Here is a 130,592-nt window from a genome sequence, read left to right as displayed (position 1 = left end):
GGGGCGGTTGGGATCGGGGATGGACACGGGGGCGCGGTTGGGACCGGGGATGGACCCGGGGGGGCGGTTGGCACCGGGGATGGACACGGGGGGGGGGCGGTTGGCACCGGGGATGGACACGGGGTGGGCGTTGGCAGCCGGGATTGACACGGGGGGGGCGGCTGGCACCGGGGATGGACACGGGGGGGGGCGTTGGCAGCCGGGATTGGCACGGGGGGCGGTTGGCAGCGGGGATGGACACGGCGGGGCGGTTGGCACCGGGGATGGACACGGGGGGGGCGTTGGCAGCCGGGATGGACACGGGGGGGTCGTTGGCAGCCGGGATGGACACGGGGGGGCGGTTGGCACCGGGGATGGACACGGGGGGGGCGGTTGGCAGCCGGGATGGACACGGGGGGGGCGGTTGGCACCGGGGATGGACACGGGGGGGGCGTTGGCAGCCGGGATTGACTCGCTCAAACAAATTGGTGAGTCTCTGAGGTGCCACAAGTCCTCCTGTTCTTTTCTTCTTTCTTCTAGTGAGAGAATTTACCTCCATGAAAATTTGGCGGGAAAACCAGCTCGTCCCTCCGATTGGTCGCGGTGGGTGAGCGGGAACGGCTATCATTGGCTGTGCGCCTTGTGAGGTCATCAGTCACTGGGGCAGGTTGTGGGGGAGTCTTCTGCAGAGGTAAACGCTAGCATTCCACGTGGTTCGGGCTCCTATTAGGTGGACTCTGATTGGTTGGGAGCGAAAGCGAGAGATCAGTTGGGCCTGGCAGTCTCCGGGTTGGAAAGATCCCGCTGATTGGCTGGAGCCCCCAGCTCACGAGGAGCCGCCGGAGAGTTGCAGTCTCCAGGGCCAGAGGGAAGATCCCCACGTGGCACTGGAATCCGGTGATTGGCTGGAGCACGAGAGCAGGCCCATCTTCCATTGGTGGCAGCACCATAGGGTGGTTATAAAGGCAGAGGGCTGCGGCCAGACCATGCCTCACTCTGGAGGGCGTGGGTGGGAGGGCTTAGGCTAGCAACCGTTGCCCCTGACAACGCCAAGTTTATTAATAGCACCTATAATTGCCTTCATTAATTAATATCAGCCTTAATTGTCTATCCTAATTATCTAATTACCATGGCCTCTAGTTTCTATTGGACTAATTAGTTCATGAATAACCCACCCAATTATCCATTGGATTAATTAATTCATTAGCGGCCCCTCTGATTGTCAATTGGACTAATCATCTAATTAACAACACCTCTGATTGTTCATTAGACTAATTTGTTCATTAATAGGGCCTCTAATTGACTATTGGACTAATTGGTTGATTGACAGTGCCTCCAATTGTGTTTTTGACTAATTAATTCATGAATATCACCTCTAATTGTCCATTGAACTAATTTGTTAATAGCTTAAACTGTTCACTCCTAATTAGCTAATTAACAGCACCTCTACCTGTACAAGTTCAAGAAATATTTGCTTCTCTCAACAGTATCTCACTTCTCTCTCCACCTCTAATTGTTCATTCCCTAGTTAATTAGTATTGCTGTTAAGTTAACGTTTATAAAGAACAATTATCTTCACTGATTACTAATAATATTGCTGTTAATAGCTAGTCTTTTTCATTCATTTACTAAGATCACTGTAAATTTTTCTGTTCCCCGTCTTTATTAAAGGCAACTTTAACCGTTCATTGCCCTAATTAACGTATTAAAAATTGTTAGTTGCTCTACATCATAAACTGATTAGCAGCACTGTTCATTGTCCAAATTTCCAATTAATTTATTCATATCGGTGTTACTTTCTATTGTTCTTAATCGTACAGCATTAATGTATTAATAGCACCAATAATTACACATCTCCTTAATTAATGCATGAATAGTATACCTTTCATGTGGTTTTACTCTTATTAATAGCATTGGTAAATTCTTTGTTCTCTGTCATTAATCGTTTTTTTAACATCACAGTTAATTAGCTGGCTCCTCATTAAGAGAAGGATTCAAATCTGCTTCCAGTTGCCCACATGATTTTTAACACCACTTCCTCCTCCTTTTTAATTAATTAAGCACCAGCATTACTATTTCATATCATGATTAATTAGAGTTTGCTCTTTATTAGACAAGGAAATCCACATCTGATTTCCCTTCACCAGCCTCATTTTAACCCCATAGCCTCATCTCTCTAATTAACACCCATCATTCATTTTTAATATCCTAATTAATTGCTTCCGAGTTAGACGCCCAATTCCCTTCCCCTGGGCAGGTTTCTCCCCAGCACCCATTTACCCATCTCAATAACCAAAGCCCCTCCCTTAATATTTAATGTTTGTTCCTCTTATCAACCGACCTAATTAACCTCACTTGTTAATTATTTTTTATATAAAAAGTTATCTATTTGTGTCACCCGATAGTTTTTAAAATCTTGATGCTTCAGGCAAAATATTTAGCTATTCATTCGTTAGCTGCTAACGAGTTGATTTTATTTAATTCCTCTGCCTCTGAATTTTGTCTTGTTTCAACAGTGGAACAAAAATCTGTGTTTTCCACCCTCAAAAAGCAGTCAATAGGATTTATTAAGGCACCACACAATTTGCAATATTTTGGGGTCCCACTGACTCTATAAGATATTTGGGGGTTCAGCTGAAGCTATAGGGTTTTTCAGGGTCCTATTGACTCCGTAGGATTTGTGAACGTCCCATTTCAATAGTGGAGAAGCCTCCTACAGGGTTGTGGGTTCTTTGAGGAGGCTGTTTTGGGGTCCCCCTAACTCCCCCATCCCAGCACCACCATGTTCTACTATCCCAATGTCCTGCAGCGCCATACAGGCCGCTTTGCCACCATCTGGTAATGTCCTTGTGCTGTGATCTGGCCAAGGGGGGGTCTCTATTCTGGGGATCCAGGTGGGTGGATAGGGGGCAATCTGGGGCAGGGGGACCCCACCACATCCGTTTTAACCCCCTTCTCCCTCACCCTAGGCTGGCAGCCACGGGCGGCACCAAGCTGGTGAAGAGGGAATATTTGAAAGTGAATGTACCCCAAACATGGTGGGTGTTGTGGTGGGAGGGAGGCAGGGAGGGAGGAGAAATGGATGTGGGGGGAAGGATGAACGGACGGAGGGGGAATGGAGGGCAGGAGAGGTGGGTGAGGGTAGGATCTAGAGGATGGGTGGGAGAAAGAGAGGGATGGATGGAAAATGGAGGGAGGGAGAGATGAATGGGTGGGGATGGATGGAGAGATGAAGAAGAGGGTGGATGGAGGAATGGAAGGAAGGATGAAGAGGAAGATGGATGGGGTAGATGGAGGGATGAAGAAAATGGTGGAGGAAGAGAAGGAGGAATTAAGATGGTAGATGGATGGGGTAGATGGAGGGGTGAAGAGGATGGTGGAGGAATGGAAGGAGGGATGAAGACGGTAGATGGATGGGGTAGATGGAGGGGTGAAGAGGATGGTGGAGGAATGGAAGGAGGAATTAAGATGGTAGATGGATGGGGTAGATGGAGGGGTGAAGAGGATGGTGGAGGAATGGAAGGAGGGATGAAGACGGTAGATGGATGAGGCAGATGGAGGGATGAAGATGAGGGTAGCTAGAGAATGGAAGGAGGGATGAAGACAATGGATGGGTAGATGGAGGGATGAAGAGGAAGAGGGATAGAAACACTGACTCTCTCTCTCTTGTTCCCCCCATTGGCATGGGTTGGCACAGCGAAGAAATTCTGACCTATATTCTGGTGCAGGCCCCACCGCCCACCCCTGCCGCCCCCCGGCCCCGCTTCTCCCTCTATCTCTCCGCCCAGCTGCAGTATGGGGTAGTGCGGGTCTACAGCCGACAGTGCCACTACCTCATTGGTGAGTGCCCCCACATCATCCCAGCTGGCCCCACAGCCTCCATTCCCCAGTTCAACCCAGCAGGAGGGTTGGGAGGGCACGTTGGGGGAATGGAGAGACAGCTCGTATGATGTTGCCAAGGCAACAGCTCTCAACTGGGGGGGACATGCCCCCCAGAGGAGTCCCACTCCAATTTCAGGGCCCCTTGCTCCGACTTCTCACCCGCTTGGCGAGACACCTCTCACTAAGCACCAGACTTTGGGGAACAACCCCTCGGACCCACCCATTTCCACCCCTGCTCCAAAAAATATTTCAATTTGCTAAAAAGTTCCAAAACTGATTTCCCATCCAACTCTAGCCTCAACCTGAAATTGGTGTGAAACCGGTTTAGCTAAATAGGTGTGTGGATGCTCTTAATTTGGATTAAGAGCCATCAATGGCGAGGTGACTGACGCAGATTCAGGAAGCCAGTGGAGTTCGGGGTGTGATGCTGAAGTGGTTTAGCTGAAGGGGGTGTAGACACAATTCACTTCCAACTCAGCCTGGGTTGGGTTTAGGAACCAGTTAAAAACATTGTGGAGACAAGCCCTGGGGGTGGTCTAGATTTCTCCTCCTGCTGGGTATCCCCTTCACCACCGGATCTCACCCCCACCGCCTAGAGGAACTCCAGGCCCTCCAACCTCCCACCCCCTTTCCTGCCCCCCCGAGGAGATCCAGGCCTCCCATCTTACCCCACCCCCTGCCTGCCTCCCAGAGGAGAAGCAGCCCGCCCAATCTCACCCCCACCTCTGCCTGCCCCCCCGAGAAAATCCAGCCCCCCATCTCACCCCCACCCACTGCCTGCTCCCCAGAGGAGATCCAACATACTTTGGAGCGCCTGAGCCGGGCCCAGCAGCAGATCCGCATTGACATGGGAGACCTCGAACAGTGAGTCATGGGGAGGCGCTGGGGCCACCCCATAACCCCTGGGGCACTCCTGAACCCCCTTAGCACTTAGGATATGCCTGTAACCCCTCCCCTGGGGGTGGGAGGCCAAATGGCAAGGGAGAGGCCATGAGGGAAGCCTAGCAGTGGTCAGGGGTCAGTACCGAGGAGGGGATTAATAGTGGGGGGAGTAGAGGGAAGGGGGCTCAGTAGCAGGTTGGGGGGTAGAAGAAGGTCCTGGTAAGATTTTGGGGACCAGTTTGGGGTGGGGGAGGCTTTGGGGGGAGGCAGGAGGGCTGTGTGGGGGTCAGGGGAGCTGTGAGGGGAGTGGGTGTCTTTGGGGGGTCACTATCTCTCTCTGGGCTCTGACCCACATCTACCCCCAGGCCGGGGCTGCTGCTCCCTGACAACCTGTTGTTGATGGAGGCCCTAGAGGATGCACCCGACCCCTTCTTCGGGGTGATGGAGCCACCGCTGCCCAGCCCCACTGACATCCCACAGGTACCCCCCCGTCCTCCCGCTGCCCAGCCCCACTGACATCCCACAGGTCCCCCCCCGTCCTCCCACTGCCCAGCCCCCTTGACATCCCACAGGTCCCCCCTGTCCTCCTGCTGCCCAGCCCCACTGACATCCCACAGGTGCCCCCCGTCCTCCCGCTGCCCAGATCCCCATCCCACAGGTATCCCCATGCCCTCACTGACCAGCCCCACTGACATTCCACAGGTATCATCATGCCCCCGCTGCCAAGCCCCACTGACATCCTACAGGTCCCCTAAAGACTATCTGCAGGCCTCCCCTCTAGGGTCAAGTGGGGGATGGGGCTAACCTGTGACATTGCTTCTCCCCCAGATTCAACATATTCTGGAGGCTCCCACCCCCCCAGAGAGACCCACCCCATCCCCCCGGCGCAGGAGGCCAGGTGAGTCAGCGGGTTGTGGGGCAGGGGGGATGGTACGGATGGAGTCCCAGTGCAACCAGCATCCCACTCTAAACAGTAACCACAGATCCCCAGTATGACCAGTAACCACCGCCTCCCAGTATAACCCCTTACCACCATCTCCTAGTATAACCAGTAACCACAGCATCCCAGTATAACCCCTTACCACCATGTCCCAGCATAACCAGTAACCACAGCATCCCAGTATAACCCCTTACCACCATGTCCCAGCATAACCAGTAACCACAGCATCCCAGTATAATCAGTAACCACCATCTCCTAGTATAACCAGTAACCACCGCCTCCCAGTATAACCCCTTACCACCATGTCCCAGCATAACCAGTAACCACAGCATCCCAGTATAATCAGTAACCACCATCTCCTAGTATAACCAGTAACCACAGCATCCCAGTATAACCCCTTACCACCATGTCCCAGCATAACCAGTAACCACAGCATCCCAGTATAATCAGTAACCACCATCTCCTAGTATAACCAGTAACCACAGCATCCCAGTATAACCCCTTACCACCATGTCCCAGCATAACCAGTAACCACAGCATCCCAGTATAACCCCTTACCACCATGTCCCAGCATAACCAGTAACCACAGCATCCCAGTATAATCAGTAACCACCATCTCCTAGTATAACCAGTAACCACAGCATCCCAGTATAACCCCTTACCACCATGTCCCAGCATAACCAGTAACCACAGCATCCCAGTATAATCAGTAACCACCATCTCCTAGTATAACCAGTAACCACAGCATCCCAGTATAACCCCTTACCACCATGTCCCAGCATAACCAGTAACCACAGCATCCCAGTATAATCAGTAACCACCATGTCCCAGTATAACCAGTAACCACAGCATCCCAGTATAACCAGTAATCCATCACCAGTAACCACTGTGTCCCAGTATAACCAGGACATCCTGGCTTCCCAGTCTAGCTGATGTCAGAGTCCTGTCATGATCAGTGCAAGCTAGCAATGCCAGCAGTCCAGAATACCTGGCATCCCACTGTAACCAGTATACCCACTGTGCCAGTATAACCAGTAAGCCCAGGGCCCCCACACTTCTGATGTAACCAGTGGCTCAGTATAACCCCAGTACAGGCATCTTACTGTACCCGGTGCCCCAGTTCCAGGCCAGTTCATCCCAGTGTAACCAGTAACTCCAGGCTCGCCCAGCCCATCTACTCTCCCTTGCCCTCTGAACCTCCCTTTCTAATGCCCCCAATATCTGATCTGATGTCATTGCCCCCCCTCAAATTTCCCCAGGGCTCTGTGGGGGTGGCTGGGAATCAGGGTGGGTGTTAACTGCCAGCTCAACCCTTCTCTCACTCCACTCAGAAGCACCCCCCATCACGGTCGTGTCCCCTGAAATTATTACCATGAAGGAAGTGGAGCCCATCACTCTGCTGGAAATCGAGGTGTGGGGGGAACCATGGGGGCTGGCATCTGGGTGGAAGTGTGCGGGAATCTAGGGATTATGGGGGTCTGGGATCAGGGGGAGTCTAGGGGAACCAGGGCCTGGGGGGATGGGAATCTCAGCGTAGGATTATGGGGGATATGAGAAGTGGGGGAGCACATCCACAATGTGACACCCCCCTTTCTCCCCCCTCCCCGCCCAGGGCGAGCGCGACCTCCCGGAGATCACAGCACGTGAGATCGACCTGCTGGCCGAGCAGGAGGACTTTGTTTTGCCCCCTGCCTCACCCCGTGCCCCCCCCCGGAGACGCCCCATGGAAGGTGGGGGGGGGTCGCAGGGATCCTGGAGGGCTGGGGTGGGGGCAAGGGGCTCATCCTGTTGCCGCAGCCCCATCTCATGCCTCCTTCTCCCCTCCAGAGCTGGAAGAGATAAGAGCCCGGGAGGCTGAGATCACAGCCAGACTGTCACCCCCAACCCGGTAAGGGAGCAAGTGTGGGCCATCCCCATTAGGGCATGCCAGCCCCAGGGCAGGGTGGGGTTGGCTGGGGGGCTTGGGACCTTTCCCTCTTGTGGGGACCAGGGTGGGGCTGACTGGGGTTGGGGAATGAGGCACAGGGCCTTTCCCCACTGTGGGGATGCAGGGGTGGGGTGGGCTTGGGGAGCAGGGAATGGGGCATGGGGTCTTTCCCAGCTAGGGGATGTCAGGGTGGGGCTGGCTAGAGACAGAGAATGGGGCACATGGCCTTTCCTCTCTAGGGTGTACTGGCCCCAGGGCAGGGTGGGGCTAGTTGGGGGGCAGGGAAAGGAGCACGGGGCCATTCCCCTCTAGGGAGTATTGGGGTGGTGCTGGTCAGAGGGCAGGGAATGGGGCACGGGGACTTTCCCCTCTAGGGTGTGACTGGCCGGGAGCTGGGAATGGGGCATGGGGCATGGGGCCTTTTCCCTCTAGGGGGCACCGGGGTGGGGCTGGCCAGGGTCAGGGTCTCACCATCTCTCCCCACAGGGTGGGTGAGGAGCCCCCAGCCGAGGTGGAGACCCCCATCCTGCCCGAGGAACTGGCTCGGCTGCCAAAGGAGGAGCTGCCCCCACTCCCCGGTGAGTGTGGGGCATGAGGGGGGAAGAGAGCTGTGGGGGCGGGGCTCCAGCCTCTAACCCTTGTTCTGGGCTCTGCCCCACAGAGCTGAGCCCCCCGAGGGAGCCAGGGCTGCCACCCCCTCCCCCTTCCCCAGCTGTGACCCCCAAGGTGAAGCGGAGCCCCCCACGCAGCCCAGAGGTAAGTAGGGGGTCTGGGCCAGCCAGTGGCCTCTCCCAGCCAGGGCGCCCGTGGCTCACCCATGCCCCCTGCGCCCCACAGCTGGAGCTGGCCGTATACGAACCGGCCCCCCTGCCCACCCCCCGGCGCCAGCTCCGCTTCCTGGACGAGGTGACCCAGATCCCGCGGGACCAGTTCAAGAAACAGATCCTGGATGTGCGGGCCCAGTGCCGGCCCCTGGTGAGTGCCAGCCCCCCGGCAGGTCCCAGCCCTCCAGCACTAACCACTAACTCCCCCTGCCCTTCCCAAGCCGGGAGAGAACCCAGGCATCCTGGCTCCCAGCCCCCTGACTCCATCTGTTCTGCTCCAGGTGGTGGTGGAGGTGGCGGCCCGGCAGCGGAGGACCCCTGCGGAGCTGCTAAGAGCCCCCACCTATGGTGAGTGCCCCCCCCGCTCCCTCGGTCCCTGCACTGGGTCCCTAGCCCCCTCACCCTGTCTGTGTCCCCCAGGCTGGCTGCCCCCCGCACTGCATGCCCTGTGGCAGCACTGTGCCATCCTGCGGCCCGTGGACTACGCGGCGCTCTGGGCCGAGGAGGAGAGAAAAGAAGAGCCGGTCAGCGAACTTGAGGTACCTGGGGCCCCCCTGGCAGTTCCCGCTGTGTCCCCTGGACTCCACTGGCCGCCCACAGCCAGGGAGAGAACCCAGGAGTCCGGGTTCCCCGCCCCTCCCCGGCTTTATTCCCTAGCCCCCACTCCCCTCCCAGAGCCGGGGAGAGAACCCAGGCCCCCCTGCTCTAACCACTGGACCCCACTCCCCTCCCCAGGCTGTGAGTGTCCCCCTCTTTTGTAGGTTGCACGTGAAGCGCTAGAGCCCAGCATCCCCGTGATGGTCTCCTCAGGTGAGTTGCTCATGGGGGGGGGGGCACCGTGCTCCAGGGAAGGGGGAAAGGGAGCTCGGACGGGGGCACCATGCCATAGGAAGGGGGCTCAGCCAGACACTGTGCCACAGGGAGGGGTTGGGTCAGCCAGGGGTGCCAAGCTACAGGGATGTGGTCAGGGGGCTCAGCTCGGGGCACGGGGAGGGGCACTGTGTCACAAGGAGGGGCTCTGGGGTGGTCTCTCCCCTACACCAGGAAGAGCAGTGTGGATGGTAGTGTCAAACTGACCCCCCTGCTCCTGGCCCCCGGCAGAGATCTCCCTGGAGACCACCGAGGAGGAGGTGCCACGCCCCAGCCTGGTGACCCCTGAGGAGAGAAGGTGAGACCCAACATGGAGGGCAGGGGTATAGCCCCCAAGGATCTCCATTAACCCTCTGCCCTGCCCTAGGCTGGTGCCGGAGCCTGAGGAGGCCCTGCCCATCGTCCCTGAGCTGCCCGAAGTCAGCCTGGAGCTGCCCCCCGACAGAGACTTGATCACGCTGGAGTACATCCGCAGGTGGGCCAGGGCCCGGTGTGGGGCAGGGGAGAGCCGGGAAGCCGGACTCCTGGGTTCTACGCTGGCTCTGTCTCCCCTCCAGGTTGGTGGCAGCAGAGTTGGAGCAGGTCGGGGAGATGGATTTCCGGTCCCTGGTGCCCACCACGACCTCACGTGGCATCGCCAGCCGCATCTTCTACCTCTGCCTCGGTGAGCGGAGCCCTGCTGCCCCTAGCCGGCGGGTTGGGCTCCAGTGGGTGTGGGGACCTGCTGACTGGATGAGCCCCGGTGGGTGAGGGGCCCTGCTGCCCCCTGCTGGTAGGGTGAACCCCAGTGGGTGTGTTGGCATCAGCCCTGACTCCTCCCCGCTCTCTTGCAGTTCTCTGCGGGCTCCAGTTCCTGCAGCTGCACCAGACTGAGCCCTACGGGCCGATTCTCCTCAAACGTGGGGCCCGATTCCGCACAGGCTAGAGCTCCTGGTGTGGGGAGAAGAGGCTCCCCCCTGCTGACTGGGGCACATTTGTCTCCCTCACCCCCGTTACAAATCTGTTCTAATTAAAGTGTTTTGCCAGGAACCTGCTCCTTGAGTTATTAGGGGGCAAGGGGGAGCAGGTGCTTTTTCCTTTCATCTAGTGCTGCCCCCCCCACCCTGGCACCAGCAAAAGGGAGGCTAAGCATCGCCCCTGAACCCCCGCTGACAGCACGCCGCTTTCCTTTCTCACCTGCCCCCCTTCCCCTGGCAGGAGGGCAGAAGTGGGTCTCACCATCTTCATATCCCCCCTTCCCCCTAGTAATGGGATGGGTCTTTCCCCCAACCCCCTCCTTTCCCCCAACTTTGAGGTTCATGTCCCCACCCCCCCATCCCAAAGAGGCCCCCTGCCTCAGGCAAACATTATTTTATTCCAAAGATATAGAATATAGATTTTCTCTCATCAAAAACAACACAACTGTCAAAGAGGTGTTAAATACAGGAATGGGGGGGTATTGCTCAGACCTAGAACCACCCCAAAACACCACCAGCACTAAGAGCATTGGCTGATCTGGGAGGGGTAGAATGACAGCTGAGTGAACAACCAGACAAATACACCCGGCAGCGGGTGAAAAGTAAAATCACAGGTGAACTGATTAAGAAACAGGATGGAAACCGCTTCTCGCAAGGTGAAAACACAGGCAGAGCAGACTGCCTCTGAGACAAAACCACCCTCGGAGTGCTCGGCGAAGATACAGCCGAACCACTCACCCTGTGATTCAATTCTCCCCGTGCCATTGGAAGACACAGACCAACACATTAATGCCAAGACTAAAACCCTGCTGTAGATAGCGGGTGAAGAAATACAGGTGGCCTGGAGGACAATGCAACTGAGGCTCACCCCTGCAGTGTGTGTGGGGTGGGGTGGGGGGATGACACAGGAACACTGGTTCACACTTGGAAGTCAACTCTTCCATAGAATAAGTAACAGCTACGGGTGAAATGGGTAACAGGAAGACAGACTTCCATGTGAGATACTGGTTGGTGAAAATCTACAGGCAAACTGAGCAAAGAAATCCCCTCTCGTTTTGGCGGGGGGGGGGTAAGGGGGTGTCCAACAAGTGAACCGGGGTAACTACAGGATTCAGACTCCCTGCAGCCATGGTGGGTGAAAGAACAGGCAAAGTGGTTGAACAGCCAGACAAAATCCTCCCTCGTGGCAACAGTGAAGCAGCTGAACATGGTCATCCTATGAGTGTGCTGCATGGAAAACCTACAGGTGAACCGGTTAGCGATGCAACTCCCATCAGCAGAGGAAGAATAAATACAGGCAAGCAACGGGATCCAAAAACAACAGGCCAACTGGATAACAATGAGACTAATACTCCCCTTTAGGGCAGCAACAATTACAGGTGAGACTCCTCTCAAATCCATGGTGAAATACACGGGAGGATCCAGTTCAACACCATAACAATGGTGCTAACCACCGACAGAGCCAGATCACAACATGACTTGGTTTCGTCCCACACCAGTGCTGCATAGAGGTGGAAGAAGGATCAAACACCGTAACCGAAGTCCTCCTCCCGCTGGTGACAGGTACAGGCAGAATCCATTCATACCATGTCTCTAATATGCTCTTACATTGGCGGAGGAAATCAAACGAGAGGCAGCTCTGGGGAATGACGGGAGCTACCCCCTCCATGGGGGCAGTGGGTGAAAGTTACAGGCAACTGGTGACCAAACAGTACTCGGATCCCCCCTTCGCAGTGGTGGCAAGTGAGAAGACAGGCGAAGCAGACTCAAGACCACAGACTGAGTCCTCCCCACGACAGTGCTGGATACAGGCAGACACAGTTCAATTATATGCCCCAAAGGGCCCCCCCAGTGATGAGAACAAGCTGGGGGGCCCAGAGTTGACCATTTGGGGGGAAGAACAGGTGGAGTTGGGTCCAGTTGGCCAATGGTGGGAGAACAGGCAGAGGGAGCTTGACTGTCCTCGCCAAGGGTCACTTGACCAAGGAGGGGCCGTGTCCCTGGAGGGGAGAGAAGGTGTGGTGAGAGTCGTTCTTGTCAGGACCCCCCACCTCCTCGTCCCGCCCCACTCACCTCACGCTGAGCTGAGGGCCCCGCGGATCTGGGCGCCGGCGTCGGGGGGCAAGGCCAGCAGGGCCGCCTGGAACTCCGTGGGGCAGCGGTCGGAGAGATGCCGCAGCAACGACAGAAGGGAGACCTGGGCGTCTGGGGGGAGCTGGGGGTTAGATGGGAGAGAGAACCCCCAGACCCGCAGGATCCCCCTCCCCAAGGCAGGGACACCCCTTCTTGCCCAATGGTGGGATCTCCAGCCCCCTCCCTTCGGGACACTCCCCAAACTTACCTGCTGGGAGATGGTCGGTCCCCAGGACGGTGCTGCTGGCCCGCACCACCTCCCGCACCTCCTGCAGCACCTGGGGCGGGGGGGGGGACACAGCGGTGAGACCCCGATACCCTCATCCCGTCACCCACCAGAGAACCCCCCCAGTCACCCCCCACCTGAAGGGGAGACACCCCTCTGCATGGTGTTCTGATCCCCATTGCGGTTCACACCCCCACTCCCCCTTAGTCAAGGGGATTTAACCCTCCCAAATCCTCAGATAAGACACCCAAAAGACCCCCCCCCATTCCTGGAACAGGGGCCCCCCACAGGCGCCATCACCCACTGGAACAGGACCCCCCCAACCTGCCTCCAGGCCTCCCATGGGGCGGTACCTGCTGGGGGGCGTTCTCGTACAGGAAACTGATGCACCGGAAAACAGTTTTATTTTCCTCGAAATCCTCCGTGAGGGGCAGGGAGCGGAGCAGGGCGGGGAACACCTGGGGGGAGACCCCGTTAGAGATCCCCAGCTAGCTGCCGAGCCGGCTGGGGCCAGCGCCCCCTAGAGGAGCAAGGCCCTGCCCCCCCGCAAGCCAGCCGGTGCCACCTAGAGAGGCAAGGCCCAGCGCCCCATTCCCCGCCTCCCGGGGAAGGCCCCCATCACGCCCCCTCACCTGGCTGAGGGGCAGGGCCTGGGGCTGGCTCAGGACCATGCGGGCGACGGCCCCACAGACGTTGTCCCGCACGCGGGCGCTCGACTCCTGGGTGCTGCCCCCCGCCAGCAGGGCCAGGATCTTGGGGTAGTGTCTGGGGGGGGGCGGGTGTTAAGGAAAAGGGGAACAGCAAGGGGGAGATGGGGCCCTTCCTCCAATCCATCCCACAGCCTCTCACCCCCATGTACCCCTGGACCCCAAACAGAGACCCCCAGGTCAGACGCCCCCTCCAGACGATCCCCCCTAACTCATCCACCTAGCTGACCCCTAGTAACCCCCATAACCCCCACACGCAGCAGCCCCCGCCATGGGTCAGGATACGGGAGCAGGGCCTCCCCGCCGTGCTCGGCCAGCACTCCCAGTGCGAAGATGCCGTTGCTCCGCACCTCGGGGTCGGGGTCCCGGGCAGCCCGCAGGAAGGCGGGCAGGAGCCGGGGCACGAAGGGGGCCGTGGCCCGGCCCAGCCCCCCCAGTGTCTCCGCCAGCGTCCCCACAGCGAAGGAGCGTTCTGCCACCGAGCAGCTGGGCTTCTGGGGGACAGCGAAGGGGCCCGGATGCCTGGGTTCAGCAGGGGGTGAGTGGGGGGGCCCGCAGCCACCCAGGTTCAGTGGGGTGGCAGGATCCTGCCTGGACCCCTGGGTACCCAGGGGTGGTGGGGGAGAAGGGGGAACCGGCCCGGACGCCTGGGTCCCTGTGGGAAGGGAGAACTGGCCCGGACGCCTGGGTCCCCGGGGGAGGTGGGGCAATGGGAGAAGGGGGAACCGGCCCAGATGCCTGGTCTCTGTGGGAAGGGAGGGGAGAAGGGGGAACCGGCCCAGACGCCTGGGTCCCCGGGGGGACACACGACATACTCACCATTTTGTTGAGCAGCAGCGGCAGGAAGCCGGCGAAATACGGGGCGAAGGTGTCGCCCCCTGCCGCCGCGGCCAGAGCGGGGATCCCCTCCCCCGCGTACTCCAGCAGCATGGCATCGTACTCCGCCTGAGGGGAGTGGGGGTGAGCCCTGCTGCACCCCACGGCCCCCCAAACCCCTCCGCACTGCGCCTCCCATGGCCCCAGAATCCCCCCCAACCCCTGACCCCATCTCCAAATCCCCCCCCCTGCCGCCCCCCCCACAGCCCCCATTTTTTCCTCCCCTCCCCCCGATCTCCAGCCCCTCTGCTCCATGCAGCCCCCACAAAGCCCCCCCACCCCCGCGTCACCTGCTCTTCATCCTCCTCATCTTCCTCGTCCAAGCCATCATCCTGGCAGGCTGTCTGGGGGGGGGGGGGGGGAAGATGGGAGCTCAGTGCTGGGACCCACCCCCCCCCCCATGTTCCCCCTTCCTGTGTCCCATCCCCCACAAGCCAGCTGGTCCTCCCCCAAATCCCCCGTGTCCCGCCCCCGCCCCGAGCCAGCCAGTCCCTCCTCCCCCGCCCCTCCTCAAGCCCCCCCCGCCCCCCGAGACCCATATGTTCTGCCCCCCTCGGCTGGTCCCCCCACCAAGAGGGGAAAGGCCCCATGTCCCCCCAGCTGGTACCTTCCTCTCCAGCACGGCGCGAAGGGCCCCGCAGAGCTCGGCCAGGCGCCCTGGGCTCCGCAGCGCCTCCTGCTGGCAGGCGGTGAGCACCGCGCCCAGCGCCTCCAGCACCGCCATGGCCACCAGCCGCTCCCGCTCCCGGTGCACGCCCCGCGCCATGGCCGGCAGCGCCAGGCCCAGCAGCCGCTGCAGTGCTGGGGGGGCGGGTAGAGGGGTCAGTGCGGGTCTGCGAGCTTCCCGCACAGTGTCGTCCCCGCCCCAACCCCACGAGCTCCCCCCCGGCCCCACAAGCATCTCTCCCTGGCCCTGGGGCTGCGAGATTCCTGCACGGTGCCCCTCTCCCCTGCTCTGTGAACTCCACCCCGACCCTGGGGCTGCGAGCTTCCCCCAGAGGTGACCCCCCTTCACTCTCCCCCGACCCTGGGTCTGCAAGTTGCCCCTGGTGGTGCACCCACGTTCCCCCCAGCCCAGCAACACCCCCAAAACCCAGGGCTGTGACTTCCCCCCACCCCCCCGATCTTCCCCCCTCCCCGCAGCCTGGTGGGGGTCCCTCCCCCAACTCACCGGCAGCGTGGGGCTCAGAGGGGTCCCGCTCGCAGACCCGATGCAGCGCAATGCAGAACTGGCCCAGGGCTTCGTAGGCGGCTTTCCGGACCCCCAGATGAGGGAACTGGGGGGAAGGGGGCGATTTGGGGGGTCACAGCTCCCTGCACCCCCCACATTACCCCGTTGGCTCCCCACAGAGCACTGCCCAGGATCAGCGAGGAAAGAGTTAACCCTGAGGGGCCCCCCAGCCTGCACCTCCCACCCCCATCCCCTATCGCTAACCCCCTGCCGCCCCCCAAATCCTCCCCTCCCCCAAACTTGCCCAACACCCAGAACTGCCCCCCGCATCTGCCTCCCCACTACCTCCAGCAGCTGGAAGACCTCCGGGACGCAGCTCTCCAGGTGGGGCAGGAAGGCGACGCTGGGACAGACGGACAGACAGGTTAGGGCCCCTGGAGATACAGCCCCCAGACAGACAGACGTGCCAGACCCCCTCCCGCTGCCCCAAGAGCCCCCCCCCATACCTGGCGTTCGCTGCGATCTCCCCCAGGGCGGCACAAGCGTCCTCCTTCTCGTCCACGTAGGCGCTTTCCACGCTCAGTCTGGGGGGGTGGGGTGGCAGGGTCAGATGGGGGGCCCTTCCCCACCCGCTACAGCCCCCTTCTCCTCCCACCCGCCCTCCTTCTCCGCCCCCACCAGTCTCTGCCCCCACCCAGGACTCTCTTCCCACTGCCCGGGGCTCCCCCACCTCAAAGCCGCCCCAGGTTCTGCCCCCCACCATACCCGAACAGCTCTTCCTCCTCCTCGTCGTCCTCCCCGTCCAGATCTTCCTCCCCCTCCACCTCGGCCTCCTCGTCCTCGAACAGCAGGAAGGAGCTGGTGTCCCCGGCGGGGGGCTGGGGGGGGATGGGGGCACGTCATGGTGCGATTGGGGGCATTTCCCCTTCCCCCAACACCCCCTGGTGCCCCCCAGCCTGAGTCCCTTCCCCCAGGCCCCGGCTTGTGGGAGCACTGCTGTCGGGAAGCTCACAGCCTCAAGGTCCCCTCCCCCACCTAGGTCCCGAGGCACGGCGGGGGGGGCAGGCTCCCGGCCCCGAGGCACGGCCCGGGGGGGGGGGGGGGGGGAACGTCCCGAACTCACCACGAGGCCCTCGGTGGATTTGAGGGAGTAGAGAAGCAGGGTGGTGATCCGGGGCAGGTGGGGGGCCAGGTCGTTCCCCATGGCACAGGAGAGCGCGGCGAAGAGACTGTACCTGGGAGGGAGACGGGGGTCAGGGACTGCGGGTCGGGGGAGGTGGGGGCACCACCCGTGGGGGGCTGGGGGGGGTCACTCACGTGCAACGCCGTAGGTCGGGGTCGTCCTGCCCCTCGGCCAGGCCCAGCCCCAGCTGGCAGCTCTCCTCCGCCAGGGGTCCCACGGCCTCGCTCCCCAGCGCCCGCACCAGGGCCCCCAGCGTCTCTGCGGGGGAGGGGAGCATCAGACACTGCGGCCGGGGGGGGGGGGGGGGGAAGTCACCCACGGCCTGGCCCTGCAGGGGGCACTGCGCTGGGGGGGGTGGGGGGAGAGGGACTGGTGGGGGGGGTTAGGGGTCACTCACCCACAGCCTGGCCCTGCAGGGTGTGCTGCGCTGGGGGGGGGGGGAGTGGTGGAGGGGGGGTTAGGGGTCACTCTCCCACAGCCTGGCCCTGCAGGGGGCGCTGCGCTGGGGGTGGGGTGGCTGGGGAGGTTGGGTTAGGGGGCAGGGTTAGGGGTCACTCACCCACGGCCTGGCACTGCAGGGGGCGTTGCTCCTGGGGGGCGGCGGGGGGCAAGAAGTGGCGAAGCTGCTCCAGGATGTGGGGCAGATACGGCCCCATGGCGCGCTGGGCGGCCGAGGCTGAGACGGATGGACGGACAGACAGACACGGGGTCAGATGGAAACACGGACCTGCCCTCGGGGGAGACACCGAGCGCAGGGGGCTGGGGATGGAGCTGGGGGTGAGGGCTCAAGGGGGGCCAGGACCCGAAGGGGGGCCTGGAAGTCACTGACCAGTGGCCCCTGGGAGTACTGAGTTCGGGGGAGGGGGGTTGTCACTCACCCATGGCACCAGGGGGCCGTGTGGGGGAGCCGAGGGGAGCAGTTCGGGGGGGGGGGGGTCAGTTATCCGTGGCCTCGGGAGCCGTGGTGGGGAGCCGAGGGGGACGGTTCTGGGGAGTCACTCCCCCACGGCGCCAGGCAGCTGTGGGGGGCGGTCACTCCCCCACGGCCCCAGGTGGCTGTAGGGGCGGTTCAGGAGGGGGGGGTCACTCCCCCACGGCGCCAGAGGGCTGTGGGGGGGAAGCCGAGGGGGACGGGTCGGGGGTTCACTCACCGATGGCCCCCAGCGTGCTGATGGCCAGCTCCTTGGGGCGGGGCCCCCCCGGGGAGCGCAGGGTCCCCAGCGTCTGCTCCATCAGCACTGGCAGGAATGGCTCGATCCCGGCCCCTGCGCGAGGGGAGGTTATAGCCCTGCCCGGACGCCTGGGTTCAGGGGGGAGGTTATAGCCCTGCCCGGACGCCTGGGTTCAGGGGGGAGGTTATAGCCCTGCCCGGACGCCTGGGCCGGTGGGGTCCGGATACCGGGGTCCCCCAGCAAGTGGGACGCTGGCTCCTCAGCCGGGGCTCAGGGGCACTGGGGGGTCCCGGGCGCCTGGGTTCTCCAGCAGGCAGGTAGGGGAATGGGGTGGTGCACCCGGACTCCTGGGTTCCCCAGCTGAAGACAGAAGGGGGCGTCCCGGGTGCCTGGTCCCCCAGCCCAGACGGGGAAGGGGCGCTGTCCCGGACGCCGGGGTTCTCACCAAGGCTCTCCACGAAGTTCTCCAGGGCGTAGTAGGCTTTGGCCAGGTGGCCCCCCCGCACCGGCTCCACCCCCCCCAGGTAGGACAGCAGCAGCGGCAGAACCTCCCCCGCGTAGGCCGCGATGTCGGGCTGGGGGGGGGGGGGGTCGGTGAGAGTCAGCCAGAGCCCCCCCCATCACACCGTGTCCACCCCTCCTTACCCCACCCCCTCCCATCCATCCAGCCCCTCCCAGCGCCCCATGACTCCCCAGTCATGCCTCTTTACCCCGCCCCCCTTGATTTCCCTGTAACCCCCTGCAGTGCCCCCTCCTCACCCCAGCCCCCCCCATCACCCCAGCCCTAGCCCCCCAATCTCCCCAATAACCCTGTGACCCCAGGGTACCCCTCCTCGCCCCAGCCCCCCCTTCGCCCCTTGACCCCTCACTCCGCACAGACCCCCCCACTCCCACCCCTAGCCCCCCCGACCTGCAGGTTCTCCGAGAACTGCCCCAGGGCGAAGAGGGCTGCACTCCGCACCACTAGGCTCTCGTCGGCCAGCGCCCGGCAAATCACCCCCAGCAGGGACTGTAGGTGCCTGGAGGGGCAGAAGGGGTCAGTCAGGGGGCCCCCAAAACAAGCCTCCCTCCCCCGATTGCAATGGGCTCTGGCGAGCACATGTCCTATGCCCCGTAGTGCCACCGGTGAGGATTCCCCTGGGGGACAGGACAACGCTGTGCACCCAGCCCCCTGCTGCTGCTGAGTCCAGGGGTCCACAGAGCAGAAATGGGGCCCCCCAGCAGCGTGTGTCCGTCCCCTATGACCCTCGCCTACCTGGTGCGGATGTGATCCCCGCAGCCCTCGGCCAGCACCGCCAGCACCATGAGCCCGGCCTTGCGCTCGTAGGGCCGGGGGCTCTGCAGGGCCGGCTCCAGGTGCGGCATCTGGGGGTGGACAGAAGAGGTTGTTACCTGCCCCCCACCCGCAACAAGCCACAGGCCCTGCCCCACTCCAATGGCCCCGCCCCCTGCCCCAGTCTCACCCCTCCAGCCAGCCATAGGTCCCGTCCCAACCCCCATGGCTCTGCCCCCAGCTAGCGCAACCCCTGCCCCGCCCCGAGCCAGCCTGCCCCAGCCCCCATTCCAGCCCCACCCCCAGCTGGTCCACTCCTGCCATGTCACTGGCCCACCCCACAACCAGCCACAGACTCCGCCCCCAGCCCATCAGCCCCACCCTCCCCTTGCCCTCTAGCCAGCCACAGGCTCCAGCTCCCCACCCCCCCCACTCACCAGCTGGGGGAAGAGTTTTTCAGGAGGCAGGTGCAGGGCCAGCATGTCGATCACCTGGGGGGAGAAATGGAGGTGACGGTGGGGGGGTGATGGCTCTGGATTCCCCCCCGCACACACACCAGCCAGGGGTCCCCTCCCCCCCGGGCTCCTCAACCCACCCCCAGCGCGTTGTAAGGCCGGGTGGGGGGGGGCACTTGGGGGTCTCACCTGGGCAGCCACGTGTTTGGGGGTCTGGGCCTCATCCCCCTCGTCCTCACTCTCCTGGTCCTCGGCATCCAGCTGCCCCAGGGGGGGCTCCGCACTCAGGATGGGAAACAGGGCGTCCAGCACGGGGGGCAGCAGCCGCTGCTTCAGCATGGCCTGGGGGGGCAGAACCTGAGCCCCGAGCCCCACCCCCCAATCCCAACCCCCCCCGATCCTCTGGCCCGCCCACAAGCCCTGCCCCAGCCCCCGAACCACTGGCCTGCCCCCCCGATCCCTAATCCCCTGGCCTGCCCTCCACACACTGAGCCCTGATCCCCCGTCTGCCCCGTCTCCCAACCCCCCAGTTTTCCCCCCACCGTGCCCCCCCAAGCCCTGAACCCCAATCCCCTTGCTGCCCCCAAGCCCTGAACCCCACCCCAACCCCCCAATCTCCCACCTGCTTCCTACATCCTGAGCTCTGATCACCTGGCTGTCCCCCGATCCCTGACCCCAGCCCCCCAATCCCAATCCCCCGATCTACCCCCACACCCTGAGCCCTACCCCAGCCCCCCAAGCCCCTGGCTGTGTGATAAATGAAAGGGGGGGCGGGGGTAGCTCCCTTTTATGGACCCCCAGCCAGGCAGTTAGCTACAAACCCCCTGTTAGTAGCTGTTCTCTTCTTGCTTTACCTGTAAAGGGTTAACAAGCCCACAGGTAAAGGGGAGCGAGTGGGCACCTGACCAAAGAGCCAACTGGGGAGGGCGGGGGGCGAGAATTTTTTAAAATTGGGGAAAATGTCCCCCTTTGCCTGTCTGTTCTCCGGAGAGGTGACACAGGGCCGCAGGGCTGTAAGAAGCTGTAAACCAGGCCCGAAAAGCCAGCAGCTCAGACCTGGAACCAACACACCCGAACCCGAGAGGTCGGCTGGGGAGACGCCAGTCGGGTCGTTCCTTGTGGACGCCTCCCGGCTAACCCGGGTGCTTTTGATTTGCTGGGAACCGTTAAGCTGGACCCCAACAAAACCAGTCTTGACGCTTGGGGATTGCCTTGGCTCTTTTTCAATCGAGCAAGAGCCGAAGTTGCTGATGTATTTTCTCCCGTTCTGTTTTTGATACAATGTCCGGGATCGGATTTCTGTCCCCTACGCTGCTTAATTAGCAAGTGGCAACAGCTGATTGCTGGTGTTTTTCTTTCTCAGCTCTTCCCCAGAGTGGGGGTGAAAGAGCTTGAGGGTGCCCCACAGAGAGGAATTCCCAAGTGCGCCCTCCTGGGTTCTCGGGGGGGCGGGGGCGTTTTGCACTGGGGTAGCGGCCGCATCTACCCATCCAAGCTCAGAGAGAAGTTGGGACCTTGGGAGTTTAATACCCGCCTGGAGTGGCCAGGATTAAATTTTTAGAATCCTTGGGGGCCCCCACCTTCCGCACTCGAAGTGCCAGAGTGGGGAACCAGCCTAGACGCCCCCAAATCCCAACCCCCCCGGCTAGCCCACTGAACTCCAAGCCCCGAGCCTGCACCCCTGAACCTGCAGCCTGCGCCCCACACCCCAACTACCCAAACCCCAATCTGCCAGCCCGCCCTCAAACCTCCATCCTTCAGTCTGCCCCACAAACCCCGGCCCACCCCCAATCTCAATCCGCCAACCACCTTCCCCCCGCCCCAGCTCCATCCCTTGCTCCACCCCAAACCCTGCACTCTCCCAGCTGCCCCCTGAATCCCGATCCCTGCCCTCCCCACCCCTATCCCCCCACGCCAGCCTCGTTCCTCCCAGCCAGCCAGCGCCCCCTGAACCCCAATCCTCATCCCCCTGAGCCCCCAGGGCCCTACCTTGCCCCGCAGTTTGATGAGGAAGCTGAGGGTGGAAAGTGCCTTCACCCGCAACACATCCCCCAGCACTCGGTTCGACGCCACCTGGGGAGAGAAGCAACCGTCGGCACTGCCCGGACGCCTGGGTTCCCCACTGGGGGAATGGGGCTCATGGAGTTGCCCGGATGCCTGGGTTCCCCCACCGAGTAGAGGAGGCTCATGGCTGTTCGGACGCCTGAGTTCCCCAGCAGGGATCTCTGTAACCCCGGGAAGTTGCAAGGGGGAATGTTGGGGATCAGGGAGTTACCCACATGCCTGGGTCCCCCCGCGGAGGGGAAGGGGCTTGCGGCCGCCTGGGTCCCCCGACTCACCTCCAGGCAGAAGCCGACAACGTCGGAGAGGTGCTGGACGATGACGGAGACCTCGCTCTCCATCAGCTCATCAAAGACCTCCATGGCCTCGCTGGCGTGCACCTGGGGGGGCCGGACACGCACTGGTCAGGGAGCCTCGACACATTTTGATACCTCAGACAACCCCCCAGCCCCTCCCCCACGCCAGTGCCCCCCAATGACCCTTCATTCCCCCCTCTCACCTCGTTAATGGAAATCAGCTGCCTGACGGCTGAGATAATCTTCGGGACCAGGGAGTGCATGAGATTCTGGGGGGCAGAGACAGAGACAAGATGAGGGGGGACCCCCAAGATACCGGGGGCAGGAGAAGGGAATGGCTGGGGGAGCCGGGGGATAGGGACTCGGGATCAGTGGGTTCTAGGGAACACGGTACGGTGGGGGACAGATAGGAGGCCCAGGGAGTTCCGGTGCATAGGGGGCTCAGTGGGGGACTTGTGAGGGGCTCAGGGGGGTCGGTGAGTTCTGGGGTATGTGGAATCAGTGAGGGGCTCGGGGTGCATGGGGAAGGCAGGGGTGGGCGGGGGCTCAGGGAAGATGTGAGGAAGGCAGAGGTAGGTGGGGGGCTCAGGACACACCGGGGTGCACGGGGAAGGTGGGGTGCTCAGGGGGATGGGTGGGGCCAGGCTGGGGCTCAGGGGGCCGGGGCTCACCAGGTGGTCGGCGCCCAGCCCGGCGGCCATGGCTGCCAGCCCCCGCAGGCAGTAGTAGAGCGCCCCCGGCTGGCCGTGCTGGCCCAGGGCACTGTGGAAGAGACGCAGCAGGGCAGAGTAGTGGGGGGCGAAGGCCTCGGGGTCCGACTCCAGTGCCGAGCTCAGCACCAGCAGCGAGATCTGCGGAAGGGGGGAGGGACTCCATGGATCACAGCCCCCCACCCCCTCTGAGCCCCAAAATCACAGCCCCCCCACCTATCCCTGCCCCCCTTCCCCCCACCTATCCCCGCCCCCCTTCCCCCCCAATCACAGTCCCCAGCCCAACCCCCACCAACCAGTCCCCTGACGCCCCCCCTCCACCCTCAATCCCCAACTGGCCTCCCACAGATCAGAGCCCCACGACCGACCGGGTTTGAGAGACAGCCTGACCCTGCCGCCCCCAACCAGACCCCCTGTTCCCCCCTACCTGGCGGAGGTGTGGGTCAGGGCCGCGCACCCCCTGCTGGATGAGCTGCAGGAGCTGGGGCCAGCGCTCCAGCCCCTGGTGCCGCAGGAGCAGCGCAGCCAGCTGGGCCAGGGCCACCGAGACCTGGTGCCTGGGGGGAAAGACATGGGTGGGGGCACAGCGGGTGGGTGTGGGGGATAGAGGGGGGACCCGGGAGGGGGTTGGGGGGGACCCACACCGTTTGGAATTGCAGGAGGAGCAGGGGGGCTCTGGGGATGGGGTAGTGGGAGCTAGGGGGCTGCAGGAGTGGGAGGGATGGGGGTCCAGGGGCTGCAGGGACCGGGGCGGGAGAGCAGGAGACGCCTCTGCAAATCTTCCATTTCCTGCTGTAGGGGAAGGGGGCTGCGGAGGGGGTTATGGGGCAGCCGGGGGGAGGGAGAATGTCCCCCCCAACACTCACTCTGCTTCCTGCTGCAGGGCTCCCAGCACCAAGCTCTTCAGCCTGAGAAAGAGAGACGGGGGGGGGGGTCAGGCAGGGTGAACCCCAGCCCCCCAGACAGGGAGGGGGGACCCCTTGCACCCCAGCACCCACCTGTCCTGCTCCTCGGGGTTCAGCTTCCGCCAGTGCTTGGTGAGACGCAGGCGAAGGAGCACAGCTGCCAGCTGCCGGATCTGGGGGGGCAGAGAAGGGGGGGGCTCAGCCAGGGGATGGGACCCCTGGGGGGGTGATGGGGGATCCCCTCGGGGGACAGACAAGGAGATGGGAGATCCACGGGGGATCCCCTGTGGGGAAGGGTGTCACTCACCTGGGGGTCCGGTGCCCCTGCCAGCAGCTGGCAGAGCTGGGGGAGCACCTCGGGGTGTCTGAAGGCCTCACGCAGCTGGGCCGTGGCCTGCAGGGGGGAGCAGAGATTGTCACAGAGGGGCCCAGATCCCCTGCCCCCCACCCCAGCGCCCCCCAGCTCTCCCTTCCCAAGTACCCCCCTCCCCACAGTGAGGCCAGCTCCCCCCAGCGCCTCCTTCCCCACCCCGTCCGAGCCCCTCAGCCCCGGACTCCTGGGTTCTCCCCCCACCTACCTGCTGGATCAAGGCGTTGTCCGGCTGCAGCAGGTCGGACAGGACCCGGCCCAGCCCGCCGGGCTCCATGGGGGGAGAGGGGTCCTGCAATGGGGGTGCTCAGGCCGGGGGGAGGGGGCCCTGCAATGGAGGGCTCAGGCCGGGGGGGGAGGGGGCCCTGCAATGGGGGGGGGCTCAGGCCGGGGGGGCCGCAGCAGGGAGCAGGGCCCTGCAATGGGGGGGGCTCAGGCCGGGGGGAGGGGGCCCTGCAATGGGGGGGGCTCAGGCCGGGGGGGCCGCAGCAGGGAGCAGGGCCCTGCAATGGGGGGGCTCAGGCCGGGGGGAGGGGGCCCTGCAATGGGGGGGGGGGGCTCAGGCCGGGGGGGCCGCAGCAGGGAGCAGGGCCCTGCAATGGGGGGGGGGGGGGGGAAGACTCAGGTCGGGTAGGAGGAGCCTGGGCTCAGCAGCCAGCGAGTCCCGCACAGCAGCACGTGTGGGGGGGGAGCAGACGAGTCCCAGCTTCCGGGAGATAGAGCGGCCCCAGGCCCCGCCCCTCATGCCGTGCCCCGCCCCTCCGTGGCCCAGGAGGACTCGTGCAGCCAGAGGAAAGGCCAGGGGTTAACCCCTTCCGCGCCGCACAGCTGAGAGTTGGACACCTGGGTTCTCTCCCTAGCTCGAAGAGAGGAGTGGGGTCGGGGAGCCAGGACTCCCGGGTTCTATAGACACCCCCACACTAATTTTTATTAATAAACTTTATTCCGAGATCCATAAAAAGAAAGAGTCAGAACCAACCAAATCAAATACAAATAAAATAATCAACTGCCCCAGCCCCCCCCCCGGCGCACCCAGCTACCCCCCCCCATATACAGCAATAGCACTATCGGTGTCTGCACGCAGCCAGCAATGGGGGGGGGGGGGTTGTGGGGTATAGCCCCCTCCCGACTGAGGTCTCTGGGATACTCTGCCAGCCCTACATGGGATCTGCTCTCCACTAGATCCTGCCCCCCCCCCCGTGATCCATGCCATCACAAGGGGATCTTACCAGGCAATCCTGCTTGCTGGGGGGGATCTACTGCCAGCCCCACATGGGAGCCAGTTGATCTGGGGAAGCCCCCAGCGATCCAGCCAATTGCCCATGGGGTTATCTACTCCTCCCCATCAGGGATCTTATCATAGGATCTGCTCCCAGCCCCACAAGGAATCTGGCCTCCCTCTGCTTGCAACCTACCAGGGGATCCAGTTACCTGTGGGGGACCCAATCAGGTATGGGGGCCCATCCCCAAGAGGGGACTCAGCTGGCTGCAGGGGATCCACTTCCATAATGGATCCACTCTCAACCCCATGGGGATCCAGCAGATCCACCAGGGATCCACAATCTGCCCCATCCACATGCAGGGATCTCACATGGGGATCCACTCCCAGCCCCAAACAGGATCTACCTGTGCCTCCCCCTTTGGGAGGGATCCACTTTCAAGCTTTAGCCCCCAAGGGAATCTCATGGGGATCCAGGGAACTGGACACCTGCCCTCTTCCCCCAAGTCAGTCCATTCCCATCACCTGATTGGCCAGTCATCCTGACCAATAGGAGTGGAGTAGCTGGTCCCCCATCACAAGCAAACTGGCCAACAGTCCCAGCCAATGGGAGTGAACCGGTCAGTCGGCTGGTCATCCTACCCAATTAAAGGCAATGATGGATGTGGGACAATCTTTAATGGTGTCCTGTGACTGGCCAGACATCTCAGCCAATAGGAGGGTAAGATCCTTAATGGTCCCAGTCAATGGAGGGGCGCTTTTTAGGGTCGCCATCTTTTGTCATGCCGGCCGATTGGCTGAACATCTTGGTCAATGGGAGGGGAGCTCTGTAGCAGTCCCATCCAACGGAAGGGGAGCTCTTTGGAGGATCCATAGCCGCTGACTAGCCGGACATTACAGCCAATGGGAGAAGAGATCCTTAGGGGATCCATACTTGCTGATTGGCTGGACATTACAGTCAATGAGAGAAGAGATCTTTAAGAGAGCCATCTCTAACCACCAGCTGGCCAAGCGTCATGGCCAATGGGAAAGGAACTCCATAGAAGCCCCAGCTTATGAGACAGATCTTTAAGGGAAGTAAATTTGACCATCCCCACCAGTTGGCCAGCCACCACAGCCAACTGGAGAGGGTCCCTCAATCCATCTTGAGGTTGACGTAGATGTAGCGGATAAACTTGAGTGAGGCGAAGAAGGAGACGGTGCCCAACATGAGGAAGAAGATGTAGCCTGTGAGGAGGGAGTAGCCGAAGAACTCCACGGTCTGCACCGCGCCCGACATGTTGGAGCGGCGTGAGTAGTAGAAGACAGAGTAGAGGAAGATGAAGACACCGGTGGAGCCGGCGCTGAGCACCGAGCGCCACCACCAGCGGTAGTCCTCGCCCGAGAGCTGGAAGTAGGTGAGGGCGATGGAGATGCAGGCGCCCACGCTCAGCAAGATGGCGAAGACGAAGAAGAGGATGCCGTAGAGGGTGTACTGCTCCCGGCCCCACACCGTGGCGAAGATGTAGTAGAGCTCCACAGAGATGGCACTGGAGGATAAGAGAGAGACCGGGTCAGCTGCGGGGCAGAGGTGGGATCCCACTGTTTGGGGGATGAAATAGGCCGTCCGGAGAGGCGAAGGGGTGTGATGGGCTCATGCCAAGGAGGTGATGTCATCCAGTGCCCAGAAGACAGAAAGTGGGAAGGGCGACACAGGAAGTGGCGTACTCGGGAGAAAGCGACATGACTGTCTAGGTAAGAGTAAGCGGGAAAACGAAGGTGCCAACCTGTGAGGTGGGAAGTGGCAGGGAGGGGTGAGACAGGAAGCAGTGGCATCTCCTATGGAGAGCACGGCAGACAGGAAGTGGAGGGGGTGCTCACTGGGAGGGGAGGAAGTGAGGTGGCAGGCGCACAGAAAGCAGGAGTGGGGCTCACCTGAAGGGCAGGAAGCCCCCGATGGTCATGTGCACCAGTGTGGCCTTGTACCAGGGCTGTGGTGGGATCTCGCGGGCGATGTTCTTGGTGCGGCAGGGTGCGTCGAAGGGGCCAGCCCGGTTCTTGCCGAAGATGCCCCCGATAACGGTGAGGGGGAAGCCCACCAGCAGCCAGACCGTCAGCAGCAGCAGGATGGTGGTGGCTGGAAGGGCCTGTGTCGAGCCATTGGCCCAGTGCACCGAGTTCACCACGCTCCACGTCACGAAGAAGGGGGCTGGGAGGACAGGGGGCAGGTCAGGGGGACCAAAGAGACCCAGACCACCTCCCCAAGGGATCAGAGAGACTCCCCTGGAGACCAGAGAGACACTCTGCTTCCCACTGGAATCACAGAAGCGCAACCTACCACCCCTAGGAGGCCATGGAGATCCTACATTTTGCCCTCGTGGGAGGGGCCAAAGGCACTATGAAGCAACAGAGGGGACCACCCAGACCCACCCAGTGCACCCAAATCGCCTCCCCTGGGCAAGAGGAACCCCGGGGAACCTGGGCAGAGATGGGGGACTCCAGGGCCTCACCAGAGAAGAGGCTGGTGGTCAGCATGATGTTCCAGACCCAGCGCTCGCCCCCGACTTGCCGGTAGAAGTTGCTGGAGATGTAGCCGGAGATGCAGCAGGTCAGGGCGTAGAGCAGGATGGCGGCGGAGTTGATGGCGCCATGCCGGTGGACGTTGAACATGCCCAGCAGGGCCATGGCAATGATGCCAGTGCCCAGCGCCAGGAACTGGCTGCCTACGCCCAGGATGGCGCAGAGGAGGCTGCGGCAGGGAGGGAAGCGGAAGACGTCCGTGTGGATGATCTTCCAGCCGTTGTCCCCCTGGTCAAAGTCGTCCCCGGAGGAGGAGGAGGAAGCTTCTTCATCCAGGTTGTACCGGGCCAGATCATTCTTTAGCACCCGCATGAGGATGACCACCACGAAGCCCACCAGAAGAAAGACCAGCACCATGGAGTTGATGATGGAGAGCCAGTGGATCTCCAGGGTGTGGGGGAAGAAGCCCCCGTCATCTCCTCGGCCCCGCCGCTCCCCCCGCCGCTCCGAAGCCGTCTCAGACCAGCGGACACTGTAGGTGTGGGTCAGGGAGAGGGGCCCGGGCCCACGGACGTCGTCCAGGCTGTGCGGCTTGACATCTCGCACGCTGACGTTAGCGTAGATGATACGGTTGCCGTTCCACTCCAGATGGAAGTCCAAGTGGGTCCACAGCCCGATCTTGTGGCTGTGGGGCAGAAAGCCGCTCTCCTCCATGTACCCCACAAATCCTCGCAGCGGGATGTCATCCACCACAAACTCAAAGTAGTACAGCTCTTCAATGGCCTGTCGGAGGCGCTCCACCTGCCAGGAAACAGACAGGAGTAGGACCCAGGAGTCCTGGTGCCCAGCTCCTCCTGGTCTATCCCACTAGAACCCACTCCCCTCTCAGAGCTAGGACAGAACCCAGGAGTCCTGGCTCCCAGCCCTCACCCACTAGCTCCTGCTCCCATCCAGAGCTGGGTACAGAACCAGGAGTCCTGATTCCTGATCTGAGCTCCCATGCTCTGTTCCTGGGACAGAACCTAGGCAGTCCCAGTTCCTGCTGTAAACTCATTGGCCCATGCTCACATTCCTCGACCCAGGGATGGAACCCAGGCATCCGGGCCCAGTCTACCTGATCCAGCGTGAGCGTCTTCACGCACAGGACTGTCTTCTCCACGCTCTCCCGAAAGCGGATCTGGTACATGGACTCGGCCATGCGGTCCCCATCCAGGACCTCCCCGAGGCTCAGGCTCTTGTGCTGGATCTTTTCCGGAGAGCACACGGGCAGCTGGTAGTAGTGGTAGGTCTCCTGGGGGTTGTGGTATGGCCCCACCTTGTTGACGTAGAGCACAACGGGATCCCCAGGCTGGTAGCGGGTCTCGGAGGAGCCCGGGAGCGGCCAGGAAGCCAGCAGGAGGAGCAGCAGCCAAGGCTGGTGGGGCGCCATGGGGTGGGCGGTCAAGGGGGAGATGGGGTGGGGTCTGGAGAAGGAAGGCAGGAGACAAGGGACAAGAGGCAGTGAAGCCAGGTCCTCAGGACACCTGGGTTCTCTCCCACCTGGGGTGGTCAGCACCCAATGACAGAGCCCCCCAGCCGCCCCTGCGGTGCTCTAGCCATTGGATATCCCTGGATCACGCCAACCCATGCTCCTGGGACCCCTGCCCCGCACGCACGCCCTGATGCCAGGCTTGACATACTCACGATGCCCACAAGCTGGACCCGAAAATGGCGCGTACGTGCCTGGCAAACGAGCCTAGACGAAGGGCCGGGGATTTGCTTCTCTGACCCGCCTCGTGCCGGTGGTGACAGACTGGCAAGGCGCCCGCGGTGCCAGCTGGGGGCGGCCGTTGGCCCGAACGCCCTCGTGGTGCCCACACTGGTGGGGCCAGAGCTCCTGAGAGCCCCGAGGGCCCCGGGCGCGACGAAGCGGGTTTTTCCGACTATTTTGTGTGCAGAGAGCACGTGCCTCAGTTTCCCTGGATCTCTGGAGCCTTCCGCACAGATGCCTGCCCCTCCCCCTCGTGCTTCGTGCAGCACGTCGGGGAAACTGAGGCACGCACACTACACATGGAAAACAACCTGCCCCAGCACACGGGGACCAGCGTCCTCGCCCCCCCCCGCCGCCACGGCTCCCCCCCCCGGGGTCCTCGCCCCCCCCCCACCCCGCCACGGCTCCCCCCCCGGGGTCCTCGCCCCCCCCCACCCCGCCACGGCTCCCCCCCCGGGGTCCTCGCCCCCCCCCACCCCGCCACGGCTCCCCCCCCGGGGTCCTCGCCCCCCCCCCCACCCCGCCACGGCTCCCCCCCCGGGGTCCTCGCCCCCCCCCCGCCGCCACGGCTCCCCCCCCGGGGTCCTCGCCCCACCCCCACCCCGCCACGGCTCCCCCCCCGGGGTCCTCCCCCCCCCGGGGTCCTCGCCCCCCCCACTGAATCACCCCCCCGACCCGCCGCCCGCCTGGGGTCCTCACGCCCCCCCACTGACCCGCCCCCGCTGACGCTGCTGCGTGGAAGGTCCCGTGGCCCCTCGCCCGGCAGCGGGTGTCCCTAGCAGCCGGCAAGCAGCCAGGCAACTGCACCCAGCCGGGGGCCTCGCGGCTCTAGAACATGCTCCTGGCGCCTGATCCTTGGGTCCACCCCACCCCACTCCCTGCCGCTGGCCGCCACCCAGGCCGGCTCCCCCAGGTCCCCACCAACGGGAAGCGCGGCCCCCACCGCCGGGGTCCCTCCCTGGGCGGAGCCAGGGACCAAAACGCGTCGAGGTCCTTCAGGCGATCGCCAGGGCAGCACCAGCCACGTCCGTCCCCTACTTCCGCCCTCAGCGCCCCTAACGGGCTTCGTGCCCTCAACGTGACGCACTTCCAGCGCCTGAGGGGGCCCCGCCCCGCCGTCGGACAGTCTCTTAAAGGGCCAGGAAGCTGTTTCCCGGAGGGTCAATGTTAGGGTGTGCGGGGCAACAAATGGGGAGGGGGCAGCTGGTCTCCCCCAAATAAGGGTCCTCCACAGACCCCATTATCCCAAGGCCTCCCACAAATTAAGAGCCCCAAATTCCACAATGGCTGCAATATAACCCCCCAATTTCTCAGGGACCCCCCAAATTCCAATGGCCCTCCAAAGCACCCAGTTTCTCAGTGTCCCTCAAGTTGATCCCCATGACCCACAAATTAAGAGACCCCAAACCCCCACTGCCCCCAAATACCACAGTGACCCCCATATAAAGACCCCCAATTTCTCAGTGCTTCCCCAAATTGAGACCCCCATTTATGAGCCTTCAGATGCCCCATTACCTCGTCAATTTAAGACCCCCCCAAATTCCTTAGTGGCCCTCCACTGCCTCAGTGGTTCCCCCAAAATGAGGGTCTTTTGTGACCCCTCAAATAAGTCCCCCAATGCTCCACCTTTCCCCATGATCCCCAAACAAAGCCCCATTGCCCCCTACAAAAAAGACCTCCGTAGTGTCCCCCAAATCCCAGTATCCCCCAAATGCTGAGGGCCCCCCCAATGCCACTGTGCCCGCTCCCAGTGTGGACCCTGCCCCCCCGGTAGCCCCGGTAACAGGGATCGGCCAATGGGGGCTGGTGGAATGCTGGGGCGACATTGGCGGAACCGTGGAGTCGGGGGGCGATTCTGGTCACCGGGTTGGGGGACCGAGCAAAGCAGGTGAGGGGGGTCAGCGGGGTCACAGCCCCAGTGGGGAGCTGTGGGAGGCCAAGGCAGTTCTTGGGTGGGGTCACAGCCCCAGTGGGGAGCTGGGGGAGGTCAGGGAGGTTCTTGGGGTGCTCACAGCCCCAGTGGGGAGTGTGAGGGTTCCTGGAGGTCACAGCCTCATGTAGGGAGGGAGGTTAAGGTGGGTCAGAGCCCCATGGGTTGGCTCATTGGAGACCCAGCCCCACTGGGGTCCAGGGGTTTCATTGGGGGTCCCAGCTAGGATCTAACTGCCTGCCCCCCCCCCAGAGGGGTGACTCTCTGGCACCAGATGCTCTGAGCCCCCCAGCGCCCCCAGAGGGGCAAGAGGCCGTCATGGTGGAGACAGCCCCCTCGGCCCCCTACCTGTCCGTCATGGACCAGTACGGCTACCAGCTGGGCAAGATCATCGGCCACGGCTCCTATGGCATTGTCTACGAGGCGTATTTCACCAAGCAGAAGGCCAAGGTGGCCATCAAAATCATCTCTAAGAAGAAGGCATCCGATGACTATCTCAACAAATTCCTGCCCCGCGAGATCCAGGTAGCGAGGGGGTGCCGTGGGCTGTGGGGGCCAGGCTGTGGGCGCCGTGGGGTGGGGAGCCGGGCAGGCGGGATGGTCATGGGATGCTGAGGGGGCAGGACAGGAGGCGCCGTGGGGCAGGAGGTGCCGTGGGGCAGGGGGGATCAGCAGGGGACGCTGTGGGGCAGGGGGCAGGCCAGGGGGAGATCATCAGGGGATGCTGTGGGACCGGGGGCTCAGCAGGGGGCACTATGGGGCAGGGGGTGCCATGGGGCGGGGGATCAGCAGGGGGCACTGTGGGGCCGGGGGCACCGGGGGGCAGGCGGGCGCCGTTAACCCCTCGCCGCCCGCAGGTGATGAAGGGCCTCCACCACAAGTACTTGATCACCTTCTACCAGGCCATCGAGACCACGTCGCGGCATTACATCATCATGGAGCTGGCGCCCAGCGGCGACATCCTCGAGTGGATCCAGAGCTCGGGGCCCTGTGCCGAGCCCCTGGCTGGCCGGTGGTTCGCCCAGCTCACCCTGGGCGTGGCCTACCTGCACAGCAAGGCCATCGTGCACCGGTGAGGGGCCGCGCCCGCCAGCCCCCGCAGAGCCAAGCCGCAGGCTGCAGCCAGTAGGGGGCGCCCACCGCCACTGGGGAATTACAGTGGGTCCTGCTCTATTGGGGGTTGTGCCATTCCCCTCCCTGCTGGGGGGCTGGCTCCCTGGCACCACCAGCCCCCCAGTCCCACCGCCTTTCCCGGTGCCCCTCTGCCACCTCCAGCCTTGCAGAGCCGGCCTCAGTTTACCAGCTTCCCCTCCGCCACCTGCACCACACGTGGCTTGAGGCAGCGGGTTGGGGGAATATTATCTCACCCAGGCACCGCCATAAAACCGATCAGCCCCCAACCTGGCTGGCCAAGCCTGCCCCCCCAGCGCTCCCCCCCAGAGCTCCCCAGCCCTGAGTCCCAGCCATGCTGCGTTCCACCTCTTGGATCTGCCCCTCAAGCCCCAGACAGGCCACTGAGTGCTCTGCAGGCTACCTGGGGGACACCCCACAGGCCTTCTGGGGGACCCACAGACCCCTGGGGGCCCCCCTGCCCACTGGCACCATGAGCCAGTGCCTGTAGAGAGGAAAGGCTCCACGCCCCATTCCCTAAGCCAGCCAGTCCCTGCCCTGCGGCCGGATCAGAGCCGGCACCCCCTAGAGGGGAAAGGCCCCGCGCCCCATCCTCACCCCCGGCGCCCCCTAGGGGCAGCCCTGCACCCCCGCCGACCCCCCGCTCCCTCCTGCAGGGACCTGAAGCTGGAGAACCTGCTGCTGGACAAGCGGGAGAACGTGAAGATCTCGGACTTCGGCTTCTCCAAGCAGGTGGTGCCGCAAGGCCAGCCGCCGGCCAGTCCCTCGTACCCACTGCTGGCGGGCTCCAGCCCCCTAAGCCAGACCTACTGCGGCAGCTTCGCCTATGCCTGCCCCGAGATCTTGCTGGGGCTGCCCTACAACCCCTTCCTGGCCGACACCTGGAGCATGGGCGTGATCCTCTACACGCTGGTCGTGGCCCACCTGCCCTTCGACGACACCAACCTCAAGCGCCTGCTGCGAGAGACCCAGAAGGAGGTGACCTTCCCTCCCCAGCCGCACGTCTCCGAGGAGTGCAAGGTGGGCGGGGAGGGGGCAGCAGGGGGCGCCAGGAGCTGGGAGGGCTGCAGGCCAACAGGGGGCGCTGAGTGGCCGGCAGGGAGTGGGGAAGCTGGCCAGCAGGGGGCGTGGTGGGTTGCGGGGCCAGACTGGCAGGCGGCACCCAGCAGACCCGGCTGTGGCTGGGCAGATGTAGGGAGATAGGTGGAGCGTGGGGGGCTGGGCAGACAATGCGGGACACAGAGCAGGGGGCTGGACACTGGTGGGTGGACTGGAGGGGCTGGGTGACCCATGCGAGGCTGGACAGATCATGGGGGGCTGGGCAGTGTTTGAGGCGGGCTTGGGGGGTCATAGGGTGGCCAGGTGGATAGAGGGGGACTGGGCCTCATGACAAGGCAAGCGGACCACAGGGGGCTGGACAGATCGGGGGGCGTGGGTCGTGTGGATCGAGGGGGTCCAGACCCAGTGGAGGGGAGTGAGCCAACTGTGAGGGGCTGGGTGCCATTTGAGGTCGGGCCAGGTGGATCATGGGAAGCCAGGCCCAGTGGAGAGGGGAGTGGCTCATGGGGGCTGGGTGGACCATGGTGGGGCTGGACAGATCGGGGGGGGGCAGATCAAGAGGGGCCAGGCCCAGTGGAGGGAGCAAGCGGGCCACGGGGGCCAGGCAGACAGCGGGGCCCTTAACGCTCCCCTTTGCCCCCCCAGGACCTAGTGCACCGGCTGCTTTGCCCGGTGCCCCGGCGCCCCACGGTGCTGGACCTGCTGCAGACGCCGTGGGTCCAGCGTTTCCAGGGCGAGCGGCCCCACTCCGAGCTGCGGGCGCTGGAGGCAGCCTGGGGAGTGCGGGCTGAGGGGGGGCGGGTGCTGCCCAGGACCCCCTCCTTGCCCCTGCACAGTGAGAAGAAGCGGGGGGGCAGCGGAACCCAGCTGAAGGTTGCAAAGCTGCCAGAGAAGGGGAGCTGAACCCCCAATAAAGAGAGCCCAAACCTATGGGGTGCAGTGTGAGGAGGCTGGGAAAAGGGGGGGGGGGCTCAGTGGTGGGGACCTGGGGGCACCGTGCCAAGGGGGTAAAGAATGCCGCTCTATATTCTCAACCTTTTATTTTGGGGTCCTCCACCTGAACCCCGATTTCAAGGCAGCTAGAAAAGGGGGGCTCGGGGCTGAACCCCCCAGAATTGTAAACCCTGAGGTGGTTGTGGTTGGGACCTAGTGGGGAGCACAACACTGCACCCAATACTCTGACCCCACACATAGAGGGGGCAGAACAGCCCCCCTGAAGTTCACACCTAGAGAGGGACCTCTCTACCACCCTTTGGCTTTTCGGATGCAGCCCCCGACCTTCACATCTCGGGTGCCAGGACTCTGCCGTGCTCCCAGCGACACCCCCAAATTCCTCCCCACAGGCGTGGGGGGCAGAGGGAGTTCCCCTTAGTGTTCACTCCGATGGGGGGGTTCTCCCTAGGGCCCCAACACCCCAGAGTTTAGGAGATGGCACAGCCCCCCCCCAAAGTTCAGTACAAGTGGGAGGGATTGGGGCGGGGGGCTCAGCTGCGGGGGTGGGGACATTCAGGGTTCCACCCCAGAGTGGCCGGGCACTGCTGGCAGCAGCAGTAGGTTGATATCTCCCCTCCCCCACAGCATGGGCTGGGCTCGAACCTAGGCGTGTGGTCCAGAGCAGGGCCGGCCCAGGGAGGGACAAGGGGGGGGGCGGAGCTGGGGCAGGGAGCAGCCCCCGCCCCACAGCCAGCAGCAGTAGGAGGTTATCTCACTTAGCCACACGCACACACGGCAGTAGTAGGTTGTTATCCGTCTCTTATACCCCCCCATCACCAGCAGTACCAGGTTCTCTCTCTCACACACACAGCAGTAGTAGGTTGTTCTCTCTCTCTCTCTCACACACACAGCAGTAGTAGGTTGTTCTCTCTCTCTCTCTCTCTCTCTCACACACGCACACACACACATAGCAGTAGTAGGCTGTTATCTGTCTCGGACACCCCCGTCCCACCCCCACAGCAGGTTGTTATCACACACTCGTGCCTGCAGCTGTAGTAGGCTGTTATCCCCCCCCCCCCCGTGCACACAGAGGGACACAGAGGCTCAGTCACTCTGGAGTTTATTCTGCCCCTTGGGGAGACGCAGTGGGGGGCACCGGTGCGGGGGGGCAGGAGCGAGCGAAGGCCTCCAGCCCCTGGGTGAGGAGCACCTGGGTCATTCCATTGGGGACCAGGACGCAGGTGACACCTGGGGGAGGAGAAGAAGAGAGGGGGGGTGACCCCCACCATTCAGCCCCGCCCCCACCCCTCCATTTGCTCCCCTCCCCCCGCAACATCCCAGTCCCTGACTCCTCCCCCCATTCCCTCCCTGGACCCTCCCCCAACATTCACCCATGTGGGGCTGGCAGGGAAGTCCTGCCCAGGAGGGCTGGGGGCACCCGGGGGGGCGGAATCTGAGGTCACCCCGCCTTGCCCACCTAGCTTGCTGACATCCCGGATGTTGCGCTCCTCGTCGTCGAAGAACAGCATCTGGGCGAAGGGGACCCCGGTGTCCTGCTGCAGCCTGGGTGGGGGGAGGGGCAGACTCAGGGCTGGCAGTATAGGGGTTCGGGGGGGGTTAAGGGTGCAGTGGGGGTTGGGATCTGGGGGGTTACTTGGGGAAGTGGGTGCTCTTCCCCCTAGGCTGGATCTCAGCTGGGGCAGTGGTGTTTAGGGGTGCAGGGGGTACCTGATGCTTTGGGGACTTGGGGGTACCTGTGGAAGAGGGTGGAGTGGGGATTGGGGGATTTGGAGGCATAGGGGGTGCAGTGGGTACCCATGGAGGTGGGTTTGGCAGGGTTGGGGGTTCAGCGGGTACCCGTGAAAGTGGAGGGATGGAGGTTAGGGGGGTGCAGCACTGTTTGGGGGTGCAGTGGGTACCTGTGAAAGTGGGGGGTGGGGGCTTGCGGGTGCAGCGGGGTTTGGGTGTGCAGCGGGTACCTGTGGAAGTGGAGGGGTGGGGGTTTGGGGGTGCAGTGCTGTTTGGGGGTGCAGCATGTACCTTTGGAAGTGGAGGGGTTTGGGGGTGCAGCATAATTTGGGGTGCAGCATGTACCTGTGGAAATGGAGAGGTTTGGGGGTGCAGCAGGGTTTGGGGGTGCAGTGTGTACCCATGGAAGTGGAGGGGTTTGGGGGGTGCAGCGGTGTTTGGGGGTGCAGCAGCTACCTGTGGAAGTGGAGGGGTTTGGGGGTGCAGCAGGGTTTGGGGGTGCAGCAGGTACCTATGGAAGGGGAGGGGTTTGGGGGTGCAGCGGCTACCTGTGGAAGGGGAGGGGTTTGGGGGGGCAGCGGGGTTTGGGGGGGCAGCAGCTACCTGTGGAAGGGGAGGGGTTTGGGAGTGCAGCGCGGTTTGGGGGGGCAGCGGGTACCTGTGGCAGGGGAGGGGTTTGGGGAGGCCGCGGGTACCTGTGGAAGTGGGCGCTCTTCCCCCCGGGGTAGATCTCCACCCGGTGCAGGAAGCGGTGCAAGCCGAAGAGCTCCAGCAGCTGGGTGGCGCCGCGGGTCTCGCCTGTCCTGGGGGGAGGGGGGTGGTCAGAGGGGCTGGGGTGTCGGGGCCGCAGGGGGGCGCAGGGGGGCGCAGGGGGGCGGGGGTCAGACACTCACCGGGAGGCGGCTGCCATGGGGACGCCCAGGCCCTGCAGTCGCTCCAGCACGGCCAGCACCTCGGGGTACAGCTGGACGGGGCGGCCGCGGGCATCCAGCACCGAGCCAGCCCTGGGGGCAGACGGGGTTACCCGACTCCTTGGAGCCCCAGTACCCTCCCCGCTGACCCCCCCGGCCCCCTATAGCCTCCTCTGATCCCCTCTAGCCCCTCCCCTCCACCCCCTATGGTCCCTTATAGCCTCCTCTGACCCCCTATAGCCCCTCCCCTCTGACCCCCATAGCCCCCAATCCCCTATAACCTCCCATGGCTCCTAGTCCCCTCCCCTCCCTCCTATGGCTCCTTATAACCTCCTCTGACCCCCATAGCTCCCAATCCCCTGTAGTCCCTCCCCTCTGACCCCCATAGCCCCTGATCCCCCATAACGCCTCTTACCCCCTGCAGTCCCCATAGCCTCTTCTGACCCCCTATAATCCCTTCCCTGACCCCTATAGTCCCCATAGACCACATAACTGCCTCTGACCCCGTATAACCCCTCCCTGGCCACATATATCGCTCCCTTATAGCCCCCGATCCCCTATAGCCCCCATAACCTCCACTGACCCACCATAGCTTCTTCCCCTAGCCTCTCTGAGCCCTATAGCTAGGACCCTACCAGATTCAAGGTGTCACAGACTGTGAAGTCTGGTCTCTCCTGTGCTTTTACTGGGCAGATTTCACGGGGGGCGGGAACTTTTCTCAACCTGGGGGTCCCGACCCTAAAGGGATTATGGGGGGCGGGGCTGCTGGCCTGGAGTGTCGCCACCAGCAGCAGCACAGATGTCAGGGTGGCAACACTGCAACCCCCCCAAGAACCGTGTGACCCCCCCTAGCCCCCTCTTGGGTCGGGGCTCCCCGGTCACCGCAGGGGACTTTTCTGATTTCAAGATCTGGGATCATGAAACTGACGATTTTTAAAATCCTATGACTATGAAATTGACCCAAATGGACCCTGAATTTGGTAGGGCCCTTCCCTATAGCCACCTCTGACCCCATAGCCCCTCCCCTGACCTCCTATAGCCTCCTCTGACCCCCTATAGCCCCATCCCCCATAGCCCCTCCCCAACCCCCTATCGCCACCTCTGACCCCCTATAGCCCCATCCCCCATAGCCCCTCCCCAACCCCCTATCGCCACCTCTGACCCCCATAGCCCCTCCCCTGACCCCCTACAGCCTCCCCTGACCCCCTATAGCCCCATCCCATCTCTCTCTCTCCCTTATAGCCTGCTCTGATCCCCATAGTCCCTCTCTGACCCCTTGCATCCCTCCCTTATAGCCTCCCTAACCCCCTACAGCCCCCATAACCTCCTCTAACTCCATATACCGCTCCCTCATAGCCTCCCTGACCCCCTATAGGCCCTCTCAGACCTCATATATCACTCCCTTATAGCCCCCCAGACCTGCTTTAGCCCCATAACCTCCTCTGAACTCCATGGCCCCTGACCTCCTCTGGCCCCTCCCGTGACCTCCTATATCCCTCCCTTATAGCCCCACAAACCCTATATCCCCATCCATAGCCCGCTGGCCCCTCCCCATCTTACCCCTACACTCCTCCCTCTTAGGCCAACTTCCGTTCCCCCCGCCCCCTCCCCATGTTCCCCTTGCCCACCTGCCCCGCTGGAAGGGGGGGTCCACGTGGGTGTCAACCCAGAAGGGCCACAGGGTGTAATCTGTAACAAGAAAGGAGGGGCGTCACCCTCCATGGAGACCCCCATCACCAGGACCTGAACCCAGGGCTGTGGGGAGACCCCACCTAGCAACTGCCCCACTGGGGGGTGCCCCACACTACCCCCCCCCAGGATCCCAGACCAGTCTCTGGAGACACAGACCCCATAACCCCCTGGTGACCCCCACCCAGATCTCCCCAAACCCTCCAGTCACACCCCCCCCCACACTGCCCCAAACTCACCCAGAGCTAGGACCCAAAGGCAGGGCGCGGGGAGACCCCCCCGAAACCTCCCCTCTGCCCCTCCAGCATGCCAGCCAGAGTCGGGGGACACGTGTAACCCACACACCTCCTGGGGGTGGTGCTCTGTCCCATCTGATGGCACCGAGACCACTAGAGAGAGTGAAATGGGTCTGCCACAGCCTTAGCTAACAGGCAGTTGGCTTTTAGCTCATGCAAGAAGCTCCAGAGGTCCCCGGTTCGATTCCCCTCGTCGGTGCTACACAGGGACCCCCCACCCCGTACCTCAAACTCACCCAGGTCAAACACAACCAGCCCAGGGAGGTGGCACATCGGGTCCCCTTTGTCGGGGGGAGGGTAACAGAGAGAGATGGGGGGTGTCTGGGGGCTGGAGAGAGGGACAGACGGGGAGCAGGGGGAGCGTCTGGGCTGGATGGGGCAGACCCGGCTGATCGCTGGAGTGGGCCGGGCTGTGCCAGCTGGGCATCACGTGTTGGGCCATAGAGACTCAGGCTAGACAGGCTGCTCTGCAGTTAACCCCGCCCGCGCCAGGGCACAGAGCTAAAGAGCCCAGTGCAGAGACTCACCCCCAGCCAGCTGCAGCTCAGTGCCAGGCAAGGGGTCCCCATGTAACCAGCCCCCCACACACCACCCCAGAGCCAGCTGCAGCTCAGCAACCTGCGAGGGGGTCACCATGTAACTGGCTCCTGCGCCCCATCCCAGAGTCAGCTGTATGTCAGGGCCGGGTGAGGGGTCCCCACAGGAGTGAGGGAAGCTCCGTAACAGAGGAGGGGGCCCACCGGTGCCCAAACCACGGCCCGGCCCTACCTCTCCGCCCCGTTTCTTCGCTGCAAGTCTTTGGCCCCCGCTCACTCCTCCTCGCCCCCTCCACCCTGGCTTGCCCTTACACTGGTAAAAAGTGGGTGGTCCATGGCCCCCTGACTGCACCTCTTCTGGCACGCTGGGTCCCTGTATACCAGCCCTTCCGCCCACCCCAGACGGGCCCCCTCTCAGTGGGGCTCACTATATAACCAGCCCCTCCCCCCCTCGGAGGGGGCCACGTCTCAGCGCCAGGTCCCCAAATACCAGCACCCGTACCCCACACGAGCAGCTGCATCTCCATGCTGGGCAAGGGGACCCCATATAACCAGCTCCCCCCAGAGGGGCCGGGCCATGTCTCAGCATCGGGTGAGGGGTCTCCCTGTAAGCAGCCCCCCAAACCTCCTCTCAGTGCCAGGCAAGTGGCCCCCCCTCTATCCAGCCCCACCTCTTCACCCCAGAAGCAGCTGCATCTCCACACCCTGCTGCACTGAGACACCTTTATTAACACTCAGCGATCCAAACACAAGGAACAAGACACCAACGGGGACCCCCGAGCGCTGGCCACTGCTACAACCACGCCACCCCAGCCCCCCACGGACGGCCACCCACACTGAGAGTCCATGGGGGAGGGGGAAGCAGCCATCCGGACAGCGCTAGCAGAGCGGGGGGTGCTTGTGGGGGGCTCTGTCGCTCCAGTAGGGGGGTCCCATCACCGTAGCTGCCCCCCCCGCAGAGCCAAGACCAGGTGGAGGACGGAGCCACCCTGGATCTTGTAGTCGGCCGCAGTCTTCTCGTCGTTCCTGCAGGGCAGATGGAGGGACACACAGACAGAGGGGGCATGAGCCGGGCATAGCCACCACACAGCTGCCAGCCATGGGGGTGGGGCCAGGACTCCGGGGTTCCATCCCTGGCTGTGGGAGGGGAGTGGGGTCTAGTGGTTAGAGGGAGCGGGGGCTGGGAGCCAGGACTCCTGGGTTCTACCTCAGGGGAGTGGGGGCTAGTGGGTTAAAGGCGGTGGCCCTAACAGCCCTTAATGCCAGCTGGCAAAGGGCACCCCCCTCCCCGTAGTGTGAACATTCAGCCCAACAGCCTCTAGTCAGGAGCCCTGTAACCCCTGGCGACCCGAGAGCCGTGGCACGGTGCAGGCCCCGAACACACCGTTCCTCACAGGTGCGGCCAACATGTCCCGGAGGCAGCAGGCCACCGAGCTGGCCCCGGCAGCAGGAACAGGGATTTTACCTGCCTGAGCGTGGACATATTCGTCCATGCCATGCAAAGCAATGGTGCCCATCGCCCAGCAGAGGCGGCAGCCGGCCCGGCGCCCATGGGGATATCTGGCAAAGCGTCCCTGGGGTATCCAAATGGGGGAGACCCTCTGCCGGCGTGCCAGGAGCTGGCCATGCCAACAGCTTGATGGCTAGGAAAAGCTGGTCCGTGCCCCTAGAACCGGCTCTGCACAGAGGGCGCATCCTCAGTGGGGCCAGCCTCCTGCTGTGGCCTCCGTCTCTCTCTCTCTCTGCCCGGAGATCCCACTGGGGGGGGTCTGAGAGATGGGCAGCACCTGCCAGGGAGGGGCAGAGCCTGGAGGGGTTGGCAGGGGAGGAGGGCAGGCTGTCATCGGCCACCCAGTTTAAGCACCAGCAAAGCTGCTGCTGCTGGGGGAGGCTGGGAGCCAGGATGCCTGGGTTCTGTTCCAAGCTCTGGGAGGGGAGTGGGGTCTAGTGGTTAGAGCACAGGGGGCTAGGAGCCAGATCGCCTGGATTCTATCCCATAAAGCGCTAGGGAACGTTCTGCTGGCAGTGGGAGCAGAACCTATCCCACAAAGCACCAGAGGCTGCTACACTTCAGATATCCCAGAACGGCCCTGGGCTGCATCGACCATCACGCCCCTCCTCTCCACTCACATCTGCTTGCCGCTATAGATGAGACGCTGCTGCTGGGGTGGGATCCCCTCCTTCTCCTCCACACGCTCCTTTATCCGCTCCACCTGGGGTATGAGAGAGAGGTGAAAGCCTGGAGAACTCCCCCCCAACCCCGAATAACTCCCTGCCCCAGGGGCTTCTGGGACAGAGAGGACAGGACCAAGGTCCGGATCCCAGGAGAGTGGGGAAGGGATGGAGGGGGCGGGTCTGAATGCTGGATCCCAGGAGAATGGGATGGGGGAAGGGTCTCCAGAAGGGCAGGGTCTCCCCCAGCCCCACCTCCTCAGGACAGGTACCTTGTCTGTGGGCTCAATGTCGATCTCGATCTCCTTCCCAGTCAGCGTCTGGAAGCAGCAGGGGAAGCCTCGGTTAGCAGCAGCTCCCCTGGGATTCCCCCATGCACAGGAGCCAGGCTGTGCCCACGCTCCCTGCCCCTCTATCCCATGGTGCGCCAGAGCAGAGAGACGTACTGCGAGCTTCTCCCACAATGCCCTTGGGGCCCGGCTTTCCCATCATGCACTGGGGCACCAACTCTTGCTCACTTGCTCTGCCCCCCCATGCAATCCCCTGAGACCCCCCCTTCACCCATCATGCACCAGGGCAGGGGCAGCCCCTGGCCCCCAAGGCACTGGGGGGGTCACACGCTGCTGTCAGCTTGTTCTCCCAGCATGCACCAGGGCAGGGAGTGGGCAGCACCTATCCCAGGATGCTCTGGGGCAGCAACTCTTGGTCACCCGCCGCCCCCGTTTCCCAGCAGCCCCCGCGCCAGAGTACCCCGCTCACCTTCACTTTGATCAGCATCGTGGCCCGGCAACTCCTCACCTCTGACCCGGAACCAGAACCGAACCCCCGCCGTTCGGAGGCTTTTACCCAGCAGACTCCGCGCGCGCGGCCCTCTCCCTGACGTCACTTCCTTCACCTTTCCAGCCCAACCCCGCGGGGCACGACGGGAGCTGTGGTCCCCTCAGCCCCGCCCCCAGTTCAGAACAAGGCAAGAGACTACAGCTCCCATGGGGCAACGCAGAGGCTGGGGGCGGGACTAGGGGCGATCCCTGAGCCCAGTGCATGATGGGAATTGTAGTCCTCGCACAGCTGTTACCCCTTGAGCTCGACCAGGGACCGGACTACATTTCCCATGGGGCAAAGCGGCTCGGCGGGACTAAGAGCGCGGGAGGTGCAAAGGCGCATGATAAATAAAACACTCCCCGCCTTCGCGGTGCATGATGGGAGTTGTAGTCTGCTCACACCCACTAGTCTTTCAGAATGGCAAGGGGCCGGACTGCATTTCCCATGAGGCGCCGCGCACACAAAATGGCTGCCCAGCCTCACGGGAGATGTAGTCCCGCCGGCCGCCCACGCCCCTGCCGTAAGGCACCGCGCGCGGCAGCGGCCTGGGCAAGGGGCGGGGCGCTGGAGGAACCGTTGGCTGCGGAGCGGTCGATCGTTCCGGGGCGCTGGTAGCCACCACCGGAAGTGGAGGGGGAGGGGCGCACCGGAAGTGGGGCCCGCACCGGCCCACCTATGGGCCCCCCACAAAATTAACTCCGCGTTGCCAGTCTGGGTTCCAGGCCTGCCGCAGAGTGGGGTGGCGGACAGGGGTGTTGACACAGGGTTGGCGTTGGTCATGCTGGCCCTTTAAGGGGTGGCCTGGCGGGGGTGGTGTTGGGGTCAGCGCCCAGGCTCAGCCCCCAATGGCGAGATGGGCTGGGCCAGGTTGAGACACTGGTGAGGGGGTCAGAGGTCACAGAGGCAGCCTTGGGGTCAGCGGTTACCAGGGAGACACAGTTTGCACTGCAGGAAGGAGGCTGTGATGGGGTCAGAGGTCATGGCGGTATCTGAATCAGCGTTCCAAAGGGGTCAGAGGTCACAGGCGGAAGGCCACAACATGGAGGTTACAGCCTGGTCAGGGGTTTCCGTGGGGGCTGAGATTATGAAGGGGACAGAAGTCGTGAACTAGATGGGGGTCACCGTGGGGCCAGAGATCCAGTGGGGGTCGGCTGTCGAGGCAGAACTGTCGTTAGCAGTGGTGTCGGAAGTCATGCCGGGGTCAGAGGTTGTGGTGGGGATAAGGACCCAGAATTGGGACTGTTAGACTTGACCTCACTCTGGGATCTCTGGCAACTTGCCCTCCAGCACATTGAGCCAGAACCCACCACGCATGAGACCCACGGGGAGTCGCCTCAGGTGAGGCCATCAGATCTGGGGGTTTGTTGTCTTATCGTTAGCCAGTCACCCTTCTGCCTTTCTGCTTCAGAGTGCCGCACTGGATTCATGATGGACGCCTGGTTGCTGAGCCTCACGCCCCAGTAAGGCACTTAGGGTAGGGTGCCAGGGCTGGAGTGGGGTCCCCTGGGGCCTCTGGGATTGTGGAGGAGTCTCCCCAGCCTGTCCTGAGCCACAGACTCTGCCTCCCCGACCATGCCGCACATCAATAACAACATCAAACTGGACTTCAAGGACGTCTTGCTGAGACCCAAGCGCAGCACCCTGAAATCCCGGAGCGAGGTGAGTGCCCCAGCCCGGCTCTCGCTCTGCTAGGAGTCCCCAGGCCTTCCTGGGGGGAGACCCACAGCCTATCCCTGAGTGGCTGGGGGCAGATATGGTACACCCTTAGGGTTCTTCCTCTGGGTGCCCTGCTAGTGCCTCTCTCCCTCTCTGGCATAGGTGGATCTCCTCCGATTGTTCACCTTCCGCAATTCGCACCAGAAGTATAGTGGGATCCCCATCATCGCCGCCAACATGGACACTGTGGGCACCTTCGAGATGGCCAAAGCCCTTTGCAAGGTATCCTTTCCAGGGATCCCCCAGCCATCTCCTGTAGCAGCAGCATCACTGATTCCCCAGCTAATCAGCAAAGAGGATCCACACACCCCCATGTGTTCTTCTTCCCAGCCAATCAGCACTGGGGATCTCCCCCACACAACCAACCCTGGGGCAAGTCATACACCATGTGATTAACTGCCGCAGCCATTCAGCATCAGGGATCCCCTCTCCTCCCTGCAGGACTGTAGCAGCATTATAAGCCATGTGATTGACTTCCCAGCCAATCAGCATTAGGGATCCCTCCCTCACCCCCTCAAGGCTGAAGCAGTACTGTAAACCACCTGATTAAGTGCACAGCCAATCAACAATCAGGGTGTCCCCTGGAATCTTCCACTATACGAAGGGGAGTTCATGACTATGATTTTGGGCTGTTCCATTATAGTAGGGGGGGAATATTCTCACCTGCTGGTGGGCTGTTCCATTATAGCAAGGGGAAGAATTTTCTTTTCTCTGTTCCATTATATCTTCTTGGTGGGTTGTTCCATTACATGGGGTGGAAGGATATCTCTGTTCCTGGTTGGCAATTCCATTTGGGTGTGGGGGGGATCTTTTCTCTTGGTGGATTATTCCATTATGATGGGATGTCGGGGTGAGGGTGTCCCTCTGCTCAGTGTCACACCCCTATATCCTCCTCTCTCCCCAGTTCTCACTCTTTACTGCCATCCACAAGCACTACAAGCTGAAGGAGTGGAAGGAGTTTGCTGCCCGAGAGCCCGATTGCCTGCAGGTGCATGGGGTGTGGGGGGGTGTTGGCCCCACCCCCCCAACTACCTCCAGGGGAATCAACCCTGATGCTGTCCTGGGAGCCATCCTAGCCCCCGCTTTCCCCCAACTGCCCCAGGGCCGTCTCCTACCCTATGGGGAGCCATCCCATCCCCTCCCCACTCCCTCCTTATTGCCTCGGGGGGATGTTCTCTCCCCAGAAAACAATCCCAGTACCCCACTGCCAGGGAGTCCCCTTCCCCCACAGATCACCCCACTCTCCCCGTATTGCCCCAGGAAGCCATCCCAACTCCCTCCTCCCCAGATCTTACCCCTGGAGGTCTCTGTCTCGGAGTGTCCTCACATCAGTGTCTCTCTCCAGCACGTGGCGGCTAGTTCAGGCACCAGCCCCTCAGACTTGGAGCAGCTGGAGAAGATCCTGGAGGCCCTACCCCAGGTGCGCTACATCTGCCTGGACGTGGCCAACGGCTACTCGGAGCACTTTGTCCAGTTCCTGCGGGACGTGCGCAAACGCTTCCCCGACCACACCATCATGGTACGCACCGCCTCACCCCCGTCAGTCACACAATCATGGTTGGTACTGCCCCACCCCCACCAGTACCACCATCCTGGTACATGCCTCTCCCACCCGTCAGTCATACAATCATGGAACGTACCACCCCACCCCCACCAGTCATATAATCATGGTATGTACTGCCCCACCCCCGTCAGTACCACCATCATGGTACGTACTGCCCCACCCTTGCCAGTACCACTATCATGGTATGTACCACCTTCTCCCCTGCCACCCATACAATCATGGTATGTACCGCCCCACCCCCATCAGTCATACAGTGATAGTACGTACCAGCCCAGCCTGCTTACCACCATCATTGTACGTACTGCCCTCTCCCCCACCAATTGCATCATTGTGGTACGTACCGCCCCATCCCTTCCAGTCACAACATGGTGGTACATACTGCCCCCAGCTGGTACCACCCTCATGGTATGTACCCCTTGTCAATCACACCATTGCCCCCGCCCCCCCGACCACCACCACCACTATGGTACATACTCCCCTGTCAATCACATCATGGTATGAACCCCACCCCTGGTATGTACAGCCCTCCCCACCATGATGGTACATTCCACTGCCCCCCACCCCAGGGCATGTGGGGACTTGAGGGCTCCCTGCTCTCCCTGCAGGCCGGGAACGTAGTGACAGGGGAGATGGTGGAGGAGCTGATCCTCTCTGGCGCCGACATCATCAAAGTGGGCATCGGACCAGGTGACTGGACCGGGGCGGGGCTAAAACGTGGGGGGCTGGACCATCTCAGCATGATGGGGGGATACACACCCAGGGGGGTGGGAGGGCTGGACCATCTCAGCATGATGGGGAGTGTGGGGGGATACACCCCCTGCAGGGGGTTGGACCATCTCAGCAGGGTGAGGGGGATACACACACTCCAGGGGATGGAGGGAACCGGACCATCTCAGCAGGATGGGGGATCACCCATTATGGGGTGCTCTCGCCCACTGGTGGGCACTGATGCCCATCCCTGCTGTGTCAAGGTTCGGTCTGTACCACTCGGAAGAAGACAGGGGTGGGGTACCCCCAGCTGAGCGCTGTTCTGGAATGTGCCGATGCAGCCCATGGCCTCAACGGGCACATCATCTCGGTGAGCAGCACCAGATGGCTGGGTTCTATCCAGCGAGGGGAGGGGAGGGGAGGGGAGGGGAGCCAGTGGTTAGAGCAGGGGACTGGGAGCCAGGGCTCCTGGGTTCTATCCGGTGAGGGGAGGCGGGGACCAGTGGTTAGAGCAGGGGACTGGGAGCCAGGACTCCTGGGTTCTATCCGACTCTGGGAGGGGAGCGGGGTCCAGTGGTTAGAGCAGGGAGGCTGGGAGCCAGGTCTCCTGGGTTCCATGGCTGGCCTGAGCAGGGGAGTGCCTCAGTTTCCCCTCCTGATTGCTCTCTCTGTCTCTCTCCCCTAGGATGGGGGCTGCAGTTGCCCGGCGATGTGGCTAAGGCGTTTGGTAAGTGCAGCCCACCTCGGGTTGAGCGAGCTGGGGGTCCTGTTTCCTCACTAGCCCCCCTCTTGTGGTTGCAGGTGCCGGCGCAGACTTTGTCATGCTAGGGGGGATGCTGGCAGGACACACGGAGTCAGGGGGGGAGCTGATCGAGAGGGGGGGCAAGAAATACAAACTCTTCTATGGGATGAGCTCCGACGTGGCCATGAAGAAATATGCTGGGGGAGTGGCAGAGTACAGGTATGGACCAGGCTCGCTCTGCAGGGGGCGCTGTGAGAGTGGGGCAGGGCCTGTGTGGGGCGGGCAGGGATTGCCCCAGGGGGTACTGTCCCCCTGGCAGGAGTGGCAGGAGGGACAGGCTGGGCTCTTCCCGGGAAGTGCTTTGGGGATGGGCTCTCCTCCTGAGGGGCGCCATGGGGCTCTCTCACTCTCCCCCGCAGGACGTTGGAGGGCGCTGTGGGGCAGGCTGGGCTCTCTCCCGGGGGGCGCCTGGGGGCCCTCATGCTCTCCTCCTGAGGGGCGCCGTGGGGCTCTCACACTCTCCCCCGCAGGGCGTCGGAGGGCCAGGCGGTGGAGGTGCCGTTCCGGGGTGCTGTGGGGCAGGCCAGGCTCTCTCCTGGGGGGTGCCTGGGGGCTCTCATGCTCTCCTCCTGAGGGGCGCCGTGGGGCTCTCTCACTCTCCCCCGCAGGGCGTCGGAGGGCGGGGTGGGGGAGGCCGGGCGGCTCTCATGCTCTCCTCCTGAGGGGCGCCATGGGGCTCTCACACTCTCCCCCGCAGGGCGTCGGAGGGCCGGGCGGTGGAGGTGCCGTTCCGGGGCGCCGTGGGGCTCACGCTGCGGGACATGCTGGGCGGGCTCCGCTCCACCTGCACCTATGTGGGCGCCGCGAAGCTGAAGGAGCTGAGCCGCCGAACCACCTTCATCCGCGTCACCCCTCAGGGGCCCCCCCTATTCGGGGCAGGGGATTAGGGGCCCCCAGCACACCCCAGCTCCAGGGGATCAGGGCCCCATAATGAACCCCAACTTCGAGGGTCAGGCCCCACCCCAAGGAGTTTTGCCTATTAATCCCCCTCTTTGAGGGGCTGAGGCCCAGCCACGAGGAAGCCCCTGCCCTGGGCACCCCAATATTTCCCTCCTGAAAGCATGGGAGCAGCAGTGCTCAGCCCTGCCCCCCCAGGATGGAGGGGACAGAGCCCAGGGCTCTTCAAATTTTCCCCGATCGTTCTATTCCCCGGAGCAGCCCGACGTTAAGGGGGGCAGAAGGGACCCCCTAATTCCCTCCCCGTCTCCTCCTGGGGACCCATCCCCCCAAAGGTCATCTCCCCCTGCTCCACCAGAGGTGGGCTATGGGGCACCCCCCAAATGAAGGAGACCGAGGCGGGGGACCGGGCTGAATCATGTGCCATATTTATTTGGTGTCACCAATAAGAGGCTTTGTGGGGCACCCTCCGGAGGCTGACGCATCTGTGCCGTGGGGTGGGGGAGCTGCCCCCCCTAGAGGGGGGAGGGTCCCGGGAGCGCAGCACCCAGGGCACCTGCAGAGAGAGAGGGAGAGTGGGTGAGGGGGGGCACAGGAGCGCCCCTCGTCCCCAGGGCACACGGAGGGTCACTCACCTGCTGGGGGTCCAGGTGGTCGGAGAAAGTGGGGATCAGGGTGTTGTGCCGCGTGCGCTGGTAGCTGGCCTGGGGGTGACGGGGGCGTGTGTGAGTGATGGAGTCTGAGCAGGCCCCCCAAGGAACCCCTGAACCCCAGCCTGAGAGCCAGGCCCCCCAAGGAACCCCTGAACCCCAGCCTGAGAGCCAGGCCCTCCGCCTAACCCCTGAACCTCAGCCTGAGAGCCTGCGCCCTCAAGTTACCCCTGAACCCCAGTGTGAGAGCCTGGGCCCCTGAGTGACTCCAGAAGCCCCCTGAAAGCCAGACACCCCACATGACCCCTGAACCCCCCTGAGTGACCATTGAAGCCCCCTGAGACCCTGGCCCCCCCGAGTGACCCCTGAACCCCAGTGTGAGAGCCTGGCCCCCTGAGAGCCAGGCACCCCACGACCCCTGAACCCCCCTGAGTGACCACTGAAGCCCCCTGAGAGCCCCCTGACCACCCCCAAGCTCCAACTGCCCCCCTTGAGCCCCCAGACCCCCAAGCCGCTCTGCACTAGCCTGAGCCCTGGCAGTGTCTCGTGCCCCCCCACCCCCCCGCTCACCTTCCTGCGGGGGCAGCAGCTCTCCTCCTCTTCCGACTCCCACACGATGTCCCTGCTTGTGTCTGGAGGGAGCAGGGGGTTACACATGGGGCCCCGGACGCCTGGGTTCAACCCATCCTCGGTCTCGCAGGGGTGCGTGGGAATGGGGACACATGTGCACCCCCCCCAGGGTTCACCACGACACACCCAGGCTCCTGGTTCCTCCTGGCATGGGGGTGGGGACATACACACGGACTCCTGGGTTCACCACTGGCCCCTGCTCCTGTGGGGGCGGGGGGAAAAGGCCAGGGAATGACAACCCGGGGTTCCTCCCTGTCCTGGTCCCTGCGTTGGGGGACCCCACCCGGCCGCCTGGGTTCCCCCCTTTCCGAGCGGCCGATACCTACCCAGGTCCTGCTCTCCGGGCGGCTGGCAGTGCAGGCCAAGGTCGGGGGGCAGCCTGGGGGGAGAGAGGGGTGGGGGTGAGCAGGGCGGAAGGTGAGAGGGGACAGGGAGCGGGGAGGAGACAGACTCACTCTTCCTGCGTGGGCGCCGCCCCCTCTTGGCTCTGCCTCTGGTGGGACCCAGGCGTCCTGGGCAGTGGCTGCTCCGCCCCCGGCTGGGGCAGGGAGGGTGTGCTGGTCACCACGCCTGGGGGGGGGAGAAGGGAAGTGGGTGGAGCCTGGGATGAGTTCTGCCCCCCCATGTCTTGCACCATGAGTCCTGCCCCATCCCCAGGCGCTCCCACCCAGCCACATGCCACACCCCTAAGTGCTCCCACCCACGCGCCCCGCCCCCTAAACACTCCCACCCAGCCACCTGCCCCACCCCCAGGCACTCCCATCCACCCGCGTGCCCCCTCCAAAGCCCCGCCTACCCGTGGGCTGGTGGTGGCCCATGTCGGTGAGGTACTGGGCCAGGACGCCGAGCTGGGGGGGGCGCTGGGGGGACCCAGCCAGGGGGCACTCGCTCCAGGCAACCTCCTGCAGCTGAGGGGAGGGGGGATTAGAGTGTGGGATCCAGAACGGACCCCCGCTTCCTTCCCGCTCCCCCCCATTCCCTCCTCATACCTGCTGGAGCTGGGGTGGGGACAGGGAGCTCTCCAGGCGCACCAGATACTCGTAGAGCAGCCCCTCCAGCCCCCCCAGGAAGGGCTCCCCGTATTCGGCCTCCAGCTGTTCCTGCCGCGAGAGCACAGATGTCAGCGTGCGGACCCCCCAACACCATGTGCCCTGGGCACAGCCCCCCAGCTCTCTGTGCCCCCCATGTGGCATGCAGCACAGCCCCGCCCCTTTGGGTCCCCCCAACCCTGTGTGCCCCCGGCATAGACCCCCAACTCTCTGAGCCCTCCAACCCCCTCACACAGCTCCTTGTGCTCCCAGCCTCCTGTGCCCCCCTGGCACAGCCCCCTGTGTGCTCCCTAACCTCATGTGCTCCCTAGCACAGCCCCCCAGCTGTGTGCCCCCAACCCCCTGACACAGCCCCCCAGCTCCCTGCGCCCACATCCTCTGGCACAGCCCCCCCAAGCTGCTACACCGCTGGTGCAGCCCCTCAACTCCCTGTTCCCCCCAACCTCCTGCATTCCAGAATAGCCCCCCCTGTCTCCAACCCTCTGCGCTCCCCAGCACAGCCCACCAGCGCCCCCAACACACCCACCTTGCAGCACCCCAATTCCTCACCCCCTTTATCCTCCAGAGCCCCTGCAGGCCACGCCCCATCCCAGCTCACCTCCAGGTAGGTCTCCCGACGCTGCCGGTCGCTCAGCAGCCCCAGCACCAGCTCCCGGAAGGTCTCCTGGGCTTCTCCCACCAGGCGTAGGTCCCGGGGGGTCTGGGCGGGGGGCAGCAGATGTGAGGCCCTGGGTCCAAGCAGCTGCTGAAATGCAGCCACCTGTAGGGTGCAGCGTGGCGCCCAGCAGCAACACGGCAGGGGAACCAGCCACCCCACCCACAGCGCCCCCTACTGCCACACAGGGGCAGCTCTAATTGCCAGGGGAGAGCGCTCCCTCCCCGCAGCACAGCGCCCCCTAGCGCCAGCACTGAGCGTGGGGGGAGAGCGCCCCACTGAGCCCCCCCTCCCCGCAGCACAACGCCCCCTAGTGCCAGCACTGAGCGTGGGGGGAGAGCGCCCCACTGAGCCCCCCCCCTCCCCGCAGCACAGCGCCCCCTAGCGCCATGCTGGGGCCAGGTCTGACGGCCAGGGAAGAGCGCCCCCTGCTGATCCCTGGGCCCCGCCCCCTGCAGCACAGCGCCCCCTAGTGCCCCGTGGTGCCCAGGGAGCCGTCCCCTGCTGCAGGGCGGCACTCACGGCCAGCGGGTGGCGCTGGTGCTCGCCCTCAGGGAAGTAGGTGTCCACGGCCTGGTAGATCTTCCCGTCCGGCTGCTCCTCCTGCAGCATCCCCATGATCACCTGCGGGGGAGCAGAGCACACTGGGCTAGCGGCCGGAGCTGGGGGGGAGGCGGGGGGCGGGGACAGCTGCCCCCCCTTACCGCAGCCTGCAGGCCCAGGCGCAGCCGGGCGTAGTGGCGGAAGCAGACGATGTCGGGGGCCGCCCGCCCCACGGCCTCCAGCAGCCCCAGCACCCGCGGAAAGTCGCGCACCTGCCGCGCCCGCACCACTTGCCAGGCGGCCGCCGCGGCCAGCCGCAGGGGGGCGCAGGGGTCCTGGTGGGGGGGGGCCGGCGCGCTGCCCCCCGCCACGCACCTGGGGGGAGAGAGACCGAAAGGGGGGGGTCAGAGTGTCTCCTGCACCGCACCTCCAGGCCCCTCCCCGCCCCACCTCCATCCCTATTGCCCTGCCCCTCCTCTGCAGCGTCTCTCTCTAGCCCCTCCCCTGCCCCACCTCCAGCCCCACTGCCCCGCCCCCTCTCTCGCTCCGCCCCCGCCCCCTCCATCTCCATTGCCCCACCCCTTCTCTACCCCGCCCCTCTCTAGCCCCTCCCCCACCCCACCTCCAGCCCCACTGCCCCGCCCCCTCTCTCGCCCCGCCCCGCCCCCTCCATCCCTATTGCCCCGCCCCTCCTCTACAGCGTCTCTCTAGCCCCTCCCCCGTCCCACCTCCATCCCTATTGCCCCGCCCCTCCTCTGCAGTGTCTCTCTAGCCCCTCCCCCGCCCCACCTCCATCCCTATTGCCCCGCCCCTTCTCTACCCCGCCTCTCTCTAGCCCCACCCCCTCCCCACCTCCAGGCACCTAGCCCCACCCTGCCCCCACTCTAGCTCCTCCCTCGCCCCACCTCCATCCCTATTGCCCCACCCCTCCTCTACAGCGTCTCTCTCTAGCCCCTCCCCCGCCCCATCTCCAGCCCCACTGCCCTGCCCCCTCTCTCGCCCCGCCCCCTCCATCTCCATTGCCCCACCCCTTCTCTACCCCGCCCCTCTCTAGCCCCTCCCCCGCCCCACCTCCAGCACCACTGCCCCGCCCCCTCTCTAGCCCCACCCCCTCCTCACCTCTATCTCTATTGCCCCGCCCCTTCTCTACCCCGCCTCTCTCTAGCCCCTCCCTGCCCGTGCCTCGCCCCCTCTCTTGCCTCGCCCAACTGCCAACCCCAATAGCGCCGGCCCCGCCCCTCGTGTCCCCGTCCCCGGACCCTCTTACCCCCACCGCCGCTCACCCGTTTTCTCCCACGTCACTTCCGGCCATGGCTGGCCCCGGCCCGGGCCGCTGGCGGCTCTTCCTGGCCCGCGCCGCTCGCACCGCCCGCCGTCGGGCCAGTCTCCCCACGTCACTTCCGGGTCGGGTTGCGCGAGTCGGGGCCGGAGGCGGCCGAATTAACCTGACTCCAGCCGCAGCCCCGCCCCTTATGGGAGGCCCCGCCCCTTCCTCGTGCCCCCGCCCCCATCGCGGGTGGCTCCGCCCCGTTGGGCTGGGCCCGCCCCGCGCCCCCTCCCCCCCAGGTCCCTGCGCCCCGCGGCGCCGAACCGCTGCTGGCCGCGGCCGGATCCTGCCCCCGGCGGCCCCCGCGGGCGGAGAAAACGTCGGAGGCGGGAGTCTGGGGCAAACGCTTTATTGCAAACAACGCCGGGTCCCCCCGGCTCGGGAGCGCCCCGGCCCCGGCCCCGGCCCCGGCCCGATCCGCCTCCGCCTCCGCCGGGGGGCGGCCCGGGGAGAGCTGCTCCCTCGCTGTGCGGCGGGCGGGAAGCAGGGGCGATGGGTCCGCGGCGGGCAGGCCGGCAGCGTGGGGACTTCAGCGGGGGCTGGCTGGGTGCAGACGGGGCGGCGAGGGGGGGGGTGGAGCCGCATTTCAACGCCGCTGGAGGGGTCGGGGGTGGGGTGGGCAGACGCCCCGCTCCCGCCCGCGGCACAGAGCGTCCCTGTGTCCCTGTGGGGCTCAGCCGGCCCGGCCGGGGTCTCGGTGACGGGCGGGGGAGTTCCGGGGGTCTGGCTGGCGCGAGGGGGAGCCCCGGGCGGGGGAGCCCCTGGCCGGGGAGCCCCTGGCCGGGGAGCTGCGGGCGGGGGAGCCCCTGGCCGGGGAGCTGCGGGCGGGGGAGCCCCGTGCCGGGGAGCTGCGGGCGGGGGCCGGCTGGCCCCCTGCGGCCGGGGCTACATCCACGGTCACCACCCCGTGGACCTGGGAGAGCTGGGGGCTGTCCAGGCTGGCCACCAGCTGGCGCCGCCCGGCCCGGAGCGGCACGAATGTCTGGCGGAAGGAGATCGTCTGGTGCCCACCGATGGTCCTGTGGGGAGAGGAGAAGGGGTCAGGGCGCCCGAGTTCCGTCCCAGCCCTGGGAGTGGAAGGGGGTCCAGCGGTTAGAGCAAGGGGAAGTGGGTTGGGTGCTAGGACTCCTGGGTTCCATCCCTGGCTAGGGGAGGGGAGGGGAGGGGGTCTAGTGATTAGAGTGGCAGGGGGTGGGGAGACTGGGAGCCAGGACTCCTGGGTTCTCTCCCCAGCTCAGGAAGGAGAATGGGGTCTAGTGGTTAGAACAGGGGGGCCAGGTGCCAGGATTCCTGGGTTCCATCCCAAGCTCAGGGAAGGGGGGGGGTCTAGTGATTAGAGTGGCAGGGGGTGGGGAGACTGGGAGTAAGGACTCCTGGGTTCTCTCCCCTGTTCAGGGAGGATAGTGGGGTCTAGTGGTTAGAGGTGTGGGCCTAGGAGCCAGGACTCCTGGGTTCCATCCCTGGCTCTGAGAGAGGAGTGGGAGCGGAGGAGGGTGGGGGGATCACTCACCCTAAGGTTGTGGCCTTGGGGCTGGACACCCCCGACCCCTCCATGTGGAAGACAGCACCCGTCAGCGTCTGGGGCAGTGGGTTCTTGAAGAGGACTTGCACCTGGGTCTCCTTGCCCACCACAGCTGGGCCCAGCACCTGAGAGAGAGAGGTGAGAACCCAGGTGTCCGGGCCAGCTTCGTCCTCCCCCACACAGCCCCCCACCCCCAAGCAATCCCAGGTGTCTTGGTCCTGTCGATTCACCTGCCCTTGCAGTGAGAGAATCCAGGCACCTGGACCCCCCTTTACTGTGAGCCTCAGGTTCCCCCTGCCCCCCACAGTGCAAGAACCCAGGTGTCCGGGCTGTCCCCAGCACTCAGAGAACTCAAGTGTCAGGTTTCCCCCCATAGTCAAAGGACACTGGTGTCTGGGCCCCCCCGGCAGTCAGAGAACCCAGGTGTCAGGGCCCCCTTACCGTGAGCGCCAGACTCTCCCCCCATAGTGAGAGAACCCAGGCATCCAGGCCCCTTATCGTGAGCGTCAGACACCCCCCCATAGTGAGAGAACCCAGGCGTCCGGGCCCCCTTACCGTGAGCGCCAGACCCCCCCCATAGTGAGAGAACCCAGGCGTCCGGGCCCCCTTACCGTGAGCGCCAGACCCCCCCCCCATAGTGAGAGAACCCAGGCGTCCGGGCCCCCTTACCGTGAGCGCCAGACCCCCCCATAGTGAGAGAACCCAGGCATCCGGGCCCCCTTACCGTGAGCGCCAGACCCCGCCATAGTGAGAGAACCCAGGTGTCCGGCCCCCTTACCGTTAGCGTCAGACCCGGCCATAGTGAGAGAACCCAGGCATCCGGGCCCCTTACCGTGAGCGTCAGGCCCCCCCATAGGGAGAGAACCCAGGCGTCCGGGCCCCCTTACCGTGAGCGCCAGACTCTCCCCCCATAGTGAGAGAACCCAGGCGTCCGGGCCCCCTTACCGTGAGCGTCAGCCCCCCCCCCCCCATAGTGAGAGAACCCAGGTGTCAGGGCCCCCCCCCATAGTGAGAGAACCCAGGTGTCAGAGCCCCTTTACTGTGAGCGTCAGACTCTCCCCCCATAGTGAGAGAACCCAGGGGTCCGGGCCCCTTACCGTGACTGTCAGCCCCCCCCCATAGTGAGAGAACCCAGGCGTCAGGGCCCCTTACTGTGAGCGTCAGACCCCCCCCCATAGTGAGAGAACCCAGGCATCCGGGCCCCTTACCGTGAGCGTCAGGCCCCCCCATAGTGAGAGAACCCAGGCGTCCGGGCCCCTTACCGTGAGCGTCAGACCCCCCCATAGGGAGAGAACCCAGGCATCCGGGCCCCTTACCGTGAGCGTCAGGCCCCCCCATAGGGAGAGAACCCAGGCGTCCGGGCCCCCTTACCGTGAGCGCCAGACTCTCCCCCCATAGTGAGAGAACCCAGGGGTCCGGGCCCCTTACCGTGACTGTCAGACCCCCCCCATAGTGAGAGAACCCAGGCGTCAGGGCCCCTTACTGTGAGCGTCAGACCCCCCCCCATAGTGAGAGAACCCAGGCATCCGGGCCCCTTACCGTGAGCGTCAGGCCCCCCCATAGTGAGAGAACCCAGGTGTCTGGGCCCCTTACCGTGAGCGTCAGACCCCGCCATAGTGAGAGAACCCAGGCGTCCGGGCCCCTTACCGTTAGCGTCAGACTCTCCCCCCATAGTGAGAGAACCCAGGCATCCGGGCCCCTTACTGTGAGCGTCAGACCCCCCCCCCCCATAGTGAGAGAACCCAGGCGTCCGGGCCCCTTACCGTGAGCGTCAGGCCCCCCCATAGAGAACCCAGGCGTCCGGGCCCCTTACCGTGAGCGTCAGACCCCCCCCCAAAGTGAGAGAACCCAGGCGTCCGGGCCCCTTACCGTGAGCGTCAGACCCCCCCCCCAAAGTGAGAGAACCCAGGCGTCCGGGCCCCCTTACCGTGAGTGCCAGACTCTCCCCCCATGGTGAGAGAACCCAGGCATCCGGGCCCCTTACCGTGAGCGTCAGACCCCCCCATAGTGAGAGAACCCAGGCATCCGGGCCCCTTACCGTGAGCGTCAGGCCCCCCCATAGGGAGAGAACCCAGGCGTCCGGGCCCCCTTACCGTGAGCGCCAGACTCTCCCCCCATAGTGAGAGAACCCAGGGGTCCGGGCCCCTTACCGTGACTGTCAGACCCCCCCCCATAGTGAGAGAACCCAGGCGTCAGGGCCCCTTACTGTGAGCGTCAGACCCCCCCCCATAGTGAGAGAACCCAGGCATCCGGGCCCCTTACCGTGAGCGTCAGGCCCCCCCATAGTGAGAGAACCCAGGCGTCCGGGCCCCTTACCGTGAGCGTCAGACCCCGCCATAGTGAGAGAACCCAGGCGTCCGGGCCCCTTACCGTTAGCGTCAGACTCTCCCCCCATAGTGAGAGAACCCAGGCATCCGGGCCCCTTACCGTGAGCGTCAGGCCCCCCCATAGAGAACCCAGGCATCCGGGCCCCTTACCGTGAGCGTCAGACCCCCCCCCAAAGTGAGAGAACCCAGGCGTCCGGGCCCCTTACCGTGAGCGTCAGACCCCCCCCCCCCAAAGTGAGAGAACCCAGGCGTCCGGGCCCCCTTACCGTGAGTGCCAGACTCTCCCCCCATGGTGAGAGAACCCAGGCATCCGGGCCCCTTACCGTGAGCGTCAGGCCCCCCCATAGTGAGAGAACCCAGGCGTCCGGGCCCCCTTACCGTGAGCGTCAGACCCCCCCCCAAAGTGAGAGAACCCAGGTGTCCGGGCTCCCTTACCATGAGCGTCAGACCCCCCCCCAAAGTGAGAGAACCCAGGCGTCCGGGCCCCTTACCGTGAGCGTCAGACCCCCCCCCAAAGTGAGAGAACCCAGGTGTCCGGGCTCCCTTACCGTGAGCGTCAGGTCTGGTGTGCGCAGGCGGAAGCTGTGCTGCTTGGCGAGTACCTGCCCGGTCTGAGCCACCTTCCCCGAGACGCTGAGCATGAGGGCCGCCTGGTCCACGAGGTGGGGCTGGTACTCGGCATAGGACACCACCATGCGGACGGACTGGGCTGCAGGGGGCAAGGAGGGGGTCAGAGAGCCCGGTGGGGGTAGGGGGCAGCTGTCCAAGGGCTGGGGCACCCAGGGTCATGGAGGGGCCAGGGCTGAGAGGATCAATGGGTCAGGAGGGGATCGGGGGTGTGTGTGGGGCTTCTGAGATCAGGGGCTGGGTTTGAGGGTTCGGGGGGATATGCAATGGTGGGTTGGGTTTGGGGAGACTTGGGGGGAGAAGGTTTGGGGGGCCCTAGAGGGATGGGTTTGGAGGTACCCATTTTTGCCAGGCAGGAGCCGGTCCTGTTTGAAGTTGCTTTGGGTCACCTTGGCGTAGTTTGGGGTTCTGGGGGGCTGGGCATCGGCGTGCAGGGGATTGGGGAGTTCAGAAGCTGGAGGTTCAGGGTGACTTTGGGGGCTAAGTAGGGTTTGGCTGCGCAGGAGATGAGATTGGGGTTCACAGGGATGTGGGGGTGTGGACTGAGACTTAGAAGACAGGGTGGATTTGTGGGTTCGTGATGGGGAGATAAGAGGTTGGGAACCGTGGGGCTCAGGAGATTGGGATTCAGGGGTGTGGATTGAGGTTTTGGGGGTTTAGGAGCTGGGGGGATTTGGGATCCGGCATCAGGGGAATGGATTGTGGACCAGGGTTTCAGGGGATTGGGGTTCAGAGGCATTTGGGGGTGGGTTGGGAGTGCGGGGCCCAGGGGATCAGAGTTGCAGGGAGTCAGGATTCAGGGGGATTCCCTGGGGGCTAGGAGGTCAGGCTTCCGAGGCATTTGGGAGGTGGGTGAGTGGTTTTGTGGCTTCAAGAACTGGAGGATTTGGGCTGGGGTTCAGGGGATGGATTGGGGGTCAGGGTTGCAGATGGTTGGGGTTCAGGGGGATGGATTGCAGGCTGGGGGATCAGGGTTCAGAGACTCTGGGGGGTGGGCTGGGGATCGGGGTGTCAGGGCTGCAGGAGATCAGGGCTGCAGGGGGTCGAGGTTCAGGGTGTGGGCTAGGGGGCCGGGGGTTCAGGGCTGCAGGGGGTGGGGGTTCAGGGCTGCAGGGGGCTAGGGTTCAGGGGTGTGAGCTAGGGGGCCAGGGGATCAGGGCTGCAGGGGGTTGGGGTTTGGGGAGGTGGGCTGGGGGTCAGGGGATCAGGGCTGTAGGGGGCAGGGGTTCAGGGCTGCAGGGGGATCGCTGTTTGGGGGGTGGGCTGGGGGTCAGGGCTGCAGGTGGATTGAGGTTCAGGGGGGTGGGGGCCAGGGGGTCAGGGCTGCAGGGGGTTGGTGTTTGCGCGGGTGCTCTGGGTGTCAGGGGATCAGGGCTGCAGGGGGTGGGGGTTCAGGGGGGTGGGGGCTTGGGGCTGGTGGGGGGTCGGGGGATCAGGGCTGCAGGGGGTCAAGGTTCAGGGGGGTGGGGGCTTGGGGCTGGTGGGGGATCAGGGCTGCAGGGGGTCAAGGTTCAGGGGGCCGGGGCTCACCTCCTCCCGGCGGGATCTGCACCTGCCGGCTCTCCTGTTTGAAGGTGCTCCCCGTCACGCCCGTGTAGAACATGGGGGCCAGGTGCAGGCTGAGGGCCACGCTGTGGCTGCTGCTGCCCCGGTTGCTCAGGGCCACCTGGATGCTCACGTCCTGGCCCATGATGGCCTCGGAGGTCTCCACGCTCAGCGACACGTCCTCGCCCCACTCCTTGTTCTTGTAGATGTGCGCCTTGGTGCCGTGCCGTGCCGCCGTCTCCACCGCTTGCCGCTCGGCTTCCGAGCCTGGTGGGGGGGCCACGAGGAGTCAGCGAGGGTGGGAGCTGGGCCTCCCCCGCCGGGACCAGTGTCCTTGGGCAAGGGTGGGCGCTTGTGCGCAAACAGCAGTGCCTGAGCATGCATGGGTGTGCAAACACCAGGGCATATAAGAAGGTGAGTGTGCAAAGAGAAATGGGTGAGTGTGCAAAGAGAAATGGGCGAGTGCAAGTGTGTAAATTCAGGAACAAAAGTGGGTGTGCACGAATGAGCGTGCAAATGCAGGGGAAATGATCGTGACCAGGATTGTGGGTGTGCTAACATGGCAAATCAGTGCACAGGTGTGGGCGTGTGACTGTGTGGAAATGCGTCTGTGGAAGAATGAGAGTTCAAGTGCAGAAAACGGAGCATGTGAACAGATGTGCGTGTGCATGAGTAAGTGTGCAACAGTGACCAAGCAAGCATGCAGATGAACGTATGGGTGCAAACAGAAAAGTGAGTGCTCAAACACAAACGTGAGTGCACAAGAGGGCGTGGGAAGGCCAATAAGCGAGCGTGGAAACGTGTTTGGGGCGCACAGGTGAGCGTACACACGTGGAAAAGTGAGTGTGCAAACACGGTTGCGTGTGCAAAGCTAGCCAACACATCTGTGTCAGGTTAGTGTGTACCTCGGTATATGAGCGCTCGGCTGTTGCAGGAGCTCGCTGGGGCTCTTTCCCCCACGCTCACCCGCACACCCGACGCTAGCCCAGGCCCGTGTTTGGCACAAGCGGCGAGGAAAGGTGTCCAGATCCGGCCACGCTCAGTCCAGGTCTCAGTGTGTGCCGGGGAGGGGCCGGCCTGGCCCCTGGAATGCCATTCTCCAACTCGGAGATGAGCCAAGACCCAGAACAAACCCGAAGGGAACCGGCCCGACAGGGTGGGTTGGTAGGGGTCAAATCCTCCTGGAAATGCTCCGTGTGAGGGGAGTGTCACAACTCTGCACGGGCCAGCTTCCCGGAGAGCGTGGTCGCACCGAGCGTCTCACTCCTGCCGGTGTGCAGCAAGAAAGCAGACGGCGATGGGCGGGGTCCAGGGATGGAGCGTACAATGGATCGACAGCGCCCAGGGAGACGGGAGCACGCAAACCTGGACGGGTGAGGGCACAAGAACGAGCGTGCAAACAAAACCAGCAGGCAAGCATGCAAATGGAGTGCGCAAGACATGCAGACAGGAGCCCGCAAACACTGACACTTGAGCGTGCAAACAGGATGGTGAGAGAGGACAAGAGTGCCCAGTGAGTGGCTATAGACGTAAGAGAGTCCAAAGGAGTGTGCAAGAGTGAGTGTGCAAGTGAAGAAGAGGGCATGTGAAGCATGCAACAGTGAGCATGCTCGTGCAGGAGAGGGCGTGTGCGGCATGCCAGAGCCAGTGTGCAAATGCAGCCGAGGTGCCATGAGCAGGCGTGCACGGCAAGGATGAAAGCCTGCGTGGCTGAGTGTGCACATGCGAGTGTGTAAGGCGGTGCGAGGGCGGGGGGGCCCGCCCCCCCCGTGCCCGACGCATACCCTCAGGGTGCTTGTAGAGATCGGTGATGTCGTGACGCTGGTGGGAGCCCACGGCCTTGGTGCTGATCAGGTGCCCGATGGCCTTTTCCTCCACGTAGACGATCTTGTAGGTGCCATCGGCCTGGCGCTGCCAGTAAACCTTGTCGCTGTTCACCTGGGGGGCGGGGATTGGGTCAGCGCCCCACGGAGACCCCTCCCCTTCACAGCCCCCATGGACTGTCCCCGCCCCTTCACAGCCCCTAGGGAGAGACCCCGCCCTAACACGGGGTCCCACAGAAAGACCCTGCCCCCACGGAGACCCGTCCCCTTCACAGCCCCCATGGACTGTCCCCGCCCCTTCGCAGCCCCTAGGGAGAGACCCCGCCCCAACACGGGGTCCCACAGAGAGACCCTGCCCCCATGGAGACCCCTTCCCTTCACAGCCCTCCCTCCCCCCCAAATACTGATGTTCATCTTTGGGGGGAGCAGACTTTTTTGCCCTCCCCCCCCAATACCTCAGCAAAGATGAAGGGCGCGTCGTACTTCAGATACACCTGCCCTTTCTTAATGGCCTCCACCGAGCAGGGCCCGCAGCAGAAGATACCTGGGGGGAGAGGTTAAGGGGGTCAGATAGGGGCAGGATTGGGGGAAGAGGTAGTGGGGGTGGGAGACACACACATAGTCACACCCAACAGCCCCTGTGGGGCTCAGGGCCCCAAAAGCCACATTCCTGTTGTCCTGGGGAACTCCCCAACACCGGATCACACCACCAGAGGGGAAGTGCGCCCTGGGGGAGGTGCATTGTGGGAGGGGGCTTCTCACGCTCCAGCAGAAGGGGACCCCTCTGTCCAAGACCCCCCCCATCTCATCCCCTGGCTTCGCCTTCAAACCTATTCCTCAGCCTCCCCCTCTTCTCCCCTCCCCCTTCTTCCTCTGCCCTCCACCCCCTTGCTTCCACCCCCTCTGCCCCCCACTCACCACTGCTGGTCTCTTGGGGGGTGGCATCGACCACTTGCCACCCGTCATACCCCGAGGGCAGGTCGGGCCGGGTCATCCAGCAGTCATTCCACACGTGGAAATTCCTAAGGGGCAGAGCGGGGGGGTTACCGGTTGCATCAGAGCCCCTCTTCTCTCCCCCACAGCCAATGCCTCCCTCTCCACAGCGCCTCCTACTGGAGTAGCCGGGAGCTGCCCCCCGGTGGCTGCCCCCTCACCAGACGGAGTCGGCGTTGAGCCGTTCCAGCGGTTTCATGTTCTCGTCGAAGTAGATGTCCATGGTGAGGCTGACGTCCGTGTCGTGGGCCGAGTTGTAGTTGGTGACCGTGCGGGTGGCGATCCCAAAGCACCGCAGGACTGGGGAGGGGGGCAGAACGGGGGTGTGTGTGTCGGGCTGTCGGGAGGGACACAGCCCCCCTACCCCCTGCAGGATCCCCCCAGCGCTAGCCCTGTCTGGCCTCTTCATTCTTTCCCTCCATTCTTTCCTTCATTCATTTCCTCCCTCCCTCTTTCCCCTCCATCGCTTCATTGCCTCCATTCCTCCCTCCCCTCCTTCATCCTCCATCTGTCTCCATCCCCTCCGTCTCGCTCTCTCTTCCCTTCCCTCGGTTGTTTCATTCCTCCTCTCCTTCCGCCCCCCACGCCTCTCTTCTTTCCTTCTAGTCCTCCTTTCTCTGCATTCCTCCATTCCCTCCTTCTCGCAAGCCCTGCTTTCATCCCCTCTCCTTGCTTTTCATTCCCTCTATTCTTCCTCTCCCGGCCAGTGCTTCTCTCTCTCCAGTCTTTCCTTCCCGCTTCCCATTCGTTCATTCCCTCGGCCCCCTACTGACCAGTCAGACCACAACCTCCCCCCAGCGGTGCCCCCTGGTGGCCAGCCAGGCCTGGCGTGTTCCCCCCCAGCGGTGCCCCCTGGTGGCCAGCCAGGCCTGGCGTGTTCCCCCAAAGCAGTGCCCCCTAGTGGCCAGCCAGGCCTGGCGTGTTCCCCCAAAGCAGTGCCCCCTAGTGGCCAGCCAGGCCTGGTGTGTTCCCGCACAGCGGTGCCCCCTGGTGGCCAGCCAGGCCCGGTGCTGCCCCAGGTGGTGCCCCCTGGTGGCCAGTGGGGGGCAGTGGTGCGCCCTGATTACCAGTTGTGACGACGCCGGCGAAGACCCAGCACTGGCCGTAGAGGACGGGGTAGCCGGTCCGGTGGTACTGCCGGAGGATGTCCACGCTGCCCACCCAGGCCGAGGGGTTGGTGCCCCGCGAGTAGTCACCCGTCCAGTTCCCCACCAGCACCCCGTTGTCGTCCAGGGAGTTCACCTGCCCCATGCCGGGGGGGGGGGAGAGAGCGGTGAGCGGGGGTAGAAAGGTCAGGGGAGGGACTGCAGGGACAGACAGGCGTGGAGGGTGGAGGTCAGGATGGGATGGGATGGGGGGGTGGAGGTGCCCCCCCGCCCATGGGCCCCTCCTCCACTCACCATGGCGGAGACGACGCGGGAGACGCTGATGGGGTCCCCGCGCCCCGAGTGGGGCATCCCGCGCCGGTCCAGGATGTACAGGCAGGCGTCCAGCAGCCCCCGGTCAAACTGGGGGGGGGAAGAGATGGGGGTCAGCGCCGAATAGCCCCCTCCGGCCCGGGGACCCCTCTCCTGGGGTGCCCCCTCCTCCATCCCCCTCCCTTCTCCTCCTCCTGCCCCAGGACCCCTCCCCTGGGGTATGCCCTACCCCATCCCCCTCCTGCCCCAGGACCCCCCATCCCTGCCCCCCAGTCCCACCTGCCCGTAGTTCCAGGTGCGCTCCCCGATTTGGCTCTCGGTGCCGTAGTAGATGCGGCCGCTCTCGTTGAGCACGTATTCCTCCAGCCAGTCGTCCTGTGGCAGGTACACGGCGTCCTCTGGGGGGGCAGGGGGGGAGACAGCCCGTCAGCTCCGCCCACTGCCCTTGGCCCCGCCCACCGCCCCTCGGCCCCGCCCACTGCCTCACAGCCCCACCCACCACCCCTGGGCTCTGGCCTCTCCTGCCCTAGATACGCCCTGTCCTCTTTGTCCACACCGAGTCCCCTCGGGAGGAAGGGACCATCAGTCTGTCCCACCCTTCCCCCATGGCTCCACCCCAAACCTTCCCGCTCCAGGTGTTCCGGGTCCCCCATGTGCTGTGAGCTTCCCCCTGGCCGTGCCCCCACGCCCTGCGAGCCTGACCCCCAGCGGTTGCAAGCTTCCCTCCGGCAGCATCCCCACGCCCTGCGAGCCTGACCCCCAGCGGCTGCAAGCTTCCCTCCGGCAGCATCCCTGCGCCCCACAGGCCCTGCGAGCCTGACCCCCACGTGCTTCCCCCCGGCCGCTGCGCCCCACTCACCGCGGCACCAGGGGTTGAAGAGGATGTAGATCTCGTTGCGGGGGTCAAAGGGCATCTGGTACTCGCCTGCCCGGCTCCGGGTCTTGACGCTGAAGCGGTACTTGCCGATGACGGCGGTGGGGGCGGTGTTGACCCGCAGGGACAGGCTGTTGCTGCTAGAGTCCCTCACTTCGGCTGCCCAGCCCAGCCCAGGCAGCGGGGCCCCCACCGGCACCAGGATGTGGGTGGCCTTGGACACCTGGGGCGTGGGGCCTGGGTGGGGGGGAGACAGGGAGTCAAAGCCCCCGCCCTGTGGTCAGCCCCCCTCCAGCCAGCCCCCTGCCTCTCCCTGCCCAGCCCCTCTCTATTCCCTGACACCCCACTCCCCAAACCCTCTGGCCAGCCCCCTGCCTCTCCCTGCCCAGCCCCTCTCTATTCCCTGACACCCCACTCCCCAAACCCTCCGGCCAGCCCCCTGCCTCTCCCTGCCCAGCCCCTCTCTATTCCCTGACACCCCACTCCCCAAGCCCTCCGGCCAGCCCCTCGCCTCTCCCTGCCCAGCCCCTCTCTATTCCCTGACACCCCACTCCCCAAGCCCTCCGGCCAGCCCCCCGCCTCTCCCTGCCCAGCCCCTCTCTATTCCCTGACACCCCACTCCCCAAGCCCTCCGGCCAGCCCCCCGCCTCTCCCTGCCCAGCTCCTCTCTATTCCCTGACACCCCACTCCCCAAGCCCTCTGGCCAGCCCCCCGCCTCTCCCTGCCCAGCCCCTCTCTATTCCCTGACACCTCATCCCCCAACCAGCCAGCCAGACCCCCACCAACTCTTCCCCCCTCTGGCCAGCCCCTTCCAGGAGAAACCTACAATCCATCCCCCCCACACTCTGTCCATCTACCCCCCCCCCGCCATTCTCTACAGATGGACCAGTCGCCCCCATGTGCCCCCATCCCTGGGCCCAGACACCCAGAGGTATCTGATCTCACATAGCATAGGACTGGAGGGGCACTGCTGGGGAGAAGCTTGCAGCCCCAGGCTGTTCCTAGCCAGGAGCACTGCTGGGGGGAAGCTCATAGGCCCGGCATATCCCTGGCCGGGGCCACTGCTGGGGGGAAGTTCACAGGCCTGGCGTGTCCTGCCATCCCAGCCCTGTGATCTCAGCTCCACCAGCAGGTCTGGGCAGGAGGGGCCCCTCCCAAACCTGTTCCACCCGAGTGTGGGGGAGCGGGGGTGGGGCCCAGTGGGGTGCGGTTGCCCCGCTTCCCTTCCACACCCTGCTGCCTCCCACACCCTGTCTCTCACCCATCTTGGGACTGCCACGCTGTGAGCTGCTCCCCAGCAGTGACCCCAAGCTGGGAAAGTGGGGTCTCCAGGGCTGCGAGCTTCCCCCCAGCAGTGCCCTCAGATGGGACAGGGGGCGAATCGGGTGTTGTGAGCTCCCCCACACTGGTGCCATGTGGCCTTGGGGTCTGGCCAAGCAGAGAGGGGTGTGGGAATGTGGCCACCACATCTGGGGAGCTGCCCGTGCAGTTGGGCCGCTAATGATGGGGTGGGTTTGTGGCCCCAGGGTGTGGGACCTGGGAAGGGGGTTAATTACAAAGCCAGCTGGGCTGGCAACCAAGGGAATGGGCCACGCCTCACAGCCAGTCCCATGGAGAGGCAGAATTCCTTCCCCACCCCGCCGATCAGCCTCGGCCTCTCATAAGAGCAGCCAGACTGGGTCAGACCAAGGGTCCATCTAGCCCAGGGTCCTGTCCTCTGACAGTGGCCAACGCCAGGTACCCCAGAGGGAATGGAAGACCAGGTGATCATGCAGTGACCCTCCCCTGTCTCCCATTGGCCCCTGGCAAATAGAGGCCCGGGCCACCTATCCTGGCTAATAGCCATTGATGGACCTGTCCTCCATGAATTTATCTAGTTTTTTTTTTATCCCTGTTATAGTCTTGGCCTTGACAACATCCTCTGGCAAGGAGTTCCCCATGTTAACTGTGCATTGTGTGAAAAAAAATACTTCCTTTTGTTTGTTTTAAACCTGCTGCCTATTAATTTCATTGGGTGACTCCTGGCTGTCGTGTTATGAGAAGGGGTAAATGACACTTATTCACTTTCTCCGCACCTGTCATGATCATATCCCCCTGCCCCGAGTCATTTTTTTCCAAGCAGAAACGTCCCAGTCTTATTAATCTCTCCTCATATGGCAGCCGTTCCAGATCCCTCATCATTTCTGTTGCCCTTTTCTGAACCTTTTCCAATTCCAATAGGTTTTTTTGAGGTGGGGCGACCAGAACCACATGCAGGATTCAGCGGGGGGCGCTTTGGGGAGTGGGGCCGGAGATCCAGCAGTGCAGGGTCCTGTCTCCCATCAGGTGATGCCATGGGGCATTGGGGAGAAGCACAGGGAGGCAGGGGGCACTATGGGATGGAAGGGGGGAGCGGCAGGGGGAGTTGCAGGGCACCGGGGGCTGCTGGGGGCAGCAGGGGGCAGTAGGGGGTGCCAGACGGCAGCAGAGGGCAGCGGGGGCAGGAAAAGGGCAGCAGGGAGGTAGCAGGGGGTGCTGGGGGGCAGCAGGACATAGAAGGGGCCCCAGGGATCAACTCTCACCAATGAGCAGCTCCAGGCAGACCAGATGCAGCTTGGAGCAGCAGGGGGTGCTGGGGAGCAGCAGGGGGCAGCAGGGTGGAAGGAGGGAGCAGCAGGGTTGCAGTGGGGGGCGTCTCTCACCAACAAGCAGCTCCAGGCAGACGCGGTGCAGCTCGGGGTCGTAGGGGGAGCAGTGGGGGGTGGGAGCAGTAGGGGGCGCTGGGGAACAGTAGGGGGCGCTGGGGAGCAGTAGGGGGCGCTGGGGAGCAGTGGGGGGAGCATGGGGGGCGTCTCTCATCGACGAGCAGCTCCAGGCAGACGCGGTGCGGCTCGGGGTCGTAGGGGGAGCAGTGGGGGGTGGGAGCAGTAGGGGGCGCGGGGGAGCATGGGGGGGCGTCTCTCACCGATGAGCAGCTCCAGGCAGACGCGGTGCAGCTCGGGGTCGTAGGGGGAGCAGTGCGGGGTGGGAGCAGTGGGGGGCGCTGGGGAGCAGTAGGGGGAGCATGGGGGGCGTCTTTCACCGACGAGCAGCTCCAGGCAAACGCGGTGCGGCTCGGGGTCGAAGGGGGAGCAGTGGGGGGTGGGAGCAGTAGGGGGCGCTGGGGAGCAGTAGGGGGAGCATGGGGGGCGTCTTTCACCGACGAGCAGCTCCAGGCAAACGCGGTGCGGCTCGGGGTCGTAGGGGGAGCAGTGGGGGGTGGGAGCAGTAGGGGGCGCTGGGGAGCAGTAGGGGGAGCATGGGGGGGCGTCTCTCACCGACGAGCAGCTCCAGGCAGACGCGGTGCGGCTCGGGGTCGTAGGGGGAGCAGTGGGGGGTGGGAGCAGTAGGGGGCGCTGGGGAGCAGTAGGGGGAGCATGGGGGGGCGTCTCTCACCGACGAGCAGCTCCAGGCAGACGCGGTGCGGCTCGGGGTCGTAGGGGGAGCAGTGGGGGGTGGGAGCAGTAGGGGGCGCTGGGGAGCAGTAGGGGGAGCATGGGGGGGCGTCTCTCACCGACGAGCAGCTCCAGGCAGACGCGGTGCGGCTCGGGGTCGTAGGGGGAGCAGTGGGGGGTGGGAGCAGTAGGGGGCGCTGGGGAGCAGTAGGGGGAGCATGGGGGGGCGTCTCTCACCGACGAGCAGCTCCAGGCAGACGCGGTGCGGCTCGGGGTCGTAGGGGGAGCAGTGGGGGGTGGGAGCAGTAGGGGGCGCTGGGGAGCAGTAGGGGGAGCATGGGGGGGCGTCTCTCACCGACGAGCAGCTCCAGGCAGACGCGGTGCGGCTCGGGGTCGTAGGGGGAGCAGTGGGGGGTGGGAGCAGTAGGGGGCGCTGGGGAGCAGTAGGGGGAGCATGGGGGGGCGTCTCTCACCGACGAGCAGCTCCAGGCAGACGCGGTGCGGCTCGGGGTCGTAGGGGGAGCAGTGGGGGGTGGGAGCAGTAGGGGGCGCTGGGGAGCAGTAGGGGGAGCATGGGGGGGCGTCTCTCACCGACGAGCAGCTCCAGGCAGACGCGGTGCGGCTCGGGGTCGTAGGGGGAGCAGTGGGGGGTGGGAGCAGTAGGGGGCGCTGGGGAGCAGTAGGGGGAGCATGGGGGGGCGTCTCTCACCGACGAGCAGCTCCAGGCAGACGCGGTGCACCTCGGGGTCGTAGGGCTGCTGCAGCTGCAGGCGGATGTCGAATGGCTGCCCCCGGCGCACGATCAGCTCGTCGTACTCGAACTCGTCCGTATGGTGGGCTCGGCGCGTTGCCCCCGAGCGCTGCCCCATCAGGTCCACGCCGCTCACCACCAGCATCCCCTCTGCAGGACAGGGCGCCGGTCAGTGGGGAGCCCCAGTGGGGGAGGGGTGGGGTCAGCAGGGGATCCCCCAGACCCAGAAAAGGGAACCCCAGTGGGGGAGGGGCAGGGGACACCCCAAGTCCAGAATCTGGACCACTGGAAATGCAGCGGGATCCCCCGTGGCAGTGGGGGGAGGGGAAGGGGCCAGATGCCCAGAAGTTGTATGAGAGGGGAGCGTCAGCAGGGGCCCCCCGGAGCAGGAGGACTGTTCTGGGGGGAAGGGGGACCCTGGGACAGGGGATCAGAATGGGGCAGGTTGCTCGGGGGGGGGGAAAGAGGAGTGAAGGGGTCCCACGTGGAGGCTGGGGTTCCTGGTGGGGAATTGGGGTGCCATGGGGGGCCCCAGGTGGACTCCGGTGGGGAGTAGCATCCAGTTTCTCCTCCACTCCCTGCTGCACTCAACAGCCACCTGGGGGACCTCCTGCTCCAGGGGCTGCGAGCTTCCCTGCAGCGGTGCCTGGATCAAGCCCAGCACTGGTTCAGCAGCATGGGGGACCCCTCCCGCCCCCAGGGAACCCCCCTCACCCCGGATGACTGGCTGGGCCGGCCGGGACCCCGGCACCTCCCCCGGCGCCGGCCCCCAGTCTGTGTCATCCCTGGGCCCTGCGCAGCATTTGCAGCATCTGCAGAATTTGCTGAAAAAGGATCGCTTCCTCCTTTCGGGCTGGGGATCAGGGGGGCCGGGCTGGTGCACCCGGTAGCTGGCACTCGCCCACCTCCCCACATCCATCCGGGTATTGGGCTCCGGCATCCTGCCTGGGGTGGAAGAGAGACAAGCAGTGAACACAGTTCCCCAGCGCTGTTATATACGGCTGTTCCCCAGCTGCGCCCCAGAGGTGGCTGCGTTTCAGCACTGGGCACATCACTTCTTGACATGTGTCAGGGGGAGGGCTGCCTGGCTGGTGGACCGCACAAACCGAGCGATGGGGAAATCGGCCTCGGGACAGTGAGGAACTAGGTCAGAGATGCTTCACCCTCGTTCTGTGTCAGATGCCGAGTCTGAGCCGGGGAGGGAACCCAGGAGTCATGACTCCCCCACTTCCAGCCCTGCTGTAACCACTAGACCGCACTCCTCGTGCAGAGAACCCAGGCGTCCTGAGTGGGGCATGCAGAGCTGGGTGCTCGCCTGGCCTTTGGGAGCGGGAGGACGGTTCCTGGAGCCAAATATCAGTTTCCTTCCCTGGCATGCACCCTGCCCCTGGCCCTAGCTGGAGAGAGTCCAGATGTGAACAGCTGCTGGGAGGGCCAGGGCTGGGAACACAAGAGTGGGGGAGGGGGGCATGGGGAGGGATGGATGGATGGCCGGACAGGGGCCAGACGGGGGCGTGGATGGACAGACAGACGGAGGGATGTGTGTGAGGACTAGAGAGATGGACGGATGTGGGGACAGATAGACAGATGGGGGTGTGGGGATGGACAGGCAGACAGCGAGGGTGCGGGGATGGGGAAGGACGGACAGGCAGAGGGATGTGCATGGGGATGGATGGATGGACAGACGGACATAAGGGTTTGTATGGCAATGGATGGATGGATGGGTGGACGGACAGAAAGAGGGATGTGCATGGGGATGGATGGATGGATGGACAGATGCAGGGCTGTGGGGGAGATGGATGGATAGAGGGGCATGTAAGGGGACAGACGGATGGACAGACAGAAGGCTGTAGGTGGACGGATGGATGGACAGACGGAAGGCTGTGGGGGGGATGGATGACCGGATGGAGAGATGTGCATGGAGACAGACAGACGAAGGGACAGACAGACAGGGCTGTGGGGGGCGTGGGTGGACGAATGGCTGGAGGGACGGGTATGGGGACGGAAGGAGGGACAGACAGACAGGGCTGTGGGGGGTATGGATGGATGGAGTGACGTGTATGGGGACAGACAGACAGGGCGGTGGGGGGGGGATGGATGGATGGACGGAGTGACGTGTATAGGGACGGACAGACAGGGTGGTGGGGTGCGTGGGTGGATGGATAGATGGAGGGACGGGTATGGGGACAGAAGGAGGGAGAGACAGACAGGGTTGTGGGGGGTATGGATGGATGGAGTGACGTGTATGGGGACGGACAGACAGGGCAGTGGGGGGCGTGGATGGATGGACGGACGGAGTGACGTGTAAGGGGACGGACAGACAGGGCGGTGGGGGGGGATGGATGGATGGACGGACGGAGTGACGTGTATAGGGACGGACAGACAGGGTGGTGGGGTGCGTGGGTGGATGGATAGATGGAGGGACGGGTATGGGGACAGAAGGAGGGAGAGACAGACAGGGTTGTGGGGGGTATGGATGGATGGAGTGACGTGTATGGGGACGGACAGACAGGGCAGTGGGGGGCGTGGATGGATGGACGGACGGAGTGACGTGTAAGGGGACGGACAGACAGGGCAGTGGGGGGAACGGATGGATGGAGGGACGGGTATGGGGATGGAAGGAGGGAGAGACAGACAGGGCTGTGGGGGGGATGGATGGATGGATGGACGGACGGAGTGACATGTATGGGGATGGACAGACAGGGCGGTGGGGGGGGGACGGATGGATGGAGGGACGGGTATGGGGATGGACAGACAGGGCGGTGGGGGGGATGGATGGATGGAGTGACGTGTATGGGGACAGACAGACAGGGCGGTGGGGGGGACGGATGGACGGGTATGGGGACGGACAGACAGGGCGGTGGGGGGGATGGATGGATGGATGGACGGACGGAGTGACGTGTATGGGGATGGACAGACAGGGCGGTGGGGGAACGGATGGACGTAGGGACGGGTATGGGGACGGACAGACAGGGCGGTGTGGGGGGATGGATGGATGGATGGACGGACGGAGTGACGTGTATGGGGATGGACAGACAGGGCGGTGGGGGGGGACGGATGGATGGATGGGGTGACGTGTATGGGGACGGACAGACAGGGCGGTGGGGGGGATGGATGGAGTGACGTGTAAGGGGACGGACAGACAGGGCGGTGGGGGGGACGGATGGATGGAGGGACGGGTATGGGGATGGAAGGAGGGAGAGACAGACAGGGCGGTGGGGGGGATGAATGGATGGACGGACGTGTAAGGGGACGGACAGACAGCCGGGGAGGTGATGTCGTGGTGGCCCTGGGAGGGTTCGGGGGTCCCCCGCAGCCGGGGGGCAGGCATGGCAGTGGTGCTGGGTGCGAGGAGAGCCCAGAGGCAGCCAAGCTGCAGTACCCGGCTCGGGCACTGGGGGGGGCTGTGATGTGGGGGCGTGGCCAAGGCCCAGGGAAGCCAATGGGAGCGCAGGGCAGGGTTGGGGCAGAGGGGTCGGAAGGGGTTACCCTCTGCCCCAGGAACCCCACCACGCCCAATGGGAGCCGGTCCCAGTGATGTCATGGCGGGGGGCGGGGCTCCAGTCCCACCTCCTCACAGAGTGGAAATTTAACGGGGATTCGAGGAATTCGATGACGACTCTGGAACCCAGGAGTCCTGCCCCCCACACTGTGCTCTAACCACTAGTCCCCCTCCCCTCTCCGACCCGGGGAGAGAACCCAGGAGTCCTGCCCCCCACACTGTGCTCTAACCACTAGTCCCCCTCCCCTCTCCGACCCGGGGAGAGAACCCAGGAGTCCTGCCTCCCACACTGTGCTCTAACCACTAGTCCTCCTCCCCTCTCCGACCCGGGGAGAGAACCCAGGAGTCCTGCCCCCCACACTGTGCTCTAACCACTAGTCCTCCTCCCCTCTCCGACCCGGGGAGAGAACCCAGGAGTCCTGCCCCCCACACTGTGCTCTAACCACTAGTCCTCCTCCCCTCTCCCACCCGGGGAGAGAACCAAGGAGTCCTGCCCCCCACACTGTGCTCTAACCACTAGTCCCCCTCCCCTCTCCGACCCGGGGAGAGAACCCAGGAGTCCTGCCCCCCACACTGTGCTCTAACCACTAGTCCCCCTCCCCTCTCCGACCCGGGGAGAGAACCCAGGAGTCCTGCCCCCCACACTGTGCTCTAACCACTAGTCCTCCTCCCCTCTCCGACCCGGGGAGAGAACCAAGGAGTCCTGCCCCCCACACTGTGCTCTAACCACTAGTCCCCCTCCCCTCTCCGACCCGGGGAGAGAACCCAGGAGTCCTGCCCCCCACACTGTGCTCTAACCACTAGTCCCCCTCCCCTCTCCGACCCGGGGAGAGAACCCAGGAGTCCTGCCCCCCACACTGTGCTCTAACCACTAGTCCTCCTCCCCTCTCCGACCCGGGGAGAGAACCAAGGAGTCCTGCCCCCCACACTGTGCTCTAACCACTAGTCCCCCTCCCCTCTCCGACCCGGGGAGAGAACCCAGGAGTCCTGCCTCCCACACTGTGCTCTAACCACTAGTCCTCCTCCCCTCTCCGACCCGGGGAGAGAACCAAGGAGTCCTGCCCCCCACACTGTGCTCTAACCACTAGTCCCCCTCCCCTCTCCGACCCGGGGAGAGAACCCAGGAGTCCTGCCCCCCACACTGTGCTCTAACCACTAGTCCTCCTCCCCTCTCCGACCCGGGGAGAGAACCCAGGAGTCCTGCCTCCCACACTGTGCTCTAACCACTAGTCCCCCTCCCCTCTCCGACCCGGGGAGAGAACCCAGGAGTCCTGCCCCCCACACTGTGCTCTAACCACTAGTCCCCCTCCCCTCTCCGACCCGGGGAGAGAACCCAGGAGTCCTGCCCCCCACACTGTGCTCTAACCACTAGTCCCCCTCCCCTCTCCGACCCGGGGAGAGAACCCAGGAGTCCTGCCCCCCCCACTGTGCTCTAACCACTAGTCCCCCTCCCCTCTCCGACCCGGGGAGAGAACCCAGGAGTCCTGCCCCCCCACACTGTGCTCTAACCACTAGTCCTCCTCCCCTCTCCGACCCGGGGAGAGAACCCAGGAGTCCTGCCCCCCACACTGTGCTCTAACCACTAGTCCCCCTCCCCTCTCCGACCCGGGGAGAGAACCCAGGAGTCCTGCCCCCCACACTGTGCTCTAACCACTAGTCCTCCTCCCCTCTCCGACCCGGGGAGAGAACCCAGGAGTCCTGCCTCCCACACTGTGCTCTAACCACTAGTCCCCCTCCCCTCTCCGACCCGGGGAGAGAACCCAGGAGTCCTGCCTCCCACACTGTGCTCTAACCACTAGTCCCCCTCCCCTCTCCGACCCGGGGAGAGAACCCAGGAGTCCTGACACCCAGCCACCCCCCTGCTCGACTTCCATCTAAGGCACTGCACACCCCTCCCCCCCTTCAGTGGCTGAGGACCAGGGCTCTGGGGACGGGACCCGGGAGAGTCTGCCAGGGCCCAACTCACCCCCAGGCTAAGCACCCCACAACCCCAGCTCCCCAAAACGCCCAGCTCCCAAATTCCACCCCATTCCTTCCCCAGTCTGCAAACATCCCAGCCCCCCAAAATCCCCAGCCCCTCGTCCCCCCGCCCCCAAATAACCCAACACCTCTTCCCCCAGCACCCCAAACTTCTCAGCAACTGTTCCCGCAGCACCCGAATATCCCAGCACCTCACCCCCAGCACCCCAAACTTCCCAGCCCCTCTTTTCCCAGCCCCCCAAGCCCCCAGCACCTCTTCCCCCAGCACCCGAATATCCCAGCACCTCACCCCCAGCACCCCAAACTTCCCAGCCGCTCTTCCCCCAGCACCCCAAACTTCCCAGCCCCCCAAGTCCCCAGCACCTCTTCCCCCAGCACCCGAATATCCCAGCACCTCACCCCCCAGCACCCCAAACTCCCAACATCTCTTCCCCCAGCCCCCTAAACTCCCAACATCTCTTCCCCCTGCCCCCTAAACTCCCAACATCTCTTCCCCCAGCCCCCTAAACTCCCAACATCTCTTCCCCCAGCCCCCCGAATATCCCAGCACCTCTTCCCCAGCCCTCCAAACCCCCAGCCCCGCTTCCCCCAGCCCCCCGAATATCCCAGCCCCTCTAACTCCCAGCCCCCCAAACTCCCAGCCCCGGAGCCCGCACTCACTGGCCGGGCGCTCGCTGAGCTCTGGGGCCAGGCGCTGCGCGCTCCGGAGCTGGGAGCCGGGGGGGGGAGGGGGCGGGGCCGGGGGCGGGGCCGCAGGGGGGCGGGAGGGTCCCGGAGGGTCCACACCTAGCGACCCGCGAGTCACCCGGGAAGGGGCGGGAGGAGCCGGGTGACCTCAGCTGCCCCCAGGCGCTTCCTCTAGCGGGGGAATACCCTGTCCATCCCCCCTCCCCCAAGACACCCCCTCCCCACGCTGCACCCCCATCCCCACCCTGCAGCCCCATCCATCTCCCCACCCCTGCCCCAGACACCCCCGGTTCATCCCCACCCCCTACATACCCCACACCCCCATTCATCCCCGCACTCCCTCCCCAGCCCCACCTCCCCGCCTATCACCTACCTCTGTTCCCTTCCCCCCCCAGTCTCTCTCTCCTGATGGACACCAGCTAATCTAGCTCCATTCGCCCCCCCTCTGTGCATCCACCCCACTCCACTCCGCAGAGGATGTGCTGTAGGGAGCCCCCCAGTCCCCTGGTGGCTGGGGGGACCCCCAAGCCCTTGGCTTCCCTGCTGTAACCAGCTCCCTGAGGGCAAGGCAGTTTCTCCTGCTCCCCCAAAGCTGCCGGGCAGGTAAATGGCCCCCAGTAACCATTCCCCACATTGCCAAGAGAGCTGTGAGAGAACCCAGGAGTCCAGCCTGCCAGGCTCCCTGCTCTCACCACTGGACCTCCCTCCCCTCCCAGAGCAGGGACAGAACCCAGGCATCCCGTGATGGGGCTGCATTGGGACAGGCCCTGGGAAGAGAGTGAGGCTGGAGGGCGGGCATTGTCTCAGCTGGGGGCAGAGGGGCTTGGGGCATCTCCCCCACCCAGAACCCCCCAGCTTGCCCCTCCTCCCAGAAGCCCCAGAGATGCTCATTAGGGCCCCAAATGTCCCCCTCCCTGGTGCATTCGGGCCAAAGCTGGAACAGAAAAACCTGCCCAACCTGCCCCATGGAGCCCAGGGATTCTCCCCCTGCGGGGAGGGCTCAGAGCCAGCCCCAGGGTGGGGGCCTGGCTGGCTGAGGGGGGCAGAGAATGGGACACAGGGCCTCCGCCCCCAGCTCGACCGGTGCCCCTCACTCCCGCCCTGCAGCCCGTGCTAGCCCAGCCCGTGCCCCTCGCTCCCCACCCACAGCCCCTGCTAGCCCAGCCCTGGGCTCCCCCTCCACCCAGTCAGGAATTTGGGAGGAGGCTCTGAAGTGTCTCCCCCTTGAACCTGGCTCCCATCCCAGGGTTCGTGGCACTGTGGGGCTGGGGAGTGGAGTGGGAGGAGGGGCTGGCCGGGTGTTGCCCCATATCACTCAAGGCCTGATGTGCCAGGAAACACCCGGGATGTGGTAACCTCTGCAGTGGCTCCAGTTGCGTATCGGGGTGTCACCGTTCCCACAAAGACCATGAAGCAACCGCGGGCGAGTGGCGGACGTCGTGGCTTCCGCTGGGGTGCAGCAGCCCAGCGGAGCTAGGAGTGCGAGGAATTCGGTGCAACAGCCAGGGCCCCACCCCAGAGAGGGGACGTCAGAGCAAATTCCTTCTGCCCAGGGAGCGGGCCGGCAGCCTGAGGGGCCGGGCTCGTGGGGGCTGCGGGTCGGGAGTGAGGGGCACTGGCAGGGCGCGGGAGGGCAGGGCTGGGCATGGGGGGGGGACTGCAGGTCGGGAGTGAGGGGCACCGGCTGGGCAGGGGGGGGCAGGGCTGGGCATGGGGGCGCTGCAGGTCAGGAGTGAGGGGCACTGGCGGGGGGGGCAGGACTGGGCATGGGGGGGGACTGGGGGTCGGGAGTGAGGGGCACCAGCTGGGCAGGGAGGGGCTGCGGGTCAGGAGTGAGGGGCACCGGCAGGGCGTGGGGGGGCAGGGCTGGGCAGCGGGTCGGGAGGGGCACCGGCAGGGCGGGGGGGGGGCAGGACTGGGCATGGGGGGGACTGGGGGTCGGGAGTGAGGGGCACCGGCAGGGCGTGGGGGGGCTGCGGGACGGGAGGGGCACCAGCAGGGCAGGGAGGGCAGGGCTGGGCATGGGGGGGCTGCAGGTCGGGAGTGAGGGGCACCGGCAGGGCAGGGGGGGCAGGGCTGGGCATGGGGGGGCTGCAGGTCGGGAGTGAGGGGCACCGGCAGGGCGTGGGGGGGCAGGGCTGAGCTTGGGGGGGCTGCAGGTCGGGAGTGAGGGGCACTGGCAGGGCGTGGGGGGGCTGCAGGTCGGGAGTGAGGGGCGCACAATGACTCAATTCACACCAGGGCGTTTTTAACCTTTTATTTCTCAGGTCCAATAAATTATTGGCGGGCAGGGGAGGGGAAGGGGCGGGGCCAGCCCCTGCCAGCCAATCAGGCGAGGGTGATCTCCACCCGGGGCAGCAGTGCAGCCAGCTGGGATTGGGCGTCGGGGAGGGCGCCCAGGGGGTTCCCCTGCAGGGCCAGTAGGCGGAGCCTGGGGAAGGAGGCCAAAGGTCGGAGGTCGGAAGGTCGCTGGATGCCTGGGGGTGGGGAGTCAAGGAGGGTGCAATGGCTGGAGGGGCCCAACCCCCCGCCCCAGCCCTCCTCTGCCCCGCCCCTGCCCGCTGCCCGTGGGGGCTCCCTGCCCCATGGGGGCGGCTGGAGGATACGGTTGCTGCGGGCTGAGAACTCCTCCAGGCGGGGGAGGGGAGGCAGCCCCTCCAGGGTCTCGATCTGGTTCCCCTCCAGCTCCAGCACCTGGGGACAGAGAGAGTCAGAGACATGGGCCGCCCCTGGCCCGGACGCCTGGGTCCCTCCACCTGCTCCAGGGCCGTGGGGGGGCTAGCAGTGAGACTGGGGTAGGGGGGCTGGGGCCCTCATGGTTCCGGGGGCGGGGACAGTAGTTAGACTGGTGGAGGGGGTTGGGCGCCCGGACGCCTGGGTCCCTCCCCGCTCCGGGATCTCTCACCTCGAGGCAGCGCAGCATGGCCAGGGTGGGAGGGAGGCGGCGCAGCCGGTTCCCCGCCAGGTTCAGGTGGGTGATGAGCGGCAGCTGCTCCAGGTGGCAGAGGACGGTCAGTCCCTGGGGGGCAGAGAGAGCTGGAGGGAGGGGGTCTCTGCTCCTCAGCGCCACGCACCTACGTGGCCCCGCCCTCTCTTCCTCCACCTCATCTGGCTCCACCCACCCCTGCTGCCCCCTCCTGCACATTCAGCCTCCTGGCTCCACTCCCTGCATTTCTGGCCCCGCCCCTTCTCCTAGCTCCACCCCATCCCCTGCTCCTTCTCCTCCCCTAGCTCCGCCTCTTGTATTAGCCACGCCCCCTGCTCCCTCTCATCCTGCCCACTTCCCACTTGGCCTCACCCATTCGTGCTTACCCCTCCATCAATCCTCTAGCTCCACCCCCTGCCTCTCCCTCTTCTCAGCTCCGCCCACTAGTCCTCTCTTGACCCCATGCTTTGTTCTCCCGTACCCGGCCGGACAGGTCCACCACCCTGGCCTCGGCGTACTCCATCCGCAGGATGCTGTTCTCCACAAGGAATCTGCTGCGCAGGTCGTCCAGATAGGCCGAGCGCATGGGGTCAGCGGCCTGGGGGTGGGGACAGAGGGACAGGGTGGAGGGGGCTGGGAAGAGCAGCTCAGAGCCCCCTCCCCCCAAGATTCCCCTTTCTCCTCCCCCCGCCCCTCACCTTCAAGGTGTCGAAGTAGCTGAGGGTCTCTCGTTCGTACACCAAGGGGTCCAGGGCCCGCATGAGGAGGATGATGGTGAGGAGACACCCTGTCGAGACAGAGAGAACCCAGGAGTCCTGGCATCCAGCCCTCCCCCCACACTAACCACCAGATCCTGCTCCCCTCCCAGAGCCAGGAGAGAACCCAGGTGTCCGGGAGGTACCTACACTTGTTCTCCGGCTCCAGGGCCTGCAGCTCCTTACAGGACTCCAGTTCTGACTGCAGCACGGTCGACTTCTCCACGGAGAGCTCGCATCTGGGGGGGTGGGGGGGAGGTTAGGGGGCCAGCCAGCACCTGAGATGGGTGGGGGCAGGGCCCATCCTGGGGGCGGGGGGGCTGCTCTGCACTCAAATGGGGGAGGCAGAGCTAGCTCTGACTACACACCTGTGGGGGGATGTTTTATTCAAGATACTCAAGGGATGGGGGCTACTGTGAAACAGGCACTTAAAGGGGGGGAGGCAACCCCCCAGTGGAAGGAGCCTATCCGCCTACACATAATCAGGAGGCGTGGTTTATCTGAGGGGCGGGTCTAGTCTTGAATGGAAAGGGACAGAGCTGCTCTGTAGGGAACGTATCAGGGAGGCAGGGCTACTTAGACAGCCTGGGGTAGGGCCCTTCTGAGTGGGGAGGGCCTGTCTAGAACATGCACACTAGGGAAAGGGGCTACTCTGCGAGGGGAGGAGCTTCTGGGGGAGTAGGCGGGACTTCCTGCCAGGGGGCGGGCCCTCTCAGAGGCAGATGACCCAGGGTGGGGGGAGGGGTCTCCTACCTGAACACCTGCTCCTCCGTGACGGAGTCCCGGCACCAGCCGTCGCTGCGGCCTTGGGGGCAGAGGCAGAGTGTCAGGGAGCTGGGGGGAGGATTTTTTTGGGGGGGCAGCTGTTGGGGTGGTGTATGGTTACCTTTGAAGAGGACACACTCCTTCTGGGACTCCCCGCCTGCCCACTGCACCCGGAAGGTGTGCTGGGGCCAGTGGTCGTTGAGGGCCGAGGCCGGCAGGTCGCACAGCTGGGTGGGGTGGGGGGGGTCAAGGAAAAAGGTTCTAGCCTCCCTCCCCTGCCAGAGAACCCAGGAGTCCTGGCTCCCAGCCCCCACTGCTCTAACCCACTAGACCCCACTCTCCACCCAGAGAGCCCAGGTTCCCGGCCACCATCCTCTTGCTCTAACCCACTAGATCCCACTCCCCGGAGAACCCAGGAGTCCTGGCTCCCAGCCCCTCCTCCCCCGGCTCTAACCCACTTGACTCCACTCCTCTCCTTGAGTGGGACGAGAACCCAGGCATCTGGGAGGATACCCACATGAGGCCGGGGCGGTTTCTCCCGTCGGGTGTGCGCCAATTCACTGCCAGGGGGGCCTCGTCTGCGAAGAGCAGCAGGTCGCAGGATCCTGGTGTCACCTGCCGGAGGAGAAGCTTGTGAGCCTCGGATTAGCACTGCCTCCCTCCGCCCCGGCTCATGGGTACTCACCACCACGGGCTGGGAGAAAGCCACCGCCAGCGAGGAGTCCTCTCGGCTCACGTAGACACACAGGATGGTCGGCTCCGGCTCAGCTGCAGGGAGAGAAGGGGGGTTAGTGTCATGGGACCAACTCCTGGAGTAACATTACTCAGTGCAGTGAGGTACTCAGGTACCTTCAGGGTATGCTTGAGAGGGGGGGATCCCCATGCATCACTGGATCATATCCTGAAGTAACGTTACTTAGTGCTTGAGTAGCAGCAGTACTTGGGTGCCATCTGGGGGAAATAGCATAGGAGTCTAGTGCCATTGGCCAATTCCCTGCAGTAACGTTACTGAGAACTTGAGTATCCTCCGTGCTATCCGGGCCGTGGGGCACTGTTAGGGTATGCTCGGGGAGATCTTAAAGACTCGTATAATACTCCAGTATCATTGCACAATGCCCTGGAGTAACTCAGGGTTACAATGTCACCAGTGCTCTCAGGTTACTCGGGTACCATCTTGGTATACTTTGGGGGAGGAATCTGCATGCATCACACAGCACTTGGGTCAAACGGACAACACCCTACAGTGACGTTGCTCGCCAGTACTAAACAGTACTCCGGTACCATCAGGAGACATTTTCATGGATCAAGCGGTACTCGAGTACCAGTAGAGCAAACTCTGGAGCAATATTACTCAGCACTTGAGTAAAACCAGTACCACACAGTACTCAGATAACATCAAGAGGCGTTTTGAGGAAGCAGCCCTGCTGTACCAAGCAGTATTCAAATACATCACAGCGAACACTCACCTACGCTCTAGGACAATACTACATAGTACTCAGGTATCTCATTGAACTCTGGGGACGTAGCAGATTTCATACAATACTTGTGTAATAGCTGCATTCTCCCCCAGGCTGGTATTACTATTCTGCACGAAGTACTGCGGTATCAATGCAGTATACCAGCCCTGGACAATGTAGTAACACTCTACTATACAGTAACTCCTCGCTAAACGCTGTAGTTATGTTCCTGAAAAATGCGACTTTAAGCGAAATGATGTTAAGCGAATCCAATTTTCCCATAAGAATTAATGTAAATGGGGGGGCTTAGGTTCCACGGACATTTTTTTTGCAGACAAAAGTCTCTCTCTATATATACACACACACATACATACACCGTATACGTTTTAAACAAACAATTGAATACTATCCACAGCAGTGCTGATTGTGAAGCTTGGTTGAGGTGGTGAAGTCAGAGGGTGGGATATTTCCCAGGAGATGCCTTGCTGCTAAATGATGAACTAGCACTCGGCTGAGCCGTCAAGGGTTAACATGTTGTTAACGTAGCCTCATACTCTACAAGGCGGCACAAAGGAGGGAGGGGAGACAGCATGGTGGAGAGAGACAGAGTATGTATGTGTGTGTGAGAGAGATGCGCATTGCCCCTTTAAGTAAGTACATTGCCTTTTTAAGTAGATCAGCAAGTTCAGACAGCAACTGCTGCCTGCAAGCTCCCTCCCTCGTGAGCCCTGTCGCATCCCCACCTCCCTGCTCTGTGGAGATGGGATACAGGAGCAGGGGGGAGGGGGACAATGTCAGGGTTCCCTCCTGACTCTGAACTCTAGGGTACAGATGTGGGGACCCCCAAGAAAGACCCCCTAAGCTTATTTCTACCAGCTTAGGGTAAAACTTCCCCAAGGCACAAACTCTTTGCCCTTGGAGGGTACGCTGCCACCATCAAGTGATTTAACAAAGAATCAGGGAAAGGACCACTTGGAGTTCCTATTCCCCCAAAATATTCCCCAAAGCCCTTATACACCTTTTCTGGGGAGGCTTGAGAATAATATCCTAACCAATTTACAAAGTGATCACAGACCCAAACCCCTGGGTCTTAGGACAATAGAGAAATCAGTTAGGCTCCTAAAAGAAACAGAACTTTATTAGAAAGAAAAAATGTAAAAGAAGCACCTCTGTAAAATTAGAAGGGAAGCTAATCTCACAGGGCAATCAGTTTTAAAACACAGAGGATTTCCCTTTGGGCAAAAACTTTAAAGTTACAAAAAGAAAACTAGGAATACACCTTGCTCTCAGCACAGAGAAAATCATAAGCCAAAACAAAAGTAAACCAACACATTTTCTTGCTAGTACTTACTAATTCAAATGGAGTTGGATTGCTTGCTTTCTTGATCTCTCTCCGGCAAGCACACAGAACAGACAGACAAAAGCCTTCCCCCCCCTCTCCCCAGATTTGAAAGTATCTTGTCCCTTATTGGTCCTTTTGGTCAGGTGCCCCCCAGGTTACCCGAGCTTCTTAACACTTTACAGGTAAAAGGATATTGTGCCTCTGGCCAGGAGGGATTTTATAGTACTGTATACAGGAAGGTTGTTACCCTTCCCTTTATATTTATGACACCCTGACATTAGCCCCCCCCACCCCGCACAGCAAGCAGGAGGCTCTGGGGAGCAGCTCCAAGGCAGAGGGCAGGAGCAGCTCAGGGCAGTGGGGGGAGGGACACCTGAACTGCCGGCAATTGGTAGCTTGCTGGGTGGCTGCAGCATAGGGAACTTAGGGGAGCTGATGGGGGGGCTGCCGGCCCCCCCTGGCTCCAAGTCCCCACCAGCTCCAATGGCTGCTCTCCCTGCAAGCAGTGGAGAATGCAGGCGGCTGCCAAAGAAGGTTATACAGGAGCATTGTGCAACTTTAAACGAGCCTGTTCCCTAACCGATCAGCAATGTGACAACGAAACATCGTTAACCGGGACGACGTTAAGGGAGGAGTTCCTGTACCTGGATACCACTGGACAATACGCCAGGGAGGGGTCTCCCAAGTACTCAGGCACCATGGGACAATTCTCCCTCATTAAGCAGTACTTGGGTATCAGCGGTCTACCCTTCACAAGGATATTTCCTTACCCCATACAATACTCGGGTATTAGCCGATTGTAATCCAGTGAGGAATTTAGTATTACAAACTACTTGAGTACTGCTGTACTATACTCCCGGGTGGTATTGCCCCAATGCACCCAGTACCTGGGTAACAATAGGAGATGTATACCACAGAATAGTATACTCAGGTATCATCCGGAGTACAGCCTAGTGGATCTCCTATCATCAGACAATACTCTCTCCTCGCTAAACAGGAGTTGTGTCTTGCTGGCCCATACCCTAAGGGATATGGCTTCCTTGCCCCATGCAGTACTCAGGCATCATGCAATCATACCCCTAGCACAAAAGAATACTCAGGCACCACTGGACTACACTCCAGGGGGGCGTTATCCTCCAGCATGCAGTAATTGGGCACCAATTACTTTGGGTGCGTAGTTGCGGGCTGTGCCCACAGTGTGAGGTACCACTGGGCTATACCCCAGACTGCTATTGTTGCTCACAGTACTTGGGTACCAATTGAGTATAGTCCAGAGTTGGTCTCTACAGCCAGGTACCTTGGATGATGCTCCAGATGGGATCTCTCAAGTACTCCGGCAGCATCACTCAACCCTCGGCTGGCCAGAAAGCGCCCAGGTATTATGGAATGCATCCCTGCCCCCTCCAGTACCGTTCTGGCCAGCAAGGAGGTGCCTACCTCTGCCCAGCAGCCAGCGATGGTAGAACCAGGCGCTCTGGTCATTGGGGTCGGTGAAGAAAGCATTTTGCACCAGCTCCAGCTCTGGCAGGGCAAGAGAAGAAAGGTGGGGGATGGGGCGTGGGGCCTTTCTCCTCTGGGAGGCGCCGGCCCCGGTCCGGGCCCAGGGCAGGGACAGGCTGGCTCAGGGGGGCCCAGAATGGGACATGGGGCCTGTCCCCCATAGAGGGTGCTGGCCCTCCCCATGAGCTGTCTGAGGCACAGTTGCTGCAGGGCGGGTTCCCAGGTGCCGTCCCTGTCTCTCCGGCTGGCGGCGCTCAGCTGGGGCAGTCGTGCCCAGGGCAGCAGGGAGCCAGGTGGGGCCAGTCCCTCCTCTGGCATGCGGAACCTGTCAGTGATGTCCCAACTGGGTCAAGCTTCCAGGAACGGCATCTCCGCCAAGTTCAGGGCAGGGCTCACTGATCTCTCTGAGCAGGTGAGGGCCTTCGCCATAAATGAATCCACCCCTGGGCTGGGCCACTGGCTGGCAAGGAACCCAGGAGTCCTGGCTCCCAGCCCGCTCACTCTACCTACTAGCCCCACTCCCCTCCCAGGGCCAGGAGAGAAACCAGGAGTTCTGCCTCCCAGCCTCCACCCCAAGACGGCAGAGGACCTAGCAGTCCTTGCTCCCAGGCCCCACGCCGAGATGGAGAGAGCGCCCAGGAGTCCTGGCTCCCAGCCCCCGCCCGGCGCCCTGACCTTTGAGCAGCACGGCCTCAGTGGGGCGGCCCGGCTGCCGGGGGTCAGGGTGCAGCTGGGGCAGTAGGCGGCTGCGGTAGTGCCAGGATGAATAGTTGGAGAAGTTGCGGGTGATGAGGTGGTCAGTGAAGCGCAGCTCGTCCGCGGCTGGCACCTGGGCGCGCTGCACCACGAAGCGCCGGTAATCCCAGCAGTGAACTGCGGGGACACCAGAGAGCGGGGGGTGAGAGATGCCGCATGCCCCCATGCCACCCCATGCCTCACACCACCCCAGCACCCGTGGGTGGTTTGGGGGTCAAGGTGCGGCTAGAGTTCAGAGGTTGGGGCAGTGGGATTCTGGGGGTTCAGGGGTGGATCCAGGATTAGAGGTAAAGGCAACAGGGTCTGGGGATTGATCTGGGGTCAGAAGTCAGGGGGGTTGGGAGTGGATCTGGGGTTGGAGCATATGTGGGTGGATCTGGGGTCAGAGGTCAGGTGAGGTTCAGAGGTGGATCTGGGGTCAGAGGTCAGAGCAGCGGGGTTCGGGGGTGGATCGGGGGTCAGAGGCCAGGGTGGTAGGGTTCAGGGGTGGATCCGGGGTCAGAAGTCTGGGGGTTTTCAGGGGGTGGATCTGGGGTCAAAGGCTGGAGTGGATCTAGGGTGAGGGCAACGGGGTTTGGGGTTGATCCGGGGTCAGGGCAGCAGGGTGGGTCCGGGGTCAGATATCAGAAGTGGATCTGTGGTCAGGGCAGGAGGGTCCAGGATGGATCTGGGGTTCAGGAGGATCCGGGGTTAGAGGTGGACCTGGGGTAAGAGGCTCAGGTGTGGATCTGGGGTCAGTGGCTGTGGGTTCAGGGTGGATTTGGGGTCAAAGGTCGAGGATTTGGGCAGGATCTGGGGTCAGAGGTCTGGGAGTTTCAGGGGGATCTGGGGGCAGAGGTCAGGGGTTTGAGGGTCAATCTATGGTCAGAGGTTTGGGGGCGGACCCGGGATGGATCCTGGGATAGACATCAGGAGGATCCAGGGGCAGAGGTCAGGTTTTTTGGGGCGGACCGGGGTGAAGGGATTTGGTGGGGATCTGGGGTCAGGGCTCCAGCTCACAGTTGCGCTCGTCACTCTCCAGGAACTTGGCGCACAGCTCCAGCTCACGGGCCCAGTCGGGGTGGGGGACGTGCCCCATCACCCAGCAGCGGTGGTGCCACGTCCCGTATGACTTGGGGTTCACCCGCAGGCAGGTCTCCAGGAACGAGAGCTCCCCGCGGCACAGTGACTGCGTCTCCTCTGGGGACCTGCCACAGGGGGTGGGTCAGAGCCAGGGACTCCCCTGGGGACCTGCCACAGGTGGGGGGTCAGAGCCAGGGACTCCCCCGGGGACCTGCCACTGTGGGGGGGTCTGAGTCAAGGATCCCCCCCAACCCGACCCCCCAGGGACCTACCACTGTGGGATCAGAGCCGGGGAGCCACCCGCAACCCCAACCCAACCCCCCTGGGGACCTGCCATGGGGAGGGTCAAAGCCAGGGACCCCCCAAACCACGCTCACTCCCATATGGACCCCAAGACTCCCCCTCTTCCAGGTTCTTTGTGACCCCCTGAACTACCCCCCTTCTCCTCACCTTTCCCCCCACCTCCAACCCCCTCTCTACCCCATATCCTCTATACCCCCCTTCTCCAACTCCCCCATCCCTTCCCCTTCATACCTTCCTTCCCTGCCCCTCTGGCCCCCTCCCCCTAGACTCCCCTCCAGACCCTCCCCCCATCCATCCTCCCCTCACCCCTCCCCCTCCAGGCGGAGGATGATCTCCCGGCGGAAGTTCCAGAGGGTGGCGAAGTCGGGGTTGACCCCCAAGATCTGATTGGTCAGCTCCAGCGCCTCTTTGTCCAGCTGCCCCATCTTCCTCTGGGGAGAAGAAAGGTCAGGGGTCAAAGGTCATGCCACGACCCTGTCTGGAGCCACCGTATCTCGCCCAGCAAAGGATCAAGAGGTCGGGGTCACCATTCACGTCAATGTCCCTCCCGCAGTGGGGGGAAATGTCAGAAGTGCTGAGGTCAGAGGTCAAAGGGCAACTAGTCTACCCACCCATGCCAACAATTGACCAACAGACGGGGTCAAGGGTCACCTGATCACATCTGCCTCTGATCAAGGGTCAAAGGCCAGGAGCCAAAGGGCGTAACGTCATGACCACTCATGAGCCAGAAGAAGGTCAAGGGTCAACATTGACCCAATTCTTCAACCTCAGCTATCTCCAGTCACCCAATTGGAGTACAGCAGTGTCAAAGGTCATCCTAGAAAGGTTAAAGGCCACCAAGCACATAACTGCTTCTGGCCCAGAGGGGAACAGTCAGGGGCCAAGAGTCATACACTCATCCAACCATTTCCAACAGAGGTCAAAGGTTGCCATGCACCTTAACTACTCATGCCTCTGAGGGGAAGAGTTTTGGGGGTGACAAACAACATCAATGAGCCAAGGACAAAGGTCAGAGACACCCCACAAACCAGGGAGGAAGATGTCAAGTCAAAGTTCACTCTGACCAGGAGGGATCCAGGCTAAGGGGGCACTGGGTCAAGGGTATCACGCACCCCACCCATTGGGAAAAAGGTCAAGGTTCAAAGGTCAGCATGCTCCCCAATCACCCATGATGGGGAAGGCCAGGGTTCAAGGATCACTGTGCAACCAATCCAAATAAGGCATAGCGTAAGGGGTCAAAGGTTACAGCACAGACCACGCAGAGTGAGGGAAAGGCCATGGGATCAGAGGTCAATGTGTAGTGACCGATCATAACGGTCAAAGCTCATACTGCGCTCCAGGAAGCAAGGCTGAGCGCAAGGGTCAGGGGTGAAAGGTCAGCAGGAAGCCGGCTCCCCCCACTCGTGCCCAGCCTTTGGGGCACAGGGCATGCTCCCGACCCATCTCACCTTCTCAAAGATGGCAGTTGTGGCGGCTACATATTGACGTAGCTTCTTCTCCCGCTCCAGGCGCTTGGCCTCAGCCTGCTCCTCCGTTGTCTTCACCTTCAGACGGCCGTGCTGGGGGGGGTCCGGGGGGGACGACTGTGTAAATGGGGAGGGGTGGCTGCTGCCCCAGGCCTTCACGCCGTGCTCCCCACCCAGGTGCATTATGGGATTGAGCAAGGGCAGGTGTCGGGGCCACGCGATTTCACCCACAACCCTGAATATGTAAACCAGATCCCGTGGGGCAATTCTAGGGGGCAGGGACACCCCTGGGGGGGTAGCAGTAATCCCCTGGGAGGTCACTGGGGACTGCCCCTCTATTGGGCACGGGGCCAGGAACCCAGGCATGCAGCGCCCCTGGGGTTGTGTGCACAAGAAGTCCGGTTACCCCAGGGCAGTAACTGGGGAGTGGGGACTCGGATCACCCCCCGAGGGGGCAACGGGTGGGGGCTGGGGTAGCCGACGGGACCCCACTCACCATGGCGACTCAGCTGTGGGGGGGAGGGGGCCAAAGGCAGGAATCAGGGTCCCGACTCTGAACCTACTGGATCTAAAGGAGAGGAGAGGTGAGGGTTAGGGGGGATCCCCGACCCATCCCAAACTCAGGGAACCCAGGGCCGCGTGCACAAGGAGGACCCAGGCGTCCGAGGCTGCGTGCACAAGGACCCAGGTGTCCGGGGGGAGGGGGGGGCAGTGGGTTCACACTGCCGCTCATGCTAACCCCAGATCATGTCCCCAGGTGCATTCTGGGATTGAGTCAGAGTAGCCACTGGGCCAGGCCATTGCATGCCCCCCACCCGCCTGCTTAGCCCCGCCCCAGGGGCGCTGAACCCGGAGGCGTCCCCCCCTTGATACGGATTCTGAGGTCTCCCCCCGCCCAGTACACGGAATGGTCTCTCCCAGGGAAACTGGCCAGCTCCCAATGCGGCGATACCAACCTGCGGAGGGCCACGGGGGCCGGGCGGGCTGCACCAAGATGCCCCGAAAGTGCGGGCGAGGGGCAGGAGTGAGATGGACCCGTCCGGTGGGCTGCGCGCAGGGCTCCTGCGGGCAATACCAACCACCGCTCACAGAGAGGGGAGAGTCAGCTGGGACTCTACCATCCCTCTTTCCCTGCACAGAGCATAGAGAACAGCCCGCCAAGCAGGAGAGAATGTCTCCATTCTTAAAGGGGCTGCTTCACTCTTAAAGGGGCCGGTTTTGAGTAAATGTTGGGCGGGGAGAAAGTTTCAAAACTTTCATGGGGTCTAGTTGGTTGGTGCGTGAAACTAGGGCCCAGGACTTCTGGGTTCTATCCCCAGTTCTGGGAGGGGAGTGCGGTCTAGTGGTTAGAGCAGAGGGCTGGGAGCCAGGACTCCTCGGTTCAATGCCAGCTTGGGGAGGGGAGTGGGGGCCAGTGGGTTGGGGTCCTGGGTTCTGCTCCCCGTCTGGCCCTGACACTCTGAGCCAGGCTGAGTGTTCAGGCCGAATGCACCCTAATTGCTTTCGGTGGGTGTTGGCGTCCCAACTGGGAGGGGAATTGTGAGTCACACACGGCCGGGAAGCCTGTCCCGTTGGCACCAGCCCAGCATTCCCCAGTATCCTCTCATACCCGGACACCTGGGTTCCTCCCCGTCTGCCCCGGGGAATGCCGACTCCCCACGCACAGTCAGTGTTGGTTGCCCAGGTAGGTATGTAGATGTGACGCATTAGCTTTGCACAGCCAATGCAGTAAAGGCTGGGTGATGTCAGAGACCAGAGTCATTCAGGTGCTCCCAGGGCACACGGGGCGTGGCTGTGGGTCCCTGTGGGGCTCGGGGTCCCGGCCCTGTCCCGCCTCTCGGGACAGTTTTTGACCAGAACGCCTGGTCGAAAAGGGACCCAGGTGGCTCCAAAGGGGGCCCCGGGGCTAAGGCAGGGTCCCTAGCTCCACGTGGCTCCTGGAAGCAGCTGTCAGGTCCCAGCGGCCAGGGAGGCTCCATATGCTGCCCCCTCCCCAAGGGCTCGCTCCACAGCTCCCATTGGCTGGTGCCTGTGGGTGCGAGGGCACCATGTGGAGCCTCCCTGGCGGCCACTTCTGGGAGCCGCGGTAAGTGTTGCCTGGACCCTGAACCCCCCCCTCCCCCAGTCCATAGCTCCCTCCTGCACCCAAACTCCCTCCACCCTGCACCCCAACCCCCTGCCCCAGTCCATAGCTCCCTCCTGCACCCAAACTCCCTCCACCCTGCACCCCAACCCCCGCCCCCTGCACCCCAACCCCCTCACCCCCGGCCCGACCCCAGAGCCTGCACCCGCAGCCGGAGCCCTCACCCCCGGCTCTCCAACCCCAGCCCAGCGCCCCCCCAGCCCAGCGCCCCCTCCTGCACCCCAGCCCCGTCGTCTCTGGCCGGAGCCCAGATCCCGCACCCCTGCCCCAGCCCGGTGAAACTGGGCGAGGGCGGGGGGAGAGCGAAGGCTAGAGGGAGGGCGATGGAGCGGGCGGGGGCGGGGGCGGGGCCTAGGGCGGGGGGCGGGGCAGCGCGTTCTGGTTTGTCTCACGAGACAGTTGACAAGCGGAGCTCAGGCCCCGCCCCGAGCCATAGGACATGGGTCTAGCGTGCGGGGCATGCCGGGACAGGGGCGGGGCTGGGCGCGGGGTATGCCGGGACGGGGGTGGGACTGGGCGCGGGGCATGCCGGGGTAGCCGAGCCCCTCTCGCGGGATCCACGTGCGCTCCGGGCTCGGCTATGGCGGACCCGCCCCGAGGCGGCGGCGATGGGCGCAAGCGGCGGCGGGCCGGGTCGGACCCCTCCGGGCTGGGGGCGCGGCCCCGCCTGGATCCCGACGCCGCGGGCTACTTCCGCCGGGCCGCCGAGAGCCTCCGTGCCGGGCTGGGGCCGGGCAGCGAGCGGGGTGAGTGGGGTCCCTGCGGCGTGCGCGGCGCTGCACGTGTCTCACTGTGCCCCCCCCCCCCGGTCTGTTCGTCACCAAGGCGCTGGAGGAGGCGACGGGGGTAGTGGGGTCGCTGCGGGGTGCGCGGCGCTGTACGTCTCACTTTGTTCTTCCCCACCTGCCCCCCAGATCTGTTCGTCACCAACGTGTTGGAGGAGGCAGTGGGCTCCGCGCTGCCCCTGGCTCTGGACCCCTCTGGCTCCCTGCTGCTCCAGGCCCTGCTGCCCGAGGCCTCGCCCACCCAGCTGGCCCAGCTCCTGTGCCCCCTGCTGCCCGCCCTGCGCCAGGCCGCCTGCCACCCCTGTGGAGCCCACGTTCTGGAGGCTGCCCTGCTCCGGGCTCCCCGGCTGCTGGGACGGGAGGATGCTGGGACGCTGGAGGAGCTGGTGCTGCAGCTGGGGCGGGCTGTGAGAGAGGAGCTGGGGACCTTTGCCCGGGACCCCCATGCCAGCTTTGTGGTGAGGACCATGCTGCAGGTACTTGGGGGGGTCCGTGTCGGCTCTGATGCGGCCCGGGGGCTCTCGGGGACAGGTGAGTATCGATCAGGGCCGGTGTCATTTCCACACACCACCACTGGTGGGTACTGTTGCGGGGGACGGGACTGGGGCACTGGGCAGCAGGATGGAGGCACTGGGCAGGGAGGATGAGGAGGCAGGTGGAGAATCAAGAGGAGGTAGAGACTGGAGGAAGCAGATTGGGGGATTGTGGGGGAAAGGACCTGGGGGGCAGGGAGAGAGAACAAACATGGGGGGGGCACATTATGATGGGGCAGGCGACAAGGGACTCAGTAGCGGGGAGATGTACAGCAGCTGCGGGGGACAGTGGGGTCCAGGTGGGAAGGGGAGGTTGTGAGGGGGAAGGTAAGATGGGACCTGTTATGTGTGTGGGGGTTTGAGACTGAGAAGAGGGGTGGCAGGATGCCCCACAGAGATGTGAGGGGTATGAGGGTCCAGCACAGGGGGGTGTAGAAAGAATGGGGGAACTGATCCTCCGCATCCCTGGCCTTTCATGTTTCTGCCCTCTGAATATCCAGTGGTCGTGAGTTCCACGGGTTAACGACTCACTGTATCGTCCCCTTCGCTGCCTGATGCTCCCATTCATCCTGCTCTTCCTATCTTGCCCCTCCAGGGCTCCCTGCTCTACGGAAGAAACGGGCCAAAGCCGAGAGCGAGGGGCCGGTGGAGTTTGAGGTCCCGGACTCGTTCCTGGCCCTCCTGCAGGAGTTCATTGCTGCTTTCCAGGAGAACATTGCAGGTGAGCTGACCCCAGCGTCCCCCATGGGATTGGGAGCACCCCTGCCACCGCTGGCACTCCTACCCCGCTCCCCACAGTGCCCCCTGCTGGGAGAGGCCAGGGCTACAGTTGCTGGAGGCGTCCCCCCCCCACTCACCCTGTCCATCTGTCCCCTGCCCAGAGTTCATCACCCACAGAGTCGCCAGCCTCTGCCTGCAGGTGGCGCTGGAGGTTTTGCACAGGAAGCTGCCGGAGGCCTGCGCTGAGCTGTGCAGCTCTGTGATTGGCTACTTGAGCTCGCGGAATCCCTCTGCTGGATGCAGGTGAGCCTTCTGATTGGCTATGGCCATGAGGGCTCTGATTGGCTATGGGACTATTTGGGTAGGCTCTGATTGGGTGTGGAGGTGGGGATGGTTCTGGGGGGTGCTTAGTGTGGTGGGGGGGGTTGGGCAGGTGGCTTGTGATTGGCTGTGGGATGAGTATGTCCTCCCCTCCTCAGAGTAGTGGGTACTTCCTGATTGGCTGGATGGTAGGCTTGGGAACATGCGATTGGCTGTGGGTTGGACCCATTTTGATTGGCCATGGGGGAATGGTGTGTGGCTTGGTAAGGTGGCTGCTTTCTACTTGGGTCGGTGGGTTGTGATTGGCTGAGTTGAGGTCAGGTGCTTTTTGATTGGTCAGGAATGGAGTCCAACAAGTTGTGATTGGCTACAAGGTGTGTCAGGATGGGGCACAGAGGCTGCTTTCTCATTGGTCAGCAGCTGTCTTAGGTGGGTTGTGGATGGCTAGAAGCTGGCTGTGTAGTTTTTTGTTTGGTCAGGAGAAGGGCAAGTGGGCTGTGATGGGTGATCTGGTTCTGGTTTGTAATTGTGCCTACCTGGATCATGATTGGCTGAGGCTGTGAGCAGCTGCTTTCACATTCGCCAGAAACTGAGCCAGATGGCTGGTGATTGGCTGTGCGTGGGATGGCAGTACTCTAATTGGTTGTGAGGTGGTTGGGGGATTGGCTAACGCCCCCTCCATCCCTGCAGCCCCCTGCTGGTGTTCCTGAAGGACCCGGTCTGCAGCCGAGTGCTGGACAAGGTGCTGGAGGTGTCGGAGCGGCGGGCGCTGCGGGCGCTGTACCGCCAGCACTTCCGGGGCCAGCTGCGGGCGCTGGCGGGCCACGGGGTGGCCAACTTCACCCTCCAGCGCCTCATCGGGGCTGCGCCCCCCAAGCTGGTCAGTGGGGCCACAGGGGCTGGTGGGGAGTGGGGTGGAGGGGTAGGGAGGGGTAGAGGGGAGTGAATGGGGGGTCATATGGAGGGAGGTTGGACCTGATGGGGGGCAGCCAGTGGGTGGGGCTTGACCACGCCCCCTGATGCCCCCTCTGTTCCCTCCCAGCTCGGGAAGGTGCTGGCGGAGTTGGGCCCGGGGCTGGAGGAGGTGCTGGCCCAGGGGCACACGGGCGTGGCCACGGCGCTGCTGGGAGCCTGCCGGCGGTGTGGGGCTGGCCAGCAGGAGGTGCTGCAGCTGCTCATGGAGGTGAGTGGCCGCCCTCCCCCCGCTCCTGCTCCTCTCCTCCCTCGCCTGGTTCTCATCTCAGGCTCCCCCTTCCTGCCCACAGGCCTTCCACTGCTGGGAGCCCCCCACCCGGCGGGTGGCCTGCGCCCCCCTCTTCGCTTCCTTGCTGCCCTACGAGGTGTACTATGCCCTGGGGGAGGGGCAGGAGGTACAGCCCCCCCTGGAAGAGCAGGTGAGTATGGGGAAAGATGGGGGGGCAGGGGTCACTCCCCTGGGCAGTGATCAAGCGGCAGTGGTGGAGTTGTGGGGGGCTGGGCTGGCTCTCGGAGGGACTGGGTTATAAGGGGAGGAGGGAAACCGGGGAGGGGGTGGATTACTGCTGGAGCAGTGACTGGAGGGTGGGGGCTGGCTGGAATGCTCTCCCCCCTTCTCTCTCAGCCGGATCCCCCACCTGCCCTGGCCTCGGTTTCCCTCCATGGCTCCCTGCTGCTCCAGCACCTGCTGCACTTCGACGACCCCTCCCCCGTGCTGCGCAGCCTGGCCGCCCTCCCCCCCGGTGACCTGGTGACCCTGGCCTGCAGCCCTGCCGGCAGCCATGTCTATGACGCCCTCCTGGCCAGCCCTTCCGTGCCCCGCAAGCCCAGGCGCAAGGTGCTGCGTGGGCTCCAGGTGAGTGCAGGGCTGGGGGCACTGTTGTGGGGAAGCTTGCAGCACCCGGGCTACGCATTTGACTCTCCTCCCTTGTCCTCAGGGTCACTACGTGTCTCTGGCTTGCAACAAACACGGGAGTAGAGTCCTGGACGCCATCTGGAGCCGGGCCACCCTGCCAGCCAAGAGACAGATTGCTCAGGAACTGGGTAGGAGCTCCCTTTCCCTCCCATCACCCCAGTTCCAACCCTAGCTTCTCTCCCCACCCTGGCGTCCCGGTTGAATCCCAGTTTAGGCCAGTCCATCCTAATCCCTGGACTGGATATAGGATCCTTGATCTCTTCCTGTCCTGTTAAAAGCACCCGTGCCCCACCCATCTCTCACCCCACTCCATCTGTTCCCCCAGCCGAGCAGGAGACGCAACTGCGTAATGACCCCTTTGGGCACCATTTGGTGCGGAACTTCGCCCTGACCCATTTCCTGAAGCGCCGGCGAGACTGGGACCGGCACCAAGAGGCGGAGACCAAGCGCAAGGAGCTGTTCGCTGAGATTCTGGAGGACTGAACGCTGGGGGGTGGCAGTGGGATTGCTGAAGGAACCCTTCTGGCTCCCGGAGAGACTCGCCTTCCAACCATAGAGATCCTGGAGGACTGAATACCAGAGTGGGTGCTGCCCCCATCTACTTCTACCCATAGAGATTGTGGAAGATGAGGGGGTGCTGTGGCGTTTTTATGCCTTTCTTGGCTCCTAACCATAGAGACTGTGGGGGACTGAGTACCAGAAGGAGTGCTGTGTGGGGGTGTTATGCTCTCATCTGCTTCTGACAAGAGGGGCTGGAGGACTGAATACCAGAGGGGATGCTGTAGGCTTCTTTATGTCCCTGTTGACTCCTAACCATAGAGATCCTGGAGCACTGAATGCCAGATGTCCCTGTTGGCGCTTAACCATAGAGAGATTGGAGGACTGACTGGGGGGGTGTTTGTGTTGGGGTCCTTGCCCCTACCCACCATTTGTTCTGAACCATAGAGATCCTGGAGGACTCACCCCCACTAGGGGCTGCTCTGGACTCCCTTTCTCCCTCTTGTCTGCTCCCAACTGCCCGGAGGGGGGTACAGCCCTGATTTTCTAGGAAGGTTTCTCTTTCCCTACATGCTGTGCTGCGTGTTCAGTGTGTGTGGGGGCGGTTAGTCAGTAGGGGGACTCTCGTGCCCGAGACAGCCCCCTTCGCCCCACGGTAACCCTCCTATCCCCTTAGCTGCCCCCCCTTCGGCTCCTGTTCTTGCCTGGAAAGAGAGGGGGACTAGAAATGGACTAAAATCGCCTTTTTATTGTAATAGCAGCAGCTCCGCGGGTGCACTGAGTTCACCGGGACGGGGTAGGGATGGGGCCGGGCCCAGGCCTCAGTCTTCATAGTGGCTGAGCCGGGCGGGCTGGTGCCAGGTCTCCACCCCCTCCAGGAGGCGCCGGATGTAACTGGAGGCTCCCAGCAGCAGCTGCCCCATTCCCTGCATCACGGCCGAGGCCACTCGCAACACCTCCCTGCGGGGGGGAGAAGGGGGTGAGAGGTGGTGCTGCCTGGGGGGGGGGGCGGGGGGCTCCAAATTTGTGCCGCCCCTGCCTTGCCCAATGGGCGATGTCCTGGGGTGGGAAGGGGGAGCGACCTCACAGGGTGGGAGGCGCTGTGGGGGGTGGGGTGGGTGGCCTGCTCTGCCAGCAGAGGGTTGGGGGGGGCAGAGGCAAGGGGGCCCTGTTCATGGGGGGGGCTGCTGTGGGATGGGGTGCCTGCTGGTGGGGGAGGGATCAGGGGGGAGTGCAGGGGGAGCAGGGCGGGGTCCCTGCCAGTGGGGGGTGCTGGGGAGATCGGGCTGGAGGGGGGGCTCTCACCCACCTCAGCACCTTCTTGGGGCCCAGGCATTTGAAGTCGCAGCTCATGGAGTAGAGCCCGTAGAACGTGGCCTTCACGTTGAGGCTCCCGAAGAGGTCGCGGGGGCCCAGCTTGTAGACGTCGAAGGTGATGCGGGCGATGTCCTGCCCCTGGCGCGGCCGATCCCGGCTCCACCTGTAGGCCTGGGCCCCTCCCTGTGGCACAGTGGAGTCAGGGGGCGAGGGGACCCCCGGCGGCCCCCCAACTCCCGGCCAACCACTGGTACTGTAGGGGTGGGGCTAGTGATGTCAGCACTCCCTGCACCCTGGGTGGGCCACTTCCATTAGCTCCACCCCTTAGCTGTAGTGATGTCACCCCCTGAGTTCTGGCCACACCCCTTGGGGTAGTGATGTCAGAATCCCCCCTCCAGCTCTGGCCATGCCCTTTCACTTCCCCCCCCCCAAAGTCCACTCCATTCCCAGGATCCCTCCCCCCCCTTTGTCCACCTCCCTCTGTGGGGCTCCCCTGCCCCAGGGGGGTGAGCGGTGCCCATCCCCCTTTGCTGCCCCTGGGGCAGGATCCTGGGGTGGGGAGGGAAGTTGGGTGGGGGTGTGCATATGGGGTATCTCACCTGTGGGGGCAAGATGAGTGCGCTATGGGGTTGGGTATCACTGGGGTGCTGTATCTAGGGCTTGGGGGTATATGGGGAGGATCTTGGGGAAGGGCATTGTGGGTGGGGGGGCTCAGGTGTCCTATGGGTGGGGTATCATCTTGGGCAGGTGTGATGTGTGTCTCATGGGGTGGAGGAGGGCCTGGGGGGGGGGTCTTCCGGGGGTGTGTATGTGCATAGGGAGTTTCTCTTTGTAGGGATGTGGGGGATCTCACTTTGGGAGGGGGGTGTCTCTCCTGTGTGTGCTGTATGGGGGGGTGTCTCTCCGTGGAGAGGGTGAATTGGGGGTTCCCCTGCAGAGCTGTATGGGGGGCAGGATGGGTGGTGGGTCTGTGTGTGTGTGTGTGGGTCAGGGCAGGTGGGGTCTCCCCTGGAGGTGTATGTGGGGGGGTGTCTCCTTAGGGGACGTACTGGGTTGGTGTGTTGAGCATCTCCCCTGTAGGGGGACGGGGGACCAGGGTGTGTGTGGGGGCTTATGGGGTCTCCATTGTGGGGGTTGGGGTGTGTTTGTGGGGTCTCCCCTGCAGGGTCTGGAGGGCAGGGCTGGGCTCACTCACCCGTGGGGGGCTCCAGCTCTGCCCGGGGCCCAGCAGCATCAGGGCCGTGTCGGGGGGCAGCGCCTGGAAAAAGGCCTCGCTCTCCACTGCCGTCCCGTCCTCCTCCAGCACGAGCCCTGCCAGCCCCGCCACCAGCAGTGCCTCCATCGCCTGGGGGGGCAGAGTGGTGAGGGGGGGCACCCTGAGTGTGGGGGGGAAGCAATGAGGGGTGTAGGGCACAGGAGCAGCGGGTGGATGGGGGAGCAGGAAAGGGGTGGGAGCAGTGAGGAGTCAGTGTGGTGAGCAGGGGATGGGGGAGCAAGGAGCTGTAGGGGGGAGCAGGTGGGGGGAGGGGAGCAGGAAGGTGGGGGTGGCTCAGCTTGGCCACCAGGTCCTGCAGGTTGCTGAGGGGGGGGGGGGCGGGAGGAGGAGCAGGCTGGCTGTTGGGGGACAGTGGGGCAGGGCTGGGTGAGCTGCAGCAGGGTGGGCCTGGGGGAGTGGGGTTAGGGGAGCATGGGGGGCTGAGGGTGAGCGAGTGGGGGTCGGGGGAGTGAGGGGAGCGAGGAGGTCTGGGGGTAGCAGGGTGGGGGAGTTGGGGTAACAAGGAGTTAGGTGGGGTCAGGGGGAGTGGTGAGGGTCTGGGGGAGCGAGGCAGTCAGGGGTAGCAGTGTGGGATAGTTGGGGGAGGGGAAGCAGGGGGTATCAGTGGGGGTAATATGGCAGGTCGGGGTGGCAGGGTGGGGGAGTTGGGAGTGGAGGGAGTATGGGGAGGTCGGGGGGGGGAGAGGGAGGGATGTAGTCAGGGGTACTAGGGGGAGCATGGGGGGGGCTCACCTTGGCCAGCAGCTCCTGCAGGGTCCCGGCCATCAACCCTGTGCGGCCCCCCCGCCGGTGGTCACAGACACGGAAGGGCCGTTGCGGGGGGGCACGGGGGGCCAAGACCCGACGGGTCAGCTCCGAGCCAGCGCTGGACACCGACCTGGGGGATGAGGGGGTGAGTGGGGGGCACTGTCCTGGGGTGGGACAACATGTGGGGTGAGGGGGTGCTTGGGGTGGGGCAGACAATTCTCATGGTTGAGGGGGTGGGGGACCCACTGTCCTACTGGTGGGATATGGAGGGGGTCGGGGGGTCCAATGTCCTGTTCTGGGGTACCATTCCTGGGGGCACAGGCTACCTCTCGGGGTCCTAGAAACCATTCTCCTTGGGGGGGGGCAGGAGGCGAGAGCTCACCCCCATGGAGGGAGGGGGGAGAAACCATTCCCTTGCTGGGGGGCTTCTTCTGTGGGGTGGGTCAGGCGGGGACACACCAATGGGGGGTGTCAGGGTGGAATGGCCCATTCCTCGGGGTAGGTGGAGTTGACACCCTATGTCGTGGGGGAGGGGCCCTCCAGTTTGGGGGGTCTGAGCCCACTCACTGCAGCAGGGAGGAGGGGGCCAGGGCGCTGATGTAGTCCATGGCGTTAGCAGGGTTTGGGGGGGTCCTTGTCCTAGGGGTCAGGGCGTCTGTCCGGCGTTAGGCTCCCCGTCCATCCGCCGCCAGCCAGCCTGGACTCTGGACTCCACAGCTCAGAGGCGGGGAGGGGGGAGGGTGACACATAGCGGGGAGGGGGGCAAACTCCAAGGTCCCCCAGGGCAGGGCGGGGAGGGAGGTGGGTACTGGGACAGGAAGTGAGGTCACCACCACCAGTGATGTGTTAGACCCCCACAGCTCCCCCTTGTGCTATAAGGGGAGAAACTGAGGCACAGCTGGGGATGGAACAGGGGCGTCCTGGCTCCCAGACCCGCCCCCCCTTTAACCACCAGCCCCCACTCCCCTCCCAGAGCCAGGGAGAGAACCCAGGAGTCCTGGCATCCAGTCCCACCAGTCTCAGCCACTCTAACCACTAGACCCCGCTTCCCTCCCCAAACTAGGGATGCAGCCCAGGCATCCTGGCTCCCAGCCCCAACCCCCTGCTCTCTGGACTGCAAGCAGGCAGCTCTATCCCCCAGGGCCGGGACAGGCTGGGTGCACCCCGTGCGCTGCCCCCCTCATCCTTCATGGAGCTGCGGAAGGAACCAGATCAAATTGCAAAGACACTTTTATTAGTGGCCCCCCAGGCCGGCTTCCGGGGCAGCTGGGGGCGTAGCCGTTTAGTCTGCTCCCGAACCATCCTCGGATCTCTGGGCTCCTTCCTCAGTTACAAGGGGCCAGTGGAGTATGAACGGCTCCCCCAGGAAAGGCAGGGGGTGGGGATAACAACTCAGTTATGCCCCCTTTGGTGGATGAAGAGACCCCAACAGTTCAGACGTCTTCCCCCCCCCCCACTAGATCCCTCTCCCCAAGCTGGGAATAGAACCCAGGAGTCCTGACTCCCGGCGCCCCCCTGCTCTAATCACTAGACCCCACTCCCCTTGCAGAGCCGGGGATAGAACCCAGGAGTCCTGGCCCCCAGCCGCTGTAACCTCTAGGCGGCCGGTGGGGGTGCAGAAGGAAGGTTGCTGGAGAGCCATCCCCAGTGGCAGGGGTTGGGGCTGGGGGGTGCCGTGGTCACAGGTCGGGGGTGCTGCACACGTGCTCCAGGGAGGCCGAGAGCCCCTGGCCCTGGCGGAAGGTGGAGCAGGAGAACGTGAGTTGCGTGTACGTTGGATCGATGTCCTGGAAGGGTGGAGAGAAGGTGGATCTGTTATGGCAGCCAGGGGGCGCTGTGGGGTGGGGGGAGGCAGGGGGCACCAGAGGGTGGGGAATGGGGCAGGGAGCGGGGTGGGGCACTGGGCAGTGTGGGCAGAGGGTGCCGCAGGCAGGGAGCGGGACAGGGTGGGAGGCTGAGCAGGGAGTTCTGTGGGGTGGGAGTGGGGACTGGCCAGGGGCATTGTGGGATGGGGAGAGGGGTAGGGGTTGGGGGGCTGGGCATGGGGCACCATGAGATGGGGAGCAGGGTGGGGGGTTGGGCCCTGGGCAGGGGTCGCTCTGTGGTGGGGGCTGGGCAGGGAGTGCTGTGTGGTGGGGAGCGGTGTGGGGGGCTGGACAGGGGGGTGCTGTGGGGCAGAGAGCATGGCTGGAGGTGGGGCAGTGGGTAGGGGGCGCTGTGTGGTGGTGAGCAGGCTGAGTGTGGGGCACTGAGCAGGGCTGTGCCATCGGGCAGGGAGTGTGGGGCTGGACAGGGGATGCCATGGGGCAGGGAGCAGGGCTGAGGAGAGGGGTGCTGGGGAGTGGGAGTCTGGGCAAGGGGTGCCATGGGACAAGGAGCAGGGAGTGAGGGGCTGGGCAGAGGGGTGGTGGGGGTGGTCCTTACTGGGAATTCAAACTCAGCCCCGGAGTCTGCGTCGTCTTCCTCCTGGCCTTTAAGGGGCGCTGCCCCCCCAGCCGCTCGCCCCGGCCTGGGCCGCTCCGCTGGGAGCTTGGGGAGCAGCCCCCAGTCCTGGGACGCTGCCTGGGGCCAGCCCCCCTTGGTCGTCTGCTGGAGAACTAATCACAAGGGGGGGGTCAGAGTGAGCTCCCCCCTGCCCACCCCCATATCGCCCCCTTGGGCCCATCTCTGCCTCCCCATATCAGCCCCTCAGCTCCGTCTCTGCCCCATGGCTCGGCCTCTTGGCCCTGTCTCTCCCCTCCCCCCCATATCGGTCCCTTGGCCCAGCCAGCTTGGTCCCCCCTTACCCTGGGGTCTCCCCATGGATGTGACACCATGTTCCCTCCTCTGGGTGCAGTTCTCACATTTCACCTCTAGGTGGCAACATCATATCCCACTGAAGCCAGGGCGTGGCTGTCAGAAATTCCCCTCTTAAAGGAGAGGCTGGCGGTGCCTCCCTCCCTCCCCCACCGTGCCCGTCGATGCTGGGACGGGCACCCGAGGCCCTGGCACCAGGCCCAGAGGTGAGGGGGCTGCCCTCAGTGGGGGTGGGGCAGTCGTTACTCACATATATTGACTCCGGAGATGTCGGTCGACCTGCAAAGGCAGAAGCGGAGGGTCAGTGGTGGGGCGGGAGACTGCTGGGGTCCCCTGTCCTCTATGGGGGTGGGGACAGGTCAGCCCATACGACCCCCAATGCCCCACGCTGCTGCAAAGGATTCTGGGTCACTACTTTCTCTTCTCTCCTCCTTTCCTAGCCATTCATCCTTTTTGTCCTCCTCCGTCTCCTTCATTCTCTCTCCTGCCTCTGTCCCCCTTTTCCTTCTCTCCTCCTTTTCCTCTCTATTTCCTCCATCAATTTCTCCTGTCTTCGCTCCATTCCCTTCTCTCGTTCCCTCTGGTCACACTCCAGTTCCCTCCTTTGTTCTCTTTTCCTTATCCTCCCCCCGATTCCCCCCCAACCTCCCTCTTGTCCTGTGCATTATTTGACCCCCTTCTGCCCCAGCCTGGTCTCCCTGCCCCCCATCTTCCCCTGAGATCCACCCCAGTCTCCCCCACCCTCCAAATGATCCCTGCTTCCCTTGATGTTCCCCACTGAGATCAGCCCCTGGGTGTCTGTAGCCACAGAATCCTAGAATCTCAGGGTTGGAAGGGACCTCAGGAGGTCCCAATCCTCTGCTCAAAGCAGGACCAATCCCCAACTAAATCATCCCAGCCAGGACTCTGTCAAGCCTGACCTTAAAAACTTCTAAGGAAGGAGATTCCACCACCTCCCTAGGGAACCCAGTCCAGTGCTTCACCACCCTCCTAGTGAAATAGGGTTTCCTAATATCCCACCTAGACCTCCCCCACTGCAACTTGAGACCATTACTCCTTATTCGTCACCTGCCACCACTGAGAACGGTCTAGATCCATCCTCTTTGGAGCCCCCTTTCAGGTAGTTGAAAGCAGCTATCAAATCCCCCCTCATTCTTCTCTTCCGCAGACTAAACAATCCCAGTTCCCTCAACCTCTCCACATAAGTCATAGAATCATAGAATATCAGGGTTGGAGGGGACCTCAGGAGGTCATCTAGTCCAAACCCCTGCTCAAAGCAGGACCAGTCCCCAATTTTTGCCCCAGATCCCTAAATGGCCCCATCAAAAATTTAACTCACAACCCTGGGTTTAGCAGGCCAATGCTCAAACCACTGAGCTATCCCACGTGTTCCAGTCCCCTAATCATTTTTGTTGCCCTCCGCTGGACGTTTTCCAATTTTTCCACATCCTTTTTGTCATGTGGGCCCCAAAACTGGACACAGTACTCCAGATGAGGCCTCACCTCAGTGTCGAATAGAGGGGGATGATCACATCCCTCGATCTGCTGGCAATGCCCCTACTTATACAGCCCAAAATGCCATTGGCCTTCTTGGCAACAAGGGCACACTGCTGACTCATATCCAGCTTCTCGTCCACTGTCACCCCTAGGTCCTTTTCCGCAGAACCGCTGCCTAGCCATTCGGTCCCTAGTCTGTAGCAGTGCATTGGGTTCTTCCGTCCTAAGTGCAGGACTCTGCACTTGTCCTTGTTGATCCTCATCAGATTTCTTTTGGCCCAATCCTCTAATTTGTCTAGGGCCCTCTGTATCCTATCCCTGCCCTCCAGCGTATCTACCACTCCTCCCAGTTTAGTGTCATCTGCAAACTTGCTGAGGGTGCAATCCACGCCATCCTCCAGATCCTTTATGAAGATATTGAACAAAACCCGGCCCAGATCCAATGCCCCACATGGGCCCCAGCCCCCACTTATCATTCACAGTGTCCCAGCCACAGAAATCCCCCCTTTTATTTTCTATGGGCCATGTACCCCCATAGATTGACCCCCCGGCCACCTGGATCCATGGACCGGAGCCCCTATCACTTGAGTTCAACACCCAGCTCCCATCCAGGACTGTGGATGTGACCCTTACATACCGTGTCATTATCCGTGACTGGCGCAGCTCCTGGCTCTTCCAGTAGGACCTGGAAGGGAAATGGGGGTGTGGGGGGGTCAATATGGAGCTTGGCCTGGAGGGGGGGCACTGCTGGGATTAGCTGGGCGCAGGGGGTGGTGGCTGCAATTCCCAATGTGACCACCAGGGGGCTGCGAGGGACAGGAGGAGAGAATGGGGGGAATTGGAGAATTTTGCCCTATGGGGCGGAGGGTGGGGGAGAAGCCAGGACTCCTGAGTTCTATCTCAGGGGATGGAGGGACCTGTTGGAACAGATTTGCCCTTCCAGGGACAAATGGCTCCCGGCCCCACGGAGGGGCCTGGGGACCTGGAGGAACTTACGTGGAGAGCCGGCGGGTAGCTGGAGAAGGAAGGGAAAGAGACTGAATTAAAGCCAGATTCCACAGAGTCTCTCGTCCCCATCTCTCCCCAGCTGCAGTGCCCCTTAAGGGGGAGCACCCTGCCATCCCGGACGCCTGGGTCCCAGTCCCCCTCCCAGTTTCTCCACCCCCGGGTCTGGGAGGTGAATGGCTCCCCCAGGGGTCAGGTGCCTGTCCTGCTTCTTGGATGCCTGGGTCCCATCCCCCATCCTGCCCCCACCCGAAGTTGGCTGGGTCTCAGCCCCATCCTGGGATTCCCTCCCCCAAAAGCCAAATCACTCACAGTCCTTTGTATCAGGAGTCTGCTGTGCCAAGTTACCCACAGTCCTTTGCACCAGAGTCCTGTGGTACCCAACTACCCATGATCCCTTGTGTGGCGGTCCTGCTCTAGCCAGATACCCACAGTCCTTTGCAGCTGGCTCTTGCTATCCCACATCACTCCTTGTGGGGGCTGAGAGCGCTGAAGGCGCCCCCAAGGTGAGACCACTGCCGTCCCGGATGCCTGGGTCCTATTCCCCCACAGGCACTGAGAGCTGCGGTGCCCCCTAGGGGTGAACGCCCTGTGCTGCCGTCCCGGACGCCTGGGTCCCATTCCCCCACAGGCATGGAGAGCTGCGGTGCCCCCTAGGGGTGAACGCCCTGTGCTGCCGTCCCGGACGCCTGGGTCCCATTCCCCCACAGGCATGGAGAGCTGCGGTGCCCCCTAGGGGTGAACGCCCTGTGCTGCCGTCCCAGATGCCTGGGTCCCATTCCCCACCCTACGCCTCACGCACCTGCCTTCTTCTTCCTGCAGAGACAGATGAGCAGCAGCAGCAGAGCCAGAGCCGTGGCAGCCCCCCCGCTCCCAGCCACCATGGGGATGGGCAGAGACCAGGCTGGTAAAAGGAGGGGATGAGTTAACAGCCAGGAACAAGGGAAGGGCAGCGTCTGGGGACCCACTAACTGCTCCAGACCCCAGCTAGGGCAGGGGACAATTTGGGCCCTCCCCTTTAAGGAGGGAATTTTTTTGCCTGCCAGATGCTCCTGGTACTGCCCGTGGTGAAATGCTGCCACCTGGTGTCAGGCTCAGGTAGTGCACCCTTGGGGCCGCATGTGGTTCTGTCGCCACCCCCCGCCCCGCTAACACATGCAGTGTCTTGGCTCCAGGGTCTCCCTGAGGGGTAGCAGGTGTTGGGGTCCAGGGGTTATTGCGGGGTGCGATTACAGGCCTCACTTGTCACAGTGACGTTCACAGCCTGGCTCCTGGGGGATGGGATCCACCTCCCGCCCATGTTCGCCTCGTACCCGCAGCTGAATTCCCCAGCGTTATTGGGACCGGCCCGTGGGATGCTGAGCACAGAGAAGTTCATGGAGCCGGTGCTGGGCTCCATGGTGCTGATCTCAGACCCTGTGTCCCCAGGGATGATCTCAGCTCCGTCCTTGTAGAAGTGAAACCTCCTCTCGCTGGTGTTTCCGGGGGCCAAACAGGTGATGAGCAGGGGGAGCCCTTCGCTCACGACTCTGGACGGGGGAAACATGCTCAGCACTGGCTGGGGAGGGGGATCTGAGGGAAGCAGGACAGGGGAGAGGTCAACAGAGAAACCACAGTGCTGAGTGTGGGGAAGGGGCAGCTATACTGTATAATGGGCACTAGGGGGCAGCAGAGGGTGAGGGTGGGGAAGGGGCGGCTGTACTGTATAATGGGCACCAGGGGGCAGCAGAGGGTGGGGTGGGGAAGGGGCGGCTGTACTGTATAATGGGCACCAGGGGGCAGCAGAGGGTGGGGGTGGGGAAGGGGCGGCTGTACTGTATAATGGGCACCAGGGGGCAGCAGAGGGTGGGGTGGGGAAGGGGCGGCTGTACTGTATAATGGGCACCAGGGGGCAGCAGAGGGTGGGGGTGGGAAGGGGCGGCTATACTGTATAATGGACACCAGGGGGCAGCAGAGGGTGGGGGTGGGGAAGGGGCGGCTATACTGTATAATGGACACCAGGGGGCAGCAGAGGGTGGGGGTGGGGAAGGGGCGGCTATACTGTATAATGGACACCAGGGGGCAGCAGAGGGTGGGGGTGGGAAGGGGCGGCTATACTGTATAATGGGCACCAGGGGGCAGCAGAGGGTGGGGGTGGGGAAGGGGCGGCTGTTCTGTGTAAGGTTTCAGAGTAGCAGCCGTGTTAGTCTGTATTCGCAAAAAGAAAAGGAGGACTTGTGGCACCTTAGAGACTAACCAATTTATTTGAGCATAAGCTTTCGTGAGCTACATCCGATGCATCCGATGAAGTGAGCTGTAGCTCACAAAAGCTTATGCTCAAATAAATTGGTTAGTCTCTAAGGGGCCACACGTACTCCTGTTCTTTTTGTACTGTATAATGGGCAGTAGGGGGCAGCAGAGGGTGGGGGTGGGAAGGGGCGGCTATACTGTATAATGGACACCAGGGGGCAGCAGAGGGTGGGGGTGGGGAAGGGGCGGCTATACTGTATAATGGACACCAGGGGGCAGCAGAGGGTGGGGGTGGGGAAGGGGCGGCTATACTGTATAATGGACACCAGGGGGCAGCAGAGGGTGGGGGTGGGAAGGGGCGGCTATACTGTATAATGGGCACCAGGGGGCAGCAGAGGGTGGGGGTGGGGAAGGGGCGGCTATACTGTATAATGGGCACTAGGGGGCAGCAGAGGGTGGGGAAGGGGCGGCTATACTGTATAATGGGCACCAGGGGGCAGCAGAGGGTGGGGGTGGGAAGGGGCGGCTATACTGTATAATGGGCACTAGGGGGCAGCAGAGGGTGGGGGTGGGGAAGGGGCGGCTATACTGTATAATGGGCAGTAAGGCAGCAGGGTGCAGGGGAAGGCTGAGTATAATGTAGAACGGGCGCTGTGGGGGTCCGTACCAGTCACGCTCAGTGGCACCGGGTTGCTGGGCGGTGAGCGGAGGTGGCGCCCATGGAGCTCTGTGCTGTACCCACACCGGTAGGTCCCGCTGTCGCTGGGGGTGACGTTCAGGGGGAGCTGGGGCTCTGGCGGTTCTGGAAGGGGCTCCCCGTCTCGCAGCACCCAGTGGGCCGAGGGGACATAGGTCCCATTGGGGATGATGCACTCGGCTGACACCGTCTCCCCCGTCACGTAGAGCGGCAGGGACGGGATGAGCCGGAGGGATGGGGAGACCAGCGCCAGGAACACGGAGACAGAGACGGAGTGGCTGGCATAGGAGGGCACTGCCCTCCCCTGGATCAGCTCCGTGTAGGTGCAGGAGAAGGAGTGGGTGGCGTTTCTGGTGCCATTGACTTGAAGATCCGTCAGCCAAGTCCCAGCGTCTCCCAGCAGGGATCCTACCGGCTCCTCATTCTTGTAGAGCCCGTACTCCACCGGGGAGGCACCGGGGGGAGCCAAGCAGTTAATTTCCACCCGTTCTCCAGCCACATAGGCCAGATAGTCCGGAGACAGGGACACCGAGGGCCTCCTGGGGGGATCTGAGGGGAAAACGTACCTCAATCTCGGCCTCCTGCCCCAGCCTCTGAGCAGCCCAGGGGGGAGCTGAGGACAGTGGATCTTTGCCCTGCTTGCTCCTACTGGAGGCCGATCTAGGGCATCCCACCCTCAATGGTCAGAAACCTTCTCCCCATGGCCGGCCTCCAGCGATCCCAGCCCGGCTCATCTCATTCCCTTTGTTCTCTTGCCTCCTTTGGCCACCATCGCTCGCCCCCTCCCCCTCATGGTTACAGCACCATCAGACCCCGCTCGGCCGGCGATTGGGGTGAACCAGCTCAGGTCCCCCAGTCCCCTCTGCTGGGACCGGCTCTCCGTGCCCCTGGGTGCCCCCCCCCCCCCAGCCCTATCCCAGCTCCAGCCGGGATCCACGTCTCCCAACATTGGTGCCCAGAACAGGAGTCAGGCTTCCAGCTGAGCTCGGCCAGCCCCTCGGAGCCCAATGTGGTCACCTTCCCCCCAGACCTGGCTCGGTGGAGCTTGGCGGGGGAGGCGGTTCGTCCCAGCCTCTCTGGGGTTCAGTGTGTAGGGGTACAGGGGGATGGGGTGCAGGGGAGCCAGGGATGGGATGCAGGAACCCAGGGGGTACAGGGCAACAGGTGCAGGGATAATGGGGGATGGGGTGCAGGGGTGACTGGTGTTGGGGTGTGGGGGCATGGGGGCATGGGGGATGGGGTGTAGAAGTGATGGGAGATGAGATGTAGGGGGGATGGGGGACAGGGCACAGAGGTGCAGGGGTATGGGATATGGGGCCCAGTGGGACAGCGTGCAGGGGAGCCTGGGGACAGGGTGCAGGGACACAGGTGTGCAGGGGCCATGGGGTGCAGGGGTGATAGGAGTTGGGGTGCGGACCCCCAGCCCGAGCCCTCACCCCCCTCCTGCTCGCCAGCCCTGAGCACCCTCCTGCACCCCAAACCCCTCATCCCTGTCTCCGCCCCAGAGCCCAGATCCCCAGCCCTAGCCCTCACCTCCCTCCCGCACCCCAACCCCCACCCCAGCCTGGTGAAGGTGAGTGAGGGTAGGGGAGAGCGAGTGACGGAGGGAGGGGGGAATGGAGCGAACAGGGGGCGGGGCCTAGCAGAATGGGTGGGGGCAGGGGGTGGGGCAGGGGGTTTCGGTTTTTTGCGATTAGGAAGTTGGCAGCCCTAGAAGGAGCTCCTGGCTGGCTGCGGGGCCTGAGTGGGGAATGAGCCTGGGGAGGGCCGCAGGAAGATCATGTCTCCAGGGAGGAAGCCCTGGGGCTACAGCCCCATACCAGGGCTGGGACTACTTAAAGACTGAGCCCAGGGAGGGCTAGAGAGACACCACCAGACGGGTACGGGGACAGGCCCTGGTGGACGGTGGACCCCGGAAGGGATCTGTTCTGGTAAACATGCAGACCGTGTGCATGACGTGGCCGGAGGGCTGGGTGGCTGAAAACACCTCCCGAGAACCACCGAAAGGGGTTACCAGAACTGAAAGGGCACAGAGACACCCAACCACAGGGGGGGCTCGCGAGAGCTGGGTGCCCACCCTGTCACGTCGGAGCGGGGGGGAGAAGGAAGGGCTGTGGCTCAAGGGGGGGTCTCTGGTGCTACAGCCTCACCACTGATTTGTGGGGATCAGCCATGGCCTGATGGAAGGACAGATGGAGAGCTCACGAGGGGGGACCCATGCAGACCCTGGGTACCACCCGCTCTCCCCGACAGCACCCAGCAGGAGAGCCTCACCCGTCACGCGTATGGCAATGGGCTGGCTGAGCCCTGAGGGGAGCTCTCGTCCGGGCCCCCTCCTCCAGTACCGGCAGGTGTATGGTCCTTCGTGCCCCACCGCAGCCAGGATCTCCCACCGGGGTCCCCCCCGGGACGCTGGCAGCTCCTCAGAGCCCTGCTCTGGCTGTAGCTTGTACAATCTGTAGCCTGTCACTTCCTGGGCCCTGGGAGCCGAGCAGCTGAGGTTGACCCGTTCCTCTGGGAGATACACGCTGTGCGGGGGGTCCAGCCAGAGCGTGGGAGCTGGCAGGGGGGCTGGAAGAGAGGTCGAAGAGGCAGGAGTTTAGGGTGGAACCACGGTGCAGGTTTTAGGGCTGGGGTTTGATCGAGGGGTGCAGGGGCTTCTCCATCCCTGGCCATGTTTCAATCCAGCCTGCTGGGTTTCTGAGGGCATCTGCTCTAGTCCCCCAGGGACTAGTTTGGGGAGCTCCCTGTGCAGATGTGAGGACCCTTCTGACTCCCGGCCCAGAGCTCCCACCCCCAACCGGCTCAGTTTTAGATCACCGGGGCTCCCTAGGGGGCTGTATGGGGGTCAATATCCCTCCCAGGAGCTTGAGGAACTGGAGTCCCTGCTGGAAAGGGGATCTCCCCATAACACATGTCCCAGGAGTCAGAGGGGGACATGGAGCTCATCTGTTACAGTGATGGAGACGAGGCGACTGTCCGGGGACTGGATCTCCCGCCCAGACAGGCGTATCCAGTATGCACAGGTGTACAATCCGGAGTCCTCCGGCCCCGTGATGCTCAGGGCTTGGGCATCGCTGCCTCCGGATGAGATCCTCCGTCCCCCATCCCTGGAGAACCGGAATCCGGCAGCCACCGGCGTCCCCCACGGAGGGGAGCATGTGAGCGTGACGGACTCCCCAGGGAGGTACACGGGGTGCAGGGGGCTCAGGGAGAGGGACGGGGCTGCCGGGGGGGCTGAAAGAGAGAGGAACAATTCCTTGCCCTCAGCGTCCAGCCTCAGAGCTCTCAGCACTGGACACGGGAGGGGCGTTGGGGCGTTGTCCCGATTCTGGGGGGTGGGGGGCATGTGATGCAGCCGAGAGTGGAGCAGATCCCAGTCTAACCACTAGGCAGCACTTCTGCCAGGAAGGGAAGCACAAAGAGAGGGTCCAGCAGAGAAAGTGGCTCCTGCTGGGGGGACTGCTGCCTTGGGGAAAGGGGGACACCTTGCCAAGCATATGGGGGGCAGAGGGAGCCAGGTGGCTAGTTGGGGGTGAGGTTTGTAGGGAATGGGGGATCCAGGGCTAGGGAGGTGGGGAGAGACCCCAGGGGAGAGGATACCCCCTATATCCCATTACATCCCTCCCGGGGAAAGAGGCCTCACCTTGCACTGACAGGGACACTGGCCGGCTTCCTTCTGACAGGATATGTCTCCCAGATCGCAGGGTCCAGTACGCACAGGTATACACCCCGGCTTTCCCCATCTCAGCCACGATCTCCAGCCTGGCACCCCCATCTGGGGCGGGGACCTCTTCATGGATCAGCCTCTCCTGTTCCCCGTAGAACCTGTATCCCTGCAGCCTCTTGCCCCCTGGAGCTGAGCACCTGAGGGTCACACGCTCCCAATGGAGATAGAACGGGTGTGGGGGGTGCAGGGAGAGGGTGGGGGCTGCCAGGGGGGCTGAGATAGGGAGAGAGGAGATGACAGGGGGAGGGGAAATGAGGAAGAGTTTGGAGTGAGAAATACCTAGCTGAAGAGCCAATGGCCCCCCCCAATTGAGGGAGCTGCCCCCTTCCACAGTGAGTCTACCCCCCACCCCCGTGCCTCCAACTGACCGTCCCGTAACCCCCTTCACACCCGGCCCCCCACGTGTACCTGACATAAGCACTCAGTCACTGCACTTGGGGTGCAGCATCCCACTGGGCTGTGGGTGCCAGCCATGCTGCGGGGCAGCAGGGTGCAGAGCTGAGGGGCTGGTGGAGAGCAATAGCTGGCGGGGGCTGAACGTTGCTCAGAAGTGAATTGTGGGGGAGACCTTGGAACCTGGGGATCATTGGGGCAGGCTGTGGGGCCCAGGCTGTGGGGCCCAGGCCCCGGTTCCAAGGTCTAAGACTGGCGTGAGGCACCTTCTGGTATAAACACTGGGCCCCACCATAATCCAGATCAGCCTTGCTCAGCCGGTCTGGCCCCCTCTCTTCCTTCCCCTTGGATCAGCCCCGCCAGCCCTATCTCCCCTGGGCGAGGGTAACAAACAGCCCTTTATATACCTGGCCAAAGGGCACTCACCCTGCACGGTTATATAGACCTTGTTACTCTCCGTGGATGGGATCTCCAACCCAGACTCCTTTCTCCAGTACTGGCAGGTGTAGGGCCCCTGGTTCCCCGTCTCGGCCCTGAGCTCCAGCCGGGATGCTCCGGGGGCAGATTGGAGCTCCTCTGGGGTCTGGTCCCCTCTTCTCCTGTAGAATCTGTATCCCGTCACTGCCTCGCCGCTGGGAGCTGAGCAGGTCAGGCTAACACGCTCCCCCTGGTAATACACAGGGTTCTGGGAGCCCAGAGAGAGTGTGGGGGGCGGCAGGGGGTCTGGAACAGAGGCGGAGGGGGAGAGAGCTGGGGGAGGGAAAAAGGGGCTGGTGAGATCCTGAAAACTGATAAAAACCAGCCACATTTCCCTGCCCGCTGCACTCCCCCAGCCTAGGAGACAGCACACGGCAGGTAACTCACAGAAGAGATCATCCCTCCCCACCCTGACATCCCACTGCCGCTGGGGGCTGCATGACAGCCTGCGGCCACTGGGGGGGTCCTGGTGGGGATGGGGCTGCATTACTGCCTGCTGCCACTGGGGGGTCCTGGTGGGGATGGGGCTGCATTACTGCCTGCTGCCACTGGGGGGTCCTGGTGGGGATGGGGCTGCATTACAGCCTGCTGCCACTGGGGGGTCCTGGTGGGGATGGGGCTGCATTACTGCCTGCTGCCACTGGGGGCTGGGGTGGAAGGGAGGGTATTGGTGGGTTTTAGGGGGTGTCTGTCATCTGCAGCCCCACCATTTATCTAGGGCACCAGGTGGTGCTTGTGGGCATGAGAGACCTGAGCGGAGACCTCCTAGCCCCCACACCCCACATGCCAGGAGAACAGGGCGTCACCAGTCACTGTGATGGAGACAGGGCGGCTCTCGGGGGATGGGCTCTCCTGGCCGTCCTTCTCTGCCCAGTACTTGCAGGTGTAGGTGCTGGCCTGCTCCAGGCCGAGCCGGGGGATCTGGTATCTGCGGGAGGCCTGAGGGGTGGCCCTTAGATCACACACGGACATTATATGATAGAAGAACCAGAATCCCAGCCGCCCGGCCTGCAGGGGGGCCGAGCACGTCAGGGTGACGGAGGATCCTGTCAGGTACCAGGGACCCGGTGGGTGCAGCCGCAGAGTTGGCCGTAAGGTTTCCTCAGAAACAGAGGAGTCTGGGGGGTGGGGGTGGGGGGGCCTGGCATGTGTGTGTAAGCAGTGTCAGGATGAGCTCCACCCTGACATCTGGTGGTGAGGTGTGGCAAGTTGTGGAAAAGAACTTCAGGGGCTGATCTCATTTGCATAGGCACACCCACCCCGCCTAGAATGAGACCATAGCTGCCCAAATGGTCACTTTGGCTGCTGTGGGATCCCCAGTGTCTCTGTTATTGGGGCAGGAAGAATAAATTGTTATTACCCTGATTATGGGAACTGTGCTTGGAACTGTACGTGGCCTTTTGTTACGATGGAGGGATTCACCATCAACTAAGTAGCACTCGCTAGGCAAGGGTCATGGGTTCCAAAACTCTGTGAATAGAGAGAGGCTGGGGACAAGTATTAATACTTGGTGGTATGGGCCCCTTGGTGAGGGTCTTACATGCTAATTGCACTTCTTCCTCTCTCCACTGTGGAATATCAGAGCTAATTTTGATTTCATTAGGAGTCTAGTTATAGGTTGCTGAGCTCACTTGGGGCTAACAGTGCACCAGCACTAGCTGAATTCACCTAAGAGCTGAAATCACTGAGTGTTGTGTTAAGTAGTGGGGGAGCCTGAAGGTATATTGTGGAGCAGTTTGCGGCCGGCTGGAGTGCCTTGTGGACAGGCTGGTGAAGCAGTTCCATGCGGAGCAGTTTGTGGATGGCAGGAGCTGCTTGTGGGCTGCAGAGCTGAGTGAAGGAGTTCGTGGGGCGGCTGGCGGAGCGGAGCGCAGCTGAGCGAAGGAGTTCGTGGGGCGGCTGGCGGAGCGGAGCGCAGCTATGGAGCTATGGGGCGGTCAGCTTCAGATCACGTAAGGTGCCTCTTACCCCCGTCCCATCTCCACCCAGGTTGGGAGGTAAAGCTCCGCAGATAAACTTTCGAACTCTGGGGCTGCCCTGACCAGGGACAGAGACTTTTGGGGCATTGGGTGATTTGGGGTTGCTGGACTCAAGAACCCAAGGGAAAGGACACGCACCAATTTGCTTGGGGTGGGTTTTTTTGCTCATGGGTTGTGTTATGAATCCTGTTGGTGGTGTTTCCCCAACATAATGCCACATTGTTTCTCTCTGTTATTAAAAGGCTTTTGCTACCCTCAGATTATGTGCTTGCGAGAGGGGAAGTATTGCCTCTTGGAGGCGCTCAGCGGGGGTGGTATATATTTGTCCCAGGTCACTGGGTGGGGGCTCGAGCCGGTTTGCATTGTGTTATTGGAATGGAACCCCTAGATATTGAACCCGGCCCTTGTTGCTGCCAACTCTGACGGGCAGAAGGGTTGCATGCGGTTAGATCTGTGGGCACAGAGCGGGTGTGGGTGGAGGTAAATCCAAGGCAGACACCTCAAGTCCAGCTGGCAGGATCACCTCGGATCTCCACCCGGTGTCTGAGCTCTCTGCCCTGGCCCCCCACCCTGCTCCTAGGGGATCCTTCCTCCCGGACGGGCCTTGAACTCACGACCTGTGGGTGGTGCCAGGTCCAATGGCGAGAGGCCGCCACCCAGTCAGTGCCAAAGCCTGCAGTCCTGGTACGGCCCCCCCAGGACAGGGGTCCCAGCCATTTGCTGGCTGGGGGATGGTGAGACCCCCAGGGTCTGTCTGTGTCCAGCATCCCCAGGAGAGAGTCTGCTCATCCCGGGCCTGGCTCTGCTGGGAGGGCCCCAGCCCCCCTCCCCCACTCCCCACCCCATGACCTGGGAGTCCCAGAGAAGGAGCCGTTGTGGTTGTGGTCAGAACAGACAGCTCGACAGAGACACGAGAAATGGGGGGAGGGGACAAGAGATGGCACTCCCCCAGCCAGCCAGTTCCCCCCATGGGGTCATATTGGAGTTGGTGCTCGATGTGACGAAGCGGGACTGCTCTTAATGTTTCCTCTGAATAGTGTGGGGGTGCCTCAGTTTCCCCTGTGCAGTTCTTAAGTATCTAGGGGGTGGGATAAGGGGGTGTGATCCTTGCAGAGCCCTAGAGGGCAGGTGTGTGCAGGGGTCTGGACACAGACAATGGCCGACACCCTGTTTCCTGGCCACTGATGGCCTGGGCCCTTCCCCCCTGCAAGGGGAGAGCTAAAGGGTTGGAGAACAAAGGAATCCGGTGACCTCCTGGCCCAGGAAAGGGACAAAGCCCAGGGGAGGAGGGGCTGGAGGGGGAGTCAGTTTGGGGCTGGCTGGAGACATGGAGTGAAGTGCGGACGTGGTTGTCTGGCTCACTGCCCCCCAAAATGGACCCAGCTGAGGGGTCCTGTTCTCTGCACCTACAAACTCTGTGTTAGACCATGTTCCTGTCGTCTAATAAACCTCTGTTTTACTGGCTGGGTGAGAGTCCCATCTGACTGCGGAGTTGGGGGGCAGGACTCTGTGGCCCCCCCAGGACCCCGCCTGGGCAGACTCGCTGTGGGAAGCGCATGGAGGAGCAGAGAGGATGCTGAACGCTCCGAGGTCAGACCCAGGAAGGTGTGAGCCGTGTGTCCTGCAGACAGTCTGCTCCCAGAAAGGAGACTTTCCCAGAGTCCTGACTGGCTTCATAGGGAGCAGTTCCAGAGCATCGCCTGGGGACTCCATGACACCCCCTAAAGGGGAAAGGCCCCATGCCCTCCCTCCCCACATCCCCCCCCCCCCGAGCCAACCAGTCCAACAATGACACCCACAGACCCCCATGCACAGACCAGATGATGAACTAGGTTCCTCGGTCCCCTCGGATGACACCAGCCGGGTGAGGATCTGCAGCCAGGCTGTAAGAGAATAGACAAGAGGGTGGTGAGAGCTCTGGGGTGGGATGGGTAATAAGGGGCAGGATCGAGGGGTGCGGGGCATAGGACTCTGGATACCGGATTTACAGTCCATCCCAGTATGTTATGGGGAGGAGGGGAAAGAAAGAAAGATTGATTGATTCAGTGAATGGGGCTGGGGCTGGACATGGAGGCGGGCTGGTGGATGGTCCGGGCTGGATATGGAAGAAGGTCGGTGGATGGGCAGAGGCTGGATACGGAGGAGGGTCAGTGGATGGGCTGGGGCTGGACACAGAGGAGGGTTAGCGGATGGTCCGGGGCTGGATATGGAAGAAGGTCGGTGGATGGGCAGAGGCTGGACATGGAGGAGGGTCGGCGGAAGGGACTGGGGCTGGATACGGAGGAAGGTCGGCCGATGGTCTGGGGCTGGATATGGAGGAAGGTCGGTGGATGGGCTGGGGCTGGACACGGAGGAGGGTCAGCAGAAGGGGCCAGGGCTGGACACAGACGAGTGTTGGTGGATGGGGCTGGGGCTGGACGTCAGGACACCTGGGTTCTGGTCCCACAAGAGCTGGTCCTGGGAAAGTCTCAGGTTCAACAGCCTGTCAGGGAGTTGCAGGCCGGGCTCCTGGCAGGCTGCAGGGGATCCTGGGCTCCCAGGCCCGCAGATGTGGGGCAGCCCTGCCAGGCCTGGCCTTCCCGCTGCCTGCCGGGGAACCAGCCGGCCCTGAAGCCCAGGAGCTCTGGGGGAAGAGCCCCCTGCTTGGCAGGGCCTCCTGACCTGCTGTGTGAAACTGACACAATTTTTGTCAGTTTCACTATGTGTATTCACAAGGGGGGCCCTGATCCATGTCTGTGCAGAGCGCAGCACAAGGTGGGGTCCCTGATTGTGGCCAGGGTCTGGGCAGAGCCTGGTCTGATGGGGTCTGTTGCTCTAGGAAACTCCCCATCAAACAATACACTTAGGCTCCATGCTGCAGCTCCCTGCACAGCAGCACACACTGTGCTGCAGGGCAATGGGGAAACTGAGGCAGGGTGTCACGGAGTGTGGGGGAGTCCAGGCCCTGCACCCCTCTTCCTGGGATCCACTGAGACTCTCAGCCAGCCAGTAAAACAGAAGGTTTATTGGACAACAGGAACACAGTCCAAAAACAGAGCTTGTGGGTACAACCAGGACCCCTCAATCACGTCCTTCTGGGGGAGCAGGGAGCTTAGACCCCAGCCCTGGGGTTCCCTGTGTTCCTCTCCCCAGCCCCAAACTGAAACTAAAAACTCACCCAGCAGGTTCCCTGCTGCAGCCCCTGTTCACATTCCTGGGCAGAGGTGTTACCTCCCCCTCCCCCTCCTGGCTCAGGTGACAGGTTCTCAGGTCTCCCATCCCCAGGGCACATTCCCAGGTCAACACTCCCCCCTCCCTGCTGAGTCACATCGTCACATCTCTCCCCCCTTTGAGACTGAACTGAGCGGGGTCACGCTGGCCAGTGACCTGGGGAAGTTCGGGGCCCCCTCTCCGGGACAGCGCATCCGCTATCAGGTTGGCACTTCCCTTCACGTGGACCACGTCCATGTCGTAATCCTGCAGGAGCAGGCTCCATCTCAGGCGTTTGGCGTTGGCTCCTTTCATCTGGTGCAGCCAGGTCAGGGGAGAGTGGTCGGTGTAGACGGTGAAGTGCCGCCCGAAGAGATAGGGCTCTAGTTTCTTGAGGGCCCACACCATGGCCAGGCACTCCTTCTCGATGGCCGCGTAGTGTTGCTCCCGGGGTAGCAACTTCTTGCTCAGGTACACGATGGGGTGTCTCTCCCCCTTTTCATCCTCCTGCATTAACACCGCCCCCAGTCCCGTGTCTGAGGCGTCGGTGAACACCACAAAGGGCTTGTCAAAGTCTGGGTTTGCCAGAACTGGGCCACTGACCAGAGCCTTCTTCAGCGCCCGGAAAGCCACCTGGCACTGCTCGGTCCAGACCACCTTGTCTGGCTTCCCCTTCTTGCATAGCTCCGTGATGGGGGTGGCGATGGCGCTAAAGTGGGGCACAAATCTTCGGTAGTATCCTGCCATCCCAATAAAGGCTTGGACCTGCTTTTTGGTGTGGGGAGCGGGCCAGTCTCTGATCACCTCCACCTTGGCTGGTTCCGGCTTTAGGCGGCTGCTCCCCACCCGATGGCCCAGGTAAGATACTTCCGCCATCCCCACCTTGCACTTCTCCGCTTTTACAGTCAGCCCAGCCCCCTGGAGTCGGTCCAGCACTTGTCTAATCTGGGACACGTGGTCCTCCCAGGTCTGGCTAAAGACACAGATGTCATCAATATACGCCACGGCAAAACTCTCCATCCCCCTCAGGAGCTGGTCCACTAGGCGCTGGAAGGTGGCCGGCGCTCCCTTGAGGCCGAAAGGCAGGGTCAGGAACTCATAGAGCCCCAGAGGGGTGATAAAGGCCGATTTCAGTCGGGCATCTGCATCCAGCGGCACTTGCCAGTAGCCCTTTGTAAGGTCCATGGTGGTAAGGTACCGAGCTCCTCCCAGCTTGTCTAGGAGCTCGTCCGGCCTGGGCATGGGGTAGGCATCAGATACAGTGATGGCATTGAGCTTCCGATAGTCCACACAGAACCGGACCGACCCGTCCTTTTTGGGGACCAGCACCACCGGCGAGGCCCAAGGGCTGGCAGATGGCTGGATCACCCCCAAAGCCAGCATGTCCCGGACCTCTCTTTCCAGGTCCTGAGCAGTTTTCCCTGTGACTCGGAAGGGGGAGCATCTTATCGGCGGGTGCGACCCTGTCTGCACCCGGTGGACAGTCAGATTAGTGCGTCCAGGCTGGTTGGAAAACAGCTGTCGGTACGGATGCAGCACCTCCCTGACCTCAGCTTGCTGGGCAGGGGTTAGCTGATCCGAGAGGGGAATTGTTTCCAGGGGGAAACCAGCTCTGGTCCCAGGGAATAGATCTACTAAAGGGTCATCTCCCTGCTCTTCCCACTGTCCACACACGGCCAACACCACATTCCCCCTGGCATAATATGGCTTCATCATATTCACATGGTACACCCGGCGGTGGTGCGCCCGGTTTGACAGCTCCACCACATAGTTTACCTCATTGAGCTGCTTGACGACCTTGAAAGGGCCCTCCCAGGCGGCCTGTAGTTTGTTCTTTCTCACTGGGATGAGAACCATCACCTGATCCCCGGTGGCGTAGGCACGGGCCCGTGCCGTGCGGTCATACCAGACCTTCTGCTTCCTCTGGGCTCTGGCCAGATTCTCCCTGGCCAGGCCCATGAGTTCAGCCAGTCTCTCTCGGAAGATCAGGACATACTCCACCACTGTCTCTCCATCGGGAGTGGCCTTCCCCTCCCACTCGTCTCTCATCAGGTCCAGGGGGCCCCTCACCCTCCTGCCATATAACAGTTCGAAAGGCGAAAATCCGGTAGACTCCTGGGGCACCTCCCTGTACGCGAACAGCAGGTGCGGTAAGTACTTGTCCCAATCCTGTGGGTGCTGGTTCATAAAGGTTTTCAGCATCATCTTTAGCGTCCCGTTAAACCTCTCCACCAGCCCATTGGACTGGGGGTGATAAGCTGAGGCCCAGTCGTGCCGGACCCCACATTTCTCCCACAAGCACCGGAGCAGGGCCGACATGAAGTTGGAGCCTTGGTCTGTCAAGACTTCCTTGGGGAACCCCACTCGGCTGAAAATGGTCAGGAGCGCATCGGCCACGGTGTCTGCTTCAATGGAAGCTAAGGGCACTGCCTCGGGGTAGCGGGTGGCAAAATCTACCACCACCAGAATGTATTTCTTCCCCGACCGGGTCGTCTTGCTGAGAGGCCCCACGATGTCCATGGCCACCTTCTGGAAAGGTTCCTCTATGATGGGCAAAGGTCTCAAAGCCGCTTTCCCCTTGTCCCGGGCCTTCCCCACCCTCTGACAGGGGTCGCAGGATCGGCAATACTGCCGGACCGTGGTAAAGACCCCGGGCCAGTAAAAGTTCTGTAGCAACCTCTGCTGGGTGAGCCGGATTCCCTGGTGCCCTGCGAGGGGGATGTCATGGGCCAGGTACAGGAGCCTGCGGCGATACTTCTGGGGGACCACCAGCTGCCTCCTGATCCCACAGGACTCTACTTCCCTTGTGGGAGCCCATTCTCGGTACAGGAACCCCTTCTCCCACAGGAACCTCTCCTGGCAGCCTCTCCTCATGGTCCGTACCACACTGAGGTCGGCCAGGTCCCTGAGCTTCCGCAAGGAGGGATCTTTCCTCAACTCGGCCTGGAACTCAGCGGCTGGGGAAGGGATGGGGCCCGGTTCCCTCTCGCTGGCCAGGTCCGAGGCCTCCGCCTCTCTGAGCCGTGCCCCTCGGCCCTCCCTCCCCACCAGGGTAGGGTCCTGCGCCTCCGGTGTGATACCCTCCCCGAGGTCAGGGCGCAGTGCCCCTCGCCGGCTCTGGCTACGCGTCACAACCAGGGCGGCCTGGGGCTTGCTTGGCCAGTCCTCTAGGTCTCCCCCCATCAAAACTTCAGTGGGCAAATGGTGGTGTACCCCCACATCCTTGGGGCCCTCCTTGGCCCCCCATTTCAGGTGTACCCTTGCCACGGGCACCTTAAATGGGGTCCCGCCCACCCCTGTCAGGGTCAGATAGTGTTGGGCACCACCCGATCTGGGGCCACCACCTCGGGCCGGGCCAGCGTCACCTCCGCGCCCGTATCCCAGTATCCATTGACCTTCCTCCCATCCACCTCCAGGGGAACAAGGCACTCTCTCCGGAGGGACAGCCCCGCGCCCACCCTGTAAACTGAGCACCCTGAGTCCAGAGCCTCCAGCCCTCTGGTGGAGCTGGCCTGGGGTACTCTTCCCTCCGGGGCAGGTGGTAAACTGGTAGGCCCCCTTTCCTGGGTCGTCTGCCCCTCGTCCAGCTGGGTCCCTACCCAGTTAACCCTGGGTAGGTTGGGTCTGCTCAGTTTGTCCCTGAGCCCGGGGCACTGGGACCGTACGTGGCCTCTCTGGCCACAGTGATAGCAGCTCAGGTCACGTTGGTCCCCTCGAGCGGGTCGGAGGGGCCCGACGCCAGGCGTTCTCCGTGGGAGGGGGTTCTCCCTATTTCCCCGCTGGGAGGTCCCGTGGTGACTCTCTCTCTGCATCGGGGGGGGCCTGTTCTTTTGGGGCTCCTCCCGGCTACCCCCTGACCGACTGTTCACAAACTCGTCGGCCAGCTGCCCTGCGTGCTGGGGGTTCTCGAGCTTTTTGTCCACCAGCCACAGCCTCAGGTCGGAAGGGCACTGATCATACAGCTGCTCCAGTACGATTAGGTCCAGCAGGTCCTCTTTAGCTCGGGCCCCAGCTGTCCACTTGCGGGCATACCCCTGCATCCGGTTGGCCAGTTGTAGGTAGGTGACCTCAGGCGTTTTACGCTGACTCCGGAACCTTCTCCGGTACATCTCGGGGGTCAGCCCAAACTCACGGAGCAGGGCCTGTTTGAACAGTTCATAGTCCCCTGCCTCCGGCCCTGTCATCCGGCTGTACACCTCCACGGCTTTGGGGTCCAGTAAGGGGGTGAGAAACTGGAGCCTGTCTGCAGGGTCAACCCTGTGCAGCTCACAGGCATTCTCAAAGGCCGTCAGGAAGCTATCTATGTCCTCCCCCTCCTTCCGCTGGGCCAGGAAGCACTTATCAAAGTTCCTTGCAGTCTTGGGTCCCCCCGCACTCACCGCAGCCGCAGCCGGGGCCCCACTGCTCCTCAGCCTGGCCAGCTCCAGTTCATGCTGTCTTTGTTTCTCCTTCTCCTCCTGCTCATGTTGACGTTGTTTCTCCTTCTCCTCCTGCTCATGTTGACGTTGTTTCTCCTTCTCCTCCTGCTCATGTTGACGTTGTTTCTCCTTCTCCTCCTGCTCATGTTGACGTTGTTTCTCCTCATGTTGACTTTGTTTTTCATGATCCTCCAGCTCCCTCATTTTCATCTCCCTCTCCCATTCCAGCCGCCTCCGCTCCAGGGATGGGGAGCTCCGCCGGGAGGATCCCCTGCTGGGTGCCGGGGTCAGGGTGCCCTCGGTATTCGCCGGGCTTCCCCCAACCCCTCCCCCGGACATAGGTAGGAAGGGTCTCGGGATGTCCTCAGCAGCAGTCTGACCCCTCCCAGCCCGGTCAGGCCCCAGGGCCCACGCTGCGTCTGCCGGGCGGCTTCCCTCAGGGACAGGGATCGGGTCATCCAAGCGATCCCTCTCCTCCAGCTGGGCAATCAGCTGTTCCTTGGTGGACCTCCCGATGCGCAGCCCCCTCTGCCTGCACAGCTCCACCAGGTCGCTCTTCAGGCGTTTAGCGTACATCTCCCTGCTGGCCCCTCGCAGGCCGGGCAGCTTCCCACGGTTTCCAGGAAAAGCCCCTCGTGTGCCAGTCCTTCTCGAGGTCACCACCTCTTTGCCAGGGTCGAGCTGCAGATTCCTCCGCCCCTGGGACCGCTCGCTGCAATCCCCCGGGGGACCCTGTTACTGCAAAAGTCTTTCTCTCTGGTCACACATTCCCAGGGGTTAACCGCCCCCCGAAACCGTCTCTCTCTGAATCTTCAGCACGCCTGGTCCCCGTCAATTCCCCTTCGTTTTACTGCTCCCCAGTCACTTACTGCAGGAAGCGCCGTTCACGGGGTGCAGTAGATCCCACCGCTGCCACCAGTTGTCACGGAGTGTGGGGGAGTCCAGGCCCTGCACCCCTCTTCCTGGGATCCACTGAGACTCTCAGCCAGCCAGTAAAACAGAAGGTTTATTGGACAACAGGAACACAGTCCAAAAACAGAGCTTGTGGGTACAACCAGGACCCCTCAATCACGTCCTTCTGGGGGAGCAGGGAGCTTAGACCCCAGCCCTGGGGTTCCCTGTGTTCCTCTCCCCAGCCCCAAACTGAAACTAAAAACTCACCCAGCAGGTTCCCTGCTGCAGCCCCTGTTCACATTCCTGGGCAGAGGTGTTACCTCCCCCTCCCCCTCCTGGCTCAGGTGACAGGTTCTCAGGTCTCCCATCCCCAGGGCACATTCCCAGGTCAACACTCCCCCCTCCCTGCTGAGTCACATCGTCACACAGGGCCTCACCTAGTGGAGAATAACCAACTGCAGAAGGGGGTGCCAGCCCCCATGAGCTCAAGGAAGGGACCACTGCCTTTGGGGAGCAGGGAAAAGCCCTGGGGAGGGGGACCCAGGTGGGTGTGAGGGGCACCATCCAGAGTCTGCCTGTGGGGAATTGAACATGCTGAAAACAGGCTCCAGTCCTCTTAATCTCTGAGGAACCCAGGCGTCTGAGGTGCGGAGAGCTGATGGAGGGAGAGAGGGAATGAGACAGGGGCCGAAGGAGGGGAGCAGAAGGTGACTAGGGGAGAAAGAACAGACACAAGAGGGAATCAAACAGGTGCCGAAGGAGGGGTGCAGAAGGTGTTACCTAGCAGCTCTGTGTTCTTGGGGAACTGGGGCGCAGTACCCAGCCTGTCTGACACATGAATGACCACCCCCCAGCCTCTGCTTGAACCAAATGTGCATCAGAAGAAAGGCTTACAAAAAGCAATGAAAAGGCAGTGGGAGACACACCTAAACCCCTGGGGAAAGGGTGTTAATATTAGGGAAACTCCCCTAGGCTCATTTGCGTGGAAGATGGGACAAGGAGGCATCTCCATTAGCATACAGAATGGAGAACGGAGATTCCAAGGCAAGAACCACACTGAACGCTGGGACCAGAAAACCAGGGAAGCGCACTGCATGATGGGGGATCTCTGCTCCAGATGTTAATGGACCCATGTCTGCACACACCCAGCTCAGTGGTTATCAGACCAATTCTAGTAATCAATCCTTTATTGGTATCCAAAATAGCAAAGCTCCCTAATTGCATTGTGAGCTCCCTCTGAGGAACACCGCCCATAGCAAGGAATGATCAGCTCCCATTGTCTAGCCTGAACAAAACAACTTTGGTATCCTCCCTTGAGCCATGAGTTTACACACAAACAAATCTAATCTTCTCCCTTGAACCATTGTTCTTTCCCTAGAAACCCCCCTACCCACGCTCAAGTAAGTGTTCTGATGCCTGGATCCAAACTCTGCAGCAGTTCCACTGGGACTTCATCTTCTCCGGACTGATCGTGCTGGGGGCTCTGCCTGTCTCCAGCCCTCCGGACCCTCAGCTACCACCAACACCTGGGACCCCTGATCCATTCCAGCTTCATGGAGTGGTGAGACCCCAGCTCTCTCTCTCTCTCTCGAGGTGTAGCCTTCTGACCCTGACTTGTGTGACCAGTTATAGTTTTCTAAACATGATTTTTATAATCAAGTTTAAGTTAGATTTAATATTATTTTTTCCCCAGTTTTGTTTGTTTGGCTCCCCGATGGTTATTACCTGGCAGTAAATAACTCTCATGATTAAGCTGGTTGCTTCTCTCTCTTTCTGTCTCTCTCTCCCCTCATGGGTGGCTTTTTTTTTTTGGTTTCCTCATTTGCTCTGCAGCAACGCTCCTCGTACCTAAGCTGAAAGATCCCTGTAGTGCCCACAAATCCTGGGGGGTTTGCTCATCAAGTGGGTTCCTGCCAGAACGATTGTAACGTGAAAGTGGAGATAGGAACGTGCTGAGCCTGGGATGTATGAGGGTGGCAGCTTGGAAGTGCTGCTCGACCCAGCTTGCTGAGTCCAGGGACATATAAGGGGTCAGCTCGGGAGTGCTGATTAACCGGGTCCTCTCAGATGCGCTCTGTTAGTGTGTGTGTGTTCATCTGATTCTGGGGCTGGAAGAACCCAGCCCTGGGGAACCTCGGTCCTGCAGGATGGCTCCATTGCGAGGGGACTTGCAGCAGGGAGAAGTAGAGCTTTGTATAGAAATACAGAACGCCCCCCCCCCCAAAAAAAGTAACCCTAATAAATGAGTGTACCGCAAAGTAACAGGCAAAACTGGTAACAAAGGTGACGAGAGAAAGAACAGACACAGAGAGGGTGAGACAGGAAAGAGGAGGACTGCGGAGGTCGCGTGGGATTTATTGATTGTTTTGTGGACACAATCGGGTCCAGCCAAACCACAGAGTCTTATCAGCCATGCTTAAGGTGCAAAGACTCGCAGGAAACGGAGTCATTTTACAGCCCTCACCAAAGTGTATCCTGGTTTGGGGGATGGAACCAGAGCGGAAGGAAGAAGGAGACAAGAGTGAACAGGCCGGAGTGGGGAGGGGGTGAGGGGTGTGAGTGGGAGGAAGAGATGGAGAGAGAATGAAAGTGGGTGAAGGAGGAGAAAGACAGAAACAAATTGTAAAGTACGACAAAGAGCAGAGAGTGAATGAGGCAGGGGCTGAAGGAGGGGGCAGAGGGGAAGGGGGAACGAGGCAGGGGCTGAAGGAGGGGGCAGAAGGGAAGGGGGAACGAGGCAGGGGCTGAAGGAGGGGGGCAGAGGGGAAGGGGGAACGAGGCAGAGGCAGAAGGAGGGGCAGAGGGGAAGGGGGAACGAGGCAGAGGCAGAAGGAGGGGCAGAGGGGAAGGGGGAACGAGGCAGGGGCTGAAGGATGGGGGCAGAGGGGAAGGGGGGAACGAGGCAGAGGCAGAAGGAGGGGGCAGAGGGGAAGGGGTAACGAGGCAGGGGCTGAAGGACGGGGGCAGAGGGGAAGGGGGGAACGAGGCAGAGGCAGAAGGAGGGGGCAGAGGGGAAGGGGTAACGAGGCAGGGGCTGAAGAGGGGGCAGAGGGGAAGGGGGAACGAGACAGGGGCTGAAGCCGGGTCGGGGGGTCACTCACCCAGCACTGGGAGAAGGCCAGTTAGCTCCATACTGGGTTGAACTGGCTGAGGCTGGGAGCTGCATCCCCCGCGCCCGGCCCTGGATCTCTGCTGACAGCAGCCGGGGCCCCGGAGCCGCTCTCGGTGCAGCGAGAGGAAGTGTTGTCCGAGGGATGCAGCCATCGCCCCGCCCCAGCACCGAGGCGTCAAGCGCTGCGGGCTCAGAGCCAGGCTGACCACGGCCCAGCCTTGGGGCTCCCAGCATGCCTTGCAGTGACCAGCCGCTCTGCACCGCCCGGGCTGACAGCTCCAGCCACACAGAACGCCGGACAGGCTGTCTCACTGGGGGCTGAGATGCAGCCGGCTCTGGGGTGGGGCGGCTGGGGAACAGCCGCAGAGCGACACTGCCTAGGGCCGCCTCATTCCTGTGGACAAGACAGCGCCCCCTGTTGCCACACTGCGGCACTGAGATAAGCACTGATTCCAAGGGACAGTGCCCCCTACTGAGCCCCCTGCCCCTCCCCGCAGCACGGTGCCCCCCCAAAGCGCTGGCCAGGGTCTCAGTCCAGCTCTGCTCCCCACTTCCTGCGGCGTTTCCAGGAGCTGCTATTTGGGGCCAGGGGCCGGGCTGTGGCCGGTGCAGTCCCCGTCCTGGGGACACGCGGAGGCCGGGCCGAGGGGACATGGCTGTTACTGGAGCCGCGGCCGAGCTGAGAGCCGACCTCAAGCCACAGAGTTCAGCTGAGCCGGCTGCAGGCTCTGGGCGCTGGGGAGACCTGCTGCTCGTCACCCCTGTACTGTCCCCCTGGCCCCAAATAGCAGCTCCTGGAAATGCTGCAGGAAGTGGGGAGCGGGGCTGGACTGAGACCCTGCCTGGCACTTTGGAGGAGGGGCTGGGGGTCTCGGCGGGGGGGGGGGGCCGTGCTGCGGGGAGGGGCAAGGGGCTCAGTAGGGGGCACTGTCCCCTTGGAGTCAGTGCTGCCGTCTGTGCCCCAGCATGGCACTAGGGAGCACCGCCTGCTCCCCGGAATGAGGGGGCCCTAGACAGTGTTACCCTGCGGCTGTTCCCCAGCTGCCCCACCCCAGAGCTGGCTGCATTTCTGGGATACAGGATGTAACAGGATCCAACCCCCCAAAGCCCTCTTCACTGCAAGGCATGCTGGGAGCCCCGAGGCTGGGCCGGTTGGCCTGGCTCTGAGCCCGCAGCGCTTGACGCCTCGGTGCTGGGGCAGGGCGGTGGCTGCGTCCCTCGGACAGTACTTCCTCTCGCTGCACCGAGAGCGGCCCCGGGGCCCTGGCTGCTGTCAGCAGAGAGCCAGGGCCGGGCGCGGGGGATGCAGCTCCCAGGCTCGGCCAGTTCAACCCAGTGTGGAGCTAACTGGCCTTCTCCCGGTGCTGGGTGAGTGACACGCCGACCCGGGTTCAAGCCCTGCCTCAGTTCCCCTTTCCCCTCTGCCCCCCTCCTTCAGCCCCTGCCTAGTTCACTCTCTGCTCTTTGTTGCACTCTACAATTTGTTTCTGTCTTATTCCTCCGTCGCCCACGTTCCTTCGCTCTCCATCTCTTCCTCCCACTCACACCCCTCACCCCTCTCCCCACTCCGGCCTGTTCACTCTTGTCTCCTTCTTCTTTCCGTCGGTGAGGGCTGTAAAATGACTCCGTTTCCTGCGGGTCTTCGCGTCTTGAGCGAGGCTGTTAAGACGCTGTGGTTTGGTTGACCAGACTGTGTCAGCGAAACAATAAATAAATCCCACACGACCTCCGCACTCCTCCTCTTTCCTGTCTCACTCTCTCTGGGTCTGTTCTTTCTCTCCTAGTCACCCTTTGCACTCCTCCTTCAGCCCCTCTCATTGCCTGTCTCCCTCCATCAGCTTTCCGCACCTCGGACGCCTGGGTTCCTCAGAAATTAACAGGACCGGAGTCTATTTGCAGCTGGTTCAGTTCCACACAGGCAGACTCCGGATGGCGCCCCTCACACCTGCCTGGGTCCCCCTCCCCTGGGCTTTTCCCGGCTCCCCAAAGGCAGCTTGTGGAGGCTCGGTATCTCCTTGGGCTCTAGCTCTGCAGCTGGTCATTCTCCGCTGGGCGAAGCCCTGCCTCAGTTTCCCCATTGCCCTGCAGCACAGTGTGTGCTGGTGTGCAGGGAGCTGCAGCACGGAGCCTAAGTGTGTTTGATGGGGAGTTTCCCAGGACAGCCGTCCCTGTCGTGCTCTGTTCTGCCCAGACCCTGGCCGAGATCAAGCCCCCCATTGCTCTGGGTGCTGCCCAGAGGAGGATCAGGGCCCCCCTAGTGAATACACACACTGAAACTGACAAGAATCGTGTCAGTTTCACCCAGCGGCTGCCAGGGTCTGGGGGCTCTGCCAGGTGCCAGAGTCTGCCTCCAGGGATCCCGGGCTTCAGGGCCGGCTGGTTCCCTGGCAGGCAGCGGGAAGGCCTGGCCTGGCAGGGCTGCCCGGATCTGCAGGCCTGGGAGCCCAGGATCCCCTGCAGCCTGCCAGGAGCCCGGCCTGCGACCCACTGACAGGCTGTCGAACCTGAGACCTTCCCAGGCCCAGCTCTTGCGGGACCAGAACCCAGGTGTCCTGACGTCCAGCCCCGGCCCCATCTGCCGACCCTCCTCCGTGTCCAGCCCCGGCCCCATCTGCCGACCCTCCTTTGTGTCCAGCCCCAGCTCCTTCTGCCGACCCTCCTCCTTGTCCAACCCCGGCTGCATCAACCAACCTTCCTCTGTGTCCAGCCCTGGCCCCATCCGCTGACCATCCTCCATGTCCAGTCCCAAGCCAAGACACTGAATGAATCTTTCTTTCTTTCTTTCTTTCTTTCTTTCTTTCTTTCTTTCTTTCTTTCTTTCTTTCTCACCCTCCCCATAACATACTGGGATGAACTGTAAATCCAGTATTCTGAGTCCTTTGCCCCACACCCCTCGATCTTGCCCCCCATGACCCATCCCACCCCAGAGCTCTCACCCCTCTCTTGCCTCCTCTCTTACAGCCTGGCTGCAGATCCTCCCCCGGCTGGTGTGGTTGGATTCATCCCCGGTCTGTGATCGGGGGTCTGTACAGTGTAGTTGGAAGGGGGGCCCTGGATGGCTCACGGGGTGGGAAATGGGCACGGGGCCTATTCCCCTGTAGGGGGCGCTGGCTCCCATGGCTCCCTGGAGTGGGGAACTGGCTGGCTGTGGGGAGCGGGAGATGGGCTGTTGCTGCCTTTTGTCCCCTCCTCTACTTCCTGTCTCTCACTGGAGCTGTCTGCTCTGACCACAGACCTTGGGTGGGCTGCTCCCTCCCCGCAGAGCCAGGCCCTGGCTGAGCAGACTCTCCTGGGGTTGCTGGGCACAGACAGACCCTGTGGGGCTCTGCATCTCCCGGCTGGCGCTTCCCAGCCTCGCCATATGGGGTCCCCCTGAGTCCACCCCTCTGCAGCCAGGGATAGGGCAGGGGGGAGCTCGGTGTGGGGTGGGGGCAGGTATTTGGGGCCCTAGGTCTCCCTGTGGAGATGGGGGAAATGGAGATTTCACGACTTGTCTGGGGGTCATGAAACCACCTGGGGTGATGGAATGGGAGGCTGAATGGGGGGGAAAGAGGGTGGGTGAGGACCCAGAGGGGTTAGAAGCTGGGGGGGAGGAGGGGTTGTGTAACAGGTGCTGAGAATCCCCCGAGAGCCACCCCGTCTCCATCGCAAGGACCGGTGAGGCCCCGTTCTTGTGGTGCCTGGGACGAGGGGGCTGGGGGGGTGTCTCTGCTCAGGTCTCCCACAAGCACCAGCTGGTGCCTTATGTAAATGGGGGGGCTGCAGATGACAGACACCCCCCAAAATTCACCCATCTCCTTACTTCCTCTCCAGCCCCCAGCGGCAGCAGATGGTACTGCAGCCCCAGCCCCACCAAGATACTCCGAGTGGCAGGAGACAGTATTCGGTCCCCAGCCCCACCAGGATCCCCCCAGTGTCAGCAAGCGGTACTGCAGCCCCCAGCCCCGCCAGGGGCCCCCCAGTGGCATCAGGCTGTACTGCAGCCCCCAGCCCCACCGGGGCCCCCCAGTGGCATCAGGCTGTACTGCAGCCCCCAGCCCCACTACGATCCCCACAGTGGCAGCAGGCGGTACTGCAGCCCCCAGCCCCACCAGGATCCCCCCAGTGGCAGCAGGCGGTACTGCAGCCCCCAGCCCCACTACGATCCCCCCAGTGGCAGCAGGCGGTACTGCAGCCCCCAGCCCCACCAGGATCCCCCCAGTGGCAGCAGGCGGTACTGCAGCCCCCAGCCCCACTACGATCCCCACAGTGGCAGCAGGACGTACTGCAGCCCCCAGTCCCACCAGGATCCCCCAGTGGCAGCAGGCGGTACTGCAGCCTCCAGCTGTAGCAGGATGTCAGGGTGAAGGATGATCTGTTCTGTGGGTTACCTGCCATCTGCTGTTCACAGGCTGGGAGAGTGCACGAGGCAGGGAAATGTGGCTGGTTTTTTATCACTGTTTTCAGGGTGTCACCAGCCCCTTTCCCCTCCCCAGATGTCTCCGTCTCTGCCTCTGTTCCAGGCTCCTGGCCACCCCCTACACTATCTCTGAGCTCCCTGTACCCTGTGTATTACCGGGGGAGTGAAAGAGCCAGCTGGTTCAGGCTGAATGGAGGTCTGACCCTGCTACCATAGCCCCACCCCAATGTCAGCTCTGAGATCTCCTCTTCCTACCCCTCAGGTGAACCCGACCATGACATTTCAGCCCGCATGGAGCCCTGTGGGACCCCAGAACCATCCTCCTCTGGTTCCACCACTCCCCAGCCTGCCCCATCTGCCCTGTGATGGACCCGTAACCAACCAGCAGGAAGCACTGGTGCAACATGATGCTCACGGGTGGGTCCTGGGCAGTGGGGATTGACCCTGGGGTCTGAATCCAGGGGTTCCACAGATTGACCCATGGCTGGCAGTGCTGGTTGGAGGCACCCACCTCTGCGTGTGGCCTGGTGAGGCTGGCACTGGGGGGGATGAGGGTCAAGTGGGGCTCTCAGTGGTGATCTAACATGCGCCATGACACCAGCCACTCTGGGCCCGCCTGGGCTGCAGGGAGTGAATGGGGGAGGGGTTGGGGGCACTGACTCACTGGGGGGGCAGGGCCCCATCCCTGGGCTCACTGGCAAATGATCTGGGGGGGGGTTCTCATCTAAGCTGTCTCTTTCCCCCTTTCCCACCCCATTCTGTCCATCTACTCCAGAGCTGCCCCTTGGCCCCTGGCTTGCTCTGCCTCTCACGCACACCATGTACGTCCCAGGGGAGTGGGTGACCCTCAGGCGCTCAGCTCCCCGGGGCGAGGGTGTGTCCAGGTACAGATTCTACAAGCAGCCAGTGGGGCTGATTGCTGACGGGGATAGCTGGGCTTTATGTCTGTGTACTGGACACTGCGCTCCGGGCAAGAGGTGTCATCTGGGGAGAGCCGGCCCATCACCATGTCCATGACAGGTGAGCTCAGTCCGGTCTCTGATACCCGTCCCCCTGCACTGCCATACCCCCTCTGCCTGCCACCCTGTGCCCTGTCCCTCTGCACCGTATCCCCCTGCACCCTGTACCCTGCCCCTTGCACCCCATCCACCTGCACCCCTGAACCCTGCCCCTTGCACCCCATCCACTTGCACCCCTGAACCCTGTACCTGTTAGCCGACGGCCAAGGATGTTTGGTGAGGTGCCAGCTATGCCCGTTTATACCATCCGTGACTTTAACCGCTAGGACGCACTGTCCCTTCGCGGCGGGCAGCCCGGGCTAGGCTGACGGATGCCCCAAGGTCCTAACCACCCGTGACTTTAACTGCTAGAGCTCAGAGCTCCTTCGCAGCGGGCAGCCAGGATTGACTGACAGGTGCCCCAAGAGTTTGCCCCGTGGAGGCGGCACAACTCAACGCTAGGCTCTTAGTACTCTCACCTAATGGCCAGGCTTTAGAGCCAAAACGGCTGAGGTTCTTTAATTGTGTTGGCTGCTTTACAGTAAACCAGAGAAAACAAGTCAGGCTTATGCATAAATGGTTACCAAAAATTTATTAAGCTAGATTCTAATCATGTGGTTACAAAATTGCTAGTGCCTACTTATTTAAATGTAGAGATGTTACACACACAAACAAGTTACAAAACTGAAGCCACAATCCCAAAGAAAGAAAACAAAGTATAGAGCTCTATTTCAAAATATGTGTACACTAAAGATAGGAGATCAGGTGTGGGTGCTTCTTACCCTCCTTGCATCTCTCGATTCCAGCGGTGCCAAGCCAGGATCGGTCACTCAATTCCGCGGAAAGACGAATAAGGGACAAGGCGTAGGGACCCTCTTAGCTGCAGAAGCCTTGGGAGGCTGTCACTTATCTGACCAGCAGATAGATAGTGAAAAGCACTCAAAAATCATGGTGCTGTAGGTCCCCTACTTATACCTCTGTACTCCTTTATTCTCTTTCTCCTTTCTTATGCCAAATTGAGGCTGGTCTGTCGGGGTGACGCCAGCTTTCGCAAGAGTAGTTTACACTTGCAAAGGAGAGAAACAATAAGTGTCGACGACTGGACATTTCTTTTATCAGGGTAAATATTTTCCCACCTAGGATGTTGGTGTGTGTGCATCACGCTATTTAGTAGGGGCTAAGAGCCATGTCTGTCACAGGGCCTCTGCCTGCTGTGAGCTTAATCCTTGTATCTGTTCCCAGAGGCACATTGTAGCAGCACACCTGTGCTTTCACAGCTTCAAAGGCTGTGCTGGAATATATGTTAAGTGCCCTATTCCTGCTTCCTCCTGTGTTTCCAGCAATGCTGGTCTGAGAGGGGGGGGCTGGCTGTCTGGCTACAGTACCCCATCATCCCTGCACCACACACCCCAGCCCCTTCCACCCCAGCCCCTGCTGCCCCTGAACCCTGTACCCCATCATCCCTGCACCACACACCCCAGCCCCTTCCACCCCAGCCCCTGCTGCCCCTGCACCCTGTCCCCCTACACACCATCCCCCACTCCCCTGCACGCCACACCCTGGAGTGGTTAGTGGGAACTGTCCTCCATTAAGGCCCACCAATCCCCAACATGGCCAGGTCTGCGGGGGAAGGTGACCCCATTGGGTTCCCAGGGGCTGGCCAAGCTCAGCTGGAAGCCTGACTCCGGTTCTGGGCACCCGTGTTGGGAGATGCTGGAT

General features: G+C 62.9%; 13 protein-coding genes across 27 annotated transcripts; 4 read left to right on the top strand and 9 right to left on the bottom strand.

Annotated features, from left to right (window-relative positions):
• The first annotated feature begins 2,761 nt into the window (after positions 1–2,761).
• Positions 2,762–10,229, top strand: REC8 (REC8 meiotic recombination protein). The gene is made up of 19 exons (XM_073308814.2): positions 2,762–2,817; positions 2,949–3,017; positions 3,677–3,819; positions 4,650–4,725; positions 5,109–5,223; positions 5,572–5,641; positions 7,015–7,094; positions 7,296–7,413; positions 7,511–7,571; positions 8,097–8,188; positions 8,272–8,366; positions 8,448–8,585; positions 8,716–8,782; positions 8,855–8,973; positions 9,196–9,244; positions 9,536–9,602; positions 9,672–9,779; positions 9,862–9,968; positions 10,138–10,229. The coding sequence occupies exons 1-19, from the start codon at positions 2,762–2,764 to the stop codon at positions 10,227–10,229; spliced, it is 1,722 nt and encodes a 573-aa protein (XP_073164915.1).
• Positions 10,230–12,171: 1,942 nt separating this feature from the next.
• On the bottom strand, positions 12,172–24,152 carry IPO4 (importin 4). 3 transcript variants are annotated; one of them, XM_073308636.2, is made up of 31 exons: positions 24,007–24,151; positions 23,736–23,822; positions 23,522–23,601; positions 23,390–23,431; positions 22,951–23,080; positions 22,485–22,664; positions 22,017–22,082; positions 21,796–21,897; positions 21,446–21,529; positions 19,646–19,798; positions 19,439–19,492; positions 18,984–19,093; positions 18,639–18,747; positions 18,174–18,303; positions 17,708–17,821; positions 17,116–17,232; positions 16,691–16,814; positions 16,497–16,608; positions 16,139–16,251; positions 15,880–15,957; positions 15,719–15,776; positions 15,374–15,479; positions 14,810–15,003; positions 14,493–14,546; positions 14,146–14,271; positions 13,612–13,820; positions 13,252–13,384; positions 12,973–13,077; positions 12,602–12,671; positions 12,334–12,465; positions 12,172–12,260 (listed from the first exon to the last, which is right to left on the bottom strand). In XM_073308636.2, the coding sequence occupies exons 1-30, from the start codon at positions 24,073–24,075 to the stop codon at positions 12,335–12,337; spliced, it is 3,240 nt and encodes a 1,079-aa protein (XP_073164737.1). In that variant the 5' UTR covers positions 24,076–24,151; the 3' UTR covers positions 12,172–12,260; position 12,334. The 3 variants fall into 3 exon arrangements, with proteins under 3 accessions (XP_073164737.1, XP_078704356.1, XP_078704357.1); XM_078848230.1 differs by lacking the exon at positions 14,493–14,546 and having other exon boundaries at positions 24,007–24,152; XM_078848231.1 differs by lacking the exons at positions 12,172–12,260; positions 12,334–12,465 and having other exon boundaries at positions 13,612–13,848; positions 24,007–24,152.
• A 593-nt stretch (positions 24,153–24,745) lies between these two features.
• Positions 24,746–30,143, bottom strand: TM9SF1 (transmembrane 9 superfamily member 1). 3 transcript variants are annotated; one of them, XM_073308633.2, is made up of 6 exons: positions 29,980–30,143; positions 29,200–29,438; positions 28,631–28,979; positions 27,507–28,317; positions 26,932–27,205; positions 24,746–26,546 (listed from the first exon to the last, which is right to left on the bottom strand). In XM_073308633.2, the coding sequence occupies exons 3-6, from the start codon at positions 28,943–28,945 to the stop codon at positions 26,153–26,155; spliced, it is 1,794 nt and encodes a 597-aa protein (XP_073164734.1). In that variant the 5' UTR covers positions 28,946–28,979; positions 29,200–29,438; positions 29,980–30,143; the 3' UTR covers positions 24,746–26,152. The 3 variants fall into 3 exon arrangements, with proteins under 3 accessions (XP_073164734.1, XP_073164735.1, XP_073164736.1); XM_073308634.2 differs by lacking the exon at positions 29,200–29,438; XM_073308635.2 differs by lacking the exon at positions 29,980–30,143 and having other exon boundaries at positions 29,239–29,594.
• A 1,410-nt stretch (positions 30,144–31,553) lies between these two features.
• Positions 31,554–34,289, top strand: TSSK4 (testis specific serine kinase 4). Its single transcript, XM_073308812.2, has 4 exons — positions 31,554–31,721; positions 32,054–32,268; positions 32,984–33,347; positions 34,032–34,289. The coding sequence occupies exons 1-4, from the start codon at positions 31,554–31,556 to the stop codon at positions 34,287–34,289; spliced, it is 1,005 nt and encodes a 334-aa protein (XP_073164913.2).
• Positions 34,290–35,422: 1,133 nt separating this feature from the next.
• Positions 35,423–39,413, bottom strand: MDP1 (magnesium dependent phosphatase 1). The gene is made up of 6 exons (XM_073308630.1): positions 39,201–39,413; positions 38,608–38,668; positions 36,962–37,072; positions 36,764–36,871; positions 35,797–35,882; positions 35,423–35,567 (listed from the first exon to the last, which is right to left on the bottom strand). The coding sequence occupies exons 1-6, from the start codon at positions 39,235–39,237 to the stop codon at positions 35,440–35,442; spliced, it is 531 nt and encodes a 176-aa protein (XP_073164731.1). The 5' UTR covers positions 39,238–39,413; the 3' UTR covers positions 35,423–35,439.
• Positions 39,414–40,209: 796 nt separating this feature from the next.
• Positions 40,210–42,561, bottom strand: NEDD8 (NEDD8 ubiquitin like modifier). The gene is made up of 4 exons (XM_073308632.1): positions 42,432–42,561; positions 41,945–41,992; positions 41,631–41,713; positions 40,210–40,526 (listed from the first exon to the last, which is right to left on the bottom strand). The coding sequence occupies exons 1-4, from the start codon at positions 42,447–42,449 to the stop codon at positions 40,436–40,438; spliced, it is 240 nt and encodes a 79-aa protein (XP_073164733.1). The 5' UTR covers positions 42,450–42,561; the 3' UTR covers positions 40,210–40,435.
• Positions 42,562–43,024: 463 nt separating this feature from the next.
• Positions 43,025–48,651, top strand: GMPR2 (guanosine monophosphate reductase 2). The gene is given in 11 exon segments (XM_078848229.1): positions 43,025–43,832; positions 43,903–44,153; positions 44,313–44,432; positions 45,115–45,198; positions 45,556–45,729; positions 46,380–46,461; positions 46,746–46,852; positions 47,168–47,186; positions 47,189–47,209; positions 47,284–47,443; positions 47,982–48,651. Coding segments are annotated over 10 exon segments (1,044 nt in total). The 5' UTR covers positions 43,025–43,832; positions 43,903–44,066; the 3' UTR covers positions 48,172–48,651.
• Positions 48,586–53,170, bottom strand: TINF2 (TERF1 interacting nuclear factor 2). Of its 4 annotated transcripts, XM_073308618.2 has the most exons (11): positions 52,992–53,165; positions 51,870–52,083; positions 51,688–51,789; positions 51,109–51,210; positions 50,451–50,561; positions 50,258–50,369; positions 49,917–50,031; positions 49,788–49,840; positions 49,402–49,463; positions 48,817–48,885; positions 48,586–48,737 (listed from the first exon to the last, which is right to left on the bottom strand). In XM_073308618.2, exons 1-11 carry the CDS (start codon positions 53,018–53,020, stop codon positions 48,621–48,623), a joined length of 1,086 nt encoding a protein of 361 aa, XP_073164719.1. In that variant the 5' UTR covers positions 53,021–53,165; the 3' UTR covers positions 48,586–48,620. The 4 variants fall into 4 exon arrangements, with proteins under 4 accessions (XP_073164719.1, XP_073164723.1, XP_073164720.1 ...); XM_073308622.2 differs by lacking the exon at positions 51,688–51,789 and having other exon boundaries at positions 52,992–53,167; XM_073308619.2 differs by lacking the exon at positions 48,817–48,885 and having other exon boundaries at positions 52,992–53,164.
• Positions 53,171–53,374: 204 nt separating this feature from the next.
• Positions 53,375–74,511, bottom strand: TGM1 (transglutaminase 1). Its single transcript, XM_073308617.2, has 15 exons — positions 74,471–74,511; positions 69,043–69,273; positions 68,287–68,478; positions 64,150–64,401; positions 63,570–63,688; positions 63,273–63,380; positions 62,940–63,114; positions 62,034–62,172; positions 61,798–61,901; positions 61,335–61,423; positions 60,841–60,994; positions 59,042–59,323; positions 57,433–57,593; positions 54,546–54,682; positions 53,375–54,054 (listed from the first exon to the last, which is right to left on the bottom strand). The coding sequence occupies exons 2-15, from the start codon at positions 69,266–69,268 to the stop codon at positions 53,709–53,711; spliced, it is 2,484 nt and encodes an 827-aa protein (XP_073164718.1). The 5' UTR covers positions 69,269–69,273; positions 74,471–74,511; the 3' UTR covers positions 53,375–53,708.
• Positions 74,512–76,740: 2,229 nt separating this feature from the next.
• RABGGTA (Rab geranylgeranyltransferase subunit alpha) lies at positions 76,741–88,025 on the bottom strand. Of its 6 annotated transcripts, none has more exons than XM_073308614.2 (16): positions 87,786–88,024; positions 87,326–87,397; positions 86,812–86,946; positions 85,670–85,794; positions 84,998–85,185; positions 83,918–84,115; positions 83,180–83,263; positions 79,629–79,711; positions 79,457–79,558; positions 79,065–79,170; positions 78,932–78,983; positions 78,329–78,417; positions 78,122–78,210; positions 77,905–78,021; positions 77,403–77,516; positions 76,741–77,191 (listed from the first exon to the last, which is right to left on the bottom strand). In XM_073308614.2, the coding sequence occupies exons 2-16, from the start codon at positions 87,326–87,328 to the stop codon at positions 76,826–76,828; spliced, it is 1,851 nt and encodes a 616-aa protein (XP_073164715.1). In that variant the 5' UTR covers positions 87,329–87,397; positions 87,786–88,024; the 3' UTR covers positions 76,741–76,825. The 6 variants fall into 6 exon arrangements, with proteins under 6 accessions (XP_073164715.1, XP_073164716.1, XP_073164714.1 ...); XM_073308615.2 differs by having other exon boundaries at positions 86,812–86,922; positions 87,786–88,022; XM_073308613.2 differs by having other exon boundaries at positions 76,741–76,974; positions 77,104–77,191; positions 86,812–87,397; positions 87,786–88,020.
• A 1,457-nt stretch (positions 88,026–89,482) lies between these two features.
• NOP9 (NOP9 nucleolar protein) lies at positions 89,483–94,448 on the top strand. Of its 2 annotated transcripts, XM_073308606.1 has the most exons (10): positions 89,483–89,718; positions 89,887–90,288; positions 90,886–91,011; positions 91,172–91,313; positions 92,022–92,211; positions 92,374–92,514; positions 92,597–92,725; positions 92,932–93,162; positions 93,245–93,350; positions 93,548–94,448. In XM_073308606.1, exons 1-10 carry the CDS (start codon positions 89,553–89,555, stop codon positions 93,703–93,705), a joined length of 1,791 nt encoding a protein of 596 aa, XP_073164707.1. In that variant the 5' UTR covers positions 89,483–89,552; the 3' UTR covers positions 93,706–94,448. The 2 variants fall into 2 exon arrangements, with proteins under 2 accessions (XP_073164707.1, XP_073164708.1); XM_073308607.1 differs by lacking the exon at positions 92,932–93,162.
• CIDEB (cell death inducing DFFA like effector b) lies at positions 94,449–97,791 on the bottom strand. 2 transcript variants are annotated; one of them, XM_073308608.2, is made up of 5 exons: positions 97,628–97,791; positions 97,046–97,190; positions 96,233–96,413; positions 95,030–95,220; positions 94,449–94,680 (listed from the first exon to the last, which is right to left on the bottom strand). In XM_073308608.2, the coding sequence occupies exons 1-5, from the start codon at positions 97,666–97,668 to the stop codon at positions 94,549–94,551; spliced, it is 690 nt and encodes a 229-aa protein (XP_073164709.1). In that variant the 5' UTR covers positions 97,669–97,791; the 3' UTR covers positions 94,449–94,548. The 2 variants fall into 2 exon arrangements, with proteins under 2 accessions (XP_073164709.1, XP_073164710.1); XM_073308609.2 differs by having other exon boundaries at positions 96,233–96,382.
• A 473-nt stretch (positions 97,792–98,264) lies between these two features.
• On the bottom strand, positions 98,265–123,540 carry LOC140896653 (Fc receptor-like protein 5). The gene is made up of 13 exons (XM_073308605.2): positions 123,466–123,540; positions 113,681–113,746; positions 109,834–110,157; positions 108,931–109,227; positions 107,559–107,855; positions 105,255–105,833; positions 103,601–103,930; positions 103,161–103,262; positions 102,350–102,368; positions 101,991–102,038; positions 100,107–100,135; positions 99,485–99,657; positions 98,265–98,847 (listed from the first exon to the last, which is right to left on the bottom strand). The coding sequence occupies exons 1-13, from the start codon at positions 123,494–123,496 to the stop codon at positions 98,740–98,742; spliced, it is 2,403 nt and encodes an 800-aa protein (XP_073164706.2). The 5' UTR covers positions 123,497–123,540; the 3' UTR covers positions 98,265–98,739.
• Between the last annotated feature and the right edge of the window lie 7,052 nt (positions 123,541–130,592).

Source organism: Lepidochelys kempii, chromosome 13 (assembly GCF_965140285.1).
Source record: "Lepidochelys kempii isolate rLepKem1 chromosome 13, rLepKem1.hap1, whole genome shotgun sequence".
Taxonomy (NCBI): domain Eukaryota; kingdom Metazoa; phylum Chordata; order Testudines; family Cheloniidae; genus Lepidochelys; species Lepidochelys kempii.
Note: the sequence above shows the minus strand (reverse complement) of the source record. Positions and strands in the feature narration are given on the sequence as shown.

Excerpts from the sequence above, each read along its gene's own strand:
- REC8 (XM_073308814.2), top strand. The coding sequence starts at position 2,762 with ATGTTCTACTATCCCAATGTCCTGCAGCGCCATACAGGCCGCTTTGCC. Across the intron at positions 4,726-5,108 it reads GACATGGGAGACCTCGAACA|GCCGGGGCTGCTGCTCCCTG; the intron begins GTGAGTCATGGG and ends ATCTACCCCCAG. Across the intron at positions 8,189-8,271 it reads GGAGCTGCCCCCACTCCCCG|AGCTGAGCCCCCCGAGGGAG; the intron begins GTGAGTGTGGGG and ends TCTGCCCCACAG.
- IPO4 (XM_073308636.2), bottom strand. The coding sequence starts at position 24,075 with ATGGAGCCCGGCGGGCTGGGCCGGGTCCTGTCCGACCTGCTGCAGCCG. Across the intron at positions 23,432-23,521 it reads AACCCCGAGGAGCAGGACAG|GCTGAAGAGCTTGGTGCTGG; the intron begins GTGGGTGCTGGG and ends TCTCTTTCTCAG. Across the intron at positions 22,083-22,484 it reads GGCTGGGCGCCGACCACCTG|AATCTCATGCACTCCCTGGT; the intron begins GTGAGCCCCGGC and ends TCTGCCCCCCAG.
- TM9SF1 (XM_073308633.2), bottom strand. The coding sequence starts at position 28,945 with ATGGCGCCCCACCAGCCTTGGCTGCTGCTCCTCCTGCTGGCTTCCTGG. Across the intron at positions 27,206-27,506 it reads GACCACCAGCCTCTTCTCTG|CCCCCTTCTTCGTGACGTGG; the intron begins GTGAGGCCCTGG and ends CTGTCCTCCCAG. Across the intron at positions 26,547-26,931 it reads GGGGGCTTCCTGCCCTTCAG|TGCCATCTCTGTGGAGCTCT; the intron begins GTGAGCCCCACT and ends CTTATCCTCCAG.
- TSSK4 (XM_073308812.2), top strand. The coding sequence starts at position 31,554 with ATGGACCAGTACGGCTACCAGCTGGGCAAGATCATCGGCCACGGCTCC. Across the intron at positions 32,269-32,983 it reads AGCAAGGCCATCGTGCACCG|GGACCTGAAGCTGGAGAACC; the intron begins GTGAGGGGCCGC and ends TCCCTCCTGCAG. Across the intron at positions 33,348-34,031 it reads ACGTCTCCGAGGAGTGCAAG|GACCTAGTGCACCGGCTGCT; the intron begins GTGGGCGGGGAG and ends TTGCCCCCCCAG.
- MDP1 (XM_073308630.1), bottom strand. The coding sequence starts at position 39,237 with ATGTGCCACCTCCCTGGGCTGGTTGTGTTTGACCTGG. Across the intron at positions 38,669-39,200 it reads GCTGGTTGTGTTTGACCTGG|ATTACACCCTGTGGCCCTTC; the intron begins GTGAGTTTGAGG and ends TTCTTGTTACAG. Across the intron at positions 36,872-36,961 it reads CCCATGGCAGCCGCCTCCCG|GACAGGCGAGACCCGCGGCG; the intron begins GTGAGTGTCTGA and ends CCCTCCCCCCAG.
- NEDD8 (XM_073308632.1), bottom strand. Across the intron at positions 41,714-41,944 it reads ACATTGAGCCCACAGACAAG|GTGGAGCGGATAAAGGAGCG; the intron begins GTACCTGTCCTG and ends CTCATACCCCAG. Across the intron at positions 40,527-41,630 it reads ATCTATAGCGGCAAGCAGAT|GAACGACGAGAAGACTGCGG; the intron begins GTGAGTGGAGAG and ends TCTGCCCTGCAG.
- TINF2 (XM_073308618.2), bottom strand. The coding sequence starts at position 53,020 with ATGGCCGGAAGTGACGTGGGAGAAAACGG. Across the intron at positions 50,370-50,450 it reads CCCCACCCCAGCTCCAGCAG|CTGCAGGAGGTTGCCTGGAG; the intron begins GTATGAGGAGGG and ends CCCTCCCCTCAG. Across the intron at positions 48,886-49,401 it reads GCTGCTGCCCCCGCAGGAAG|GCCAGCTACCAGCGCACGCG; the intron begins GTGAGCGGGGGG and ends CGTCACCCCCAG.
- TGM1 (XM_073308617.2), bottom strand. The coding sequence starts at position 69,268 with ATGCCGGAGCCCAATACCCGGATGGATGTGGGGAGGTGGGCGAGTGCC. Across the intron at positions 64,402-68,286 it reads CTGCCTGGAGCTGCTCGTCG|GCCCCACGCCCCAGGTGTCC; the intron begins GTGAGAGACGCC and ends CCCCCCACCCAG. Across the intron at positions 59,324-60,840 it reads TCTCTACAAGCACCCTGAGG|GCTCGGAAGCCGAGCGGCAA; the intron begins GTATGCGTCGGG and ends CCCCCCCACCAG.
- RABGGTA (XM_073308610.2), bottom strand. The coding sequence starts at position 87,195 with ATGCCTGGGTTCCTGGCCCCGTGCCCAATAGAGGGGCAGTCCCCAGTG. Across the intron at positions 85,795-86,811 it reads CAACTGCCATCTTTGAGAAG|AGGAAGATGGGGCAGCTGGA; the intron begins GTGAGATGGGTC and ends TCTTCTCCCCAG. Across the intron at positions 77,517-77,904 it reads TGGTGGACCTGTCCGGCCGG|GGACTGACCGTCCTCTGCCA; the intron begins GTACGGGAGAAC and ends TCTGCCCCCCAG.
- NOP9 (XM_073308606.1), top strand. The coding sequence starts at position 89,553 with ATGGCGGACCCGCCCCGAGGCGGCGGCGATGGGCGCAAGCGGCGGCGG. Across the intron at positions 89,719-89,886 it reads GGGGCCGGGCAGCGAGCGGG|ATCTGTTCGTCACCAACGTG; the intron begins GTGAGTGGGGTC and ends CCTGCCCCCCAG. Across the intron at positions 91,012-91,171 it reads TTTCCAGGAGAACATTGCAG|AGTTCATCACCCACAGAGTC; the intron begins GTGAGCTGACCC and ends TCCCCTGCCCAG.
- CIDEB (XM_073308608.2), bottom strand. The coding sequence starts at position 97,668 with ATGGACTACATCAGCGCCCTGGCCCCCTCCTCCCTGCTGCA. Across the intron at positions 97,191-97,627 it reads GCCCCCTCCTCCCTGCTGCA|GTCGGTGTCCAGCGCTGGCT; the intron begins GTGAGTGGGCTC and ends CTCATCCCCCAG. Across the intron at positions 96,414-97,045 it reads TGCAGGAGCTGCTGGCCAAG|GGTGCCCCCCCTCACCACTC; the intron begins GTGAGCCCCCCC and ends CCCCACACTCAG.
- LOC140896653 (XM_073308605.2), bottom strand. The coding sequence starts at position 123,496 with ATGGAGCTAACTGGCCTTCTCCCAGTGCTGG. Across the intron at positions 110,158-113,680 it reads GGAACCTAGTTCATCATCTG|CTCTCTCCCCCTCCGCCTCT; the intron begins GTCTGTGCATGG and ends TCCCTCCCCCAG. Across the intron at positions 109,228-109,833 it reads GGTCTATATAACCGTGCAGG|CCCCCCTGGCAGCCCCCACC; the intron begins GTGAGTGCCCTT and ends TCCCTATCTCAG.